Source organism: Prionailurus bengalensis, chromosome B2 (assembly GCF_016509475.1).
Source record: "Prionailurus bengalensis isolate Pbe53 chromosome B2, Fcat_Pben_1.1_paternal_pri, whole genome shotgun sequence".
Taxonomy (NCBI): domain Eukaryota; kingdom Metazoa; phylum Chordata; class Mammalia; order Carnivora; family Felidae; genus Prionailurus; species Prionailurus bengalensis.
The window spans coordinates 149635577-149778455 of NC_057349.1; the positions used below are offsets into that span (position 1 = coordinate 149635577).

Here is a 142879-nt window from a genome sequence, read left to right on the forward strand (position 1 = left end):
AACTGGGATCCCGGGGGGCACTTTCCTTCTCCCAAAGCGCGGCCTCTATGGCGACAAGCCGGAGAATCAACAGTGCCGGGCCCTCCCCACTGTGGTCACGGGCAGAGGGCCCGAGGGCAGGCAGGCGCGTGCCAGGGGGACAACAGAACCCAGTGAGGAGAAGCAAAGCCCAGAGCGGCTCAGACGCAGCTATGTGCCCTCGGGGTGAGGCCGCAACACCCGGGAGGCAGCTCTTTATTCATTCTGCGCGTCCCCACTGGCCGTGCTCTGTCCCCAAGTTTCAGAAGGATAAGGAAGCTGTCACCAGATTCAGCCGGTGACAGGAACCTGTACGGCAGCTCCAGCTGGAGACGTGGAGGCGGCTGCTCCTAAACCTCCGGCCGGGCATGCCGGGAAGGGCACTGGTTCGCTGTCTTCCTCCTGAGTGCCCCTCCCCGGGTGTCAGCCAGGGCTGCGTAACAAATGCTGCAGACGAGACAGCTACCGACAGATGTCATTCTCCCGCGGTTCTGGCGGCCACGTCTCAGGTCCAGCGTCCGCGGGGCCGCTCCCTTCCAAGGCCTCCGCTTTGGCTTCTCCTGTGCCCCCCCGTGGTGTCTCTTGGTGCCTGTCTGTGTCCTAGTATCCTCTTCTTATAGGGACACCAGTTATAGAGGGTTAAGGCCCACCCTAAGGACATCATTTTCATCTAATCCCCTATTTAAAGTTTTTTTTAATGTTTATTTATTTTTGAGAGAGAGAGAGACAGAACACAAGGAGGGGAAAGGCAGAGAGAGAGGGAGACACAGAACCCGAAGCAGGCTCCAGGCTCCGAGCTGTCAGCACAGAGCCTGATGCGGGGCTCGAACTCACGGACCGCGAGATCATGACCTGGGCTGACGCCAGACGCTTAACCCACTGAGCCACCCAGGCGCCCCCCATCTAATCCCCATTTTAAAGGCCCTGTCTCCAGGGGCATCTGAGTGGCTCAGTCGATTAAGTGTCCGACTCTTGATTTCAGCTTCAGTCGTGATCTCACGGTTCCCGGGACTGAACCCCACATCAGGCTCTGTCCTGACAGTGCAGAGCCTGCTTGAGATTCTCTCTCTCCTTCTCTCTCTGCCCCTCCCCTGCTTGTAGGCACTCCCTTGCTCTCTTCAAAATAAATAAATAAACTTAAAAGAGTAAAAAATTGAGGAACCTGGGTGGCTCAGTCGGTTCAGCCTCCGACTTCGGCTCAGGTCACGATCTCACAGTTCGTGAGTTCGAGCCCCGCGTCGGGCTCTGTGCTGACAGCTCAGAGCCTGGATCCTGCTTCGGATTCTGTGTGTCTCTCTCTCTGCCTCTCCTCCCCCCTCAAAAATAAACAAACATTAAAAAAAAATTTTTTTTAAAGAGTAAAAAGTAAAAACCTGTCTCCAAATACAGTCACTCTCTGAGGTCCTGGGGGTTGGACTTGGACATGTGAATTTTGGGGACACGAGGACCGGATCCAAACGCTGGGTCCACCCAGCGTTCGTTCAGAGAGGAGGGGGGACAAGGGCAGCACCCCAGCAGGAACATGGGACACACGTCTGCAGCTCTGGGGGCGACACTGTGTCCACCGCAGCCCCACAGCCTGTAGCCCAGGCCCAGGCGACTTCAGACCAGCCAGAAACACTGCCGCGTGTCACTGTTTCAGTCGTGGATTTATCCCTCGTCTTCCGACAGCCCGTGGCTCAGGAAAGAGAAACTAATTTGAAGACAGCCGCCAGGTCAAAGGGCACGTTGAAGGCACCGCCGGGACTGCCCGGGAGGTGCAGAGCTCAACCTGGCACGGCGCATTCCCGCCAGCCCTGAGCCCCTCGAGCCACAGCTGGCGGTCTGCCTCGGCCTCTAGATTGTCCGTGCCGTGGCCGTTGACGCTCCCTCTTCCTGCCCTGCTGACTCTGGCCGTACAGCTTTCTGTAGATGGTCGTTCTGGCAAGGAGCCCGGCGATCTCCGAGCACACAGAGCTCCGAACGCGAGCGGGACGGCAGGAGGGGCGGCCCCAGGACACGAGGGTCCTCGGTCTGGGCGGGGGCTCTCCTCAGAGTTCGGGGACCTGCCGTTTGTGCGACCACACGCAAACTGGCCCTCCGAGCCCGAGCCCCGTTTAGGTCTGGGGTACCCACAGCCGGACGCTGCCTGATCCAGGGCCGTTCCGGGCACTCCACCGCAGTCCCACGAGGTCGGGGGCCATCGGGTTCACGCCTGCGCCCGCTGAGGACGCCCTACAACAGCTCCTGCTGACGCCCGTCCCCGGGACCCTGGGCGCGCTTACACTCAGCAAACCATCTCTCGAAGTGACATACCTGTGCACGAAGACGTGCCGGCGGGCGCACCCTGGGGCGAGCTCGCGCTGCCTCTGAGGTTAGGGTCCCACCTCGCCGGGATTCTTTGCTTCAAGCACAAGGGATCGCGCCAAGGGCGGAACGGCCCTGCCTCCGCGGGGCGACCTTGAAGACAGCCCGCCCCCCAAGCAAGAGGGAGCCCCGGTGCCTGACGCAGGGACCTCCGGAGTGTGGCCGATGGGAAAAGGCAGAGGCGGATGAAGCGTTGGGGGCTGCCGTGACCTGTGGACGTTCATCAGTGCGGGAACTGTCCTTAGAGACAGGCAGGGAACCGGACACACGGCTTTCCGTCCACGGGAGAGCGAGGCCCGGGTGGGCAGGGCAGGAGCCCTGACCTAACGCAGACGCAGGTCTCTAGAGGACAAGCTACGTGGACGGTGATGCCCCGTGAAGGAAGCCTCAGCAGTAAGGCCTCCGGTCCCACGAGCGAGCCCGGCTGGCCTTCAAGCTTTCCCGCTGTGTCACCCCCACGACCCCGGTACTGGCCCCGTCCCGAGCACAGAAAAGGCTAACGATGGCTTACATTCCCACATCATTTCTGCCAGAAAGTGCCGGGCCCCTTGCATGCATGACACCAGGGGGCAGGGACCTCTGCCCGAGAAGGTGACCGACAAAGCACCCGGCCGTGCAGCTGGTGCCTGCGGACTCCCAGCTGCTGCCCGACCTGCCGCGAGCCTCCTCCCGCTCTGCGCTCCCGACAGCTCTCGCCTCCCACCTGCTACCTGTGCAGGTAAAGGCAGCTGGGGCAGGTGGAAGGTTCGTGGAAGAAACAGGCGGGGGGAAGAGGTGCAGGTGTAGTCGAAAGCAGCACGGGGGGGGGGGGGCTGGGGCACAGCAGGGGGACCCGCCCGGCGCCATCAGAGGTGCTGGGGCACAGGGCATCCCCTCCCCGGCTCTCTTCCCCTGCGGATGCTGGTTCCACCTACCCCGGCTTTCCCAGGCTCCTGTGACATTTGTGCGCTGGGCACACAGCGCTCCAGCCGACCGCCTGCCCGCCCCGACTCCTCTGCAGCCTGTTTCCTGGCAGGTTAACGCGGCCTGGGACTCACCGAGCCCTCATCGTGGACTCCGAGGCCCCATGTCCCCCTCCCCACGTGCGCGCGCACGCACACACACACACCGGCGACCCCCTGCCCGAGCCCCACACAGGCCCTTCCTCCTCTTCCCCAGACACCCGGCGCCTTCCTTCTGCTTCGCCAGGGCCCTACCCTCCCGGCATGTCTTCCTGCTGCCTCTCTTCTCTGTCCCGCCATTGTCCCCAGGAGCACACGGTCATCTACCCAGAGACCTAGCCAGTCAGTGCCCGAGGACAGCCACCGGGTGCATCCCTCGGGCATAAAGAACAGCGTCGCTCACCAGCGCCTTGCCGGGAAAGCCTGACCCCTGGCCCTCAGGAAGGAGGGCGATGCGGCCCGTGTCCAGCCACCCTGTGACTCGGGTTGTGACTTGGTGCGAAGCACCAGAAGCTGGAAATTCCATAAACCCAAGCTCTCCCCTTGGAAGCAGAGGGACCTTCCCGAGGGCTGAGGTCGCCCTCCCGCCGTGTGGCATACGATCACACAGAGAAAGGCCCAGCTCTGCAAGGGACAGATTCCATTTGCCTAAAAGGAGGTGAGGCCCCAGCCGGCCGCACTCCCAGTGTGATACGTCCTTCGGTGAGGGCGGTCCTGCCCTGTGCCCCACAGCCCAGCAAGTCACAGGGCACACCCCTCTCACCTGTGGCCCTGTAGCCACCGGGCCCGGCAGCCTTTCCAGGTCAGTGAGGCCACAGCAGAGAAATGACACATCACAGCATTATTTCTGCCACTCAGCGGGCTTTGCTAGCCCCGTGCTGTTTCCTGGAAACCCGACAGATATGACTTCAAGCTGCCTGTTTGTTCTCCAGGGGGTGTGGGGAGACCGGCACCTTCTGGTGATTCGGGAGCTCCAGGCAGGCCAAAGCCCGTGATGAATTCCAGGGACGGGAACCACACGGGGGCCCCCGCACCCCCCTCCCGCATCCACACGCTGGTCACAGGGAGGATTTCTGCAGGTTCGGGGGGCAGTCTGTCCTGCTCCAGAAACGGCTGAGCAGCTGCTGGAACCCTCAGCAGGGTTGGGGGGGGGGGGGTGCTGCGGACGGTACAGGCCTGCCTGACACGTGCCTGTCTACAGGGAGAATCCATCCACCCCAACCCGCCCCCGGGGACAGAGACAGATGACAGGGCAGGTGGGGGCAAGGACCCTCTCTCCTGCCGGACTGGGTGTGTGGTGACCTGAAACCGGATTGGGGCCACCACTCAGGGCCCGGGAAGGGGCCTGGACGGAAGCCTGTGTGTCTGAGCTCGAATCACGGTGTTCTCAAGTTTCCAGTTTGCGAGCCCCACAAATTTCCTTTTCTTGTTTTTTTTTTTTTTTTTTTTTTGGTTCAAGCCAGTTGGATTGGACTTTGCATCACCAGCGGATTCTAACGCTTAGGCAATCGGGGATCTGATGGAAAGCCAAAAAGATGCACAGACTCCTGGAAACCCACAGAACAAACAGAATATTCTTCCTGACTGTTCACAGTCAAAGGCTGTGGGGCAAAGAAAATCCTGAAAAGCAGAAGCCAGTCTTCCCGTGAGAAAAAGATCCTGAAGCACAGACAGGCCTAACCAGGCTGGATCCGTGAAGACTGATTTACCACTTCCTGTCTGATCAAAAGGGGGCTTACGCTGTATACCTCAGTTTGATATTTTAAAAAATCTTGCTCTAAAAATGCATCCACGGCTCGCGTGTACTTATGAGAAACTATGTAAAATCAGTGTCTGTTATTTTAAATACCTGTGTCTAATAAATGTAATTCATTACGGCCTCTTCCTCCAGAAGGGGCCGCGAGGCCAGGCTAACCTGGTGGGAACGCCACACGCAAAGGACGGGCTCGAGAGAAGCCTGAGCTCAGCCCACGGCGGTTGTGAGGAAATCCAGAGCGCGGACTCGTTACAAAGCTTCAGATTCTAGAACTGGGGACACGTGTTAGTTTCGAGGGATAATTTAGAACAAACTGAAAGACATCTTGAGAGAGAAAGAGGGTTTACACTATGCATCAGACAGTAAAACCGTAAGGAGCCGGTCCCTTCAAAGGACGACACTGGCGAACGGTATCGAGGGGCTGTTGCTTAAAGTCAACTCGAGGACGATCGCTCCGTACTCGGTCCGCGCTCGTGAGGAGGGTCCCACAGAATGATCCCTTCGGAGGAAGGCTCTAGGTCTTGGGGATCCCTGCCTTGGGCGCGCCTGGCCTTCTCAGGCAGAGACAGCCTACGGAGCGGTTACGTGTCACAGCGTGACACGGGTTCGAGTCCTGCTGTAGCAGCTCCTATATCCCTGCTCACCTGCTAGATCTCCCTGCTGCCACCACCCCACGGTCTTGTGTTCGTGGTGGCTCATCTCCTGGTGAAACCCGGACCCGGAGGTTGGACGCTCCCGGCGAGGTTTTACCTACGTGGTCACCACGGCCCTGTGCCCAGCCCTTACTGTGACACGTGGGGGGCGGGGGGCAGCCTGTTCATCGTGAGCGGCTCGTGCTGTGGGTGAGGTCACCGCAGAAGGCAGACACAGGTGCCATTTCCCTTGCAGGTGGCGTTATCACAAGCTCCTCTCCCCGGGGCCGTGCTGTCCCTGTTGCAGCCCGTGGGTCACCGAGGGCAGAGGGCTGGGTGTCCTGCCGGACCGTGAGCCGGAGAGGGCAGGCCCATCTACCTTGTTCACAGCTGCACCCCCAGGACCCAGCCTGGAGCAAACGCTCCACAAATATTTATAGAACAGATGAACCATCATCCTTGGGTAGAACAGAGATACAGCCATCCTTACCTGGCTTCCCTTCCAAATAAGCCTCTTGCAAAGAAAATTTCAGTCACAACCCCAGAAAACCAATCTCCGTAAAGACCCAATAACACGCTTAGAATCGCCGCTGTATTGTCCCACGTAAGCAGCCTTGAATATTAACCGGATGCCGTCTCAGTATTTTCTCTACATTCACAAGCTTCACGACAGAAACTGGATGCAACAGCTCTACAGCCCGTCCTTAAAATACAACGTCACCAATCACACGCACCATCACCAGAAACAAACGTGTGCCGCTGGGGGTGAATATTTTACGAGAAACAGAGAAATGAAGGACAGGTCTGTGCCTTCGCAGATCCGAGAAGGTCAGGGGGTTGTAAGAGCCACAGGATGTCCTTAGGAGTCACACAGGGACACCAGGCCGGGCCATCCGAAGAACTACGTGTGTGTTCTTTCCTCAGATTCCAGCTGCTTGCATTTTTAACCCGCTGCTCAATTTCTGTGAGGCTTCACTATCATCAATTTCCTTCGAACAGAATTTTCCATTGATAAAATGGGAAGAGAATCAATAAATGGGCAAACGATTAGTGAATTATACTTTCTGTAACACTCTCTCCTCCTCTTTCCTTGACGTGGGTCATTATTTTCCAGCAACCACTTTTTCATAACCACGTAGCAAATGTTTTGCATTCATGGCCTTTTTAATAACCCTCCATATAAACTGCTTTTAAAAACGCCTGTCTTTGGCCCCCAGGGTGGCTCAGTCGGCCCTGGGGTGACAGGGTGGGGGGCTAGCTGTCAGGACCTGCCCTGGGGTGACCGGGTGGGGGGCTAGCTGTCAGGACCTGCCCTGGGGTGACCGGGTGGGGGGCTAGCTGTCAGGACCTGCCCTGGGTGACCGGGTGGGGGGCTAGCACTCAGGACGTACCCTGGGGTGACAGGTGGGAGCTAGCTGTCAGGACCTGCCCTGGGGTGACAGGGTGGGAGGCTAGCTGTCAGGACCTGCCCTGGGGTGACCGGGTGGGGGGCTAGCACTCAGGACGTACCCTGGGGCGACAGGTGGGGGGCTAGCTGTCAGGACATACCTGGGGTGACAGGGTAGGGGGCTAGCTGTCAGGACTTGCCCTGGGGTGACCGGGTGGGGGGCTGGCTTTCAGGACCTGCCCTGGGGTGACAGGGTGGGGGGCTAGCTGTCAGGACCTGCCCTGGGTGACCGGGTGGGGGGCTAGCACTCAGGACGTACCCTGGGGTGACAGGTGGGGGGCTAGCTGTCAGGACCTGCCCTGGGGTGACCGGGTGGGGAGCTAGCACTCAGGACGTACCCTGGGGTGACAGGTGGGGGGCTAGCTGTCAGGACATACTCTGGGGTGACAGGGTGGGGGGCTAGCTATCAGGACATACCCTGGGTTGACAGGGTGGGGGGCTAGCTGTCAGGACCTGCCCTGGGGTGACAGGGTGGGGGCCTAGCTGTCAGGACCTGCCCTGGGGTGACCGGGTGGGGGGCTAGCACTCAGGACGTACCCTGGGGCGACAGGTGGGGGGCTAGCTGTCAGGACATACCTGGGGTGACAGGGTAGGGGGCTAGCTGTCAGGACCTGCCCTGGGGTGACCGGGTGGGGGGCTAGCTTTCAGGACCTGCCCTGGGGTGACAGGGTGGGGGGCTAGCTGTCAGGACCTGCCCTGGGGTGACCGGGTGGGGGGCTAGCACTCAGGACGTACCCTGGGGCGACAGGTGGGGGGCTAGCTGTCAGGACATACCTGGGGTGACAGGGTAGGGGGCTAGCTGTCAGGACCTGCCCTGGGGTGACAGGGTGGGGGGCTAGCTGTCAGGACCTGCCCTGGGGTGACAGGGTGGGGGGCTAGCTGTCAGGACCTGCCCTGGGGTGACAGGGTGGGGGGCTAGCTGTCAGGACCTGCCCTGGGTGACCGGGTGGGGGGCTAGCACTCAGGACGTACCCTGGGGTGACAGGTGGGGGGCTAGCTGTCAGGACATACCCTGGGGTGACAGGTGGGGGGCTAGCTGTCAGGACCTGCCCTGGGATGACCGGGTGGGGGGCTAGCTGTCAGGACCTGCCCTGGGGTGACAGGTGGGGGGCTAGCTGTCAGGACCTGCCCTGGGGTGACCGGATGGGGGGCTAGCTGTCAGGACCTGCCCTGGGGTGACCGGATGGGGGGCTAGCTGTCAGGACCTGCCCTGGGGTGACCGGGTGGGGGGCTGGCTGTCAGGACCTGCCCTGGGGTGACAGGGTGGGGGGCTGGCTGTCAGGACCTACCCTGGGGTGACCGGGTGGGGGGCTAGCTGTCAGGACCTGCCCTGGGGTGACAGGGTGGGGGGCCAGTGGCCCAGAGCACGAGAGCCCCACAGGGCAGGGTTGGGTGTGGCTCTGGATGGGTTGCTTCCCCAAGAAAGGTGCTCTTCGAGTGAGCTGTTCACTGTCTCCAGAAACTGGCTCACCCTGGGAGGAGCAGTGCCCCCAGGGTGAGCCCCCCCCCACAGGTCAAAGTGTCAAATGAAGACACTGTGAAGATGAAGAATGGTTAAGAGAGGCGGGTTCTCTGGTGGCGGTGCTGACCCCTGACATGTGTGCCCATCGCGGTATAAAGGGAAGAGCTCAGAAGGGCCCCAGCTCTGCCCCTCCCTCTCTGGGTGACCTGGCGCATTTCAACTTCTCGGACCCTCAGTCTCCTTGTCTAGAAAATGGAGTCGTGGGCGGTGTGGTTTCTAAGACCCTTTCCGGTGCCCAAATGGTATGAGCCCCTCCTCATCACCTGCAGCACCGAAAAATGCGCATTCCTGTACTTGCCAAGGACCCCAAACTCGGGGCCACTGGATTCTAACAAAATGTACAGATTCTGTCCCCAAAGTTACAGAGACGCATCTACGCGTACTTCCAGGTGGCTTCCCGTGTCCCTGCGTGAAGTCAGACCTTCAGAGAGCAGGTCGCCCAGACCGCACAGGGCTGACGTGCGCTTTGTACGGTGGTCTTACCCCCCAGCCTAAGACTCGGGGCGTCACCAAAAACATCACTGAGAAACACCCTGTACTTAACAGAAGGCCACTGTTGGGGATACCGTTCACTGCTTTTCACACGGTGGGCTCGCTAGGAAGGCCTGGGGGGGGGGGGTGTCTCTCTCTGGGCTCAGGGACAAAAAGACGTGTTCACCTGAACAACCGGTTTTAGGCTTTTCGTTTGTTTCTTGTGGCTCAGACCCCATGTGTTCTGCTGCTCAAGGAACCAGCAATCTCAGAATCAAGGCCACGGCGTGCCATCTGCAAGCACGCTGTGCCTCGTGACTTCAGTTGGGGGACCAACCTCACGCCTCACTTCAGATTCATTTTTCTACCTTATGTCCTTCACCTCATGCACTTACTTATTCTTTAATCTTATGTTTGAAAACAGTTTTTTAAGTTTATTTATTTATTTTGAGAAAGACAGAGACAGCACCAGTCCGGGAAGGACAGCAAGAGAGGGAGAGAGAGGATCCCAAGCAGGCTCCGCTCTGTCCGGGCAGAGTCCAACACGGGGCTCGATCTCACGAACCGCGAGATCGTGACCTGAGCCGAAATCAGGAGTCTGACGCTTAACCGCCTGAGCCACTCAGGCGCCCCCCAGGGGCACAGATTCTGCCTTCAGGTCTGTCCATATGTTCCTAGAGCGTGAGCACGCCCCTTGCTAGCTTAACACCTCAGTTTTCTTAACCGCCAAAGTAAAAGGAAACAGCTTTCATTCACCTTATAAAATGACCAAAAACAGTATTTTAGGAGGGGTTGTCAAGTGAAACATAAATTTATCTTTAAAAAATATTCCCATGTATAAAGATCTACATGTAAAATTATTAACCCCAAATCTACATATAGCAAGCACAGACACATTTTGTCCAACGTAAAAAAAGTTATACGAAGTTAAAGAAAACAGATTTTCTTCGAAAAGTATTGAGACCCACCAATCCCATACTTATGTTGGTATGCTGGTGATTTAAAAAAACGAACAAACAAACCTGTAGCTCATAATTCTCTTTTAAAAGAGAGGGGCTCCTGGGTGGCTCAGTCGGTTAGGCGTCCAATTTCGGCTCAGGTCATGATCTCGCGGTCCGTGAGTTCGAGCCCCGCGTCGGGCTCTGCGCTGACGGCTCGGAGCCTGGAGCCTGCTTCATATTCTGTGTCTCCCTCTCTCTCTGCCCCTCCCCTGCTTTTGCTCTGCCTCTCTCTCAAAAATAAACATTAAACAGAATTTAAAAAATAATAGTAATAAATAAAATAAGAGACATACAATTCAGGGCACCTGGGCGGCTCAGTCGGTTGAGCAACTGATTTCAGCTCCGCTTATGATCTCAAGGTTTGTGGGTTCGGGCCCCGCTTTGGGCTCTGCACGGACAGCGTGGAGCCGGCTTGGGATTCTCTGTTTCCCTCTCTCTTTGCCCCTCCCCCACTCACGTTCTCTCTTTCCCAAAAATCAATAAACATTTTTTAAAAAGAGATAACAATTCAAAGTTACTTCTCTAACAAATCCAACAGACAGCCTACAGTCGGTCTGCCTGAGCCAGCTTTTTGTAACCTGACACAGCGCACAGGACTGTACGTGTTAGAGTTATCTCACCTACAAGCGGGGACGCGGGGGGCGGGAGAAGTGGGGAGGGCATGTGTCACAGGCCGAGTCTCAGTTTGGGAAGGTGCGAGTGCTCTGGACACACAGTGATGACGGCTGCACCGCAAAGCGAACGCGCCTAATGCCACCCCACGGGATGCCGGAAAACAATTTAAATGGTCAAGTTTTATGTTACGTGCGTTTTACGACAGTAGAGCCATTTTTTAAAAACGAAAAAGAAGAGTTTAAGGGCAAACTGCTAAATCTGATTCTCTCCTACGACTTTGCCTTTTCAGCAAGGGTTTCAGTAAAGGTCACCTTTGTCACATTCCGTTCCCTATGCTTCTGACATCGCAGGACGACTGGGTGACGCGGCCTCCGTGATAGTGAAAACACATCCGAGGACACCAACAGTGCATCCGTTCGGGCTCTAACACCCCCTCGAAAGCCAGGCAAGTGAAAACGGCAACAGTCCGAATGGAGCTGCCGACCTGCTCTCGGTGTCCGCGTGACCTGCGACGCCGGCGCAGGCACGCGTCGCGAGGCACGGAGTCTCACTCTGCCCCACGGAACAGCTTGGAGCTTAGGGCTGGCTGCCCAACATCTAGGACAGCAGTGACTTCCCGGCAGCAAATTAAAACCGTGGCGACCTCCCCGGGGATTCCCAGCCGAGGGCGAGGTCGTCTCTCCCCCCCCCCCCCCCCGCCCCGTCCACTTACCTTCCTGGGAAAGAGCTTCTGCAGTTTCCTGTGCGGCAGCCTGATCATCGTCCTCTCTGCCCCAAGCCCGGGGGGCCGGTCCCGCAGGGCGACCCAGCCATCCCTCCAGCCCCCCCTGCAGGCTCCGGCCTCCGCCTCGCCCCTGCCCGCCAGCGGCACAGACCCCAGCGGGGGGCGGGAGCCCCACTTCCTCCGCCCGAGCGCTGCGGCGGGCGGGCGGTGGGGTGCGAGGCTCTGGCGGAGATAAACCTGAACCTGGCGGGCTCCCAGGCGACAGGAGAGAGCCGAGAAGCAGCGCCTGGAGGCCGTCCATGTCTCCGAGCCCAGGCGCGCGAGCTCGCTCCGCTGAGTCCTGCCAGCCGTCAACACCACGTGCTTCACCAGCAACGAGTGGGCTGTTCCAGGCTGTCAGACTCCCGGCAGGGGTCGGCCGGAGACCCCTCCCCCAGCCCACCTGCCAAGGCCGGAGCGCCGTCACACCAGGAGGGGACTCGGGAGGAGGGCGGGAAACACGCTCGCTTATGTCTCGGGTGGCACTCGGCCAACTAATGGACACCGACGAGGCAAGGACCGCACTGTCCGCGGTCTGAGCCCTTTGAGGAAGAGGAACGCCTCCACCGCGCGCACGCACACACATGCACGCCGACACTTGTGCGCGCACGCGGGCACCCGCATGCACAGACGCTTCTGCACACACACACCTCGATGCTTGTGCTTGCACACGTGCACACACATCAACACTTGTGCGTGTACACGCATACACACTCACACATCGGCACTTGTGCGTGCACATGTACGCACGCAGTTGACACTTGTGTATGTGCACGTGGCACACACGCACGTCGATGCACACATGCGCCCACACGGACACTTGTGCATGCACACACATACGTATGCACACACCCACATCGATGGTTGTCCTTGCACACACATGCACACGTCAACACTTGTGCGTGTGCACATGCACACATCCACATCAACACTTATGCGTGCACATGTACACACATCAACACTTGTGCATGTGCGTGTATATGCAAGCACATCAACACTTGTGTGTGTACACACATACACACTCACACATCGGCACTTGTGCATGCCCATGTACACACGCAATTGACACTTGTGTATGTGCACGTGGCACACACACGTCGACGCTTGCACACATGCGTGCACACGGACACTTGTGCATGCACACACATACGTATGCACACACCCACATCGATGGTTGTCCTTGCACACACATGCACACGTCAACACTTGTGCCTGTGCAGATACACACATCCACATCAACACTTATGCATGCACATGTGCACACACACATCAACACTTGTGTGTGCGCATGTGCACACACGTGCACACTGCCACTTGTCACACATGGACATTTGTGCTTGCACACGTGCACACACATCAACACTTGTGCGTGTGCATACATGTACTGACACTTGCGTGTGCACGCACTTGCACATGCTGGCACTTGTGCACACACGTGTGCACCGACTTTCTGTCTTCAAGTACACACTACTGCAGGCTACCTTGGAGTACGGCCTGCCTGGGCAACAACAAAGTCTGCTTTGCCCTCCTGGGGAAAACGGAGCACCCTCACCTCCCGAGAACAGGCAGCCCTTTCCGGCTGTCCCTCCCCGCGACCCTGGTCTTGGCCACGGCTGAGCATGCAACCTGTGTGCACGGAGTGAGGGCAGGGTCAGACCTGTGAGGACACTGGGTGAGACTTCTGGGAGTTTCTAAAGCTTCCTGTAGGTACCTAAATCGGCCCCTCCTCTGAAGGCCTAAAGCCGCAGTATGGAAAAGGTGCCAGCCGACAATCAGCTTCTAGGTGACAGATACAACAGAAGTCACCGTTAGGGACGTGGCTGTGGAAATACACTGCTTTAAAAATGTAGGGCCTGGGGGCGCCTGGGTGGCTCAGTCAGATAAGCGTCCGACTTCGGCTCAGGTCACGATCTCACGGTCCGTGAGTTTGAGCCCCGCGTCGGGCTCTGTGCTGACGGCTCAGAGCCTGGAGCCTGTTTTGGATTCTGTGTCGCCCTCTCTCTGACCCTCCGCCGTTCATGCTCTGTCTCTCTCTGTCTCAAAAATGAATAAAACATTAAAAAAAAATTTTAAAAAATGTAGGGCCTGGAAAGAAGGCATCAAAGACAAAGAGGAAACTGAAGACGACGAAATGGACAGAACCTGCCCTGGGTCAGGGCGGGACACATGACAGGTGGCGGCACAGGACAGCAGTGGCCGGCCCGTCCCTTCCTTACACCACAATCTTAAAGGGTACGTCTTTTCCAAATGAAAGTAGTTGTACGACTGTCCGTTTTGTTGTAACCAAACCCCTTTCCATTCATTCTGTGGTCTCCAGACCACAAATACCGTATGTTCTCTCCCCCAGGAGGCAGAACCGATTAGCACACGTTTATCCATGTAAGTGTCCTGTTTGCAAGGGTGCACGTGTGCACGCGCGCGCGCACACACACACACACACCTCAGAAGACACGTAGAATGCTTTGGAAAGACTAATTACCAGGTTAGCCATTCCAAGGGGCATTCTAAGGCAGAATTTGTATTAATCATACTTCCTTATTAAAAAGACTTTGTTAGGTGGGGGCACCTGGGTGGCTCAGTCGGTTGAGCGTCCAACTTCAGCTCAGGTCATGATCTCACGGTTCGTGGGTTCAAGCCCCGCGTCGGGCTCTGTGCTGACGGCTCGGAGCCTGGAGCCTGCTTCCGATTCTGTGTCTCCCTCTCTCAGCCCCTCCCACCACTTGCGCTGGGTCTCCATCTCTTTCTCTCTCAAAAATAAATAAACGTAAAAAAAATTTTTTAAACGCATGGTTTGTTCATAGGCTGAATTATGTCAGTAGAGAAAAATGCCCCTTTTAAAAAATCTACTGCTTTTTGCTACTGAAAGCTGGCAAAAAATACTAACATAGGGGAAGTGACAGAAACGTAGTGTAGTTCTCCCTGTTCACAACAAATTTCTTATCTCTTAGTTTGCCTGGGTCCAGACAGTCTCCGCACGTTTCAGTCTTGAATTCGCAAACCATCGGGAGCTTAAGAAACATGCTAGTGCCATTCCTTTCCCCTAAAATTAATCCACATCTCACCCTTTTGAAAGTTCTGGATCTGAAAGTCTATATGCAGCTTTTCACAGACAGAAGCCGTCATTCTGGGAACAGGCTCCACCGCCACGGAGGACGCAGCTCACACCGCAGACGGACCCGCAGCCCAGTCCCGTCCCGCAGGCGGCTCTGCAGAGGCTTTGAGGACGTGGCATCTGCAAGCCCTACTCCACGGCACTTCTGAGTCGAAGGAGGACAATACCAAGCATGTTCCTTGAAACCCGGGCTCCAGTGGTCCTGCCTGGACACTTCAATTATGTCGATAGTCCTTCACTCTGGCAAAAGAATATCTTATCCAGGCTTGACTGCAACTGAGAATTTTTTACTGAGTTTCTGTTTGGCGGAGGGAGGGTCGTTAAGGTTGCAGTGTTATCACAAACGCAGGAGAATTAACCGTTTGTGTTCTCTGTCTGTAACCCACGCAGCCCCTTGAGAAAGAAGCTTATGTCACGTGGGGGCTGTTCGCAGCGTAGTTGACATCAGCGTCGCCTGGGGTCGTGGCTCCTCGGAGGAGAGAGGGCTTGTCTGGAGCCACAAACATTTTCTTTGATTATTTTCCACGCGGAATAAAATTAAAGGCCTCCGCATCCACTTCTAAGGGAGGATCTATCTGGTCTTCCATAAAAGAAGGAATCCCAAGAGACAGACAATAAGCAAAATCAGAAAGAAGTTCAGCAGAGCTCCCGGCTTGTCCGCGTGGAGATGCCCGGCCTGGTCCGGCCGCGGACTGTGAGGGGGCACGAGGGCCACCGCCTTTCCCCAGGCCCAGGGGACCGCACGCCACAGAAAACATGGAAAGAGCTCAGCCGAAAATGCCATCTTTTCTGGGGGTGCCTGGGTGGCTCAGCTGCTCAAGCGTCCAACTCTTGATTTCAGCTCAGGGCGTGATCTACAATTCGTGAGTTCGAGCCCCGCGTCTGGCTCTGTGCTGACAGTGAGGAGGCTGCTTGGGATTCTCTCTCTCCCTCTACCCCTCCCCCGCTCGCGTGTGTGTGTGCGCTCTCTCTCTCTCTCTCTCTCTCTGAAAATGTTTTTTTTAATGTCATCTTTTCTGCACGACACATTTTGCCCGAATCACTCGAAACAGCGTGCTCGCCGACGATTCTCACTCTCTGTCTTCACCTGGTGGCAGTGTGGGTGAGCACAGAAGCCGCAGGGCGGGAAGAATGGGGAATCGAGCATCTGGATAATCCTGTCCTGAAATCACCAGGCTCGTGACAGGATTCTGAGTTGTCCTAACAACTCAAACTCCCAGCAGGGTGAAAAAGTAGTTATCGAAGGCTCAGTGCTTTTGAAAATGCATTAGCAAAACAGATCGGGTCTCTGGTCCCCAGCTAAACAGCGGTCATGGTAAATCTCGTGGCTTTGAGATGCAGCCCTTTCCTTCTTAATGGAATTTAATTGCAGGTATATGTAAGCCCGTGAATTCAATGTTGCCATGGAGACTGTGGCAAGAGATTGCCTTCTATTTTATGCCATGGGAAAGCTCCATGACAATCCCGGCTCATTCACGTCCCAAATACTTTTTCAAAGACGTTATTTTGAAGCACTGCTCCCGCCGCTCACTGGCCGCTGCTTTAAAGGGATAGTTGTTGCTGTCACACTGGGCATCCGACCCTGAGCCACAGAACTACGGTGTTTGCACAATTAGGCCCAAGACACGCACCAGCGGATCACAATGGGACAGAGAGGGAAGGAGAGGCGGCTAAACCCGGGAAGCTAAACCCGGGAGGGTTAGCGCTCAACCAGCAGGTGCACGGGTCAGGATGGGAAGCACTCCGCCGTGTGGGGGCCGGCTCCCCAAGCACGGGAGCTGAAGCACCAGTGATCCTCTGCAAAATGGAAAGGAATTCAACACGAATGGGCAGCTTCTACTAACGTGAGGGGAAGTGCTTGTAAAAGGAATCTGGTGGGGTGCACCTGGCCGGCTCGGTCGGTTGAGCATCTGACCCTTGATTTCAGCTCAGGTCGTGATCCCAGGGTCTTGGGATCAAGTCGCGAGTTAGGCTCCTCACTGAGGGTAGAGCCTGCTTGCGATTCTCTCTCTCTCTCTCTCTCTCTCTCTGCCTCTCCCCTACTCACACACTCTCTCTCTCTCAAATAAAAAAATAAAAAAATTTTTGCAAAAGGAATCTGGAGACCAACAGCATCGAACATAATCTTCACCGTATCAATGTATAAAATACTTAGGTAATGCACGTTTTATTTTTTATGTGTGCACGTCCATAGATGTCTAAACACGCATGAAAGAAAAACAAAGTACGTGAAGGCTCTGACCATTTATGTCGATTTCAATTGCATCCAGTCCGCAGACGCCCAGCAGGCAACGCGGTCTCACCAAGGTCACGTTTGCCAAGTAGCTAAGTGGGGAGAGGGTGGGACTACGTGCCAGGCACGGGCTTCCAGTCTGGTCCTTTCTGAACCCCACGGCACTGCCACGCTGCTGGCCGACACGGGGGGTGCAGGGAATGGTGTGAAGAACGGTCGCTGGGCACTGAGGAAGGAAAATGGCCAGAAGGAAAACCATCCGGAAGAATCACAGTGTTGCACGAACACTGTGCATCTCGAGAAGGGAATGCGGACTCCTCAGCTGGAAACACCTGTAGAAGCAACTGTGGGTGTTGACGGCGGAAAGACATAAAATCTTCAGACTACAGGGGCGCCTGGGTGGCTCAGTCGGTTGAGCGTCCAACTTCGGCTCAGGTCATGATCTCACGGTGTGTGAGTTCAAGTCCTGCCTCAGGCTCTGTGCTGATGTCTCGGAGCCTGGAGCCTGCTTCGGATTCTGTGTCTCCCTCTCTCTGCCCCTCCCCTGCTCATGCTCTGTCTCTCTCTCAAAAATAAACAAACATTAAAAATTTTTTTTAAAAAATCTGTAGACTACAACGTCGTATTTCTGAAGCAGAGAACCACGGGTGGGAGCAGCTCAGTGCCACCAGGGCTGCTGCCCCCCCAGGACCCCCCCCCCTGCCCCGCATGGCTGGGCTCCCTCAAGCAGTGGGTCCTACGTGAGTCTCCAGCCAGGAGCTCACCAACAGCGTCCCCCTAGCTGCTCCCACCTCTGACGCTTTTAATAACACTACTGTTTTTTGTTTTTTAAGTTTATTTATTTATTTTTGAGAGAGAGACAGAGCATGAGCAGAGGAGGGGCAGAGAGAGAGAAGGAGACACAGAATCCGAATAGGCTCCAGGCTCTGAGCTGTCAGCCCAGAGCCCGACATGGGGCTCGAATTCACACACTGTGAGATCATGACCTGAGCGGAAATCAAGAGTCAGATGCACTACGGAGGGAGCCACCCAGGTGCCCCAACACCCCTAATGTTGCTAGAGCGGGGTTCCAGGGTGCATCTACAGCTCCTGGGCAGGCACGGTGCACGTCAGCGAGTAGTTCTAAATAAGCTGCCCCCTAATAAAACATGAGAGCCTCATTTAACCTCCAGTGAATCATAAAAGACAGCCATAATTGCCTATAGCGCTTTATCTTTCTCCCCCAAGACCACAATTTAGAGAAGGCTGGCCTACACTGGAGCAGAGGGGGTGAGGTGTCGAGCTGGCGTGTAGAAAAGGACATAAAGAGCATCCGTTTGTCTGAAAGGCCGAGCCACACCCTGTAGCTGTAGGACTGAGCAAATCACGTCATTTCTGACTTCCTTTCCCCGTCTGTGAAGTGCGCTATCGGTGAAGGAACAGTCGCCTCGGGAAGGTGGCCGGGCGATGGCAGGTTGTCGGTGATGACCCGTAAGTGAGGAGCTCGTGTTGGGTGTGCCTGGCTTGGCCGTGACATTGCTCTCGGCACCTGCTGCCACAGAGGGCCTCCTACCTCTCTGGGTTCACGAAGGTCAGTGTCTTTTTTCTAATATGCTTAATGTTTATTTTTGTGAGAGAGAGAGAGAGGGAGAGAGAGAGACAGAGCATGAGCAGGGGAGGGGCAGAGAGAGAGGGGGACACAGAATCCGAAGCAGCTCCAGGCTCCGGGCTGTCAGCACAGAGCCCGACGCGGGGCTCGAACCCATAGACCACGAGATCATGACCTGAGCCAAAGTTGGACGCTCCACCAACTGAGCCACCCAGGCACCCCTACATTTATTTATTTTTGATAGACAGAGCCAGAGCAGGAGCGGGGCAGGGTCATAGAGAGGGAGACACAGAATCCGAAGCAGGCTCCAGGCTCTGAGCTGTCAGCACAGAACCGGATGCGGGGCTCGAACTCACAAACCGTGAGATCACAGCATGAGCTGAAGTCAGACGCTTAACCAACTGAGCCACCCAGGCGCCCCAACAGAGATCAGTGTACAGGAGGAAGCCATAAGCCAGGTTACAAATTCAAACAGAAAGATCCTTTCGAGTTGCTTGGATATATAGTTACGTCCACATCTCTTACGCTGCATGAGTGAACTGCAATCACTTGTCAGCTGCCCGAGCCACGCAGGCGCCCCTCTCCTTGTTATAAAATCAAACAAACAAAGAGGGAGAAGAAATTCAGTTAGCTGCTGAACCGACGGCCCCTGCAGGTTTAGCGGGAACACGCCGCTGTCTGCCGTATCCACAGCGTCTACGACGCACCTCGTAAAATAATCCCATTTCTCATCAGGGCGCTGCGAGCACCTGCTTACGCCCCAGCAGCCAAAACGCACCAGGATTTTAGACAGGAGACCCTGCAATCCCCTCTCGTGGTGAACAGTCTGCTGAACACAGACCTGCAGAGAAGCGGGGAGAAGGGGGGAAAGACACGAAGGGAAACGCTTCGCCGCTCTCATCACCTTTTCCAGATCCGGAATGCTCCCAGGTGACGCTGTGTGACGTTGGATTCGTGTGCGTTCATTCTGAACATAAGAGGGGCCTCCTGCCGGGGCGCCCGGGAGGCTCAGTCGGCTGGGCGTCCGACTCTTGATGTCGGCTCAGGTCGTGACCTCACGGTTTGTGGGATCGAGCCCCGCGCGTGGCTGCTTGCTAAGCGCGGAGCCTGCTTGAGATTCTCTCTCTCCCTCCGCCCCTCTCCCCCGCTCACTCTCTCTAAAATAATAAAACAAATAAAAAATTTAAAAAAAGAAAGAAGGGACCCCCTGCCCATCAACCCAAGGCGACTCTGAAAACATGGCCAAGTGCTAGAGGGGTCAGGGTCAGGCTGGCCACCGGCTTCTGCAACACTGCTTCCGGGGCCCTCCCAGAGCCTCGACCCAAATACGGTCAGAAAACAAGGTCCCCACAGAGATGGTTCTTCTTAGAAATGCTTCTACCTCTGACCATGGCTCTTACCGTAACAGGCGTGTGGGACTGGTCACTGGGGATGATTCACGAGTGACACCCACGCCCACCAGACACAGTCTTGTCCACTTGCCTACGTCCATCTCTGTGGCCAAGAGACGAGGACCACAGGCAGCGTGGAAACTCCTCGCTCCTGCTGCCCGGGGCCAGTCCGAGGGCGGAGAGGACAGGCAGAATGACAAAACTTTATCTTCCCAGGAGACATGGTTCCTCACCGACTCTAGAAAGCCGAGTAGAGCTCTGACAACCACCACCGGTTGGAGCTGAACCGTTTTTTTCTTGATCAGATCATAAGCAAGACTGAAAAATCGTTATGAGGAAAGCGGAGCAGGGCCGCCCCTCCCACTACAACACGCTCGTCCCCGAGCTTACTCACGTTAGGAGGCAACGCGAAATAGTATTCAGGCACCTGTCTAGCCCCTTAACTAAAACAACCAGAACACCTTGAGATGTTACAGGACCCTAAATCAGTTATCACCAACCTTCAATGCTACGGACACCATTTTTGTGTCTGATAAGGAAGATTTAATTCACACAAGAAAACGGTAGAGAGAAACGTTTCTTCAACCAAGTTCTTGGTGTTAAGCTATTTATAAAGCATTAGACGGACACGGGAGTACCACAAGTATGGAAAAGGTACAACGTGGGGTTCGGTGGAAAGCTTTGTTCACATGGATGTCAGCCATCAAATGCAAGACTGACCGTTCACACAAGTGGCTTCTTTGCATCCAGGAATACAGGCTCCTGGGATCGGCCGGGACTCCGTATTGCCCCACGGGACTTGCAGACCCACGGAGGAGATGCTGAGACGCCCATCGCTTCTCTGTGCTGCTCCCGAGATGCACAGTAAGCAGGACAGCCCCTACCCCAACAAGGCTGGTGACGTAGGGCCCCCAGAAAGCTGCCAGATGCTTAGGAGGGTTTTTAAGTGTGTATTTTGTGTTTTTCCATTTTTTTTTAATGTTTTTTTTTTTTTTAATTTTTTTTCAACGTTTTTATTTATTTTTGGGACAGAGAGAGACAGAGCATGAACGGGGGAGGGGCAGAGAGAGAGGGAGACACAGAATCGGAAACAGGCTCCGGGCTCCGAGCCATCAGCCCAGAGCCTGACGCGGGGCTCGAACTCACGGACCGCGAGATCGTGACCTGGCTGAAGTCGGACGCTTAACCGACTGCGCCACCCAGGCGCCCCTAGTGTTTATTTTTGAGAGAGAGCGAGCGAGCATGAGCAGGGGAGGGACAGAGAGAGAAAGAGACAGAAGATCTAAAGCAGGCTCTGTACTAACAGCAGAGCCTGATATGGGGCTCGAACTCACAAACCGCGAGATCATGACCTGAGCCGAAGTTGGACGCTCAAACAACTGAGTCACTGAGGCGCCCCCATGTGTATTTTGTTTAGCATGAACCAGATATAGCCTGATGTAATCACACACATTAACTAAACCTGAGCAAAACCCAGGGTTTGGGGTTTTTTTTTAATGTTTATTTACCTTTGAGAGAGAGAAAGACAGAGAATCCCAAGCAAGCTCCATGCCAACAGCACAGAGTCCAACGTGGGGCTCGAACCCATGAACTGTGAGCTCACGACCTGAGCCGAGATCAAGAGCTGGACACTTAACCGACAGAGCCACCCAGGCACCCCAAAACCCAGGTCTCAAATGACCCGTCTGACACCTGTGGGGACAGGCCCACCGTACCTGCCACGCCTGCCGTGAATATTTAGCCCGACAGAGACACCATCACGTCACCTGAACGAGTGGCCATTCCTACTTGGTGGCATTGTGGGAGTCAGGAGAAGAAAACACCCATCAGCCCACCTCATAAAACTTATTTATAACGTTACCATTCAACCCACACTGATGCTTGAAATATTGAGGGAAATCTACCTTTGGCCAAAGGGGCCCGTTTTAGGCCTAATCCCTCGAAAAGCTCCGGGGTGAGAGCCCGAGCCCCGCACGCGGCCCATAGGCTCCTGGAGCTGGCTGGCCACTGACCCCGCAGGCAGACGGCACGGGGCCAGCCCCCCACTCCAACTTGACCTGCCTCGAGGTCTCCCTTCGCCGTCGTGACTCTCGCTTATTTTGAAGGCACGCAGTAGAGTTTTCAAAGGTACAACGCATGGTGTCCCCGGAGACCCCCAAGTTCAGAACAACACGCGCCGGCTTCGCAGACAGCAGAACGCTCCCAGCTGAGCGCACGAGGCGGACCCCGGCTGCAAGGACGCGTTACTGCGCAGCGCAGGGCGCACCTGCCCCTCACCCACGACGGCAGGTGACGGCAGCTTCGGGGTGCGGGGTCCCCGCTTCCCAAGGCACGCAACCGGCCCTCCCCCACTCCGGGGGGCTCACCAGCAGCCACGAAGCCGAAAGGGAGCCTCCCGCCCAGCCCTCTTCTAAGAACGAGCCTCGCATCCTGGAGGAAGAAAACAAGCCAGCATTTCTTACCTCTAGTGACGCGGCCGACTTGGTCCCAGGCAAGGCGGAGTCACATTTGCCCTGTGGAGGCAGAAAGTGGAGAAAAGAGTCCTTTAAGTCACAGGATGTCACTCACGGGAGCAGGGCTGCCGCTGAGCACGGTTACGCGGACACTCACCGTGCCCGGGAGCTTTTTGCTTCGAAACATTAATCTCCACATGACTTTAAATAATGTGAGGACGCTCTCGAGCCCTCAGGAAGCCTTGCAGTCCACACTAAAAGAGGGGAACTTACACACTTTTGTGCAACTTTTACCCTTCAGCCAGAGGAAGTGATGATGCTTCTGTTACCAACCTCAAAACTCAACCAAAAGAACCAAAGAAACAAAACCAGTTACTTGTTTCGTCTCCAGATGCATCGTATTTAATTAGCCGCAGTTGCCCCTAACGGAACTGGACAAACGTTTGGTTTTGTTTGAAATGATTATTTATTTTTAAGAGGAGGGGGGGCAGGGAGGCGCCTGTGTGGCTCAGTCAAAGTGTCCGACTTTGGCTCAGGTCATGATCTCACGGTTCATGAGTTCGAGCCCCGCATCGGGTTCTGTGCCGACAGCTCAGAGCCTGGAGCCTGCTTGGGATTCTGTGTGTGTGTGTGTGTGTGTGTGTGTGTGTGTGTGTGTGTCCCTTCCCTGCTGAGCTCTGTCTCTCTGTCTCAAAAACAAATAAAATAAAATCTAAAAAAGAGAGAGAGAGAAAAGCAGGGGAAGGGCAGAGAGAGAGAGAGAGACAGAATCCAAAGCAGGATTCACTGTCAGCAGAGCCTGATGCAGGGCTCAAACCCACGAATGTGAGATCATGACCTGAGCCAAATCAAGAGTCAGAGGCTTAGCTGACTGAGCCTGCCAGGCGCCCTGGACAAACGTTTTGAGGTGACCTGTCCGCTCTCCATTCTATGAAGATGGTCATTCCGGGCTCGGGGGCAGGAAGGCCCTTCGTCTGTGAACACACTCCGAAAGAACCACTGAAAACCCAGACTTGCTCAGTCGTGGCGTTCAAGCCCAGGAACACACACATCCGGGCCTCCCCTCCTCTTCCCAAGCCTCTCTTTGGCTGGAGTAAAATCCCAAAATTGAGTTTACTTAGCGACACGTTTTAGGATCTTGAGACCAGAAACCAAGGCTGGTCTCCGTCCGCCCCATGCCGCAGGGGCTCAGTTTCCATTCTGTTTCATCCTTCCCCGTTTCCCTTCTGTTCTCTGCTCCTTGGCTCCTACCCGCTGAAAAGTAAGAGACGAAGAAGGAAACCAAACTTCACATGAGTCTCTTGCGCCCCTCGCTAGTAACTGGGGGTCAAGGGTCAGAAGAGCGAGCTGGGAGAAGGCTCCCACGGCGCCGACCGCAGAAAGGCCTCGGATTCCACCACCAGAGAGGTCTGCGCTCCTGGGTAGCGCACCCCAACCCCAACCTGCACCGCCCCGTCTCCCGACACAACCTGCAAACAGCAGTGTTAACAGTGACACCTTTCATTTCTGGCTCTCGACATTCAGTGCCTGTTAGAAACACCCGGAGCTTTACAAACTCCCAGACCCAAGCAATCGGAAGGGCAGGGACCGTCCGGGCATTTCAGTATTTACAGTGCTTCCCAGGCGACACTCGTGTGCCGTCCAGGTTGAGAATGCTTGCTGTCCTCCTTGTCCCTGTTCCGTGTCCCCTGGCTGGACGGTCAGTATTAAACAGCACGAACACGGGCTCTGCTCCCTGCACACCGGCTGGCACTGCACAGGGCGTGTAGAGCAAACACCTGCGGGTCTTGTCCCCAGCAGCCCGCCTCGGTCTTTCTACGGGAACGAATTCCGAGAAGCCCAGGAGACAGCGTCCCTGCCGTGATCAGCCATCACCGTGCGCAGGGACGTGACCCGGGTCGGGTCACTCTCCGGGCACAGTGCCCTCTCAGAGGTGGGCATGTGAGGCCTGCCCAGGGCTCCGGCCCTCTCTGTCCCGGGGGCCAGCTTTGCAGATGCTCTGAGTCTGGGGTTGCTGCTTGTTTTATTCAGGAAAGGCGCCTGCCTGGGGATGGAGAGAAAGTCGGCGACGTACCCGCCGGAGGCCATGCCTTTTTCCAAGGACAGAGGCCCACAGTTGCCCACCTGGTTCGTGCCACTTTGATTTGGCGCCTGTAACCCGAGAAAGGGTGTGAGGCCTGACGCAACATAAAAGGTGTGTTTACAAATAAACGCCCGAAAGCAAGAAATGAAAATCCCCAAAGTCCCACAGGACCACACATTCATCCGTGGTCTTAATCAACACCGTGACCAGCCCACCAGCTGGTCGCCTTCCACAGGGGCTGGCAGGGGACACGCCACGCGTGACGCCCCTGACCCCAGCTGCCTTGAAGCCCCCGGGACCGTGCATACAGGGTATTCAGTATTTGAGGGGCTCTCCCTGAAAACGCGAGATGAATTTGCAGTCTCTCGTTTACAGTCACAAATCCTCTTTGCCCTTCGTTTTCCAGACCCCGCCCCCTTTGCAAGTAAGAGTCAGTGAATTAAATTTTTTTTTTCAATGTTTATTTTTTGGGGGACAGAGAGAGACAGAGCATGAACGGGGAAGGGGCAGAGAGAGAGGGAGACACAGAATCGGAAACAGGCTCCGGGCTCCGAGCCATCAGCCCAGAGCCCGACGCGGGGCTCGAACTCACGGACCGCGAGATCGCGACCTGGCTGAAGTCGGACGCTCAACCGACTGCGCCACCCAGGCGCCCCAAGAGTCAGTGAATTAAACAGGGGCGTCGGGTGACTTGGTGACGAGGGGCATCAGGTGACAGGGCTCAGTCTACTTGGTAGGCAGCCGCCGGGCTCGGCTCCTGAGCCAAACATGGGGGGTGGGGGCCTTTCAACTCCACCAGTGCTGATCCCCGTCCTTACTACTTCTTTCCAATCCAAGATGAGTGGACAGGACATCCCCCCAGGTCCCACCCTCCTCCCTCGGAGCCCACGTGATTATGGCGGGTGGGGAAGGACACGGAGAAGGCGGAGGTGAGGAAAGGGAGGGCAGGAGAGAGGCTAAGCCAGGTTTCCATCACGAGAGGAGTCAGGCCGGTCCTTCCTCTTCCCGTCAGTCTTGTGACTGTATTCGAGTCCAAATGCACCTGGCATGATTCCGGGAGCATCACGGCCAGATCCCCAGGGAAAAACCACAGAGGCCACAGCATGAAACCCTCCACAGAAACGTTGTGCTCCAGGCGTATTCCACGAAGAGGAAACTTGTCAAACTTGTGTGTGGACAATAAATGAACGGGGGCAAATGTGTTTTCCGAACTTGAAAGAAAAGTTATCGGAAATACCTAGACAAGGTTATCAATCACCATTCTGGAAAAAAAATACGGCTCGAAGATTTTTGCAAAGCTCTCGAGAGCAATCATGTGCCACGGACGAGCGAAAGGCCCCCAACTGTAGCGCCTACAGCGTTTGGAATTTCTAGTCTGGATGACCAAGCTTCACTTGATTCTGTGGGTCCTTTGAGATTGGCCTTTCAGTATATAAAGCTGACAAGCCAACTTTGTAATAACCAAGGGGTCTGGCTCGCTCCCAGAGTCCCTGTTTACTAGAGGGTGGAGGACCTCACAGACTCTGTGCACCGTCCTCAAAAGCACACTTGGCCAGGTGAGCAGTTGATAGAATGAATACACACTATTATCTCCTCGGTGGAACTAGAATGTGGGATTCGGAAAAGGCTCGGCACTTTAAGCCCTGATTTGCCTGGAGTATTGCTGTTGCTTTAAATTAACGCAGGTGCACAGGACTGACCACCGAGCTCCCAGGCTGCTTCAGCAGGTGCGGTGGCCGCAAGGGTGGAGCTCAGGCGCCCGACCTGCTGGCAGGCTGTTTCCGGCCACCAGACACTGGGCAAGTTACTTAACCACTTGGCCTCAGTTTCCCCATTTGCACAGTTGGGGCAGTACCTGCCTTACGGGGGGGGGGGGGAGTGGGGACGTGGGGTGACACATTTTAGGCACCTGGCAGGCAGCAGATGATCAGTGTTGGTGACACTGATGCTGCTGATGCAGGAAAAGGAAGGTGTGCCCCAGCCGACCCCAGATCAGAGATGTCATCGAGAACACTGGCGTCGTGTTTCTGGTCTGTGATCCTTTAGGAGTTGACCCTGGAGGCGGTCGGACTAGATCTCAGAGTGACTGCGGTCACTCTGGCTGGCGGGGAGGCGTGGCCACGGGCGAACAGCAGGTGGCGCCAGAGACTCGGTCTGCGGCCACGCACCAGCTGACTGGGGAGGCTGCTCCGGGCCCCATCTGAATTCTATTTCTTCTAAACAATTAGGCCCTAAATCAATGTTGATCCTGTCATTCTGGAGCCGTTTAGAAATTCCCCAAACAGTTCATGTACGATGCAAGGTTATCCACCCCTTCCTCTGCAGTGTCGATGCTTAAATGTCTCTGGACGGTGGGTGACCTGGGCGCACACACATCCACCCCCCCACCCCCACCCCCACACACACGCGCTGTGTTGAGTCTGTGTGTCCATGTGTCCTGCAGTCCTGGCTTCTCCCTCCCCACCGACATCGCGTCTGCCGCGGGGACTCCAGCCTGGCCGCCTGTTGCAGGACAGGACCGGCCTTTGTTCTGTGGGGGCTCACAGATGTCTGTGCTCCCCCAGGAATGAAATGCTCAGCTCATCATCAGGAAGGCAGGGCTGTTTTCCAGAGCCAGGTTGCCCTTAGCAGGCCCTCCTCTCCCTCTCCTGGGGCCCCACAGCTCCACAGAACCCTCTTTATTCACCCTGAAGGGTGACACAGGTGATGTGACGGCATCCGCCAGGAAACCCGCCCCCTGTCAGCCGGTTCCTGGCCTGCGGCTTGTGTCTTCTCTAATGAAGCAGGGCCGTGAGGCCATGTGACTAGTCTCCGGGGGAGCCAAGCCAGCACTAGAAAAGGGGGTGTTCTGGATTGCAGCCCTCTGGATTGCAGCCCGGTGCTCCCTCCCCTCCCCAGGGCCCAGAGGTGGGGTCCACAGCAAAATAGACAGTGGGGGGCTCTCAGAGAACATGCTCATCCTGCAAGCAGTAGAGAAATCCAAGCAAGAAGGACCTCACAGTGCACGCTTACAGACAACAGAGAAACAGAGTGGCTCAGGGAGGGAGGGAGGGAGGGAGGGAAGGAAGGAAGGAAGGAAGGAAGGCAGGCAGGCAGGCAGGCATAAGAAGGAAGGGGGACCCACAGGGTGAAGGGTGGGGACCACGGGGCTGGACGGCCACCACAGCTGTCCCCGGGGACTTCCAGTCTCCGTAATCTTTGAATTTTTCCAAAAAATCGTTCAAAATATTTTTCAGAAACATTTAATTGAGGCCAATTTCACGTAACATAAAATTAACCATTTTGAAATGAACGGTGTCACGAAGCGCATTCACGCCACCGTGCAACCATCCCCACCGTCCACTTCCAGTTATTCTCATCACCCCACACGAAAAGCCTGAGGAGTCAGGACTCACGCCCACAGCCCCTCCCCCTGGCTCCCGTGACCAGTGAGACGTACGTGCTGCCCACCCTGGACTTGCCCATCACGGAACCACACAGTGGACGGCTTTGGTGTCTGGTGTCTGGCCCCTCCCCCTCAGCAGGACGCTTCTGAGGTTCCTCAGCTCGACGCACACGCCGCCACTCTGTCCCTTTCTGATGGCCGCGAGGGCTCCACAGTATGGATACACCACACTTGTTCATCCGCTCAGCCGCTGATGGAGGCTTGGCGGCTCCCACCTTTTGGTGTCTGTGAACCAGACGTGCCCTGGTTCGAGTCGCCCCTGCCAGCAACCTTGGGTACATATCTAGGAGAATTGTCGAGTTTGAGTTTTTTGAGGAACTGCCAGATTTTTCCACAGCAGGGGAACCACCTTGCACTCCCACCAGCAACGTGCCAGGGTTCTACTGCTCCACGGTCTCACTCAAAACTTGTTATTTGGCATTTTTCTTTTATTATTATAGTCATCCTGGTGGGGATCTCCTTGTGGTTTTGATTTGCATTTTGCTAACGATTAGCGATGCTGAGCATCATTTCACGTGCCTTTTGGCCACCCGTGTGTGTTCTTTGGAGAAAGGTCTATTCACATCCTTGGCCCTTTTTCAGTTGGGCTGTTTGTCTCTTTGCTGTTCATGGCAGGTTTTGACACTCACGGAGGTATAGGAAAGGAGAGCCTGGCCCTCATGAGCTGAGGGACTGGGAGTGAGCCGGCTATGTGAGGCTGGACCACTGAGTGGCCTCGGAGAGGGGTAACCGAACAATCCACTGAGCAACATAAGAATAAGGCCATTGGTCTAACTTGTCTTCAGCTCAGGTTTAAAATATTTTTTTAAGTCATCCCTGAGGGGTGCCTGGGCAGCTCAGTCGGTTGAGCATCCGACTTCGGCTCAGGTCATGATCTCGCAGTTCACAAGTTTGAGCCCCACGTCAGGCTCTGTGCTGACAGCTGGGAGCCTGGAGCCTGCTTCGGATTCTGTGTCGCCCTCTGTCTCTCTGCCCTCCCCCTGCCCGTGCTCTATCTCTCTCCCTCTCAAAAATAAACATTAATAAAAAATAAAAAATAGAGTCATCCCTAATAACTGAACATGCCAGACCTGTCCCTTCCATGAGTCTGGGGGAATTTACCCTGGCACTGGGTTCAAGTGAAGTTGAACACGAAAGCTGTTCCCACGCCAGGAAGACACCGAAGCCGCCTGGCAGACGCGCGGGGCTCGCGCGGGGCTCCCGGGGACGGACGCATCTGGAGCCAGGCCACAAGGAGTCCGCACGGAATGGGCGAGGCTCCCGAGGTGCTCTCAGTCCACAATTTCAAAACCCAAGGAGAGATGTGGCCTGAGGAAGAGAGAGCGGGCACGTGGGAGCCAGGGCCACACCCAGAGCCTCTGCCAGTATGGGGGGCAGCGTTAAAGAGAACATGAGATGACTATTTTTAAACTCAAACAAGACGTAGAAGTAAACGTAGACAAGCTGCGATGGTTCGCAGAGAGTATAATTCTCTGTAGAATCTGGGAGGACGTACTGACAATTTATTAACTCTAACCAGACGGTTGTGACAGGTTGCCGGAAAGAGGAGTTAATATTCAAAAGCTGATAGTGCTTCTGTACATCAGCAAGAAACCGTTTTTTAAAGCCTTTCTTTTTCAGTAATCTCTACACCCAAGGGGGGACTCAAACTTACAACCCTGAGATCAAGAGTTTCACGCTCTGCTGACTGAGCCAGCCGGGCACCCCAAGAGGAATCCATTTAAAGAGATGGTTAGAGAGAGAGAGAGAGAGACAAGGGGGAAAGGCAAGAGAAGAGAAGAGAAGAAAGGACCACCCGTGAAGTATAAAGAGTAAGTGTAACAAAATGTGTAGGACTTTACAGAAAATATGATAAAACCTTTTGAAGGAAATACACAGAAATAAAAGAAAACCGGGCAGGTACGGGCACCTTAGCCCTCGCTGGAGTGGTCCCATTTGTGCAAGCAGCCTGGCCCAGCACGCGGGGGCTCAGGGACGGGCAGCCGGACACAAGGGACGAGCATTGCCAGCCAACTCACGGATCACCTCATACCGCATACAAAAATAAATTCAAGACCAAAACAGGAAAAAGCTGAACTACGTAAGTTTCAAAAGGACATTCAGGAGATTGTGTTTTGACTTGTACTGCGAAGGCATTTTTCCAGGAAGTCAAAAATCCATACATGGTACTTGTAAAAATCAATAGGTTGGACTACATCTAAGGAAGAAAATTTTGGGTGAACAAAAGACACCACGACCTCAAAACGGGCCAGACCCGAAGGCAATGCGCCTCTGACCTACACACTCAGAAAGAATTAGCACCAGAGGTATATCGAGGTTAATGCATACGATGGAGAGACACGTTTCCTCTTCATCACATAAGTGAATTCTTCATTCCTACAAATAGCATAAGTGTGCCAAACCGCATCCAACGGGAGTTGGGGAGTATTTGGAAAAAGAGAAATTCTGCTAAATCGCTACAGAGAGAATACAGAAGTTCAACCACTTTGGAGAAGAATTAGTCAATACCGAGTTAATTTCAAAATGTACGTATCTTATGGCCCATCAATTGCACTTTTAAGTGTCTAAACAGAGAAATAAACTCTGGTATATGTTCATGGGAAAATACAGGTTTTCCACTGAGCACTGCTTAAAAGAACAAAAAATGGAAATTATCCGACTTGGCTCCTTGGTGGGGGAGTGGAAAAATAAACTGGTATTTTCATACCAACAAATGCCACTCGGCACCCAAAGTAAATAAAATAGAACTAAATGATCAACATGAATAAATCTCAAAAATATCAGAGTTTTGGAAAAAAGGAAACGTAGACTATGATCCTATCCACATAGAAATTAAAAACACAACCATCATTTATAAGTAGAGACTGTGATGGCCGGAACTGTGCCCCCTCAAAAATTCATACGTTGAGGCTGTAACGCCCAGGACCTCAGAGTGGAACCCTGTTGGAGAAAGGTCTCCACGCAGGTAATCGAGTCTAGTGAGGTCAGGCGTGTGGACCCTGATCCAAAGGGTCTAGTGTCCTTCTAAGAAGAGGAGATCAGGACACAGAAACGGAAGGACACAGAAGACGCAATGTGCAAGCCAAGGAGAGAGGTCTTAGAAGAAACCAACCTTGACCTTGGACGTCCCGCCTCCAGGACCGTGAGGAAGAAACACCTGTTGCTTAGGCTGCCCAGTCCACGGTACTTGTTACAGCAGCCACAGCCTGGAGAGGAGAATACAGGCAAGAAAAGCGTGCCTTCAGCGAAATCTCCCTACGGCTCGAAGCCCACTGACAGACACCTGCATGCAGACCGTGACCTTCCTTCAAGGAACTCACGGCTGCCCTTCGCGCCTTACTCTTTATGTTTTTTTTTATTGGAGATTAAAAGTAACCTCACCTTCACAGCAGCCAGCCCCTCAAGGTCCTGGAAGCCTGGCTTCCAAATTCCTTAGAGACCTACTTATCCCTCACCACCCCCCAATCAAAAAGGATATAATCAGTCACTCCTCATGACCCCAGGGCAGCTCTTTCTGCCCACGGGTCCCGTCCCCGTGCTTTCATAAAATTGCCTTTTAGCACCAAAAACGTCTCAAGAATTCTTTCTTAGCCGTCCGCTCTCAAACCCAAACCTTCCATATTTCATAATTCCATCATAGCCGACTAATACGGCCAGGGAGGCCAGATTCCTTTGTGGGCCAGCTGAGAACAACCAGAGAAGCAGGTCACATGTCCACTGAGTGTTTCAACAACGGTAGTTAACTGGACTTGAAATATGAGCCAAGTCCAGACACTGGAGAGTCCACTGGGGCTGTTACAGTCCTCGCTGCACCTCCAGAACACGCGTTCTTGTCTTAGAGACCCGGGCTACCCAGCACGTCCACAGCGTCGCCTCGCACATCCGCCCGGCTGGGTCACGTAGACCGAGCCAGGCATTTTTCTGTAACTGAGAAACGCCCCAGCCAGTCAACACCTCGGGGCCATCACAGTCCAAATAATCGAATCATAACCACCCAGGTGTGCTGTGTTAGGCTGCCACCATCAAGAGACTACTGACTACTTGTCATCAAATCCTCCCGGGGCACTGAGGTCCTCTCCGGGCCCCTGAGGACTAGAAAATCCCTCTGAAGAAACAGCGTGGCAAGATCGCGGGTCAGAGCTCTCCTTCCCAGAAGCACCTGCCGTCTCGTGCCTTCCTCGCTGGCTCCCTTTGTGAGGGCCATACCTTTGGAAAACAAATCAGGGTATCCGATGCGGAGGTCGAGGCGCCGACCCCCACGTTGTTGGAAATCTACACATAACCTCTGACTCCCCCAAAACGTAAGTACTAAGAACCTACTGTGAACCGACAGCCTTCCCTATAACAGCCGCAGTCGGCTAACACGTCACTGATCTGTGTTACACGTCATGTACTACATTCTTACAATCAAGTCGGCTGGAGAAAAGAAAACGCTGCTGAGAAAATCACAAGGAAGAGAAAATACACTCACAGAACGTATGTAGGACCACGTTGGGTCATTATTAACTACGGTCTCAGAGAAACAAGAAACTGGTTTCATTTCTTTCTTAATTATCGATCCCCCGACGATGTGTTCGGGGATGACCCGAGATAATATGAAGATGAAAGGCGTCTTCCCCGTCGGAGTGTGTTGTTCGACCTCCTGCTGAAGCAAACGTTCCCCAGGAATCACAGGCACTCACTGGGGTCGGGCGGGCGCTTGGCGGGCGGGCCCGGGAGCCATCAGCCGGCAGGGCAGAGCCGGTGTAGACCCGGCATCTAGAGATTGCGTGGGGAGCTGAGCCGCGAGCCAGGAGACGGGCTGCTTCAGAGTCTCCAAGACAAACTCTTCCTGGGAGGCAGCGTTCGGGGCCTCGGGTCCCCATGTCAGCACCGTGGACCTTTGGGGCGGCTGGCTCTGTGGCAGGCCCCCCCCGCCCCGTGCACTTTAACGGCATCCCCGGGCTTAAATGCCAAGAGCAATCCCTGTCTCAGTTGCGACGACCAAAACTGTCTCCATACGTTGCTGATGTCCCCCAGGGGTGCACGATCGCCCCCGACTGAGAGTGAACGGCACCTTTAGGAGCAAGACTCCAGCCCTGGTAGGTTCTGCAGGCAGACGAGCGGGATGTGGCAAAGACACGCGAGCACAAGGCCCGTAAATGCGGCCACCGCTGTGCCCAGAGAGCAGCTCGGAAGCCCCAACACGAAGACTTAGCTCAAAGGTAGAGCCCGGAAGGAAGCAGGGCTTGATTCTGAGAGCCGGAGAGCGGGGCCGGCCGCCCCAAAGCCTCCTGAGCGCGGGCAGGGCTCCTCGGATGCCCCGTGTGCAGCTGAGAGGCAGACGGTTACAGCTGTGCTCCAGGGAGAGGGGGCCGTCCCCTCCCACCTCAGCCCTGTGACCACATAAACCAGATGCACGCAAGGGCGGGAGCCCACGTTCATAAACGCTCTCATAAATCCGAACGGATTTGCGATTCATTCAGCAGAGCGCTTCATCGTCTGCCCCAGACGGGCCGATGATAAGCCTTTGGTTCCCAGGCCTGTTCGCTGTGGGCCCACCTGGCCCGGCCTCGGTGACCAGGTGCTGGTCACACACGGGTCCGGATGCTGCTGTGAAGGTGTTTGTAGATGCGCTTAACCTTCGCATCAACAGCCTTTGAGTAGAGCAAACGTCCCTCCACACCGAGGTGGCCGCATCCCTCAGCTGCAGGCCTTTAGAGAAAAAGACTGAGGTTCCCCCAAGAAGGAAGGGATCCTCCTCCAGGAGGCCCGCCCACGACAGACAGCCTGGCCTGCCGGCCTGCCCTACAGGCCTCAGGCTCGCCAGCCCCCACCCCCGACCACATGAGCCAGTCCCTGAAAATAAGTCCCGCCCCTCCACGTATGTACACACACACACACACACGCACGCACACACACTCTCTGTTGGTCTGTGTCCTCGGAACACCCTGACAGCACAATCCTTCTGTCCGTAAACGCAGTTCTCATCCCAGAATTAGAAGATAATACTCAACCCCTCCAACTTGATATCAAAGCTTCTCCCTGAGCAGAAAGCCCGCGAAGGGACCCGGTGCCTCTCCCCTGGGCCCCTGCGGGTCCCCACCCTTCACGCCGCCGGGGCAGCTCACCCTGATTCTGTGAGCCCCAATTTCCTCGTAGGTCAGAGGATCTAGGTATGAAAATACACATCACTTGCTCCTTTGGTTCACGGGAGCGATTCCTCTTTTCTTGTCTTTACTAGAGGAGGTGTTTTTGCTAAAGTAGTTACTCTCTGTGGACCCTGTGCCAGAAAGCCCCCAAGCGATAACAGAGTCAGACGTTCGTCTACACCGCGCACGAGCCACGCGTCCCCAGCCTCCCACGCTAGGTCCTCCCCGTAACCAGGTGCCGACCTGATGCTCCGATAAGGACCCTGAGGCTGGCAGAGCAGAAGTATTTTCCCGAAGCCGCATGGCTGGCGTTGCAGAGCCAGGATTTAGCGAACCTCGAGCCGGTATTTTCGGCCACCCTAATTTGCTTCCAGTCACTTAGCGATTCCAAAGCCCTCGCAGATTTACTGCACACACTTTGGTCTCACTGCTTCTCAGCAGGGGGCAGGAGAGAGGGGTCCCGGGAGCAGCGCCACGCGGGTGTTGGCGTAAGCAGTGGTCGCCCCAGGAATTCTGAGTCACTGCAAACGTTACCTACACACGCTTTCCCACATCCGTACGGAAAGTGAAACCAAGAAGGAGAAAGTTCCTAAAAATACTGTTTTGCATTAAGACTCATAAGACGTAAAATTAGCATTTCTATAAGGAAGTTTAAAGTCTTAGACCCAACGGCTAGGAGTTTATCCAAAGATAAAGACCTAAGTGTATAGGGGGCGCCTGGGTAGCCCAGCTGGTTGATTTGGGCTCAGGTCATGATCTCACGGTTCACGGGTTCAAGCACCGTGTCGGGCTCTGGGCTGATAGTGCGGAGCCTGCTTGGGATTCTCTCTCTCTCTCTCTCTCTCTCTCTCTCTCTCTGCCCCTCCCCCACTGGCTCACGTGCTCTTTCTCTCTCAAAATAAATAAAACTTATGAAAAATAGAATGAAATAACACATACACACACACACAACAGCTTTTACGCCAAAACCCTACACCTACAAGACACGGAAACTGGTCCCAAGGAGACCGAATATGACCGTGGGGCACTCCAGACCCACTGCCCACTATTCGTGCCCCAGCTCCTCCTCCTTCAGTGTTTTCAGGGTCCCTTGTCCTTGCACGTGACGGGTCATCGCTACAGATGGACGCTGTCCTGGTCCCCCACCCAGCTAAGCACTGAGGACTCCAAGGAAGGGTTCAGGGTTCACAGGTTGACCGCAGGCAGGAGAGGCCACGTGTGCAGCCCAGGGCACCGCGGTGGGGCTGAGTGAGGCAGGGGACGTCACGGAGTGCTTCCCACCAGAGCCCGTGCTCGGCCCAGACCGCCGGGCAGAAGGGAGCGGGCAGGACAAGACCGACGCAGGACACGGCTGGGCTCGGCCCGCGGTCTGGCAGTCAAGGAGGGCACGCACAGCCTGGAACAGACCCAGCAGCGCGGGGACCCACCGGGAACGCCAGGGCTCCGATGAAGACTGGTTGAGGCCGTACACCTTTGACCTTCAACAGATAAGAAGGAAGCCTTCCCTCATCCAACTGCAAGCAGAAACGTCGAGAAATGATGTCTGTGATGGATCTCCTCTGTGGGGCAGCTCCCTTCCCAGAGGAGACACAGTGAATATCCCCATCGTAAACGCCCTCTCGGGGAGTTTCTGGGCCCTAGAGAAGATGGAGACCACTCACGCCCCTATAGACAAATGTTATCACAAACTTCCTCCTTAAAGACGGATTTACCATTCCTAATGAAACGTATCCACTCTTCCCATGGGATCCCGCTCCCCCTGCACCCTTCCCTAAGTCAAACACGGGAGCCCCAGATCCCGACTGCCCCTTGGACTTTCTCACCGGAGCACTGACACGTGGGGCCTCTCGCATTCAGAAGTGAACCCTTTCTTTCCTGCTCCCAGTGTGTGTTTTGCCAACTTCATTCAAAGGCCCCCAGATATAGAACATACGAGGACAGAGGGACGTTTCTCTGGTCCCCGATTCTGCTGCTGTGTCTCTGTCTTCCTGCCCAGGCTGGCTCAGTGTCCCAGGGAAGGGAGTCACCCCCAATCCGTGTAGACAGACAGATGACAGGCGGAGTAGAGGTCACAGAAGATATGGATGCCATTTAAAGACATTACATGGTATGGTATACTTATTCTAATATATATTTGTTAAAGTTTATTTATTTTAAGAGAAAGAGAGAGTAGGGGAGGGCACAGAGAGAGAGAGAGAGAGAGAGAGAGAGAGAGAGAATCCCAAGCAGGCTCTGCGCTGTCAGCACAGAGCCCAACGTGGGACTCGAACCCATGAACCGTGAGATCATGACCTGGGCCAAAATCAAGTGTTGGATGCTTAACCGACTGAGCCACCGAGGCACCCGATACTTTTTTTTTTCTTTTTCTAAAAACACGTGGCTCAGTCGGTTAAGTGTCCAACTCTTGATTTTGGCCCAAGTCATATCTCATGTGCATGGGTTCGAGCCCCGAGTCAGGCTCTCCACTGACAGTGCAGAGCCTGCTTGGGATTCTCTCTCTCTCTCTCTCTTCCCTCCCCTACTCATGCTCTCTCTCTCAAAATAAATAAATAAGCTTAAATATATGTGTGTGCGTGTATATATGTATATATATAAAACATATTTACAAATGTATATATTTAATAATTATATAACATAAACATATATAAGATATAAGATATAAAATATATACATATATCCATACATATATGTGTGTGTACATGTTTAATAATTATATTACATAAATAATATATAAGATATGAGATATAAAATACATACAAAATATATATAATATATATAAAATAAATAAGCTTATATATATAACATATATATGTCTTATAGTACACACTCTATATGGTATATTATACGGTATATACTCTATAGAGTATATCATATATAGTGTATGCTCTATAGAGTATATAGTATATACCATATATATGTGGGGGGCACCTGGGTGGCTCAGTGGGTTAACCGTCCAACTTCGGGTCAGGTCATGATCTCGCGGTCCGTGAGTTCGAGCCCCGCGTCGGGCTCTGTGCCGACAGCTCGGAGCCTGGAGCCTGCTTTGGATTCTGTGTCTCCCTCACTCTCTGCCCCTCCCCCGCGTGTGCTCGCTCTCTCTCTCTCTCAAAACTAAACATTAAATATATATATATATATATATATATGTACCGTGGAGAAGCTCACAGAAATGGTTGACAACCTCCTGGTCAAGGCCGACAAGTGCCCGTCTGCCAGCCGTGCCGGGGGGCGAGTCGCCGATACGGGGGTAGAACACAGGCAGGAGTGACAGAAGAACCCCCCCCCCCCCGATGTGTCCGCTGCCTGGTGAAAAGCAGCAGGAGGAAGATAACATCTGAATCATCAACTTCCTCGTCAGGCAGCCTACGCGCGCCGAGCGAAGATCGAACTATTGACTCCACGGAACTCGGGTGGGCTGGGAGGTTCCATCCTGCCACATCGTTTCTGTCTGTGTCTCATGGTAGTTAAGACAGGCTGAAAGTGTTGAGCGGTGAAATTTGCTTGCTGGGTTCTTCAGAGCACTCTCGCTGGCCTAACAGATTCAAGTATTCTCTCACGTGATTGAGCTACGCCCTGGTCAGTGCCCCGCTCTGTGCCCCGCTCTGTGCCCTGTTTTGTGCCCCCGCCTGTGCCCCATTCTGCGCACCATCCCAGAGCAGATGCAGAAAAAGCCCACCTGAGAATGGGTTACACCTCACCTCCAGCTTGCAGACATCGGCCAGCGCACGGACGCTTGGCGCAAAACATCTGGGCGTGTGTGTGAGCTCCTCGCTACCGAAAGCAGACAACTCTGCTATGACAGCGTCCAGAAGGAGCTTATATGGGCTACACGGAAACCCGAGGGCAGACGTCCCCGGCCAGTTCTCCAGGAGGCCGTGCTCAGACCCTACTGTGCACCGGCCCTGCCCCTGGCTGAGCCCCCACGTCAGCGCTCCCCAGACCGCCAAGCATTATGCGCACAGCCCTTCCCAGGGGCACGAGGGCGTGACTATTCTCAAAGCAATCGTCTGTCATTTCCAGATCCCCGACGCCTTCCTAGGAGTCTCCCCCGTTCCCCTCCAAGGCCTCGATCCCCCTTCCCAAAGGAAAGGCTCACCACTCGCCCCTCACTCTCCCTCCACTGCATTTTCGGGGCCGTGGGGACGGGAGCCTCGGGGCGCCCGGGGCTCCTGGTCTCGCTCGGCAACCCTGGCAGGTCCTACAAGCTCCACTGCTGTGCTCTCGGCAAGTCTGAAGGGCAAGCCGTTCAAATTTTCAGCTGGCAGAGCTTTCAAAAGAATCTTCTGTAACAATCACGAGGTGCTCTCTGGCATACGGCTCGGAAAAACCAAGTAACGCTACAATAACCAATCTTTTCCCATTCCCACCTTTCCTTCCTATTTCTGTGCACGATTTCTCCAGGGCGGACGGCTCGGGGGCCCAGCTGCTGGGGGCCTCGGTGGCCCTCCGTGCATCGCCCCGCAGACCTGCTCTGAATTCCTGATCGCTGTACTTGTTGTATTTGGTAATTTCCCATTTCAAAACATATTCTGCCCACCCGTATGCCAATAATAATTGTAACAGTAATTCGAAAGAAACTTAACGCCTAGAGTCGGATGGTTACAGGCAATTTAAAAACCAACCAATGAGGGGGAGCCTGGGTAGCTCAGTCGGTTAAGCATCTGACTCTTGATTTTGGCTCAGGTCATGATTGCACCGTCCGTGGGACTGAGCCCCGATTCGGGCTCAGTGCTGACAGTGCAGAGCCTGCTTTGGATTCTCTCTCCCCACCTCTCTCTCAAAATAAATAAATAAGCAAACGTGTAAAACAATTTAAAAATCAACTAATGAATGGATGTTTCCTGCAAGAATACAGGTGATGACTTTTTCTCAAAGACCCATATACATCACATTAGGATAATATTCTAAGGGGTACGTAGCTGGAAATTCAAATTCAAGGAGAAAAAGAGGTAGAAAACATTCTCCCTGCTCAGGAAACAGCACTGTCGTGTATGTGTTTATTTTTATCTCTATCATTTCTAGCAGTTCTGGCACCGGCCGATGTCGTGAACTCATTCAGGTCCTGGAAGCCAGATCACGGTTTCAATTAAACCAACTCCTTAGGCTTTCTCGAAAAATATTCTAAGTCACTGACACATTGGAGTCCTAGATGGTTGTTCACGTGCGTGCAATCGGGCCGACGCAACAGGGGTCCAGGAAGGAGGTTTCGGGTGACAGTGACGGGTTACTGCGGTGTCTGCCCTCGGCCGGCGGGCACCGGGGGCATGAAGCCCACCTCCACCGCCTGGAGCCCGCTACAGCAGAAGCTGGGTCTGCTGAAAATGTTTAAAAAGAAACGGGTGGATGTTAACCACCTAGAATTTAGATAAAAACCTGAAATAAAAATGAAAAGGAAAAAGAAACGGTTGGGGAGGGACCTAGAAGCTGTAGGAACGAGGGGCCTCTCCTGTACTGGCGCACTTTGCATTTTCTACTTGAGACAACTTCAGATTCCACTCGAGGCTCCTTCCCTTGATCATCTGTCCCAGGAAAATATTTTGGTCCATGAGAGAGGCTGGAAACGTGCCTCTTGCTGGCTCTGAAATGGCGGACTGCTCATAACATGAACAGGAAGAATCTAGAAGGAACCAAACTACTCTACAGAAGCAGTTGGGTTCAGGCCAGAGTTTTTGGGACAACAGAAAGGACACTGAAACCGAGAGACCGTGGGCTTTTAGGGACCAGCGTCCCCGAGGGTGAGAAGCCGAGAAAATCGATTTAACCGCATTAAGCACTCTGGTGAATGGCTTTCTTAAGTGTCATCACCAGTTCCATAATAATTTAATTGTGCGCCTACTTTTAAAGAATGTAAAGCATTTAACAGGAAAAGCAAAGGGGGGACAGAGAAAGTAAGTCTTCATCTTATTTTCAACTTTTAAACACCAAACACATTGTATATTTACAATTTTCTGTATACATTTACCACACAATTTTAAACCAACGAGTCTATTTAATTGCAAACAATCTTAGTATTCTAAGAAATTAAATTAGTTACTAGCCATGTGAATAGTTTATAACTGGTAAGAGAAAAAAAAAAGTTTGGAGGAATAATTATCTAATAGCCTCAAAGGTGTGTAATTTCAAAAACTTGGGGGCAGGATAGAATTTCAAGAATAGTTTTTAAATTTTTTTTTAATGTTTATTTATTCTTGAGAGAGAGAGAGGCAGTGAGTGAACAGGGGAGGGGCAGAGAGTGAAGGAGACACAGAATCCAAAGCAGGCTCCAGGCTCCGAGCTGTCAGCACAGAGCCCGACGCGGGGCTCGAACCCACGAACCGTGAGATCGTGACCTGAGCGGAAGTCAGGCACTTAACCGACAAAGCCAGGCAGGCCCCCCCTCAGGAATCGTTTTTAAGATCTTTCCCAAGACATCAGCCAACAGTAAAAGAGAAGTGAATTACTGTTAATTAGTTGCAATGACCCTTTAACTTATCCATGGAAGAAAAAATAAATAAAACTAGAAAAAGGCTACATAAAGCAAGATTTGAAAATAAGACCCCACTGGGCGCCCGGACGGCACAGTCGATGAAGCGTCCAACTTGGACTTCGAGTCGTGATCTCGCAGTCTGTGCTGTCTCTGTCTCTTTCTCTCTCAAAAATAAAAAGATTTAAAAAAATAAAAATAAAAGCAGACCCAGTTTAGAATTTTGGAAGGTCTTCAGACAAAGCAGACAGGGACTGTCCCAGGGCACACAGCCGCTGCCCCCGCTGGGCGTGGCTCTGTGCCAGCGGGCTGACTCCTTTTGTCTTCAGGGCACCCCTCTGAAGGGAATACATCAGGCACCCCCTGTTTGCAAACAGGGGAAACTGAGACATGGAGAATTCGGTGCCTATCTGGGCACAGCCAGCCCACCCGTGACCCAGGCAATTCCCTGGACAAAAGGACATCAAAGTCTAGCCATTTGTTAAGAAAGAGAGAAAATTAGGGGCACCTGCATGGCTTAGTGTGTTAAGCGTCTGACTTTAGCTCAGGTCATGATCTCACAGTTCGTGGGTTCGAGCCCCACATCGGGCTCTGTGCTGACAGCTCGGAGCCTGGAACCAACCTGCTTTGGATTCTGTGTCTCCCTCTCTCTCTGCCCCTCCCCCACTTGCCCTCTGTCTCTCTCTCAAAAATAAAATAACTATCAAAAAAAAAAGAAAAAGAGAAAATTAGGCAAGCCACATTATTAATAAAGACAAAATGATTTACTCACATGTAACCGTAACATTAAACTGCTAGTTCAGTTAGAGTTACTATTTTTTCCAAATGATAATCTCTGTGACCGAGTGATAACAGGAGATAATGTACATGTGAAATGATGAAAATTATTCTAATTGATCTCATGTCAAGACCTATGTTGATTTTACATCATTTCTTGTAACCATTGTCCTATTTTAGTATATGTGCTGCCGAAGCGAGCACAATAACCATAGTCCTTAAACACCGAGCATGAAATCTGTCTCTTTGGTCCTGAGACTTTGCCCAAAGTAACTGGGGTCTAAAAAAATGTGTCCAAACACAGAGACCCCGAAATCACCGCGCACGGGACTCTAAACACCCTTCACACAGAAAACCGGCAGCATTTGAGAAACGATGCTTCTGCTGATGACGCGAGCAAGAGGCAAGACCGCCAGGGGTCACTCGGGCAGGTGACAGTGGTCAGAGCCACAGCGTGAGGCACCAGGACCTGGTCACCGTGAGGCTCACGCTCTCTGGTGGCTCCTGAGTATTTCCAGGAACAGGATGCAGAGAGACAACTGGCCTTTCTGCTGCAGACGTGGTTTCGTCTGGGTCCACGGAAGCTGGTCCCAGGTTCACAGCCCAGCTCACCTGGTCTGTCAGTGAGGGGCCCGCCCCAGCCAGCCAGCCAGGTGTCCTTGTCCTTCACCCTGGGCCTGGCCCAGGAGAGCAGCAAGACGAGGGAGGAAGCAGTGTGGGAGGAGGGCGCGCAGGCAGAAGTCACAGGAGGGTCCCGCGGCCCGAGCAGGGGGACCCGGCCTGGGCACAGGCGGGTGATTCCTTCCCTCCCGGGAAAGAAGGCACCGAGCCCACAGGCAAACCCGGCGGCTCCCCGGTTGTGATTAGCCTGACGAGCCCCAGAAACCAGACCACCAGAGGCCAAATGCTTAGCTGACAGACTCAGATTCCACCCCCCCAAACCACGTTCCCCACCGGGGCTCCCCCAGGATCCGGGACTAGGAACCCCCGGGAGAGGCTTGCAGCCTGTCCCCTGGGTTATTCGCTCCCAGGAGTGAGGAGATGAGAAGCTTGGGATCTTCCCATTTACATAAAATCTAGAAAACTGCCCCTAAATTTTCCACGGCTAGATTTCCAAAGCCATCTTTTTTGTAAGTCAAAAATGGAAACCCCCTTGGGGATGAGCAAAAAAGGCTGAAAATTGCTTTGAAGACGTTGCCGCTAGGAAATTGCATCCGAAATGTGCTGTCATTTTTTAGACTGTTCTTGTGGAACCCAGATAATCTTGCAAAACCGTGAGCCTCCCAGGAATTTTCCACTTGAAATTTCTGTCGAGTTTCTAAAGTCTCTGTGGATTCTAGATGTCAACTACACGTGATTTACATGGCGATTTTTCAAAGCCACGCACCGTGACGGGAAATAACAAAGATGACTAAAATGATGCACAGACATAGAAATAAATGACCTAATAAAGCAGGAATTTGCAGTAAAGGTTTTTATTATGTGGCCCCAGGCCCATAAAAATAAAAAGAGTTCAATGAAAGGTCAGGGTGCTACCTAGGGTGTTTTATATTTACAGCCACATCAATGTGTTTGTTTCATCCCTTAGATTGTTATTAGCCATTAAGTTTTAAAATTCTATCAAAGATTAGGGGCGCCTGGGTGGCTCAGTCGGTTGAGTGGCCGACTTCGGCTCAGGATGTGATCTCGCGGTCTGTGAGTTTGAGCCCCGAGTCAGGCTCTGTGCTGACAGCTCAGAGCCCGGAGCCTGTTTCAGATTCTGTGTCTCCCTCTCTCTCTGCCCCTCCCCTGCTCATGCTGTCTGTCAAAACTAAATAAACATTAAAAAAATTTTTTTTAATTCTATCAAAGATTCGAAGCATTCTCTGAACCCCGCTGGGGAGATTACAAGCTATTCCCTTTGAACACAAGTGGCCTGTGCACTTGCACTGATGGGAAGCCTGGCCTGGAGCCACAACGCATCCCTAGATACCTGGATTTTAATCTAAGAGAAAGCATTTATTAGTGGTATTGCAACAGAAAATACACTCCCAGATCCAGCAGCCAGGACCACAGGCTTACCTCGTCCCTTTCCCTTCCTGAGATATTATTAAAAAGAAATTCTCCTTCCCCCCCTGCTCCCTCTGCAATGCGGCCAATTTACATTTTTCTGAATTCCGAGCCCCCAGGTCAGCTGTGCAGAACCCCCAGTGGTCTCCTGGGACCCTTTGCTGTGGCGGCACAGTGGACGCTGATAAGAGCCGGGGGATCGGTGGCTTGTCCCAGATTGAATCCCCATTTCCCAGGACTATCATTTGATGCGCAAATCTGCACACTTTACAGCGTGGAAACCTGTGTGGAGACAATTATGCCCGAGAGCCAGCACCTTGGATGCTTTCCCGGCATTCAAGAATGAGTTTGCTTCTCTTGCTCATGGAAACGTATGTAAACCTCATGTAGTAATTTCATTTTTCCCTGGTTCTGTGCGAGGCTCTTCTTCCGGAAGAGTAGAATCAGCTGCGGTCTCAGAGAGTCTGGGGTGCTTGTCCCTCCCTGGCCCACGCCCGACCCCCCCTGCAGGGACAGGGGGCTGCCTCCCACCGGGCGGGATGCACACAGCCTGCGCCCATCACCCTCCAAGCACGGGAACAGCCCCAGGGAAGAAATTAAAATGTTAGAGGAGACAGTGGCTAAAATTCGTGGCCCCAGAATTTTAAACTGGCATGAAGTCATCGCTTAGGAACTTGACACGAACCCAGGCACAACTGATAGGCAGACGATTTGATCGGGAGGTCATATCACCTGCTCTGATAGGACCTTTGGTGCAGAAACGGACTCACGAATTTCGGGGCCTACAGACGGGTAGGCAAGTTCACCCGACACAAGTTCACTTCACAAAACTCCCCGCAAAAACCGATTAAAAATACAGGAAGAAGAAGGAGTCGTTCACAGTGACCCCACAGAGGCTGTGGGGCTGGAACCAAGGGCCCCGGGTCCCTGAGCGTGGGTCTGGCCACGTGACCCTGCAGGGGTCAATATCCCTGCCACTCGATCTCCCCCTTAGAGAATCGGCGGGGCCCGAACAGCCTCCTCGGCTCCTGGGCCCCATTTCTTTGCCCCTTTCGCCGACCCTTGTCTCCAGCTTCCCTCTTCCCATCCTCCAACCCCGCCTTGCTCAGCACCCAGGTCAATCCCACATTCTGGAAACCCCCTGTCACTCAGCTTTCGACCCCCGACTCCTGCGGCCACACCCAGTCTCGCCGGACATGCTGTTGGCTCTGGTTCCACCTGTGCCCATCCTAAGACCTCTTCCTACCTCTCCCCCTGGTCCAGGCGGTCATGACCTCGTGTGTGTGACTACAGACATCTCCCCTCCCAGCACGGCGGCCAGTGACAGCGTGCGTAGGATGCCGAACAAAGCCAGTCCTTCCATTCCCCGAGCAGCTGCCCTGACCCTACGGCGGTCCCAAAGGCCCCGCACAACCTGGTCCCCGTTACCTTCGTGACCTCACCCCAACGCTCTCCCCAGACCCACTGCGCGCCAGTCACGCTGGCCTCCTCGCTGTTCCTCCGGCCTCGAAAGTGCCAGCCCTCTCCTGCCCGCCACCGCGAAATGCTTTTTTGTCCTCACCTCGTCCAGTCTTTATTCAGCAGCGTCTTTGGGAGGCCTGCCCTGAACGCCCTGTTTCCAATCACACCTGCTCTACTCCCCAGCTTTTCTTGCCCCTGGGGCCATGTTCGTGCGGGGGAGCCTCCTCCTTACCCTTTCCGGCCCCTTTCCTTCCAGAAGTCCCACCTCCGGACACATCCCCTGTGTGCCTGACCCCGGCTCCCTGTCCGCTTTAATCTGACCTCCAGTCGGTGCCTTTGGGGAAACTGGGTCGCTATGCGAAGAGAGGCAAAGACAGCATCCTGGTACCCCCGCGGGCACCGATGGAGCCCGGGAGATTAGGAGCCACGACTGGAAAATTAAGCTATAACGTTCGTAGAAGACATAGGAGTGTACTTCTGCGTAAGAGCAGTAGATTTGTGTGACTCAAGAATGAAGAAATTTGTTTATACGAAAAAATTCCCAGAGCTCAAACCATAAGGCGGGGGGAAAAAATGTAGATTTGATCATATCGGTTTTATACTCTTTTTTTTCACTGAAGGGCAAGATTAATTACCGCATAGTAGCTACATTAAGAAAGGCATTTACGGGGGCGTCCGGGTTGCTCAGTCGGTTGAGCATCCGACGTCGGCTCAGGTCATGATCTCGCGGTCTGTGGGTTCGAGCCCCACGTCAGGCTCTGTGCCGACAGCTCAGAGCCCGGAGCCCGCTTCGGATTCTGTGTCTCCCTCTCTCTCTGCCCCTCGTCCGCTCACACTCTGTCTCTCTCTGTCTCAAAAAAAATAAATGTTAAAAAAAAAATTTTTTTAAAAGAACGGCATTTATGATTTTTTACATCATCAAGGGACCAACAGAAGGAATAAATAAGGACAGCCTACGAATCCAAAGAAAAAGAGGAGAATTCAAATACAGAAATGGGCAGAGAATGAGGACCGGTGACGCTCAGAAGAGAAAGGCCAAGCAGACACCAAGCCTGTGAAGAAAGAGTTAAAATGGTTATTGATCAGACGGGTCCAAACCGAGGCGGCAACAAGACAGCAGCGGGCACACGCCAGATTGGCAAAGTCAGAATGCCGGGCAGCACCAAGGGCAGAGGAAATGTGGGGCCCAGGACTTCACACCCGGCAGTGGGGTGTAGACGGGCACAGCCCAGCTGGACGGCGTCCTGGCCATGTTTATGTTTTTTCAGACTAAAAACACTCAGAGCCACAACTCAAGAAACCTCACTCCTAAGTCCATATCCAGGCACACAGGTCGATGAAGCGGCACATGTGAGGACGCTCACCGTGACTTTGTTTGTGGCACCAGAGGTCACCAACGTACACAGTAATGACGCGGCGCACAAAGTGTCCACACGGCGTCACGCCAGCCGAGACCACTGAAAACAGCGCCCGTCTAAAAGGACCCCTCTTCCCGGGCTAGCTGGCCACAGCAGGCACCTGAGACCGGTGCAGCGGCCCAGCAAGTTTCAGACGGATCTGCTTCCTCGGGGCCAAGGCTCTGACAGCTCAGTCAGGAAGACGACGAGGTCCTGCAGATCCACACAGGAATCCAGGCACATGCGATGCCCCGGGGGAGGGACAAACTGGCGTCACCGGGACAAGTCTCCATGTTCGGGAATCTCCGGCATATGCTAAACCAGGCGTGGTTAAACACACCAACACACAAAACGTGGTCAGTTGATGAAAATGTCAGCACCAGAGGCGTGCAGAAACCTAGCCTTGCAGTTCCCTTGGGGACAGAGGGTCAGTATTTGCTAATCCAGCGTTCGCAGAAACTTTCTAGAATGTAACTCCCTCGGAGCACCTGGGTGGCTCAGTCGGGTGAGCGTCCGACTCCTGATTTCGGCTCAGGTCACCATCCCAGGGTCTTTGGATTGAGCACAGGTGTCAGGCTCTGGGCTGAGCATGAAGCCTGCTTAGTATTCTCTGCCTCTGTGTCTGCCTCTCTCCCTCTGCTTCTCTTCCCTGCTCATGCACTCTCTCTCTCTCTCTCTCCCTGTCTCGAAAAGAAAACCAAAAAGAACATAACTGTCTCAAATATCGAGAACTGACTGTGCCTCTCGAGAGGATGGCCTCTCGTTTGGAAACTCAGCCACAGCCCAGCACACGTGGTTCGGGGAAGTCCTCTGTCAGTTTCATACAGACTTCCAAATGCGCCTAAACTTGGCTGTGAAGGAAGCGAATCGCCCCGAAACGGCACAGCGTGAACATGAGCCCTGGGAGTATTAGCTCTGTGGAGGACACCTCACACCGTGGGCATCACGACGACACAGAGGACGTGGACCGGGGGAGGCAATGTCACCATGACCGGTGTTCGGTGGCTCCGTACGCGCCAGGGGCCACGGCGAGGGGGCAGCGCTCCTGTCCTCCACTCTATCTTCCCTACATCACTTCTGACCATGAGCCTCACCACTTGTGTGAAGAGGCAAGAGCGGCCTCCTGGCCCATCCTGCGCGCCCACCACACCATGGCCGGTGGGGCCAGCCTCACACGCCCTGCCCCCGGGGAGCCATCACCCCGTTCGGTCTCCATGCCTATAAATACGCCTGCCCAGTGGGCAGAGGAGGCTCACGCTGGCGAAGGAAGGGAGCTTCCCTGGTGCAGCGGCTCCCAGACACGGTATGATCACCCGCGTCCATAAAGTCATTGTTCTTATCGTTCGCGGAAAGACGCGGCTGTGGAAATGTCCTGATGCTTGTACCCTACTTGCGTTCCGGAGGTCCTGAAGGGGAGGGAGTGCGTACAGCCAACGTCCAGGGTCTGTGTTGAGAAGCAGGCCCTCTGTGAATGCCTCCAAATCCAAAACCGAAAACCACAGTACTTGACTCATCCTGGGGAACATTCCCATGAGCCTTTGACCCCTTAAAAGCACAACAGCCTTAGCATGCTAGAAGCAACATTCAGTCGTTTTTTTTAAGCTGCCTATGCACCAAAATTCTTTTTAATCCTTTGATAAAAGCAAGGCACCCCTGACCTTTTAAAGTCTAAAGCGGCATTTTTGCAAGCGTGAGCCCCGTCTGGTTTCGGCCTCAGCTCCGTGGTCAAGGAACGAAAAGTCCTAGTTAATCGCATGTTCCTCTTCATCAAATTACCATATATGTTCCTGAAATAATAGCCCTCGGAAAGTGAGATTTGCTTAACAAGAAAATGACATAGAACGTACTGGATCTTACTCTAGCGATTCCAAAGTCCGTGGTGCATATTTCAGCATCTCATTCTGGATGTTAATTACAAAGCTGAACAATGGTTGCCAGCTGGGTGCTGAGCTCTGGGGAGGAACCTCTTATACATACGCTGTGGTCATCTCGTCTTGGGAGATGGGGGAAGAAGGCAGTGTCAGGGCCCCCGGGATGCTTGCAACCCTCCCCCACCCGCTCTGCCCCCCCACTCTCCCCCCCCCCCCGCCAATTCCCAGCGGAAACATCACTTCCTCAGAGAGGCTTCCCCCGTCCGCAGGGTGGACAGGTGTCCAGAGCGGTGGCGGCCCCGCCTTCGCCCTCCTCACATTCCACACAGTGGCCCCTCCACCTGCGTGGCCCTCCTGCCCCACCCGGCTGTAAATAGATGGCCTGCTTCTAGCACCTGCTCAGACAGGTCTGGGGCCCTGTGCCTGCACCTTCACACCTAGTTTCATGAGCAAGGTTAAGCTAAAAACGTAAAAGATCTTAAAAGACCCCACTCATCTGCATGTTTTCAAGCCTTATAACAAGCAGATCGGTTTCACACCTTCTCGTGCTTTCCACCTTTGCGCTTCGCCACCAGCTCACAGACAGGTGTGCCAGGGAGCACTGGATGAGTCGTAGGCTCAACGATCCCATTCAAAACTGAAGAGCACCCAGACAAGGAGCAATTCCTACAAAACTCAGAGAACGCCCTCCCTAACCGAACATAACTTTAAGACCATCCCGAGCAGAAACAGTCTTGCGGATTGTACTTTCAGATCACTCACACTAAATCGTGGGGCCCTCGGCACCTCCATGTTCTCTCAGCTCTGTCTGTGGGGAAGGGGTGGGGGTGGAGGGGAAGGCCCCACAGCAGGAACGAGAGACCAGACCTCCTCCCCAGCTCACGCTCCTTCTGGCCAGACCGTGGGTCGCTCCCTCACGACGGGCTTCCTAGAATCAGCTTTGCCTGTACAGTACTCTGCTCAAACTCGAGATTTGACCGTGTTGGACTCTAACAAAACTGGAGGGAATTCATTCTATATTTGTCTGTGCTCCAAGTTCATTTAGAACATACCGGATTACATTCTTAGAGCTGCCGTAACCACGTCCCACAGACCCGGCAGCTTCACACAACAGAGATTCTCGTCTCGCAGCCTTCCAGGAGAGAAGTTCAAAATCAAGCTGTTGGCAGGGCTGTGCTCCCTCTGAAACCCGTAGGGGAGAATCCTTCCTGCCTCTCCCAGCCCCTGGTGTCACTGGCCATCTGATCGCCCCAGCCCCTGCCTCCCCCACCCATGCTGTCTCCCTCGCCCACACTTCTCCCCTCCCCATGAGGGCTCAGCCACATTTGGCTAAGGCCTGCGCTGATGACCTCCTCTCAACCCGTGTATATCTGTAAAGTCTCTGTTTCCAAATGGGGCCACAGTCCTAGGTCTGCAACATGCCCTGTGGGAGAGCACAACCTCCCGCAACATAGAACCCATAACGCCATATGGTGGCACTGCTTTCACGGTAAAGAAAACTCTTTGGGTGCTATTCGTTTTTATCTAAAGGAAATATATTGAAATGATAACGTAATTTTTTTTAACGTTTATTTTTGAGAGAGACAGAGACCGAGCATGAGCAGGGGAGGGGCAGAGAAAGGAGGAGACACAGCATCCGAAGCAGGCTCCAGGCTCCCAGCTGTGAGCACGGAGCCCAACACGGGGCTCAAACCCTCAACTGCAAGATCATGACGGGAGCTGAAGTCGGATGCTCAACCGACTGAGCCCCGCGGGCACCCCAAAACGCTAATGAAATTCAGAGCACATTACGGAGTAATACCATGGAAGAGAGACCAGACTTTCCCGTCGCCTTCCTCCGGTATGTTTACATCGGATGTCTAGGTCAGACCGTCTTGTACTCAAAGCTAAACAGTGCCTGCTGCCTTGTACTCCATCTGGCCCATGGCAGACAGTCAATAAGTGTTTTTAAATTGGATGATTGTTGATCAACCCCATGCTACCGGTGTACATATGTCTTGCAATAAACAACTTAAAATATATTTAATGCTCTTCAAAAATGTGTTGTTTTACGCCTAATTTTTTTTTTGCACAGGATCATCTTACTGAGACAGCATATTATGGTATGGTTTTTTTTATTTAATGTTTATTTATTTTTGAGAAAGAGCGCAAGCAGTGGAGGGACAGAGAGGGAGGGAGACACAGAATTGGAAGCAGGCTCGAGGCTCCGAGCTGTCAGCACAGAGCCCAATGTGGGGCTCAAACTCATGAACTGCAAGATCATGACCTGGGCCAAAATCGGACGCCTAACCGACTGAGCCACCCAGGTGCCCCAAATACATTGTGTTATTTTAAAAGACTGTCTGGGGATGCCTGGGTGGCTCAGTCGGTTAGGCGTCTGACTCTTGGTTTCGGCTGAGGTCATGATCTCACGGTTCGTGAGTTCGAGCCCCACATCGGCCTCTGCACTAAAGTGCGGAGCCTGCTTGGGATTCTCTCTCTCCCCCTCGGTCTCCGCCCCTCCCCAGCTTGCACAAGCACACACACTCTCTCAAAATAAGCAAATAATTTTTTTTTAAAAATGACAGTCTGTAAAACCAGCTATAATCAAAAATACTTTTTAAATGTTGGCTATATTAATCAGTAAAGAACCAAGAGACAATCATTTAAAAATGTAATCTAAAAATCACATGAGCTCTTTCATTTTAAGGTAAGGTAGAGCAAAGACAAATATCTTTCTTTTAAACTGCTCATTATTATTCACCAAAGCTAAAGGAAAATATCTTGGCAATGTGTGCTAATGTTCTCTCACGAATCCTCTCAAGCTAGAAATATGTTACCCTAGCATTTAAGAGATGGTGTTCTGTGGTACAACAAAGGAGAGAGGAGACACTCCAAGGCATGAACTAGGTCATGTGCGTGATTAAAGAAATGGGTTAAAAATCACATGAAACATGGGGCACCTGGGTGGCTCAGTTGGTTAAGTGTCCAGGTCATGATCTCCTAGTTCACAGGTTTGAGCCCCACATCAGGCTCTGTGCTACCAGCTCAGAGCCTGGAGCCTGCTTAGTGGATTCTGTGTCTCCTTTTCTCTCTACCCCTCCCTGCTCTATTCTCTCTCTCTCTCTCTCTCTCTGTCTCTCTCTCTCAAAAATAAATAAAACATTTTAAAAAATCACATGAAACATGAATTTAAAGAGTATTCCGCAGTCACCATTCCTTATAGTCTAGAAGAATGTTCACGCCTTTCATTTCCCCTCTGACTGATGTGGGGGCCTAAGCATGACCTGTGGGGTGTGCAGGGGTGTGGCAGAGCTGGCCCTTGAAGGAGCCGGGCCCCACTCACTGCATGGGAAGGCTGCCCACAAATATTCCACTAGATGTGATATAGGAAGCGATAAACATTTATTTCTTCAAACTGCTGAGCTACCGGGATAGTTTTTCATAGATTTTAGCCCATGCTGACTTATCTTTGCTAATATACAGTAAAACCCTTATGATTCAGATAGTCTTGAAACCTAAATCCAAACTAATGCGCTCTACCAAAACTGTATCCTATGGCCTGTAACTTTAGGTTTAGAGATACCAATTAATTTAGGAAACAGTCCAGGGCACAAAAGAGATTCTCACTGAGAGCGGCCACGGGCTTGGATGTTCCACCCACCTCTTTCCCCTCATTCAGCCAAGTCAGCCAATGGGCATTTCAGGAGGGCACCGCGGGCCTGGGATATATCCACGGCAACGGAATTGGAGAGGAAGAGACAATAAGAGAAATTCAAGAGCACTGATTGAGTATGTCCGGAATGACCACATAACTTTCTGCCTGCGTGAGGAGCATTTCAGTACCATGGACAGAGGTTTCGCATGCGTCAGTTTTTCCTCACTTTTTCAGCTGTACAAACTCCTTCCGCAAATAAAAGGAGTGAGTTCACACAAAAGTGTCGCTCGTATAGGGTGGTAGCTGAACCACATTTCTATGCAGCAGCACCAACCCCTTAAGAGCACTTTCAGGAACTTAAAAAAAAAATGGTGTTGCTATTTATGCCTCTTCTGAATATGGATGGTAGATGATGAAAAGGCTTTCGCTGAGATTTTAAATTTTTTTTTTCAACGTTTATTTATTTTTGGGACAGAGAGAGACAGAGCATGAACGGGGGAGGGGCAGAGAGAGAGGGAGACACAGAATCGGAAACAGGCTCCAGGCTCCGATCCATCAGCCCAGAGCCCGACGCGGGGCTCGAACTCACAGACCGTGAGATCGTGACCTGGCTGAAGTCGGACGCTTAACCGACTGCGCCACCCAGGCGCCCCTCGCTGAGATTTTAAAATAAGGCAAGAATACTTCTAGAACATAGCAGAATCTTGCCTCGTTCTCCAAAACATTGCCCTCATAACCACACACACCACATCATAAGATTCTTGGAGGGTCTGTGTTTTTCTTAGCACCCACATGGTGTGTACTTAAAAAAGTATTGAATTGAACTGAATAGGAAGATGATGGTAACGCCTTCCTCAATATTAAATGATAGGTGGATATAAATGGACCCAGTCTTCTTACAAAATTAAAAGCAGAACCTCTTGTGTTACTCCGTGGGAAGTATTCAAAATTAAAGTCAAAATATCTCAGGAGGTTACCAAATGGTCAGGAGGGGAAAGACACAAACTTTTAAATGTGCTCTCCTAAGACATGAATGGTGTAAGGAAAGAGAAAAAAAAAAACCCACAAGGCACTGCTCTGCAGAGCGGCAATCTGCTGACAAATACCTAGATTGAACACAGAACAGAATCGCCAGGAATCTACACCCAAGACACAAATACACAGGCTCCCCCAGACTGAGCGGTCATGACCCAAAACCATGATTCCAGTGGAGAAGGCAGATTCTTACCTTGTACAAAAACTGACTGAGAAAATAGCATGGCACTCTCTCCTAAAACTGAACATTCATAATACACATGTCACCAGTTCCATCTCGGCTGGGGGGGGGGGGGGACACATATACTGCACCACGTGTACAAGCATGTGCACGTGTGTATGTATATACATAACCGTAGACACATCAACATATCCAGGAGAAACCCCTGCGCACATACTCCAGGCGAAGTGTAGGAGAATGTTCTAGAAAACAAATTCATGAATAAATCAGCCAAGGAGAGCACCGTGTGCAGTAACGATGAGCCATCGGTGATCTCAACCAAAATCAACACGGCACTACTGTGGCTCCCTGCCTCACGGCCACTGAGTACGAACAGCCCACTTTGCAGGGTGACCCATACCAGCCCGGGCTCTGCCCAGTCTGGGGGTCGTGTCCTAGGTCAGCAGGAAGAGCTTGGGATTTTCACTTTATAAGACGCTCCAGGGACACATTTTCCAATGGAGTTGAGACGAAATTGAATATTTAATCGGGTTGCGTGTCAAATCTTTCCGTGCGGGTACATGCAGGTGCCTGTGTGTGTACTTGAACCTGTCACATTAAGACAGTTAAAAGCCAAAGCACCACGCACTAGGGTCATCCGCTGCCCGGCCCCTGCAAGCCTGCTGACCACTGCCTCACACCCCAGGGGGCTGTAGCACTTCTCAGGCTGTGAGCTTCCCTCCCTGGGTGGCCTTCGCCGGGAAGTGAACATCATTCAGTCTCCCCACCCCCACACGGCTATGTTTCAGGTGCTGTTTTCTCACAAATGAATAAAAAGAGACTTTCAAATCCTTTCAAGAACTTCAGGTTGACTCGGTGGTCAGGAACCCATTTCCAAGTGAGAACAGCGACAGGCTCTCCAAATGAGTGGAGAAGGCATGCTGTGGGTTCCGGGTAGGACGACAGGAAAGAGAGTGTGCACCTGCCGGCCAGTGGGGAAGCAAGGAGAGAACAGACGGGGCCACTCTTCTGTGCAGCCAGGGAGACCTGTGTCCAGGGAGCTGGGCCTTCACAGGAGCCACCGTCTCTAACAGGAAGTAACTCGGAACTCTGGTTTTTAGATAATGCCACGAACAGACTAGGCTGGGCTTTGCCGTGGGGTGTCGGGGGAGAGGAATCTGGACACCGCAAATGAGATCTCCCAGTGGGCATGAACAGTCCCTGTCGTGACCATCACCTGATTGTCCTGCCTTTCTCGTCAATAATCTTGAGTGGAAAATAAAGAAAATGCAATGAAATTAACCCAAAAGAATGAATCAAGACAAATACAACAATGAGTCATTAAATAACACTTAGGACATAAATAGATGGGTTTTTTTGACAAATTTTCGAGGTTGCTGGGTATTTTAAGTTTCACTGAGGAAAACAGATGTAAATTTTATTAACTGGCTAGAATAACTAGAGCATAGAAAACATTTTTCCCGTTTTCTCTTCCTCCTCCAAGTCAACTCTGAGTTAATATACAGTTTATATTTATAATTGAAAAGCTGATATAGGGGCACCTGGGTGGCTCAGTCAGTTGAGCGTCCGACTTCAGCCCAGGTCATGATCTCGCGGTCCGTGAGTTCAAGCCCCACGTCGGGCTCTGTGCTGACAGCTCGGAGCCTGGAGCCTGTTTCAGACTCTGTGTCTCCCTCTCTCTCTGACCCTCCCCTGTTCATGCTCTGTCTTTCTCTGTCTCAAAAATAAATAAACATTAAAAAAAAAAAGAAAGAAAAGAAAAGCTGATATAAAGTCTCCCGTGTGTTCTGAGAAATGCAGGGACGCGTGAGGACTTCTTCCACGTCTTCATTATGTTTGAAATGTTACATCCCATGGTATGTGATGACCCCAGAGAGCGGCTGTGTCCAGACCCTACTGTGTCCCGAGCACCGTGCTAACACCACAGGGACTCTGAGCCCTCGTCCTTGGAAGAAAGATCAAGGATTTAAGCCACACGCAAAAGGAAGAAGTTGGAGCCTTACTTTGCACCATGTGCAAAAACTGGCTTGAAACAGATCAAAGGCTTAAACAGAAAACCTAAAAGTACAGAACCCTTGGAAGAAAACGAGGAAAAGCCTCATGACGTTAGATTTGGCAATGATTTCTTAGATACGATGCCAAAAGAACAGAAACAAAGAAAAATACGTGTAACAGACTAAATCAAAATTGGAAACTTATGAGGACCAAAGGCCACAATCAACAGAGTGAAAAGGCAACCACCAGAAGGGAGAAAAATCTTGGCAAATCCCACATCAGATAAGAGGTTAACATCCAGAATGTTTAAGGAACTCCTGCAACTCCAAACAGCAAAAATAATCCAACTAAAAATGGGCAAAAGGCCTGCACGGACATTTTTCCCAAAAAGATACCCGAATGGTCAACGAACACATGAAAAGATGCTCAACATCACCAACCATTACAGAAATGCAAATCAAACCCCTTGAAATACCACTTCACACCCAGTAGGAAAGCTACAAACAAACAAACAGAAAATAACAAGGATGTGGAGAAACTGAAACACTTGTGCGTGTAAAACAGGGCGGCTGCTGTAGAGATTCCTCAAAAACTTCAACAGAATTCCCACATGGCCCAGCAATTCTACTTTTGGGTACATACGCATAAAAAGTGAAAGCAGAAATTCAAACGAGTATTTGCACACTCGTGTTCAAAGAAGCATGATTCACAACAGCCAAAAGATGCAAGCAACCCAAGTGCGCACCAGCAGATTAACAGCTAAACAAAATGTGGTTTATACACACAACGGAGTATTATTCAGCCTTAGAAAGGAAGGAAAGTCTCACGCACACCATGACGTGAACGGACCTTGAGAACATTACGCTCAGTGAAACAAGCCGGTCACGCCAAGTCAAATCTTGTACGCTCCCGTTAACAGAAGGCACCTAGACTAGTCAAGATCAAAGACTGGTAAGCGTTCTTTAGGGCACACCCCCTCTTTCCGCTTTGCCTGGCTATGATCGTCCTCACCTTCCCTGTACCTGGTCACAAAAGCAAAAGGCGACAGAGAGAAATTCCAAACTAAGTACGAAACTACAGCAGGAAGTATTTCAAGCAAACTATATTCTACCACCTATCCATACATTTATGTGCACAATCTCATAATTACATATGAAGAATAGGTAGATAAATGAAGATGAATGGATAGATAGAAAGCATGATTGATAAATAAATAGATAACAGGTAGATGATGATGATGATGATGATGGATAGACAGAATGATAGATAACAGGCACATGATGATAGATATATAGATACATAGAATGATTGATAAAGAGATAAGTAGATGATAACATGATGATAGGTAGATGGAGTGGCTGATTGATAAACAATAGGTAACAGGTAGATGATAGAGAGATAGATAATAGATAACAGATGATGATGAATAGATATTTAAAATTTTTTTTCAACGTTTATTTATTTTTGGGACAGCGAGAGACAGAGCATGAACAGGGGAGGGGCAGAGAGAGAGGGAGACACAGAATCGGAAACAGGCTCCAGGCTCCGAGCCATCAGCCCAGAGCCCGACGCGGGGCTCGAACTCACGGACCGCGAGATCGTGACCTGGCTGAAGTCGGACGCTCAACCGACTGCGCCACCCAGGCGCCCCGATATTTAAATAAGTCTAAATGAATACCATGAATCATATATCATAATTTCTAAATACACACTTATTACTTTCAAGCACACATAATTAAAGGAAGTGAAATCTGGAAAAGCATTGTTGAGCCAAAGCTTTGTCCGTGATGCCTTCAAGAGCAGTATTCATAATGCCCACATTAAAAAATGTCTCGCTGTAAACAGATCTTGCCAATGTATTTGAAAACAGCGTGCTCTTTTATGTAAGACAGTTTAATTCGCCTCATTAAGATACTTAGTTTTCTTCCAGGACAATGCAAGCCACCCTGGCAGTGAACATTTACTGAGTGCTCGCCATGTGCAGGCAGCTCGCCAAGCTCTTGCACGGGATTTCCTCACTGAATCCTCACAGCCATGAGGACAACACAAATCTTAGTTGCACTCACAGATGATGAGCCTGAGCACAGAGGCCACAGAGCTATGAAGGTGTAAACATTCCCACGGGAACACAGGATTTTCAGGGCAGTGAGATGACTTTGTAATACAGCATAACAATGGACAGATGTCATTGTATGTTGTCCAGACAACACGACAAGTGAGCCCTCGTGTGAACCATGGGCTTTGGGTGACTGTGACGTGTCAGTGTAGGTCCATCAATTGTAACAAACGTACCGCTCTGGTGGGGGACAGTGGTAGTGAGGGAGGCGGGGGAGGGGGGGGGGCGGGGGCAGGGAGTATTTGGTAAATCTCTGTGCTTTCTGCTGAATTTTCTGCAATCCTAAAACTGCCCTAAAAAATAAAAGGGAAAAAAAAATCTGCTGGGATTTCAGTTGTCATTGCCTTGAATTGCCAAATCAGTTTGGAAAATGAGCACCTTAATAATATTGATTCTTCTTATCCATGAATATAGTATACCTCTTTATTAATTTGAGTCTTCTTTAGTCTTTCATCAGTTTTTTTCTTCCAGCAGTGTTTTATGTAGTTTTCTGTATACAAACCTCGCACAGATTTTGTTAGAGGTATCCCTATGTATTACAGTCTTTGGATGCTTTTGAATATAACTTTAATTTCAATTTTCAATCTTATTGGTAGTATATAGAAATACAGGGGGGCAGACTGTCTCACAGCAGCTAGCTTTTAGCTGCTACCTCTGCCCCACAGACAGGGTCCCCCAGAGTCCCGAGCATTGGACGGAAGCATGGGGCTCCTCCCAGTGGTTTAGGCCTTTGCATCATTTGAAAGAAATGCTAGAAGCTGGGTGGGGTCCCCCTCAAGTCACGCCCCATCCCCAATCTTTCACACACACTTCCAGCGAAGGCGTGCGGGGAGGAGACGCACGGGAGTGTGGGCTCCCCTGTGCCTCGGGTCCCAGGATTCTAAAGCTGGTGCAGAAGCCCACATTCAGCTGTTTTGTTTTTCCCCATTTCCATGGTGGCTGTGTCTGCCACCTATTCTTCAACACAGCTGAGATAGATCATGTCCCAGCCCTCCTTGAAGGAGCTTGTCATCCTATAGGATAAAGCTCTCTGGGTGCCTTGCCCTCTGATGGATTCAGGAAAGTCATGACTTTGTAGATCACCTGGCTTTTTCTCATTCTTGAGAACATTTTCTCTAGGACTTTCTGCATCCTCAGCAGAACCAGAGCATCAAAGTCTGTTGCTGATGTTGTCTGTTTACTTGCTTTCTTTTAACCAATAATTTATCTGCGCATTTTTCCCTTCAGGAGTAGATAAAGTTTTCACATGAGAAATGACAATCAAGAAGCAGATTTGTCCTAAGTCACAATTAGCAGAAGGCCTCTTTTGAACTCCTGCTTTCAAGGCACACACAAGTTACTGACTCTGTTCACGATCAAGTTACTCATCGGCCAAGGCTCTAGGTCACAAACCCCCAATCCCTGAATGGCAAACTAGGAGTGTCTGAGTCATGGACTGAGTGCCTCGGTCTTTAAAAGCTTTGGACGAGGAGGTCAGCAGCTAATGCTCTTTGTTAAAATTAACAGCTAGAAATCAATGCCCTGTCCACCAGAGGTACAATTGAACTGTAATTGATTTTTTTTCAAGGAAGTAAAATAACATGGACAGAAGGGTAGGTAGCTCTTAACTTATAAAGTGAGGTGTTTTCGGGACGCCTGGGTGGCTCAGTCGGTTAAGCGTCCAGCTTTGGCTCAGGTCACGATCTCACAGTTTGTGGGTTCAAGCCCTGTGTCGGGCTCTGTGCTGACAGCTCAGAGCCTGGAGCCTGCTTCAGATTCTGTGTCTCCCCCTCTCTCTCTGCCCCGGTTCGTACTGTCTCTCTCTCTCTCTCAAAAATAAATAAAAAATATTAAAACAAATTAAAAAAATAAAGTGAGGTGTTTTTGACCTTCCTAATCTGATGGTTTGGGGAAGGCAGAACGAAAGCACCAACCTGTCGGTCATAACGGGCACTGTGCTTACGTAGGAAAATGTTACATTTGAGGAAAAGAAATGAAACGTTAAGCAGTAAAATGTATGGTTCCTATACTTTGCCGAAAATACTTTAGCAAAAAACATTAACAAAAAATAATCTACAAAAATATTACCTATGCCACACTCAAAATCTTCCAATTATCCCAAGAAATATGTTTTACAGTTGGTTTCTTCAAATCAGGACCCAGCCTAGAGGCATATATTACACGTTATTATATTTTATTGGGTCTCCTTTGTCTCTGGAATATGCAATTGCCCTTCCCTGTCTTTTGCTCCAGGCTCGGCAAGAGAGGGGACAGCCGTCCCACAGACACGATCGCTGTGAATAACGGCATGCGGAGGCCTCCACACGGTGAGCCCCGGAGCAGGTGAATGGGTTACCTTCCATGTTGAAGGGTCTTGGGCTGGGGAAAGGATCCTGGATAAAAGGATGGGTTTGCTGTCATCAAAGGGTCCTTATGAGACGGAGGCAGGAGGGTCAGAGTCCAAGAGCAGACGTAAGGGTGGAAGCAGAGGGTGGGTTGAAGCTACTGCTGTGGCGAGTGGTGAGCCAAGAAATTCGGACATCACTAGAGGCTGGAAAAAGCAAGGAAGCGGATTCCAGAATGGAATGGAAGGACACCCTGACCTCCAAACTCGAAGACAAGTCTTTGCTGCTTCGAGCTACAACCTGTGTGGTCATCCTTGACCACAGCGATCACAGACTAGAACAACCACCGCTCGGGCCCCCTGAGAGCTAAACCCTGGTGCTCCTTACCTGGTTTCTTCCTTTGTGTTTTCCCTTCTCACTTGGTAGCTGTATTTACAGTAACTTTCTGCATTGTTCTTACATTGTTCTTACGAACGTATCGTCATACGCCTCCCACTGTGGACATTCAATTCTCCCAACAAAATCCCTGAAGCCAAGGGACGTGTCATTCATCACCACGTCTTCTAAATTGCCCTTTTCAGGTCAGAAGCGGAAAATATTTCTTAGGTAAGTGAATAGATGTTTACTATTCATATAGCAACTTTTAAGGAAGGTAAAGGAGAGTGGAGTGAGGAAACTATGCCATATCTCGTGGTTAGTTTTCTTTTTTCTTTCTTTTGTTTAATGTTTATTTTTGAGAGAGACAGAGTGCAAGCAGGGGAGGGGCAGAGAGAGAGGAAAATATGAATCTGAAGCGGGCTCCAGGCTCGGAGCTGTCAGCACAGAGCCCGATGCGGGGCTCAAACCCATGAGCCGTGAGATCGTGACCTGAGCCGGAGTCGGATGCTTAACCGACTGAGCCCCTAGTTACATTATGATTTTCTAAATGTCCAACTAAATTCACTTGCTTCTTGCCTCATAATGGAGACTTCTGGATAGTTCAGTTTACCAACTTAAAACCAGATGCCATCCCAGGTAATCACAAGGGTCCACCTAAGAGAGAGGCAGAAGGACCAGGGTCAGAGGGGGTTGGAAGGGCCAAAGGGGAAGTCAGAGCAGAGACAAGGCACCATGCTGTCAGCTGTGAAGACAGAGGCTGGTCAGCAGCCCGGGACACAGACAGGGTCCGCAGCAGGAAGAGACTAGAAAGCAGGCTCTCCCCTGGAGTTTCCACAAGGGACACAGGCCTGCCGACACCTGATCTGACCCCAGTGAAAATGACTATGGGGCCAGCTCTCCAGAACCAGAAGATCATAAGCTCGTGTTGTTTAGAAATAGTAACAATGAGGGCCACCTGGGCAGTTCAGTCAGGTAAGCGTCCGTCTTTGGCTCACGTCATGATCTCGCGGTTTATAGGTTCAATCCCCGCGTCGGGCTCTGTGCTGACAGCTTAGAGCCTGGAGCCTGCTTCGGATTCTGTGTCTCCCTCTTTCTCTGCCCCCTCCCCCGTTCTCTCTCTCTCTCTCTCTCTCTCTCAAAAATGAATAAACCTTAAAAAACTAGTAATCATGAAAATAGAAAAAGACAAATATCTACCTTCCGAATAGATCATGAGTTGAACTATTGCATAAAATTTGTATTATCCACATATATAGCAAAATATTTTTGACAGCAATAACTATAGATACTAGCAACAACAAAAATCAATGACATAATGCCAGTTGCTTGGAGAAAAAACGGATTTGGACGTCAACGGCAGTGTTCTCAAAGACGGCCCAGCTACTCCATTCCTAACTCTGAGCATCATGCCCCTGTTCTAAAGGTTCCCTGCTGCTGAGACTCAAGGTGTGACCCCCAGACCAGAAGCAGCACACCCCTGGGAGAAAGGCTGATTAGAAATGCAGAGTCTCAGGCCCACTGATATAGACTGGACCAGGTCTGAGGCTTTATCAAAGTCCCTGGTGGCTGTCGAGCACGGCCAAGAGCGAGTGTGCACGTTGGGGGGAGGGGGGGGTTGCCTTCTTCCCTCTCTGCCTTCCTCTAGGACTGAGCACAGCCGGGCCTCCCCGGGGGCCTCTGTGGTGCAGCCCCGACCGAAAAGACACAGAAAGCGTGGGCAGCACGGCCTATGCCCGGGCTGCGCAAATGGTGGGGTTTGCACTTGATTTCTAAATGCGCCATGACACCTGCTAACACAAAGGTACACGAGTCCCAGGTCCTCACTTCCCACCAGCAGCACTCGTGACGCATACTACCAAACGTGTTCTGGTTTCCGTAGTGACCACACTGACTTTTCATAAACACACCAGGGGGCTGCTTTCTGAGCACGGGCGTCACTAATCACGAATGATCAAGTGCAAGGTCTCACCTTGTTTAAAAAGAAAGCTGGGGCGCCCGGGTGGCTCAGTCGGTTAAGTGTCCGACTTCGGCTCAGCTCATGATCTCGTGGTCAGGCTCTGTGCTGACAGCTCAGAGCCTGGGGCCTGCTTCGGATTCTGTTTCCCTCTCTCTCTCTGCCCCTTCCCCCCACCCCCCTGCTCACACTCTGTCTCTCTCTGTCTCAAAAATAAATACACATTAAAAAAGTAATAAAAAAAAGCTGAAATAAACGAAAACAGAAAGGGGTGCCTGGATGGCTCAGTCGGTTAAGCATCAGACTCTTGACCCTGTGGCTCAGGGCATGATCTCCGGGTTTGTGAGTTCGAGCCCTACGGTCGGGCTCTGCCCTGACAGCATGGAGCCTGCTTAGGATTCTCTCGCTCTCCCTCTCTCTCGGTCCCTCTACTACTTCCCTCTCAAAATAAATGAATAAACTTTAAAAAAGAAAGAAAGAAAAGGAAAAAGAAAGCTGAACGTTCCCACTCCACGCTGTGCTGTTAATGAAGTCTGGAAGCCCAAGCAGGTGACATGGGCTTCTGGTCATCGAGGCCGCCCTGCTCCTGGAAGGCGGCGGCCGTGGGGTTGACGGTTAACAGCCACCAGAGGCGGAAGATGGGCCAGTCGGGTGTCAGAAAGTGGCAGAAGGTGGGGTTTCCTCGGGTTATACGGGGGGGGGGGGGGGGGACCCAAGAACGGAGCCTAATTGCAGAGCAAGACAACATAACAATCAGAAAGCTCTGGGCCTGTGGTGTTTAGATGTGCGCAGTGTAGACAGCACTGGCAACAGGGCTGGGTGGCACCAGGCCCCCCACCAGGCACACCGCGGTCAAGTCAGGGGAGGGCCCAGCACGGGGGCCTTGGGCTGAGGAAAGGCGAGTTCCCGCAGCAAACCACGACTCGTATTCTGTCAGGTGACACCGTGTGAGCGTCATACCCCACGGCCACTCTCTAAGAGGGGCCAGGACCAACAAGGGTAGGGGTTGTGCGGACGGAAGATAGGTGCCTGAGGCAAAATCACCCCAAAAGTGTTCCCTCATCCCACGCTAGGCACCCCCACCCCCACCACAGGGAGTTTGTGGCCACCCAAAGCCAGGGGGAGCCCCACACACTGCCCAGCTGGCGTGGGAGAAGAGACTGCCACGAAACTAGTCAGCGAACACCCGTGGGTTTTAGTTCACGACCTAAAAAGCAGGTCTGCACGAAGACTCTGAGACCGGACCCGTCAAGCCAAGAAAACGAGTTTCCCAAGCATCATATTTAACTACGGGTTGCACTACGCCCTCGAAAGAGATGCTGAAATCACAAACCACAGGATGCCAGAACGGAGCCTTACCTGGAAAGAGGGTCATTGCAGATGTGATTAGTGAGGACGAAAGTCATCGAGTTGGGAAAGTCTCATGCAGTATGACTGACGTCCCTGTAAGAGGACAGCCACGGGACAACGGAGGCAGGGACCAGGCGCGTGCGTGCGAGCCCAGGGACACCGAGACGGCAGGCAACCCTGGGCCTGGGGGGAGCCGGGAGCTGGCTGTCCTCGCAGCCACAGAAGGAAGGAACCCCTGGTATTCCACATCCGCCACCATCCGGCCTCCAGAACCGCAGGCGTGAATATCTGTAGTTCGAGCCCCGGTGTGTGGACAGGAGCACTGAATGCCACACAGAGGGCTGCTGGAAGGCCCGGCAGTCTTGTGCTGCCCACCCGCTGCTGGTCTGGGCCACCCGCAGCCCCTAAGCAGCCTCGGGGAGTCTACTCTTCCCCCACGAGCTCCTGGGGGGTTTAGAAGTCCCTGTGGCTTCTCTGAAAAACTGGAGTAAAACCCAGAGAGAGACCTGCCCCTGGTCTCCAGGTCCTTGCACCGCGTCCCCTCCACCCTCAACCCCATGGTCCCTGGGCTCCCCGTGGTCCCCTCGCTCTCCAGGCTCCCCAAGCTCCCAAGCCGCTGGGCCAGCCCCGTGCCTGGAGGTGTCCCCAGATCTGGTAGCTGTCCTATCCCCTCACTCCAGTCCCAACCCGAACCCCACCTGCTCGGAGAGGACTTCTTCACTGCCCACCACTCTGCTGACGCGGCCCCACACCCATTTCTTTCCGCATCCACTGCCCCCTGCTCGGAAGGGTCATATTTAGCTGCTTATTTCCAAGAACACTCAACTGTCAGGTCTATGCAGCAAGGACTCTTGTCCGGCTCCTGTATCTGAGTCACTGAATCCTGGAGTCTGGCCGGGTGCCAGGCACACAGCGCTCACTCAGGCATCTGCTGAGAGCGGAGGAGGGGGTGGGGGGACGGAGGGAGGGGAGAGCTGGCTGCAGACAGACAGACGGACAGACGGACAGACGTGCGCCTGAGGGCTGTGACGCCCGAGGCCAGCAGCCCGGCCGCCCCCCGACCGCCAGAGACCCTCATCGTGTCGAGAAGAACGCAAGAAATCCCCCTCTGGTATTTATCCTAGGACTTTGGAAATACGCATCTATGTGTCTGAATCCTCCTCACAGGCTGTGATTTCCTGAAGAACAGATCCTATTCGAGTTTCCGTCAAGCCGAAAAACAGACAATAAAATGCTTCCAAAACTACGTCTCCCGAGAGACTGTGAGTTCTTTGGGTTTTCTTTGCACACAAGGGTCTGCTCCGTTCATCCTGGGGCGCTTGGGACCCCCGCCCCTCCCCGGGGCCCCCAGAAACCCGGACAGGAGAGAAACGGGGGGGCAGACGCTACCACGATTACTCAACCTGCACTTGGCACGACGGGCGTTGGGGACTACATCTTGGGAGAAAATATGTCTTAGTGATTCCCCGGAGATCTTCCGGACTCACGTGAATTGCAGAGTCCGGGTCTCCATACCCAGCGCCCAGGGGCACCTATGTCACGAGAGCACGGTTTCGTCGTTTTATGTTTTAGTGCCACAAAATACCCAAAGGATGCCGAGCGACACGACTTTCCACCTCACACTTTCATTTTACCCACACACGTGCAGCATTACTATGGAGCATGACTAATTTACCATGATCATTCAAATTATTCACTTGAGATTAAGAGAATATAAGGCGCTTTGGGGATTCTTGGACTTTTTTCTTCTGTACACATAGAAAACAACTGTGTCTTCCTACTTTGAAGAGAGCAGGGGAGCAGATTTTGATGAGAAAAAAGGAGAGAGAGCCACAGTGTGTCAGCAGGGTCCGTGAATTCCACGCAGCCCTAGAAGGTGCAGGTGTGGGCCGCGGTGACACTGCCCCCGAGGCCTCCAGAGTGGGCACAGAAAGGAGCCAGCAGGGCCAGGGAGGCCCAGGTAGCCTGGGCAGGGAGGCACCTGGCACAGGGTTTTAATCCCAGGGGGAAAGACCAAGCCATGGCATTTGACCCCGGGCCCCGATCACATTAGCCAAACAGCCACCATCCCACCACAGTTGGGGGGAGCCCGTGATTCTAGAAGAAACAACAGATCACCAGCACGAAGAGCCTTGGTTTGCAATTCCCTTATTCACTGGTCCTTGGTTATACTTAGCAAATCACACTTTTTTTTTTTTAAATGAGGCTTGAACTCACGACCCTGAGATCAGAGTCACATGCTCCAGCGAGCCAGCCAGGTGCCCCAAACCGCATCATTTTGGATGCCTCAGTTTCACCTCCTGCAAAACAGAGGGCAGGTGACGAACGGCCCTCCCTCCCACTTCTCCAGGCTGTGGGAAGGACAGAAGGTGACAGAGGTCAGAGTCACGCTAAAAGGCAGCGTTCTTATCGAGTCGTTGGGTTTCCTCGCAGGTGGGACAGGTGCACCATCATTGCCAAGGGGCTCGGACACAGGAGGCCCTAAAGGACACCCCAGCCTTGACCTCAGGGCCTCTTCCCACCCACTGCTCTGGGTCGAACGGCAGCTTTAAGTCAGGTGTTTCCTTCGTGATCCAGCAACCATCTCAACACAGGTCATTCTTGGCTGTGGCGGGACTGGTCAGCACCATCCGCCGGGAGAACCGGTGTTTTCTTTAGGAGACCATCCGTGACATCACCGTGCTGGCGGGTAGCCTGGGTCACATCGGGCCGTGGCCCTGTCCCCCGAGGCCGTGCGAGGCCCCCCGCAGGACGCAGAGAGGTGCCGCGTGCGAGTAATTTGCTCTGCTTGCCCGAATGCGGGACGTCGCCACCTCCTGATGGGTGGGCTCAGACAGCAGGACGCAGTCCCCGACGGGTGCCCCGGGGCCTAGAGGGTGCTGCTCCCCCGAGCGCTGACTGAGCAGACCTCGCGTCTTTGGAGACAGCACCGTCAGAACGTACCGGCTGCTGACTGCGTTACAGAGGCAGCAGGAAGAGGCTCTGAGAAACCGAAACCAGCTGAAGCCATCCCCCCTCCGCCCCGCGGAGTGACCACACCCACGTGATGACCAGGACGCCAGAGGTCGGCAGGGTGGTAAGAGGCCTGCTTCCTGTCTGGTGGGGGGGGATCCTTGCGAACTGTTAGCACAGACACATCAGGAAGAGGCAGCGCGGTCCGCGTTACGAAATGGTCCGTCTTCCTTCCTCTCCGCCTGAGGAGGTGCTAAGGTGCCGCGAAGTCACCGTCCCCGTTGCCTACTCCGTGGCGCGTCGAAACACAGATGGAATTTTCACCCGCTGAGCCGCGTCACCCTCCCTCCGAAACAGGTTTCCAGTCCCCCTTTCCGGAGTCTCTGCAAGGACAGAAGGGACGCCTGTCTTTGGCTGGACGGAAAGACGGGAAGACCCGCAAAAGTAAACGGGTTGACACGGTGGGTGTGATGTAGGCGACACCAGCCTCGGGAGATGTGACAGGCGCTTGAAAGGCAGGAAGATGACAAGCAGGCTCGAAAGACCTTCTCGTCAATCTCTTTTCCAAACTATTAGCTATCGCTCTAAACTGTAATTGCACAGCTCTTAATTGCTTTATTAGTTCGGAGGCTTCGTTATCCTTGTCTCATCTCTATTCACACCAGTCTGGATGGCGTTTTCTTCCTTTCTTTTTTTTTTTTTTAAAGGAACAACGGAACGCTGTCTACACCCCAGGGTGGGACAGGTAGGAGATGACGCATTGGCCTCGACACGTGGTCTGGGTCCAGGTGGCTCAGCCCCGACCCCGATGACGTCCCGATGTTACCACGATGTTAGCCCCGAGGGTTCTGATAACCCTTTGGGTTGCTCTCTCCTTCGAGCAGGAAGGGTTCTTCCCGCTTCCCCAAATCTCTCCCCTGGCTTTGCTCCGGGCCCCTCTCCCCCCGAGCGGAGAAATCGAGGGGTCCAAGCTGTAGCTGCTTGGAAGTCAGGGCACTGAAGGAGGTCACTCTGACAGATGCTCAGAAAGCACAGAACATCCTGCCCCGAATAACCGCCCACAGGTGCACCTGACCCGGAGAAGAGGCCAGGGGCCGGGCGGCCGGAACTACATCCTCAAGCATCCTCAGATGGGCCATGGGGGTTGTCTTCCCTCCACCGGTACCCCCCTGGTGGATCCCCCCACAAAGCTCTCCACCAAGTGGCAGCTGACCTCAGCAGCTGCGACCCTCCCCACACTCTGTTCTGCCCTACAGACACCAGAATCTCTATCAAAACCGAGGGTAGAAGCTTGGAGGGGGAGGGAGGAGAGGGCAACACCCCAGCAGTCATGAGGAAGCTAAGAAAAGCCATGCTGATGTTGAGAATAACTTATCTGGGGCGCCTGGGTGGCTCAGTCGGTTAAGCATCTGACTCAGTTTTGGTTCAGGTTGTGATCTCACAGTTGGTGAGTGCGAGCCCTGCATCAGGCTCCATGCTGACAGTGCAGAGCCCCTCTCTCTCTCTCCCCCTCCGTCACTCGTCTCTGCCTCTCTCAAAATAAACTTAAAAAAAAAAAAAAAGAATAACTTATCTGGACCTGGTTTCTAAAGTTGACCAAACAAGAAAATGGTCTTTATTAATAAACATAATCCTGACTTCTAGGCACTTTTTAAAAATACAGTAAAATCTTGAATTGCGAGTAACTTGCTCTGGGAGGGTTCCGCAAGACGAGCAAAGATTTCTAATAAACTCTAACTTGATAAATGAGCGACATCTTGCAATACGAGCCGTACGTGACGCCGAATGTCACATGATCACAACTGAGCCAATGGTTCTTGAAATTCACTTTGATATACGAGTGCTTTGGATGACAAGCGTGTTCCTGGAATGAATTCTGCTCACGAGCCAAGGTTTTACTCTACATACACCAATTTCCAATATTTTTCACAGGTTGTTCTCTAAAATTAGGAACTTGCCTAAAAAAAACACCTGTGTCTAAAATACAGGGACGGGAAGGGCCACATGCACCCCAATGTTTATAGCAGCACTATCAACAATAGCCAAAGTATGGAAAGAGCCCAGATGTCCATTGGCTGATGAATGGAAAGAAGATGTGGTTATCTGTATACAATGGAGTATTACTCGGCAAGGAGAAAGAACAAAATCTTGCCATTTGCAACTACGGGGATGGAACTGGAGGGTATCATGCTAAGCAAAATTAGAGAAAGCAAAGATCTTAGGACGTCGCTCATATGAGGACTTTAAGACACAGAACAGACGAACACAAGGGAAGGGAAGCAAAAATAACATAAAAACAGGGAGGGGAACAAAACCTAAGAGACTCTTAGATACAGACAACGAACTGAGGGTTGCTGGAGGGGAGGTGGGTGGGGGAGGGATTCGATGGGGGAGGGGCATTAAGGAGGGCACCTGTTGGGATGAGCACTGGGTTCTACTCCTGAAACCATCACTGCACTATAGGCTAACTAACTTGGATGTAAATAAAAAAATAAATAAAATAAAATAAAATAAAATAGAACATAAAATACAGGGACGGGAGGGTGAATGATGAGGCAGGGTTGTGGGCGTCGCGGGCTGGGCGGTACCCAGGGGCCTGGCTTCTGCATCCTGGAAGGCGCCCTCTCCTTCCCGCCTCCCCACACCACACAGTTTCCACCAGAGATTAACGAACGGGCTCCCGGGTGGTGAGGCCGGCCCCACAGGCTTCCCAGACACCTAGACTTAGTCACCTTGGATCAACCCCACAGCGTGCACCGAAGTGAAGCATGTCGCCTATAAACTCGGTAGGTCCTGAATGCCCACCTTTTGCCCGGCTTTGCTACATGTAATGTTCACAAAGGAGACGGGGGACAGGAGCACGCACCTCACACAACAGGTGCCTCGGACACATCCGTGGGTCATCTCTGCTCTCAGCGAGCCCTCCCAAGACTGTGAGCTGTTGCCTCTGTCCCCAGCCCCTTCCAATAATCCCTTAAAGATACAGCTGAAGAAGTGTTTCCTAACGGGCTCTGCCAAGGGCTTTTTTTTTTTTTTTCCTTTGGAGTTTGTTGTTTTTCCCCGATTCTCAAGGGTGCCCACTTCGGAGGTGCCGAGGGAAATGAGACCAACAGCCACCCTTCTGCACTTCTGACACAAAGTTCCTGCACCAACACCGACTTCGTGGGGAAGGAGCCTCTCTCCCTGCGGTGAGGCTTCAACACCCAGCTTCCCGCACCAACTTCCAGCCCACCTGCAATCTTTATTCTAGACCTTCCTTCAGGTTGGACAGAGCAGGAGATGAAATACAACTGAGCGAGAATCACACACGGAGATATTTGTACATGAGATATCCCAAGCGTGTTCTCTGCTTTCAATGTATCTATACGGAGAATACTCCCACGTAAAGAAGCCGTTATCAGCCAGCATGATCACAAGGTTGGAGGGTCCGGCACACCTCCAGGGCACACGCACTAGCCTGGTCATCATTCCATATTCGTTTTGGTTTCAAGTTTATTTATCTTAAGAGAGCGAGAGAGAGGGAGAGGCAGAGAGAGGGAGCAAGAGAACCCAAGCAAGCTCTGAGCAGTCAGCAGAGAGCCCACGGTGGGGCTTGATCTCATGAACCGTGCAATCATGGCCTGAGCCAAAATCAGCAGTCAGAGACTCAACCAACAGCCACCCAGGCGCCCCTGAGCACCACGTTTTAACCACAGGTCAATAGGTATTCTTGATTGATTGATCGATTGATTGAATGAACTGTTGTTGACTCGATTTTTTTTTTTTCCCTCAATAAGATCTTCCATCATCATACGCGTCAGACTGGCCAAAGGCGTGAGACTTTTATACTCTAATTCCCATCGCGTGTCTGCACCATCAACCCTTAACAGAGGCTGTGCAGTTCACTCGGAAGGCCAACGCGGACAAGAAAGGAAGTCCTTGCTTGTAACTGAGCATTGGACATCGGCACCCGCCCGCTGTGTGGCCGACCCTGCGTGTGGCTCCCAGCACTGGCAGAAGCCTGGGTAAACAGCTCATTGTCCCGAAATTTCTGTCTCCCACAAACAGCACCGACGTACTACGTATCAACATTACGTCCTTCAGAATACTCCTAAAATGTGTTTGGAACGGTCTTCCTTCATTTATATTAAGAGTCAAAGTTAAATTGATTTTCTACCATCAGGAAATGGTAATAACTTGCTGTATCGTACTTTCCATCAGCAAAAATAACTTGAAAGAGGTTGATTGATTTTACTGCTTTTCTGCATCACGTTACCATGTGCATTTCTATCCCAAATGTTAAGGGTAAGGCAACTGGAGACTAGGAGGTCTTAGGAAACAAGTATCGCTAATGATTTAAAAGACTGTTGGGGCGCCTGGGTGGCGCAGTCGGTTAAGCGTCCGACTTCAGCCAGGTCACGATCTCGCGGTCCGTGAGGTCGAGCCCCGCGTCGGGCTCTGGGCTGATGGCTCAGAGCCTGGAGCCTGTTTCCGATTCTGTGTCTCCCTCTCTCTCTGCCCCTCCCCTGTTCATGCTCTGTCTCTCTCTGTCCCAAAAATAAATTTAAAAAAACATTGAAAAAAAAATTAAAAAAAAAAAAAAAGATTGTTAACTGCATTGCACATCACACAATCACAGGGTCAGTTCAGCCTACCGAAAGGAACGGTCCGCACACCTGTAGCTCAGTGCCGTAGAGAGCTCCAGAACGTAACTGCTCAGTGCTCGCACACTACACGAATCTGCCTGCAAGAAACACTTCGAAGGTTCCTGGCAATCAAACTTCCCACAGATGCCCAGCAAGGCGTAAATAAAAGTGGCAGTCCAGGTGCGGCTTGGTTTCTCTGCGACCCTGGGCCTTCGGCCTCGTTAACATGCAAGGAGGGCACTCCTTCCTTATTTGCACCCGTCGAGGGGCGGCTATCCGCTCCCCCGGCCACCCTCTCCGGGAAGTCACTGGCTAGAAGTCCAGTGAGCCTTTGACCCCTGCAGAATTAGCAGAAACAGAGCTACACCTCCCGTCCCAGGGAGTGCAGGGGAATGCACACACCAGGCCAAATGTTCTGCTCCAGAACGCTGGAAGCTTCCTGCAAAGCCAGGAAGGGGCAGAGCCGGGCTGCCCACTGCCGGAGCGGGAACAAAAAGCACAGAACTGAAAGGCCGCCAGCTAATGACGAGGCAACTTTGTGCCCTTTGTCTTCATTTAACCAACATATTGTGTCACGTGATCACTCACCAAGCGGCACTTGGGCTTGAAACGCGGGTTGGCGCGCCCACGTTTAGACAGACGCGACGCGCGGCGTTCGGCATCGGAGCAAACGATTTTGTGCAGCCGGCAGCGTTCGCGCCACCCCTCCCAGCTATCGCACCTTGCCAGCTATTTTGAAGTCGGCAGAATTGCAAATTCGACAGCTTCCATGGTTCCAAGCGGAGCATCGCTGAGCCACTCAGGAAGCTGAGGCTTCTTAATGGCCTCGTCAACTCTCCGCGGCTGCAGCTGCCTGGGAGGGCACGAGGGCATTTCTTTCGCAGCGACAGACACGCGGCTGCTTACATAGAATTCCTTGCCCTCGGCTTCCGTTCACCTTTGCAGTTCAGCGCTCTGGCACCACAAGGTCCCTTACGACGCCCTTGTGGTCTGGGCTCCGTTAGGGTCGCACCCGGTTTCCCACCGCCCGGGTCAGGCACGTGGCCCCACGCGGCGTGGAAACGAGACTGACACAGTCGGTGACACCTAATGCTCTTTGCCACTCCACGCCCCCCCCCTGCAGGGCATCACCCTCTGCCCAACCCCCACCTCTCCTCCCAGCCTCCCCTCCGAACCCCCCTCGGCTGCTGACCTACACCAGGAGCCACCACCGGCCTGGCTCCGGGGACAGCGGCCACGTCCTCGCTCTGCTGTCCCAAACGCAGCCCCAAACGTTGTCAGAGGCTGCGTTACCCACATGCCCGTCTTTAAATCCATCATCTCCCCCTTGGAAAAGTCCATGCCCAACGGCTGGGACTTTTTCCTTGGCTTGTGATTTTTCTTCTCATTCCCTATGTTCTGTGTGTCCCTATTGAGGGAAATCAACTAGAATACACACACAGCCTACACCCGTGCACATAACGTGTTTGTGCAGGTGGATGCGTGCAGACACATATTTCACCACGACAACTGCTCACGGGCTATTAATTTCAAACTTCCATTGCCCCCCCACCCCACCCCACCATTCCCCCCCCCCCAAATAACCAGACTGGAATAAAACATGTATAGTTACTTCTTCCACGGTATCTTGTACGATGGGCTCCGAGTCCAGGTTAAGATCCTCCTCGGGGGTCTGATAACAAAGACATACACGGAAGAGAGTTAGCGTGACAACATTCTCGAAAACAGCATCCCACAGGTCCTCGAGACAACGGGCAAACTAGACTTTCCGTATTAGTGCAAGAGGACATCTCCACCTGACTCCATTGGAACCATCTGAGTAACCAGGCTACTGGGTCAGCCGCACTCACGCCACAGGCGAGAGGAGAAGCGGGTGGTTTACGGAACTCCCTGACCAGCGAGGTGGGGGCAGTGGATTCAGATGGGGCTCAGACACTGACAGAGAGAAGTTGGAAACAGAGGAGTGACAAAGGGAGGGGGTTTGGACCACTCTTGTTCGAATAGAATAAAATCAGTCTCGGCCGAAGCTCAGAAAATGACTTAAACCAGACAGAGTGAAGTTCCTGGCCCGTAGACACATAAAGCAGAGTGTTTCTGCAGGATGAGGCCTCATCAGGAGGCTCTGGGCCTGAGCCTTGCTTAACGTGGGCCTCAGTTTCCCTACACAGGTTGGGAACATGTCAGCAGGGATGTGGAGCGTGTCCACACGTGTGGAGCATGTCCAGAGCATCAGACGCTGCCCACCCCCAAGCTGGCTGACCCGCCGCACACCCGGCTCGGCGGCTTACCTAGCGGCCATCAGATAACGTCACTGTACGAGCCAGACCGGACCGTGACCTGTCAGGGAGTCCTATTTGATCTGCATTGTTCAAAAACAGGGGCTTTTCCTTTAATGCATGATGACGTCCGGGAAAGAAAGGTCACGCTTACTGCTTCCAAAGAACTCCAATAAAGGAACGCACGGGTCAGCCAGACCCTGGGGGTAGGCTTCTGCCCCCTTCACTCAATCCTATCTCCCGTTTTCTGCCCTGCACGCCCCCCCCCCAGGGCATGCCCTTGACCACCCTGAACCTGCTGAAAGCAGCTACTGGGAGGCCTGCGAAAGCGATTCCCACCACGCTGCTGCTTTTTAAGGCCAGATTCTCCAGGGACTTATGGAGGGCCCAATTTTTAATTAGCACGCGTCTCCTTGTCAATACACCTCATTAACTGGTAAAACACACGGCCCGAAACACGTGAAAACAACTCACAAAACTGCAAATACTTTCCCCCGACCGCCAGATGAACTTCCCCTGGCCTGTGTGTGGGGGCAAGACGCTTGTGTGAAACCCACAGCGTCCCGGCACAGCCAGCCTCCAGCCCCACCCGGGCCAGGCCCTCGGGCTACAGATGAGAACACCAAGCCGAGGGGAGAGCGGCACCCAAGTCAGAATAAAGCTGGAATCCGGGAGTCACTTCCACCGGAAGACTGGTCGTCAGTCACGTTAAATTTGTGTAAAAGCGAATCATAGAGTCACAAGCACCATCCCCACAGCCGATCTTCTACGAAGGGCACGGAGCTTTACATGCAAGAATCCGGTAATATTTAGTTTGGCGTTCAGAGGCCACACGTTGTCCATTTGTTCTGCCCATTTTCTTGGTATGTGACTTATTTCAATGTCATACAACATAAAACATGGACAAACTGGGAAATAAAACCAGCTTCTGATTTCCACGGTGGATAGATTTCAAGTGTGTGTGTGGGGGGGGTCCCACGGTGGATAGATTTCATGGGGGGGAGGGGGGGGTCCCATGGTGGATAGATTTCACGTGCGTGGGGGGGTCCCACAGTGGATAGAATTTCATGTGGGGGGGGGTCCCACAGTGGATAGATTTCATGTGTGGGGGGAGGGGAGGTCCCATGGTGGATAGATTTCACGTGCGTGGGGGGGTCCCACGGTGGATAGATTTCATGTGTGGGGGGAGGGGAGGTCCCATGGTGGATAGATTTCACGTGCGTGGGGGGGTCCCATGGTGGATAGATTTCATGTGTGGGGGGAGGGGGGGTCCCATGGTGGATAGATTTCACGTGTGTGTGGGTGGGGGGGGTCCCATGATGGATAGATTTCACGTGGGGAATTCCACGGTGGATAGATTTCATGTGTGGGGAGGGGGGGGGGTCCCATGGTGGATAGATTTCACGTGGCGGGGGGGGGGGTCCCATGGTGGATAGATTTCACGTGCGTGGGGGGGGTCCCACAGTGGATACATTTCACGTGGGGGGTCCCATGGTGGATAGATTTCACGTGGCCGGGGGGGGGGTCCCATGGTGGATAGATTTCACGTGCGTGGGGGGGGTCCCACAGTGGATACATTTCACGTGGGGGGTCCCATGGTGGATAGATTTAATGTGTGTGTAGGGGGGGGTCCCATAGTGGATAGCTTTCACACGTTGGGTGGGTCATAGGTTTCCCCAGGACCCAGAGGACCTCAGGACAAATTCTTCTGGTTCAATCTTTCCAGAAAAAGCTCTGATTTTCTGGGTTCCAGAGAAATAGGACTGGATGCTCCATTTTAACAAACATACTGTGTACGGTATAAACCATCCTAAAACATTTAACTAGGAAGCAGGAAGAAAATTTTATCAAATTTTTGTGATTTGCTGCTGCATATGCATCAACTCAAAGACTTTTAAATTACCCTCTAAAAGGGGTGGCAAGGCAGCGGTGTCTATGGCCTTTTTTTTTTTATTTTTTTTTGTTTTTTGGAGAGAAAGCTCAAGCAGGGGAGGGGCAGAGAGAGAGGGGGACAGAGGATCCGAAACGGGCCCTGTGCTGACTGCAGCAAGCCCAGTGTGGGGCTGGAACTCGTGAAGGGTGAGATCACCACCTGAGCCAAAGTCGGCACTCAAACAACTGAGCCACCCAGGCGTCCCTATGATGTATTTTTTAAATAATATGAGTATAGGGGCGCCTGGGTGGCTCAGTCGGTTAAGCACCCGACTCTCAATTTCATCTCAGGTGGTGATCTCACGGTTCATGAGTTCAAACCCCACATCAGGCTCTGGGCTCACAGTGCGGAGCCTGCTTGGGATTCTGTCTCTACCCGTCCCCCACCCACGCTGTCTCTGTCTCCCTCCAAATAAATAAATAAGCTGAAAAGAAAATAACACAGGTATATTCATTGCTGGTCCATTTCAATCGATTTCAGAAATAACACCAGCTGCTCCCTGGAGCCCTGGTCACTGGCCGGATGCCCAGTCCGGAGCCCGGGGAGGAAGTCTGCCGAGCCCCTCCACTTCCTCACTCCTGCCCTTCCTCGGCCCCCCAAATGTAAGTGAGAGAGAGGCTCTTTCTAAGGCGCGGTCTTCAACGCCAAGAACACCATCACGTGCAAACAGAACAGTCAATGACCCCAAAGAGCTGTGGGATGTCCTCTCTCTAGGCTCAGCTACTTGTCACCAGCAGCAACGGCAATGTTGTTCCATGAAAAAAAAGGCTGAATATCTACGCCGTGCCCAACCGTGTCTGTGGAACATCCACAGACCGCAAGCATTACGTTAGCTTGGCTCCCCCAAAAAGCATTAAATATAAAATGTTAAATAAATTCTCTTCCAAAACGGAATGTCTCATTCGGTTTAAAATTGCGTGAATGTCTCCACAGAGAGTGTGTAGTATAAAAACAAATAACATTTCAGAGAAGAATTTATAGATCTGACGCTGAGATGGGGGATAAGGCAAAAATTAAAGCTTGCATTTTGTAAACATTTAGTAAGTTAGTAATCTGCCATGGGTGAAAGCAATTTGAGTAGCTAGGAGCAGTACAGGTGCGTCTCATTATTCAGTAGGTACGTCTAATAATTCAAAACTTTGAGAAACTTGAGCCTCACAGAAAAATGCACCTTGATCATCCATAATTCAAATTAAGCAAATCGAATTCCATGGAACAGGCTTCCAGAGAGTTCCATGTCCCTAGGGAAGCCCGTAGCCAAACAGTATCAGAGGTGCTGCCTCCCAGCCAGCCCTGGGGAGGGGGCCACGGACCCTTTCATTATCTCTTCTCTTTATTTGTTTTGGGTTTTTTGTTTTTAACTTTATTTTTTATTTTTTAAAATTTATATCCAAATTAGCTAGCATATAGTGAACCAAAGATGTCAGGAGTAGATTTCCCCAACGCCCCTCCCCGTTTAGCCCATCCCCCCCTCCCACAACCCCTCCAGCAACCCTCAGTTCGTTCTCCAGATTTATGAGTCTCTCTTTCCTCTTTATTCGAACGCACGGGCTATTAACACTGCAAGATCTTCCTGCCTTCTGTTTCTTAAGTCACCAGTTTGGCTTTCTGGCTCAGCCTAGACTGCAGCAAATGGAATTCTCACAACGTAAAGCCACTTGTTGAAGGAAAACCAAACTGATGCAGATGAGTCGGGAAGCCTGTGAAGACTTCAAGAAGCATCCCGAAGTTTGGTTTAAGGGCGACGATTTTTTTTCTTCACCACGTTAGCTCTCACGCGTACATTTGCACCACACTCAGTGCCCCGTGTGGGGTGGGGGGGGGGGGCACGCATACACACACACGCATTTGCAGGACTCTACATCCACAGCTCTACACGCACTCAACACCCAAGGTTCTGTCACCCAGTAGTCCCCAGCGAATAAGCATCCCTTCTGTTAAATACGCACTCAGTCCTAAGTGAGGCTTTTTCAGGACTCACCCCTCTCTGGGACTCACCTCGATTTCCATGGGCTCCACCTCGATCTTCTTCCATAGCTCCAGCAACTGTGCGATCGGCATTTCTTACAACTTTCCTTTCCCTCCGATCAAGTACTGACGGTAAGGAAAAAGAGCAGCAGAGGCACAGAACAGCGCGGAGAGGCAGGCAGACAGACAGTCGGCGCCCGGGCAGAGGCAGGCACCGTGGGGAGAGGGTCCCGGGGGTGGGCAGGGGGTGGGCAGTACGGCTGAGCGGTGAGTCTGATGCCCTCCCAGGCCGGGATGCCCTCCCAGGCCGGGCTCCGCTGCTGGGCTGGGCTGGGCTGCTCTGGGCTGTGGGGCTCTGGGCTGGGCTGGGCTGTGCTGGGCTGCTCTGTGCTGTGCTGCTCTGGGCTGGGCTGGGCTTCTCTGGGCTGCTCCAGGTGGTGCTGGGCTGCTCTGGACTGGGCTGGGCTGGGCTGTGCTGAGCTGGGCTGGACTGGGTCCGCGCTGTGTGCTGGGCTGGGCCGGGCCGGGCCGACGACCGGAGCAGACAACCTCGGATCTGCACCAGCAGCCTCAGATCGGTTCCCGGCCTCGCCCCTCCCCCTTGCACCGCCACTCCCTCCTTCCCTGCCCCCACTATTTTACCTTAATTGGCTCTAAATGATGGGTGCAAGTTGGGGCTGAGGATGCCGCTGCCATAGAAACTGCATAGCAACCGGGCGCAGGGAAGAGGGGAGGCGCGGAGGGGGCCCTGCGGCAGGCTCTGCCCTTCTCCCTCCCGGCGCGCCACACACCGGCGCGCGCGCACACGCACACGCACACCCTTACACACACGCACCCCTTCCTTTGCCCGCCACCCCCTAAGCCCCAGGAGGCCCCGTGAGCCGGGCACCAGGCCGCCAGGCAGGAAGCCGGATGCAACGGGCAGCTTCTGCGCGAATATTGAAGAAAATCCTCGCCTCCGGGAACCGCTGCGGACCCGGCGGCCCGAGCCGCGTCCCCTCCCCCCACCCCGCGATTCCTCCGGGCCGCCCGCCCTGCCCCCTCCCGAGCGCTGGGACACCCCCCCACACACACACACACACCCGGGGCGCGGCCGTGACCGCACAGGGCGCCCCAGCGGGTTCCAGCCACGCGGCGGCCCGGCGGTCCCCGAGCGGACAGGACAAGTGCGGGAGTAAACAGCATCCGTGGGCGTCGGAACGGGGATTGGGGGCAGGAAGACGAAGTCAGACAGTGTGGTGTCAGTCGTTCGCCAAGTTCCAGGAAGAATGTGGCGCGTCGCGCACATGTTCCCGTTTAACTTCCACCTAATGTGGACTTAAGCCACCCAGTTTCACAGATGAGAGCGTCCTGGGGCTCCCAGGGAAGGACTCCCCCAAGGCCCCCGCCCACTGCGCAGGCCCGGAACTGCGGACGGGGACCCCAGCGTCTAGACAGGGGTCACCGGGGGAACACCTTTCCAGGGGACATTTGCGTCCCCAGCTCCTTCTCCTTCCCTCTCCTTGCTTCTGTCTTACTCCATTTCTGCCCTCGAGTGAAGGGCATTCAGCTCCCAGACCCTGAATGCTCATCTGACGTTTGCTTCCCTCTTTGGGCAAAACAGTGTTAAAGTCTAATGCAACAGAGTGTTGCTTCCGGAGTCGTTGATGTTTGAGAAAAACATCCAAGAAAAAGGCGTACTGCTTCCAAAACTTAGCAATCCCTTTGTCTTTTTCGTCTTTATAAAATCACTAAGAAATCCACTTGATGACAAAACACACACTCACACACACACACACACACACACACACACACCCCGAACTAGCCCAAATCCCAGATACTTTGCAATTCAGAGCTAAAAGAATAGAGCCAGAGTTAACGGAAGAGGCTGCATCCTATTGTGTGTTGATTTGTGAGTCACTTTCTCTTTGTACGAAATCAGCCCAGCGAGGGTCTTGAGAATTAAGTCCAGCCCAGCGAGGGTCTTGAGCATTAAGTCCGTTCAAAATAAAAATAATAATGTTGTTTGTCTTCAAAGTCAACATTCGCTAGTAGAGTGAAGGGTTCCAGTGGGTTCATCATAATATAAGGTCATTTATAATATAACATAATATATAATAGGCTCACAGACTGATAACATGAAATGGTATTTATGTAACAACAATAGCGAAATGGTTGACCTAAAAAATAGCGCTGACGAGATGTCAAGATCTTTTCATCTCAGGAACTGAAAACATGAAGCCCCTTAAAGCAGTGGGGAGGGAAGTGGAATTGAATTCCTCATTGGGTGTTCCTAAAACTTGTACTTTCCGGAATTTTCCACAGGCACTCTGAGGTAGGCAGACTGAAGGGAAACACGGCCCTTTCATCTGGGGGAAGGACTATGGAGGGAAAGAAGTGAGTTGGGACCAGCCTCTGGCCCCTGTGCTAGAACCTTACCACAATCAGCTGTCACCAAACACAAAAGAGCTATTATTCAAGGCATAGCTTAGGAATTGCTGAAACTATGGTTCATAACGTAGCATGAGGTCGTCTTAACCTATGCAAATGTGGCACCGATAAAGGGGCTGAACAGCATTTAGCTGCTTCACAGGAGCCAGGGGCCCTGGAGGAATGCGAGAGTTTACATAATCTGGGAGCTCTGGAATCACTTCTCAGGGCTTAATCGCTCTGCACCGTGGCCTCCTGAAGCACCCAAGATTATTACCGAAAAACGAACAACCACCTCAGTGAATCACCTCCGCACTGGTTTCTCAGCGCGTGTCACTTCCCTGGGACTACCTGCCCAGACACGGTGCCAGGCGCACTGGACAGAGAACGGAGAGGACCGTGAAACAGACTGCGAGGCCGAAACGCAGAGTCAGATAGAAAAGACAACTTTAAAAACGCACCGATCCAGGAAAAGGGTTGGCCGCATCTGGAAGAGCTCACACTGCAATTAGGAAGCGTGGACAATTAGAGAAGAGAAAGGCAAATTTTCTGAAAGGAAAGGATGGTTTTATCCAAATACCTAAAAAGATAAAGCTTCAAATAAAGGACTCAAGAAATCACGAGTGACGGGGGAAGCGTGTCCAACTAAATCCCAAGAAAGCTCGAACAGCTTTTTCAACAGGAACACCACCTCAAAAGGCTGATTTCCAGGAACGCCACCCACAAGCCTCAGTTTCCAAGAAGAGAAGGCAGTTGAAGAGTACTTGCTGAAATGAGTCTTTCGTGAAGCCAACCCTATGGACTAAAAGCAGTATTTCAAGAGACCCTGGCCACGGAATCATCGTGAAATTGTAGCCGGGGCACAGGGACACACGAGCACCTGGTCCCGGGGCCCCAAACACACCAGGTTCCCAAAGGCAGAGAAAGGAGTGATGGAGAAACAGGAAAGGGACTGATTTCAAGGAGGCCAGCTCCGGGAAGACGGCGGACTGGCGTCTCAAAGACGGTCTCCAAAGTGCCGAAGATACTTGCAGGTGTATTCGAGGAGAACGTGGGGCAGAGGTGGGTCTGTGCAGGTGGGCAGTGAAGGTCAAAGGCAGCTTGACTCCCAGTGATCCCGGGTGGTCCTGCTGGCTCAGCTCAGTCCTGATGCTCAAGGGGGTAGTTTGGGTTCCATCAGGAGATGCTTTGCCCTCAAGGGCCCTCGCCCCAAGCCAAGAGACCAGCTGGAAGGAAGAACCAACAGGGAAGCGTGAGGTCAAAGGGGAGGCAGCCTCAGTCCTCTCTCAACATGAGAGGTGTGGACTGGCACCAAGCACACTGAAACGTGGCCCCCATGAAAAGTCACTCTCCTGAGTAAATGAAACCAGGAGAACTCCGTGTGTCCACCGCCCTGGAAGGAAGGAGAGGTGGGCGGGAGAGAGCCCATTCAGCCCGTGGGTCTCCGCTACCAAATCCTCCCGAGACCAGAAGTGGGAATCGGGAAATCTGATTCGGGCCCCATTCTGCAACTAAGACCCAACTTGTCTGAAGTTCATCTTCTCATCAGAAACAGTGCGTGTGAATATGGGGCGGGATCCGAGAGAAAGGACCCCGGCTGACTCCGAGGCATCTGGTGCTTGAGGAGATGATAAGGCTTCCGTGCTGTGATGGGCACGTTTAAATGACCCACACGGTTTATCCCAGGCCGTTGCATTTTGCAAGTTGATACATTGGAAGGGTTTGATGGAAGGAAGAGAGGTACTAATTTTTCTAGGGGAGTGATCACTGGCCTGGGCGTTTCCAATCTCCAGAATGTCACAAAACCTTTCCAGACCCTCGAAACCAAATTAATTTTAACAAGACTCATGCTATCCGTTGTTATGGGGCTGTGTTTTCCCCCATTCCCAAGCCCACATGGCATGATCCTAAGCCTAGCGCCTCAGGATGTGACTTTATTTGGCAATCGGGTCCTTGTAGCGATAACCTGCAAAATAAATCTACGAGTTACTCCGTCGGCCAAAGACGGGTTTGGTCGGGAATAAAGGAGAATTGCCACCTGGGACAATGAGCTCTGGCCCAACCCTAGGGGATTCTGGAGGACAAAGGAGAGGCACACTTCTTAGCGGAGGAAAGGAGTAAGTGGGCGGGCTGTCGTAAACTGAAGGTCCACCGGAAGTTGGCAGAAGTGTGGCGGCTTCTCATTGGCTGAGCAGTCGAGGGACGAGGAAGCGCGCAAGGTCAAGTCCGTGTAGGGTCTGGTCTGGCTCTTCCTGTTGGGTCTACAACTACTAGTTCAAACCGTAGGGCGTGAGAACCCCCCCCCCCCCCCAACCTCCCCACTCCATTTTAGTGAGGTTCCGGTCAGGTCGTTGTATTTAGCTAAGGTGAGATCACACTGGAGTAGGTGGGTCCTCACCCACGGCAGCTGGTGTCCCTCTGAATGGGGAGTGTGGACACAGAGGCACCCACGGGGAACACCGTGGAAGGTGGAGTTCTGCCGCCTGCCCGGGAGCCTCCAGCAGCAGGGAGGGCAGCCCGGATCTCCCAGCTCCTTCAGAGGGAGCACGGCCCTGCCGACGCCCGGATCCCAGGCTCGCAGCTTCCAGAACCAGAAGGCAGCGAGTTTCTCTCGGGGAGGCCACGCCGTCTGTGGTCCTCTGTCATGGAGGCCCAAGCAAACACACAGCGGAGAATGAGGAGAGACTGTACTTATTCAGAAAGCACGGTGCATGCCACAGGAACCAGAGGCCCAAAGAAAGCTGCTGCTTAGAGACCCCAGTCTGCATCTTCCTTCCATGGGGACTGGCCAGGGCACAGGGGACGTCGCTTTAGTTGGCGGCTAACAGGCTTCCAGAAGCCACTTTACGTGCTAACATGCTGCAGCCCGTCCAGAAAGACACAAAAGGTCGTTGGAATCCAAATCAGCCCCTTTGGCGGGAAATACCCCAGGCCCCATCTCCAACACAACAGAGTCGTGGCTCACTGAGCCATGACAGCAGCTTTTTTCCCAAAGAAATCATTCACAAGGAAGGAAAAAAAAAAAAGGCCGAGCACAGAGTAAACCGCGTCTCTTCACCACGAAAAGTAAATTATAAGCTAGGAGAACATTTTTAAAGAAGGAGCTATTGTCTGCAGTCCTGCAGCTAATTTTTCATCTCACAGGTGAGGAAGGTCGATGTGACCGAGCCCCGTGATGGCTCGGCCGCCACCAGCTGGGCCCCAGGTCTCCCTGCGCGTCCCGAAGGTGTCTCCTGCAGGGACGCACACGGCCCTGACAAATACCTACCGATCACGTGAACCTCACACCTGAGATAAGAAAGAACACACACACACACACACACACACAATATGGAAGGAAGTAAAAATCTACATTTACCTTTGCAGCTCCCTCATTGTATTTGCCCACATATAACACTTCCCAGAAGTTAGCACAATCTTGTTTAAAAAAAAAAAAAAAGCCTGCGTGGTGTTTAGCAGCTTTCCCGGCGGGGAGGCTTCTAACTCGCGGGTCCTGCGGGGAGATCGTGAGACAAATGCCGAACCCCTCTGATTCGGCGAATCAGAATGTATTTATTTAAGTTAAATACATTCGGCTTCAAGCCAAACCTATTTGCTCCAAAATTTATCTCAGATCTCACGAGGCCAATCATACAGCCCCTCAACTAACACACACGAACAACACACGGTCTGAAAGATGCTGCCTTTGCCATTTTCTCAAAGCCATACGTCATCTGAGAGACCCTGGCTGGGGCACCCCGGGGCCCCTCTGTTACCACTCAGGCGAGCAGGGGCGCCCGCGTGGTTCGGTGGGAGAAGCATCCCACTCTTGATTTCAGCTCAGGTCATGGTGTCACTGTTCCTGAGATCAGAAACTTGGGGCACCCGGGTGGCTCAGTTGTTTGAGCATCCGACTTCGGCTCAGGTCACGATGTCTAGGTACGTAAGTTCGGGCCCCGCGTTGGGCTCTGTGCTGACAGCTCGGAGCCTGGAGCCCGCTTCGGGTTCTGTGTCTCCCTCTCTATCTGCCCCTCCCCCGCTCTGTGTGTGTGTGTGTGTGTGTGTCTCAAAAATAAATAAACATTAAAAAAAATTTTTAAAGATAAACCTTATCTTGTTAGGAAAATGTAAGAACAGAATGGTTGAGCTCATCTTGACACGTGGTCTTGAGAAAACAAATAGTATTTTCATGAAGCGCTTGACTTAAGGAATGATTAAGACAGTAAAAATGACAGGCTTACCCATTTCTATATGGATGTTTGAGATATGAGCAGAATTATACAGAGCAAAGGCATGGAAAGATACCCCTTAGGGTACTAGACCAATGAAACTAACAGCCTGCTGCTAACCAAACAAACCTGTGTCCTCTCACTTGCCCTGGTTGATCTGGAAGAGTGCAGTAACATTCCTTTTATGCGAAGGTGAACTGGGATCCACGCACAGCGTCCGCTCGCCCCAGAAACCCGCACGGCTAGGTAGCGGACAGAACCAGGGTGACCCCTTTCGAGGCTGGGATTGTCAGGGAGCTCGGAAGACCCCGAGAAAGCACCAGCTGGAAGACGGGCTTGGCCAGAAGCCACACGAGTCAGGAGCCAAATGACAGTCCCCGCCTGGTGGAGAATGGAGCTGTCCTGTGTGCAGGTGCCCGTACAGCTTCACTGTGCGGTCACTGTCACCCCTGTGCGAGCAGCGGGAGTGTTTCCTAGCAGAAAGCTAAGCGCTGACACGATCCTGGAAGAGAAGTCACGTCGCGTTCACCAGAACACCCGACGCAGACCTGAAGGAGCTTAGTGCTTAATAAATGATAATCAGTTAGTTGCTAAGGTAATTTTACAAGGCATCCACAAAACACGTTGATTTGGGCAGAGGGAAGGTTACAGAATTGTCGAGTGGTCTTTCTCCCCTCTGACTTGATTCTTGTTTTTTTTTTTTAATTTTATTTTTTATTTTTTACAACGTACATCCAAATTAGTTAGCATCCAGTGCAACGATGATTTCAGGAGTAGATTCCTTAGTGCCCCTCCCCCATTTAGCCCATCCCCCCTCCCACCCGTAACCCCTTCAGTTTGTTCTCCATATTCATGAGTCTCTTCTGTTTTGTCCCCCTCCCTGTTTTTATATTATCTTTGTTTCCCTTCCCTTATGTTCATCTGTTTTGTCTCTTAAGGTTCTCCTATGAGTGAAGTCATATGATTCTTGTCTTTCTCTGACTAATTTCACTTAGCATAATACCCTGGGGTTCCATCCACATTGTTGCAAATGACAAGATTTCATTCTTTTTGATTGCCGAATAATACGCCGTTGTGTATATAAACCACATCTTCTCTATCCATTCATCCATCGATGGACATTGGGGCTCTTTCCAGACTTTGGCTATTGTCGATAGTGCTGCTATAATCATGGGGGTGCATGTGTCCCTTCAAAGCGCACACCTGTATCCCGTGGATAAATGCCTAGTAGTGCAATTGCTGAGTCGTAGGGTGGTTCTATTTTTAGTTTTTTTGACGAACCTCCAGACTGTTCTCCAGAGTGGCTGCACCAGCTTGCATTCCCGTTGACTTGATTCTTTAACCATCCAAGTAAAACAGCTTGCCAGCAGGTGACTCCTCTGTCCTTCGCTCCACAGGGGCAGGACGTCTTGTCCTGGACGTCTCTGCAGTCAAGCAAAGTGCTTGGTTCACAGTCTTCGGTCCAGTCTTTGCTAAACGGAGGGATATTTGAGGCTTCAGAGGGTTAGGAGTGGCAGAGGGAGACAAAAAATCGTGTGCAGGACCAACGAGACCTGTGCATTGATCTGAGCGCTTTGATTATGGGCTTTGCCAAAGTGATATGAGCAGAAGAGTGAGGGGGTTTTGCCCTACTTTTGAGTGTAAAATCTATACGATCAATATTGACCGTATTAATACAAATCCTGTAAAAGAATCATGATGGCAGGGCATTAAAAAAAAAAAAAAAAGCAAATGCCCCTTTTGTATTACTGGGCTAGTTTTTCAAGAATGATTTATCCTGGGGTGCCTGGGTGGCTCAGTTGGTTAAGCGTCCGACTTCAGCTCAGGTCACGATCTCGCGGTCCGGGAGTTCGAGCCCCGCGTCGGGCTCTGTGCTGACAACTCAGAGCCTGGAGCCTGCTTCAGATTCTGTGTTTCCCTCTCTCTCTGCCCCTCCCCTGTTCATGCTCTGTCTCTCTCTGTCTCAAAAATAAATAAAAACAATTTAAAAAAAAAGAATAATTTATCCTACCTTTGAATCCTCAGGCTAATTTTGGATGAAGCTGTCTGCACTTCTCGTAAGGGTAAAAAGTCTTGGGAAAAGTCCATTCTGTTGCTCCCCCAAGTCTCCAGGGGACCCCTCCTTTTTTAGAGCTCCTGGGCCCAATCCCCTCCCCACCCCCGCCTCCCCCCCAACACCCAGCAGCTCTCAGACAGCAGCAGGCTGTCGGAGATTTCAAGCCACTTCTGGCACGGTCTGCCCAGAGACAGCATCAGACCCCATAGGTGAGGGCTCAGTCCCACAAGACCGCCCCTGTCCCCACCGCAGACTTAGGTCACCAGGCGCCAGGCCCAGGCCGTCCTGGGCGTCTGACCCACAGGACACAGATCGGAGGTTCTCGGGACCTCCTTCAGAGAGGCCATGGACTCGTAGAGCGGCTCGCAGAACTCAGGGGAACTCGGGTTTGCCAGCTTATTACAGGATGTGACACAGGATACAAATCAGCCGCCAGATGAAGAGATGTGTGGGCTGAGGTCCCGCACTAAGGAGCTTCTACCCTCCTGGAGCTGGAGGTCTGGCTCAGGGGCATGTGGAAGGATGCTGCTAAGTGTGGGAGCTCTCCGGAAAAAATGCCCAAACACCTGACCTCGTGAGCTTTTACGGCAGACTCGTCACACAGTCACCATGACCAAGCCGTTGGCCATTGGCTGACTCACCCTCCAGCTCCTCTCCCCTCTCAGGAGTGGGGTCGGGGGGGGGGGGGCGGGGGTAGGGCTTGAGGTGGGAAGGACTGGTGCCACCCTCCAATCACATGACTACTATGACATGTGGAACAGTGAGAGGCTGAATAAAAGAAAATGACTTTGTGCTGTTCTTTCCAGCTATTCTAGTTGGTCCCCAGAAGGCAGCATCCACAATGTGGTTAAAATTGATGGTTATTCGAATCCACATCCCCTCTCCTTGTAGGCCTGCCCCTACCCTAACCCTAACCCTAACCCTAACCCTAACCCCGCAAACTGACCCACCGGAGCCCTGAACGCTGGGACAACAACAATCCCAACAATCCCAACAATGCCAACGATTTCGTTTCATTACGCGTCTTCCCAGACCCAGATTCCTTCCCTACAGAAACACTGAAGTCTTAGCTATGCCAAAGAAGCCCTTCTGATATGTTTATCTCATCCAGCTTTTCTGTTAGAGGGCTTGATTTTCTTTAAAAACAGCCTTTTGTCTCCTGTTTCTCAAATCTGTTTTCTTCCCCGCAGCTGATTACCGCAGTTTTAGATGGCACTTCCGTCAGCAGAGAGAGCTCGCCTGGACTTTTTCTTCTCCGGTAAAAATAGATGTTTTCTGATTGGAGCTCGTGGCATTTCCTCTGCATTGCCACGTGCCGGGCCCTCATGCATATAAATCTTGGCTCTCTCTTAGGAACATTCTCTAAATGAACTCCTGAAAAGCCAGGAGAGAGGGCAGACCATCCATTTCTCGTGACCTCTAGATCCTGTGTCGCTGATGATCTGGCGGGCCGTCTGGGGACGGAGGAGTAAGACACGATACAGGTCAGCAAGCCTTCCTCCGGGAAGCAGGGCGGGCAAGGGACTCGCGATGTCGGCTGGAGTCTGGCCAGGACGTCTCCACCGAGGCCGCCGTGACCCGTGTGAACACGGGGCTCGGGTGCCTGGCCTCTGTCTGTGTCTGCCTCCTCGACCACCGCAAAGTCACCAGGCCCCAGAGGGACCGCTCTGGTGATACCGAGAGGAGCCACGCTCACCGGAAACCGCAGAGCCTTCCCTCCCGTGGGCGGGGGGGCGGGGGGGGGCGTGGATCGGGGGGACAAGGGGAGGGGGACACTTTCCCTGCACAAGGGCTGAGCCTGTGTGTGGCCACCAGAATGCCGGTGCCCCCAAGGAACAGGCTGGGACTGCAGCCGCTTTCCGTCAGCCCGTCCATCCACCTGAATGTTTCGCACCTGTTAGATGCCCTCAGTAACCAAGGAGGGTGGGTGGGCAGAGCGGCTTCGAGCAGGAGTCAGGACAGGCCTCGCTCATCATCACGACAGAAGGATTAACGCAAGGAAGTCTCTGGGCCCCTCTAGTACTTAACGCGTGAACACTGCTTATGTGCACAGGTGCCTGTCCACGTGGCCTGGGTATAAACATCTGCACAGATAGACAAATTCCCTGTCCAGGTCCTATCGGGGCGGGAGGGGACCGACAGGAAACACGTAAATCGGTACCGTGTCGTACGTCGCGTGACGATCGGGAAGGGGGCCAGGGCCCGCGGGAAGAAAAGCCATGTGAAGTCTCCTCGGAGGGGGTGAGAGAGCTGCGTGTCGTGGGCTTCTGGGTGGGGCGATGCGGGCAGATAGCAGGTGCAGACGCCTGAAGGTGTAACGGGGCACACGCTTGGGCGCGTCTAGGGCAGGTACTGGGAGTGCACTCGGGTGCATACTCAGGCGTGTACTGGGCATATGTACAGGCAGGCGTGTGTGGACTAGTAGAAGAAACATAAAAGAGTAGGTGTGGCTGGTGTAGAGCAAACAGGAGTGAAAGTGGGAAGCGTTAAGGAAGAAATTCTTGCAGAGAACAGACCGTCGGACCCACCTTTTAAAACACAGCCTGGTAAAAATGTTTTCCAGCATTGTTACATCCTCAAAATCATTTTAAATTCCTATGGAACATTCCACTCCGTTGACCTACCTTGATCTTTCCCGACAAATGAGTGTTTTTGCTTCAGTGAACATCTCTGTGCATAGAGCTTTTGCGCCGTGGACAGGAACATTGTTACTGTGTGTGCCGTTACGATACTACAATAAAGGGGCGCCTGGGTGGCTCCGTCGGTTAAGTGTCCGTCTTCAGCTCAGGTCACGATCTCACGGTCTGTGAGTTCGAGCCCCACGTCAGGCTCTGTGCTGACAGCTCGGAGCCTGGAGCCTGCTTTGGATTCTGTGTCTCCCTCTCTCTCTGCCCCTCCCCCGTTCATGCTCTGTCTCTCTCTGTCTCAAAAATAAATAAACGTTAAAAAAACACAAAAGTTTAAAATTAAAAAAAATACTACAATAAAATAATTTTTAAATGTTTTTTTTTTTCAACTTTTATTTATTTTTGGGACAGAGAGAGACAGAGCATGAACGGGGGAAGGGCAGAGAGAGAGGGAGACACAGAATCGGAAACAGGCTCCAGGCTCTGAGCCATCAATCAGCCCAGAGCCCGACGCGGGGCTCGAACTCATGGACCGCGAGATCGTGACCTGGCTGAAGTCGGACGCTTAACCGACTGCGCCACCCAGGCGCCCCTAAAATAATTTTTAATACGAAGTTCATCTTACAAAGTGGAAAGGTGAGCTTTGCTTACTGGGCAATCTTAGAAGCGGCCCGAAAGATCGTTGTGACTCAAACATACTTTCCGTGTTGAGCTATTTTCATGAAAGCAGATACAAGAGCCGTGAAAGGACTGACTTATTGACATGAGTAGACTAAACAATATGCCACGTTCCTGGCTAGGAAACCTGAAAGGCGCGAGCATATATATTCCACAAAATTGACTTTGATGTTCCCGTTGACGACCACCAAAATCCAATTGTGATTTAGAACTTAAGAAAATAAGCAAGAGTTTCAAACTAACCGAAGAAAGAACCAAAAGGATAACAGGAACAATCCTTGCTCTATCGGACGTAACACACACGTGAAAGGCACGTTGTGCAAAGAGCGACACAAAATACACACATACGTGAGTGGGGAGGGAGTCGTCCAATGAGTGACTGCAGGAAATGCACACGGGCTTAAGGTACAATAGAAAAGTACTGCTCTCGGGAGGATTTGGTAGTGGAGACCCATGGGGTGAGTGGGCTCTCCCCCGCCCCCGCTTCCTTCCTTCCAGGGCAACACACACCGAATGTTCCTGTTTTCTTGCCGGTTCTTCCTTGCAGCTGGTCTCTTAGCTCAGGGCGAGGGCCCTGAGGGCAAAGCATCTCCTGATGGAACCTAAGCTTTGAAATGGGAGCTACGATTATTGATACTAGACTTTCTATTCAGGGCGGGGGGGGGGGGGGGGGGGCTGGATTTCTTAAAATTAATTAATTTATTTTTTAATTTATGTCCAAGTTAGTTAGCATCTAGTGCAACAATGATTTCAGGAGTAGATTCCATAAGCCCCTTACTCAGTTAGCCCATCCCCCCTCCCATAACCCCCTCAGTTTGTTCTCCATATTTAAGAGTCTCTTATGTTTTGTCCCCCTCCCTGTTTTCATATTATTTTTGCTTCCCTTCCCTTACGTTCATCTGTTTTGTCTCTTACAGTCCTCATAGGAATGAGGTCATACAATATTTGTCTTTCTCTGACTTACTAATTTCACTTACAATACCCTCTAGTTCCATCCACGAAGCTGCAAATGGCAAGATTTCATTCTTTTTGATTGCTGAGTAATACTCCATTGTATATACATACCACATCTTCTTTATCCATTCATCTGTAGATGGACATTTGGGCTCTTTCCATCCTTTGGCTGTTGTTGATAGTGCTGCTATAAACACTGGGGTGCATATGCCTCTTCGAAACAGCACACCTGTATCCCGTGGATAAATGCCTAGTAGTGCAATTGCTGGGTCGTAGGGTAGTTCTATTTTTAGTTTTTTGAGGAACCTCTATACTGTTCTACAGAGTGGCTGCACCAGCTTGCATTCCCACCAACAGTGCAAAAGAGATCCTCTCTCTCTCCACATCCTTATCAACATCTGTTATTTCCTGAGCTGTTAATATTAGCCATTCTGACAGGTGTCAGGTGGTATCTCATGGTGGTTTTGATTTGTATTTCCCTGATGATGAGTGAGGTTGAGCATCTTTTCATGTATCGGTTGGCCATCTGGCTGCCTTCTTTGGAGAAGTGTCTATTCATGTCTTTTGCCCATTTCTTCACTGGATTATTTGTTTTTTGGGTGTAGAGTTTGGTAAGTTCTCTATAGATTTTGGATACTAACCCTTTATCTGATATGTCGTTTGCAAATATCTTCTCCCATTCCGTCGGTTGCCTTTGAGTTTTGCTGATTGTTTCCTTCGCTGTGCAGAAGCTTTTTATTTTGATGAGGTCCCAGTAGTTCATTTTGGCTTTTGTTTCCCTTGCCTCCGGAGACGTGTTGAGTAAGAAGTTGCTGCGGCCAAGATCAAAGAGGTTTTTGCCCACTTTCTCCTCGAGAATTTTGATGGCTTCCTGTCTTACATTGAGGTCTTTCATCTATTTTGAGGTTACTTTTGTGTCTGGTGTGAGAAAGTGGTTCAGGTTCGTTCTTCTGCATGTCGCTGTCCAGTTTTCCCAGCACCGCTTGCTGAATGAAGAGACTGTTTTTATTCCATTGGATATTCTTTCCTGCTTTGTCAAAGATTAGTTGGCCATATGTTTGTGGGACCGTTTCTGTGTCCTCTATTCTGTTCCACTGATCTGAGTATCTGTTTTTGTGCCAGTACCATATTGTTTTGATGATGACAACTTTGTAATACATCTTCAAGTCCGGAATTGTGATGTCTCCAGCTTTGGTTCTTTTTCAAGATTGCTTTGTTGAGGGTCTTTTCCGGTTCCATACAAATCTTAGGATTGCTTGTTCTAGCTCTGTGAAGAGTGCTGGTGTTATTTTGACAGGGATAGCTGTTTGGGGAATAACTTTTTAAGCATAAAAAATGGGATAAAGCAGGGGCGCCTGGCTGGCTCAGTCAGAAGGGTACCGAACTCTTGATCTTGAGGTTAATTGTAAGTTGGAGCCCAACGTTGGGTGTAGAGATTACTTAAAAATAAAATCTTAAAAAAATGGAATAAATCACAAAAGAATAGATTAATAGACTTGTCTACATAAAAGTTAAAGACTATACTGAGTGGACCGCAAAGGTTTTCAATAATCCCTCTTATATAACTCATGTTATTGTAAGATTTGAACTGCACGGACAAATCCAAATCTTCATTAACGTGAACATAGTTATGAAATCTTCCCTTTCCCTTTTGCCTAGGAATAAAAACTTCTGCCTTTTCCCCTAATTGGAGGGGAAAGGACTCTTTTTTTAACATGAAATCGAAGCATTGTCTATATATTTCATTATGTGTCTGTAACACTCTTGATGCTTTTGACTCCATTTTAATGAGCCATCTGTCGAAAAATTAGTTTCAAAACTTGAGAAATTAGTAATTGGGTAAATTAGAGACTTGTTTCTGCTTGCATTATTGGTGGTGACTTAATGGTTACCAGCTGAGCGAAATGTTCCCAGAAAATGAGGGGGCAATTGTAGGTGTGGAAACACGACCCCAGACAGGCAGCTCAAGATGATCAGGTTAGGGGCACCTGGGTGGCGCAGTCGGTTAAGCGTCCGACTTCGGCCAGGTCACAATCTCGCGGTCCGGGAGTTCGAGCCCCGCGTCAGGCTCTGGGCTGATGGCTCAGAGCCTGGAGCCTGGTTCCGATTCTGTGTCTCCCTCTCTCTCTGCCCCTCCCCCGTTCATGCTCTGTCTCTCTCTGTCTCAAAAATAAATAAACGTTGAAAAAAAAAATTAAAAAAAAAAAAAAAGATGATCAGGTTAAATACACACGTGTGTCCTGAATTCCCCAGGGCCCTTTGGGAGCACAGAAATGGAAACGTCTATGTGGCCCGGAGGCAAAATTTCAAGCGGATCAAAAACCAAACAAAACACAGACCTAGATGCCTGGGGGCCAGATCTAGGGAACGGCAGGCTGGTGGTGCTGGGCACTCACAAAATACAGAATCAGGAAGACGGGGACATCCCGTGAGCACCATTGAGCAGGCGACTCAGCAGGTGATACGTGACCTGCGTGTGAATAAAAAGAAGGCGTTCGATCCACTTACGGAAAGAGCCCGGGCGTGGAGTAGAAAGACCACCGAGTCCAAGCCCAAGACCCAAAGTCCACTCCCCAACTCCGTTATTTAGTTGCCCTGTGGTCGAAGGCTTCCCTTCTCTGAGCTCTGTCTCCGCCCAGTATTGGAATCAACCGCGGTAACGACCTCGCGTGGCTGAAAGGCACAACCCCACGGTGCCGCCTGAGCTTCCTCGGCTCCCGGATGGGAGGGAGGAGCATCGCCCCTCACGCTACAAGCAGCCCAAATCGCGGATGGTGTGAACCCAAAACCCATCGTTGGCACATGAATGTTCATACTTCAAGTCTTTCTTCAAAATTAGCCTCTCCCGAGGCTTTGCTGAATTCTTCCAAGGCTATGGCGTACTGTTGTACAGGGGTTGCACTGCACAACTCGGGGGAAGCCGAGATATCAGTGGTACCACCAGCATTGTCTTGTGCCTACACAGCTGTGTGCAGGGCCCCTGTTCTGCTGGCCCACTTGTACAATAGTTCCCTTAAATCCACGCTGGACGTCATTAGGGCCATTATAACAATGACCCAAGTGTGTTATACTTACCTTCACATGCCTTCCCTGATGCTTGATGTCACCTGTTCACTTTTCCGACCTAGAATCCAAGGATTTGAAACAGAGACCTTGATTGTCAACTGTATCTCTAGCAGAGTGCCTGGGAACTTCCTTAATGAATTAATAATTTGAATACTAGTGTCGTATTATAACTTAAAAACTGCTTCCATCACAGAATGATCGAAGCTCCTCTCAAGCGGGACTATGTCCCACGTGGTCCAAAGGCTAAGTGAAGATCAGGAAACAGATGTGCAACCGAAGGGCTGGTGGGGAGGGAGGTGTCAAGGTTGACTGAGAGAGTTTGCAGGCTAGAAATACACTGGGTCCAGCCTAGGCAGAACGAGAGTATGAATCAGAAGGATGGGAGGATATTTTCACATTGGTTGGCAGTATTAATAGGGATAGGGTTAAAGATGGAGTGAATTGCGTTTTTTGAACATTCGCTTATTTGTTTTGAGAGAGAGAGAGAACATTCATGCACACAAGTAGGGGAAGTTCAGCGAGAGAGAGAGGCTCTGAGAGTGAACGAAAACAAACATATTTTGGAAGGGAGGCACAATTTGGGAGAAAGAAATGCCACATGGCGAGTTTCTTGTTTTATGACTTTTAGGCACAGTAACAGTACGGTATGGCTGAAAACTGTGATCAAAACTCGCAGAGACTTCTGTTCAGCCAGGATGGAGTGAGAGAGGCTGGATTTATCCTCCTATCTAAAACAAAAAGAAACATAAAGAAATATGTTTTTCAGAATATGTGAAACAATGGATATGAGTCATATTTTCATGTTTCTTTGCATGGCTGACAATTTTGATCCGATGCTGGACATTTTCAACTCAGCTCAGGACAGAGATCCCACGGACCATTTATTTGAGAAAAGAGAAACAGTTAAGATGAGCCTAAGACTTGCCCACATTATCATCTGGAGAGAGTTTGCAGGTGACAGAGAAAGGAGCAGAGTCCGAACAGAGCCCAGTGCCCGCCCCCCCCCCCCCGAATTGAAGAGACAGAATTTGGGATTGGGGAAGGATTTAGGATTTGGGAAGATTAGAATTTCTGGGTTTTTTTTTTCAACATTTATTTATTTTTTGGGACAGAGAGAGACAGAGCATGAATGGGGGAGGGGCAGAGAGAGAGGGAGACACAGAATCGGAACCAGGCTCCAGGCTCTGAGCCATCAGCCCAGAGCCTGACGCGGGGCTCGAACTCACGGACCGCGAGATCATGACCTGGCTGAAGTCGGACGCTTAACCGACTGCGCCACCCAGGCGCCCCATATAATTTCTGGTTTTAAAACCGATGAAGAAGGAGCTCCAGAAATGTGACAAGATGCACCCTGGAGAACGTGGCTGATCCTCACGTGTGCACCTGCGTGGGGAAGGAGCCAGAGGCAGAGAAAGAGCCATAGTAAAGGAAAAGGGAGAGCCATCCCTGGAGCTCACATGGGCTGAGAACAGTTCATGTCTTCCCAGCCTGAGTAGAAAGACCTTCTAATACCTGGGCATCAGTAACATCCTCAAAAGAGTACTGCTTTAGTGATAGGAACAAATTAGGTCTAGACTAGAGGCTGTCCTGAACCCATGTAACAGGGTTTTAAAGCAAGCTTTGAAGAGTTTAGACTCTTTACAAGTAACTAAACCACATCCCCAGACAACACTCGATAATACTGAAACAACAAAATTCAGCACGCAACGATGTCCAATTTAAAATGTCCAACATCTGGGGGTACCTGGGTGGCTCATTGGGCTAAGCGTCTGACTTCGGCTCAGGCATGCTCTTGTGGTTCGTGAGTTCGAGCCCCGCGTCAGGCTCTGTGCCGACAGCTCGGAGCCTGCAGCCTGCTTCGGAATCTGTGTCTCCCCCTCGCTCTGTCCTTCCTCCACTCGCACTGTCTCTCCCTTTCTCAAAAACAAATAAACATTTAAAAAAATAATAAAAAATAAAGAAAATGTCCAACATCCGATCAAAAATGTTTGGCTATACAAAGAAACAAGAAAATATGAAAACAACAACAGAAACAGACTCATAAATATAGAACACTCATAGAGGGAATACGCCGAGGAGAGAGATGGGGGGATGGGCAAAATAGGAGAAAAGGGATAAAGAGGTGCCAACTTCCGGTTATAAAATAAATTAGTTATAGGAATGAAAAGCGCGGCACAGAGAATATAGTCAATAATATTGTAATAAATACGGCGACAGGTGATAACTACACTTCCTGTGGTGCGCATTTCATAGCGTATAGAATTGTCAAATCACTATGTGTACACCCGAAACTAATATAATATTACATGTCCACTACACTTCAATTTTAAAATTTTTTGAATAAAAAAGACCATGAAAATATGACCCATAATCAGCAGAAAAATCATCGAAGAAGCAGACTCAGAAATGACAGAGACGATAGAAATAACCGAAAAAGATATCAACACCGCAATTATAAATATGTGCTATATGTTTAAGCAGGTAGAAGAAAGCAGGAGGGTAAAGAGGAGAAAAACCAAAGTTATGAAGAAAAGATCCAATGGGACTTCTCTAGATCGAAAACTACAGCACTTTCAAAATTGGCACAGGTAACAGAAAATCTAAATAATCCTCTATCTACTAACATTATGGAATCAATATCAAAAAGACTTTTGATATTTGGCCCAGATGGTTTTAGCATTGAATTCAAATACCATAGGAAAAAAATAGTAGACATGTCACCGAAATTCCTCCAGCAAACAAAGGAGGAATGAACACCCCAATTACTTCATGAGTCCAATCTAACATTTATACCAAAATCCGACAAAAGCATTGACAAAAATAAAACATAGGAAGAAAAGCATAGATCAGTAACCTTCATGAATACAAATTTTCTTAACATAATACTAGCAAATATAAATTACACATCTATGAGAAGGAGAACATATACTTAAGTAGAGTTTATCTAAGAAATTCGAGAAGGGTTTAACCCTACTCAAAATCAATCACCTGGGGGCGCCTAGGTGGCTCAGTCAGTGAAGCATCCAACTTCCGGCTCAGATCATGATCTCATGGTCCGTGAGTTCGAGCCTCTCATCGGGCTTCCGCTTCAGATCCTCTGTCTCCCTCTCTGCCCCTCCCTCGCTTGCACTCACGCTGTCTCAAAAATCAATAAAGAGACTTAAAAAAATGTTTTTTAAAGCTCAATCACCATGTTAGTGGGCAAAAAGTAAAAAAGATGAATTCTAAGTTAATAGAAAACAGGAAAGCCCACAGGATTGGTTTTTTTTTTTTTAATTTTTTTTTTTAACGTTTATTTTTGAGACAGACAGAGAGAGAGAGAGAGAGCATGAACGGGGGAGGGGCAGAGAGAGAGGGAGACACAGAATCGGAAACAGGCCCCAGGCTCTGAGCAGTCAGCACAGAGCCCGACGCGGGGCTCGAACTCACGGACCACGAGATTGTGACCTGAGCCGAAGTCGGACGCTTAACCGACTGAGCCACCCAGGCGCCCCTCCCACAGGATTGTTTTAATAATTCTGAAGAAGCATTTGACAAAGTGCAGTGCCCATTCATGATTAAAGGAAAAACTCTCAGAAATGGATGAAAGCATCTTCAACCTGAGGAAAGATCTCCAGCTAATGTCGCCCTTGGTGCAAAATCACGAGCGTTCTCTTTAGGAGCAAAAAATACGACAAGGATACCTTGTCTCACCACTTTCATTCAACATTGTCCTGAAGAGTCTAACTGGGCAGGGGGCAAAAGGTATAAAAGAAAAAAGCTGACTCTGTTTGCAGATGACGTAACTGTGAATCTAGAAAATCCTGAAGAATCCATGAAATCACTGTGATGAGTGAATTTAAAACCAGTGCTTGGTTATCACACTAATAAATAAAATTCATCTTTAGAGCAGTCACTGGAAAATTAAACTTAAAACAAGCCCATTTATAATAACGTCAAAAGCAAAATAGTTCGGAACAAATGTAACGAAAGATATGTAAGACCTCTACCTTGAAAACCATAAAGACAAGAAAGGACAAAAAAAAAAACCAAAGGGTGAAACCGAAAAAAGTCTCCACCAGTTTCCCAGAAAAAGGCAATTCCATCATAGCCTAAAGTCCAGGAACTCCTATGCTCACTGTTAATGCTTGGCTAGAGGGAAAAACAACCTTAGCTTGACCATAGCCAAGCCTCCAGGAAGTCGTTAGCATGTGAAAGTCTCTTGGGCAAGTCCCTCTTGGCTTCATCTCCCCGACTCCTTAAAACAATCACCTCCCACACTTGAAGTGCAACTCTTGCACTTGAAGTGCACTTGAAGTGCACTTGAAGTGCAACGGGGTCCTTGTCCCCGTGCTCTAATAAAATCACCTTTTTGCACCGAAGACGTTTTCAAAAAATTCTTTCTTGGCCGTGGTCTCTGGACCCTACGAACCCCCACCATCACCCCAAAACTTCATCCGTAAGTAGATTCTAAAATGTGTATAGAAATTTGAAGGATCTAGAATATCCAAAGAAATCCTTTAAGAGAAAAGTCATGTAGGAGGACTTAAACTTCCGGACTTTAGAACTTCCATAACGCTCCAGTAATCAAGACCGCGTGACAACTGGCACAAAGATTGACAAATGGATACAATAGAACGGGGGGTCCCAGTGATAGACGTTTTATTAGAAAGTCTGCCGATTTTCAACTCCAGTGCCACAGCAACCCCCTGAGGAAGAGACAATCCTTTTAACAAATGGTGTTGAAATGGCCGGATTTCCATTTTGTAGGAAAAGGAAACTTGACTCCTTGTCATGTCGTATACAAAGAGTGATTTGCCACAAATCACAGGTAAAACCATAAAACTTTTAGAAGAAAATATAAGAGAAAAATCTTTGTGACTTAAAGTAGTCAACTGTTTCTCTCTCTCTTTTTTTTAAATGTTTATTTATTTATTTTTGAGAGAGAGAGAGAGAGACAGAGTGTGAGCAGGGAGGGCAGAGAGAGAGAGCGAGACACAGAATCGGAAGCAGGCTCCAGGCTCCCAGCTGTCAGCACAGAGCCCGATGCAGGGCTCGAACTCACAGACCGTGAGATCATGACCTGCGCCGAAGTCGGATGCTTAACCCACTGAGCCACCCAGGTGCCCCAAGAGTAGTCAAATGTTTCTTAAACAGGTCACAGAAAGAAATAACCATAGAAGAAAAAAATTAGATTATAGTGAAATAAAAAACTTAAAAAAAAAAAAATCTCTTTTTCTTTTCAAGTAGGCTCCATGCCCCAGGTGGGGCTTGAACTCACGACCCTGAGATCAAGAGTCACGTGCTCTGACTGAGCCAGCCGGGGCACCTCCAAATAAAACCTTCTCATCCAAACACACCGTTAAGGACACAGCTGAGCAAACTACAACTTCAAAAAAAAAAAATTGCAAAACCCGTATCTAAGAACTGGTTTGCAGAGCATGAAAAGTACTCCTACAGCTCAGTAATAAAAACACAATCCCCTAAAAAGGTTTGGTTAGCCCTTTCGTAACATAAGGTATAGAAACAGCTAATCAGCACAAGAAAAAGTGCTTAACGGTATCAGTCATCAGGGAGATGCAGAGTAAACCCGCAGGAGACACTCCCACCAACCTACTGTAATTCCTACAATTAAAACGATCGATACCGCCCAATGTTGGCAAGGGTGTGGCACAAAAAGAACTCTTACCGCATCGTCGCCGTGTGACAAAGGACGTCCCGCTTTGGGAAAAGGCTGCAATTCCTTTCGAACGGAAACACCACCCGCCCTGTGACCCGGCGGTTCCACTCCTAGGTGTCGACTCGAGAGAATAACACGTACCTCCTCAAAAGACTTGAACAACAATGATCAACACGATCAAAACAGCTTTACGCATCGTGGCCCCAGACGGGGAGGGTCCCAGCTGTCCGTCAGCAGGATGGACACACGCTGGTAATTTCACACAGTGGAAATCTCCCCAGCAGCGGCAGGAATGAACCGCTGGGACATGAGCCACCCTGGTGATGCTCAAGACGGCCACGCGGATGCGGGCAGACCGAATGACGCCCCCGAAAGACTCCCAAGCGCTGATCCCCAGAACCCTGACCGTGTTGCTTACACACGAGGCCTTCGGGGTGCTAATCAGCTCACCTCCGATAGGGACGTTATCCCGACTCCCAAGGGGGCGGTGGTGGTCACTTTCCCTAAAAGTTGAAGAGGAGGCGTGAGGCGAGAGAGGCCACGGCTGGCTTTGGAGCTGGAGGACGAGGGTGTGACCGTGACATGATAAATGTAAACCTGGTCTTCGGTCCCACCTCTCAGCTCCCCAAACCCTCGTGGCTTCCTAAGTGATTAGAGCCACAGGGGCTTATATTTGGGTTTTGTCCTCGCTTCCTGAAATAGTTTCGGAACGATAAAGGCGATGCGGGTGTCTCTCATCGTTCATGACAAACGCTGAGCACAAGTAATGAGGTGACTTGGGAGAGCTCCGGGGGGACTTGGGGATGGGGCCGGTCACCCCAGGAGCCAGCCGCGTGATGAGGGAGCTGGACCTTTCAGCCCCACCCCCAAACGCAGGGAGGGGGCTGGAGGTTGAATTAACCACCCGTGGCCGATGATTTCATCAGTCGTGTCTGTGTAATGAAACCTCCATAAAAACTAGGAAGGACGGGGTTCGGAGAGCTTCTCGGTTGGTTAACAAGAACATATCCATGTGCCAGGAAGGTGGTGAGGCCCGAAGGGGACAGAAGCTCCTGTGCGTGGGACCCTTCTGGACCTCACCCTGTGTATGGCTTCATCTGACCGTTCATCTGTGTTATTTAATGTCACTTGTAATCAGTCAGTGATCGAGCAACTAAGTCGTTTTGCTGAGTAACAGGAAAACAGGAATTGGGTTTTTTAATACAGGGGTTTTGAGGGGCGCCTGGGTGGCTCAGTCGGTTGAGCATCCGACTTCAGCTCAGGCTATGACTTTGCGGTTTGTGAGTTCGAGCCCCGCATCGGGCTCTGTGCTGACAGCTTGGAGCCTGGAGCCTGTCTCCATCTCTCTCTGCCCCTCCCATGCTCACGCTCTGTCTCTCTCTCAAGAATAAATAAACATTGGGGTGCCTGGGTGGCTCGGTCGGTTGAGCATCCGACTTCAGCTCAGGTCATGATCTCACAGTCTGTGAGTTCGAGCCCCACATCGGGCTCTGTGCTGACAGCTCGGAGCCTGGAGCCTGCTTCGGATTCTGTGTCTCCCTCTCTCTCTGCCCCTCCCCCTGCCCGTACTCTGTCTCTCAAAAATGAATAAATGTTAAAAAAAAAAAAAACACAGGGATTTGGAGGCGATGAGCCAAGAAATGCAGGAAGCTTCTAGAAGCTGGTTAAAAGCAAGAAAACACTCTCCCCCGCAGCCTCCAGACAAGAGCCGGTCCTGCCACACTTTGATTTTAGCCTGGGGAGACCTGGGTCAGGCTTCCGTCCCAAGGAATGGTGAGAAGACGAAATTGTGCTGTTTCAGCTGCTAAATCTGTGATAACTTATTGCGACGGCCACAGAAACCCAGTGCCACTAACTAGAAGAATGCTAACGTGAAATTGCAAATTCTGGATGGTTCCCATTTTGTAAAGTTCTAGAACAGGCTAGTCTCACGTGTGTTATGGGAAAACAACCAGAACAGGGATGGCAGGGGGGAGTAACAGAGACACACGTGAGGACCCCTTGGGTCGATGGTCATGTTCTCTGGATTGATAGGGTCAGGGGCACAAAAGTGTGTACTCTGTCCAAGCCCAGGTAATGGACACTTAAGATCTGCCTTTCAGGGCACCTGGGTGGCTCAGTGGGCTAAGCATCTGAGTCTCGATTTTGGCTCAGGCCGTGATCTCACAGTTTGTGAGTTCAAGCCCCGCGTCGGGCTCTGCCCTGACATCGTGGAGCCTGCTTGGGACTCTCTCTCTCCCTTTCTCTCTGCTCCTCTCCCATGCATGAGCACTCTCCCTCTCCGTCTCTCTCTCTCAAACACACACACACACACACACACACACAAATTACACCTGAAGTGAAAACCTATAAACAAGTGCCAACTGCGTTACTGACGCATATGGTGACATATTTGCAAAAGGGACAGATGCCAGCAGCTTATTGAAATGGGTCAAATGGCTCAGTGGACGGACAGAGGGTCGGATAAGCGGTCGATGGCAGAACGGACGTGGTAAGATGTTAACGGGAGATTCCAGCTGATGAGCACACGTTTGCTGAGATAGTCCTGCAGCTTTGTCGTTTGTTTGCAATTGTGTATCTTCTAGAAGGAACTGGATGTCTAGGAAGAGTGTGAACAAAAATTGGAACCCAAAAACCCAAAGCTTTACATCAGTGGGGAGATGGTTGGGGAACTTTCTTAAAAAGCTCATGTCTGAGGCTGCCACGGATTTGCTATAACTGATCCAGCCTTGAGTGATTGTTTTTCAAAACCACTCAGATGGCATTTTGTAACCAGCGCTGAAAAGGACCCTGTTACGGAGCAGAGGAGAAAGACAAGGAGAGAACTTTTTCAAATGACTCCCTTTGCATTGTGGCATCATAGCTGAACTTAATTCTCATATTCATTTGTGTTTCCTAAGTTCTCTTCAATAATCACGGGTTCTATAATAATTGCAAGGTTGGTCTTCGAAGCCCAAGGTCAAGGCCAATGGCAGCCTCACCCCCATGGATCCCCGTGTAGGCAGCACAAGGACCAAGTGCGAAGCAAGACCAGAGGAGCTAGGGTTTAAGAAAACAAAGCAATTTGTTGGTATGTTGTCCCAACAAGTTTTCAACCAATGCTACCTTGTTTTCACCAGTTTTTATAAAAATTCAGGCAATGTGGTCCTGGAACGAAGAGGCTTTTCATCTGAAGAATTGCAGGGGGCCTCTGGGGAGGAAAACACAGCGACAGAAGTGACTGTTGACAAGGAGAACTCCCCCAGAAGAAGGAGCAGGAGAAGGGAAGGGTTCGCTCGTGTGCATGCCTGTCCCCGCCAGTGGCTATAGTCCCTTCAAGGAGGGGAGATGTGCTCAGTGCCCAGGGAAGGACAGCTTAGCGGGTCCTCATATTCCCCTTCCCAGCAAACACCCGCCTGAAAAAAAATGAGTCCTTCAAGAGTGCCGGCCCAAGGCCGATCTGTTCTGAAATAACGACCAAACGCGACTGCTCAGACGGCGCCCGTGCGTTTTCATCGTTATTGCTCGTTTTCCCCTGAAATGATGACGTCTGCTTTGGGGTGGGGGGCACGTGGACCACTGAGGCAGGGCCAGAGATCGAGGAGGCAGCATAGGAAGCTGGAAGAGGCAGGACGAAGCGTCCCCCAGAGCCTTCGGCAAGAGCACAGCCTTGCTGACCCCTTAACTTTGGATTCCTGGCCTCCAGGCCGGGGTGGGGGGTGGAGGGAGTGGGGGTGGGGGTGGGGAGAGAAGAGCGCCTGTGCTTTAAACCGCCCAGCGTGGTAATTGGCCGCGACAGCCCCGGAAAAGTAGGGCAAGCCAGACCTGTCGTTCAAGCTACGTGTCCCGCTCTCCGGGGGGGACTGACACGTTGGCTGTCCCCGCGTGGCTGGCACCCGCCCCCGGGCGTGCTCCACTGGCCCCCGCTCCACCCTCGCTTTGACAGACGCCCCTCTGGAAGGCTTAGCTCCACGTGTCGGCCACACAGGTACCCCGGGGAGGATGCCCCGGCCGGCCCGGGTACTGAGGTGTCGGCGTGTGTTTACCGTGGCGGCCGGCACGGCCCCGGCTCACCCGGCGACACGAGGCCGGCACGGGCACCCAGCCTGTTCTGTGGCTCACCGGCCCTGTGCCACGGGGCCTGCCCGGGCGCGGGGTGTCCTGCAGGTCAGGCGGACCCTGCTGTTCCGCCCACACGTCTGCCAAGCTCCGCCCGGCCCCTTCTTCAGCCCCACTGGTGACACTCACACCCAGGGTGTCGTGTCATTATCGCTCTGCTTTGGAAATGAGCCCCCGGGTCACGTCGTCCACTGGCCTTGCAGCGACGACGGGGAGCAGACACGGTCACTGAGCGAAGAGGTCCCAGGGCTGCGTGACCGGCCCCTCTCTTCCCAGCACCGCCGGCGACGGCGCAGAAGTGCAGAAGTGAGGAAGGGGGAGGGGGTGAGCCTCGGGCCTCGGCCAGCACGACCAGCGCCTCTCACCTGCCCCGGGGACGTCTCGGGCCGTGACAGCCGCTACGTCTTTGAGATCTTCATGCGTGCCAGACTCACGTCTCAGCCCGTCTGTGCGCTGACTCCCCCGCCACTCCCCGATGCTGTCTGCACTTGGCAGGTGACGCACGGGAGGCAGAGTCGGGAAGCCAGGACAGCACAGAGCTGGGATTCCAACCCAGGACCCTGCGTTCTGCCCCGGACCCTCGTCGTCGGATGCCATTCTCGCTCACCCCTCCCTGTCCGGCCCCGCTGGTTCGGCTCAGCCTTCCAGTCGCTGCGTCGGGGGCTGTAGATTCGTTTGGTTCTGCGTCCCGGACCCAGACCCTCGTCCTAGGCCACCTGACTGGGGGACAGCGTCCCCCAGAAGCAGGGGAAAGGCTGGGCTTGCCGTCGGAAGGACGGGGTGGGCATGTGTGGAGGAACCGTGGGAACTCCTGGCTCTGTGCCCCTGAGGCCACGCTTCCCGGACGCTGTCGAGCACGTGGGAGCAGTGACCGGGTGCTAGCAGACAGCCGAGACACGGGAGACCGCGTCTCTGGCCAGCCCCGGCTGATTCCGGAGCCGGAGGCCCAGGGCCCACGCCGGAGGACCATGGACCTAGAGGAGGCCTTCTCGTAACCTTTCAGTGGGTGTGAGTGCACCTGCTCCGTCCACGTCCCCGGGCCCGCGGGGAGGACCGAGTGGGAAACAGCAGGAGGAAACGCATAAAGCACGGCTCACACCTAAGTGGCTTGTTGCTGTGTAGACCTTTTGGGTTCCTGCTGCCAGTCCCTGTGGATTAGAGGGGAGACGTTGGCCCGGAAGTGCAGACGACAGGCCCCACGGAGGACGGGGAGGAAGACGGCGGGGGCAGCTCCCAGCGGGTGAGGTCTGTGGGAGGCGCACGCGGGCAAAAAGGACTCTGGGTGAGCCGCAGGCAGGGATCTCAGCCCCGATGCAACCTCAGGCCGGAAGAGGGGTGGCATCTCGCTCCTGGAAGGTTACAAAGGAGCACGGGAGCCACCGAACACCCGCCTGCGACTTCCCAGCTGCAGGAGCCAACCCCAGCGTCACCCGGGTCCCGGGCCACCGGCCGGGGGCTCGGCGCCCACCACACAGCCGGCCAATAAACACCGAGTGTGGCACCACAGAGCCACATGGAAGGAACACGGGGCATTCCAGTTACCATCTGGGGAGCTGAGCGCCGAGTTCTAGTCTGATCCTGACTGCGCGTGGGCGTTAAATCCCAAGGTCACAATTCCCGGCGCCGAGATGAAAAGTACAGCATGTGGCTTTCTGTGTTTCATGTCACAATACATAATTCTCGCCTTTACCGGCTGCCTCCCGCCTCCCTCTGCTCGCAGCCTTGACGGGCGGGTGGGAGGCGCCCCTCGCGGAGCACGGAGCCCCGTTGCCATGGAGACGTTGCGCGCGGGGTGGGGGTGGGGGCGCACACTAACTAACGCAGCCTCTGCTCTGGACGCACCTGCACCACGTCCGCGGCCGAAGCGCGAGGGCAGCCGGGGTCTTGACCTTCTCAGAGTCTCTGGGAGGGTTTGCTTGCAGAGACTTATGGGTTTTTTCTGTTTCTGGAAACCATGGAGACCGGGAGGGGTGGTTTCTCTACTCGAGACAGGAGATAGAACGTCACGGGGGGAGCAGAGAGACACGTGGGGGAACCCGACGGTGAGGGTGACCCACGACGTGCCCGATGGCCCCATGCGCGGCAACCCCCCCGCGCAGGACCCGGCCTCGCCCTCGGCACCCCTCTGCCCTCCGAGACGAGGTGTTGACTAAGTGAACTGATCAGCAAAGGTGGAACTGTCCCCGGGGGAGGGACAGCCGTGCAACCAGACCCTCTCAACTGGGAAATCTCCCACCACAGCACGATCTGCACATTCGTGTTTCCTCATATCGTAGAAACACAGAACGTAACTCCACATGTGTCCCCCTAGAGTTCGTGTATTTTTCTTTAGGACGCACGGGACGCTCTGGTAAAATAATCCTCCCCCGGAGGGTCTCGACGACTCTTCAGCTCGGAGGCCCCTGGGCAGGCCCCTCCTAGTGCCTTTCCATCATTCCGGACGGAGCGTCCCATGCCCCTGAACCCCGGCACGACCACGGCCACGGCCACTCTCTCTCCTCCCACTCAGCCAGCCCCTAGAATGAGTTCCGATTTCCCATCGTGGGCTGTAGTCTCCAGCACGGGGCCCTTTGCTTCCTCCTCCACCCTCTCTCTTCCTCTGAGGTCGCCTGGACCCCTTCTGAGCGCCAGTGCCCAACCTCCAGGGGTTGTGCCCCCACCGAGCTCCCAGCCCCGTGTCCGTAAGTACGACCACCTTCTCATCTGGGAAACGCGGTGTTGGTAAAGCCCCTTCCTGCTAAGCTTCCTGTAACTGCCACGGTCATCAGGGCCCCTAACCCCCTCTCCAGGCTCTCCACGCTGGTTCACAAACTCCCCACCGGGCTCAACCGCCCCCAACCCTTCCCTCGCACGTGCCCGGCTCGTTACTTACTCCGTGTTGTTGCCAAACGATTCGGCCTTCTGGGAGGCCCTGCCGCGCTCCCCCACCTGTCAGGACCCTCCAGAGGCCCCTCGGGTACCAGTCTTCCGTACCAGCCGCATGGCGTATCGCATCGTAGTTCTTCGGAACGTCCCATTCACGCAGCTGTAGAGCAAGCTTCTAGAAGGCTGGGACCATCTCTCATTTTCCCTTGTGCTCTCAGAGGCCAGCTTCATGGATCGCGAAGATACTCCTCAGCACTCCCAGACGTGTCAGGACGAAAAGGTCATCGGCTCAGAAAAATAAAGGGATGAAACAAGGCAGGTAACGTACGGGTCCCCTCTGAGGTAGCGAACACTCTGGATTACACGATCTTTCACCAACTACAGTCCGTCGTCGTTGGCATGAGGGAATTCATTAGAGCCACGTTTCTTGAGCCCGTAGTTTACAGAAATGACTGCTTTTAAGCTGGCTTTCCCCTTTGCGGTGAGCTGTTCCTCCAGAAACAATTACGCCTTGCTCCCGACTCAACTAAGCCCAGTTTAGGGACATTATGATTGGCAATCGTTGATCACAACTGGCTCACCATTCGGTGCCCTTTCCCTCTTGTATAGAGACGTCTGCACGGTCCCTCTGCAGGAAGGGGACGTGAAAAACAGCTCTGCCCTTTCGATGAAGAGGGGAGAATTGAGGCCGTCTGCTTTTCCCAGGAGCAGGGAAGGGGAGATGTGACGGGCAACATCTTCTGCCCAGACACCCTTTCGGCCACCTGCGCGCTCCAAACGGCTCCCAGGGGGCGCTGAGATTTCAAGATGGCACCTTGACCTCAGACTTGCTGAGGTGCCTCCGCTGGCACCTTGACCTCAGACTTGCAGCCTCCGGAACGGGGAGGAACCAGGGTCTGTTGTGTCTATGCTGCTCAGGACGGGCTTTGTTTGCGGCCGCAGCCCGAGGGACTGAGACCTGACTACAGGGTTCGGGTTGTGTGTCCCGGGCACGGTGGGTGCTTTTCGGCAGAGTCGCTTTGGACACAGTCCGTGCCCACGATTTCCAGACGTGTCCGGTGGCCGGCTCATCTGCAAGGAGTTGGTAGTAAGCGATCGAGGGCGGCTGTGTATGTGGAGAGATGAAACCCGTCATCGACAAGGGACAGATGGCGGCTGGCCTCAGACTCGGACGTTCCTGAGCTTGAGTTGCTGGCCTGACACTTCACGTCCACGTGGCCTGGGTCCCTCGCCCCCCACCCCCGCTGCTGCTGCGTCATCTGTCCCAACATCCGCAGTCGGCACCCGTGACGTTGTGAGACCAGGGATGCCACGGAGGGTCTCCATGTCGCGGCGAGCACTCCGTGAGCGCTGCTAACATGCTAGTAATAAAAACTGCAGAACGGATTAGAAGGCCCAGGAGGCCGTGGGAGGAGGCGGTGAGGTGCCTGTCACCAGAGGGACAGGGGAGGGGCCGGGAAGCACGACCCCTACAAGGACAGTCAGCTGCCCCGGGTGCAAGGGAGCCTCGGTAATGGCCCCTTCGAGTCTCCCACCAGCAGGAAGCAAAGCCACTGGTCTCCGATGTGCCTGCTTCCGGAAGCAGAGGCTGAGAGGCTGAGAGCAGGCCTGGCCCCGGTGACACCAAGGTGACCTCGCGGCGCTGACGGAGCAGAGGACGGGCCGGGGCGGTGTCGGAGCCGTGCACCTGCCGATGGGCGAGCTCTCCCTCCGCCTCGCGTCGCCTCGCGTGGACTGCACTCTCTTCTTTAGTCCCAGCTGGGGAGCCCTTCCAGAGGGCGTCCTGGGAGCACGTGTGAAAGCCACGCCTCCTGCGTCTGCTCCAGGTGACAACTTCCTCCACCGGCAACCTCAGGAGCCAGCTGGACATCTTTCTTAAGCTGGAAACCAGTCATCATGGCGCAAAAGATCCAGAAAGGGGGCTTTCGTTCGCCAATTCCTGTATGCGTTCCTGTCTGCTGGGATCTTGGTCCTCCGCTCCCGGCCCCGGGGACGCTGTGTGAGCTCTGCCCTCATGTCCTCATACGGCATCATCTTAGGGGTCTTACTCTTTAAGTAGCCCTTGGGCGCTTTTCCTGTTTCCCACTAAGCGACTCCACTATGGATTAGTGGGGACACCAAAGTTGTGACACAGCCGTGTCTGTTTGGGATTCGCTCTGCTTCATTTCACCCTGTGATGAACAGGCATTGAGACAGAGCCCACGGCAGGCTCATCTAGGGAGGACAAAGCGCGTCACGGGGCCCCGAGGCGGTGAGGTGGCAGTTACACCCGCCCACCTTCTGTGTCTGCCCTGGCCCCACCGACTGTCGGGCCAGGGCCTGGGTCTGCGTGTGCGCCTCGCATGGCCTCACGGGGCAGCTGGCGGCGCTGTGCCTCCTGACTCACAGGGGACGATGGTCTCACGTGGCTGTCATCTCAGTGGGGACACACAGGCCGCAGGGCTGACGGGCACCGACCGACCACTGTGCCAAGTATGGAGTTGTTCCCACCCAGAGATGCTGCCTCCTCGGTGTCCTGCTCACGGGGGTTTCTGAGACAAACCGGGGAGGGGAAAGGCGCCGTTTCTGAGGCAAAGACCGCCCGCTGCATCGCACCTGCCGTGAGAACGCCGAGGCCAGACAGGAAACCAGGACGCTGAGAGGGCTTGGCGCTCGCCCGAGCACAGAGCTGTATCCGGGCGGCAGGTGCAGCGAGGCGATGGCTGTCCTCGTAGCTCAGGGACATTTCTGCCAGGCTGGCTCTTCAGGGAGGAATGCTGGCTGCTTCTTCAGCCTTCCTCGGGGCGACAAGCTTCTGTCCACTCTGCTCAGCGGCCTCCCACGCCTCCCGCGGACACATCCCGGGAAAGGCCCCGGTTCTCCGCGCTGCAGTCAGCTCGGGAAACAGATGCGGCAAAGCAAACGGTCACGGCGTCCCAAAGATCCAGCATGAAGGCACCTAGAGACACCCTACGACTCCACCTTACAGGCCAGCCAGACCCCTGCATGGTAGGGAGAATCCAGGCCGTCCCCCGGGTTAATTTAACCCTCAGAGGAGGCTCTTGGCAGCCCTCTGGATGGGTTTGCACAGCAGATAATCGGGATAGAATTATTTGAGTGTTAGCTGTTAGAACCCTCTCACTACTAAATATGCATCGTTCTCTTTGGTCTCCCGGCTTCTGTTTGACATCTTCCGTAAGCGCAGGTGCGTGAACTTACAGATGGTGAAAATGCGGACTCTAGACACAGCCTTGCAAGGCGCCAACTTACTCTCCCTCCTTTCCCCCCTCAGGCCCCCCGGGATGGCTTGGCCCCGGTGGGATGAGGCCCCGTAGGGGTGGGGGACAAAGAGGTCCAGCGCGGGTGTCAGAGCGCACGCGTGGGGCACGGCAGGACACGGACCGGTCCCAGCCAGCTCTGCTGACACCCGAGGAAGTCACAGGTGTGGAGAGGGAGAGACTGTAGTAACCGCCGTGGCGCGCGACTGGCATTGGCGCTCAGCGTGAGCTCCTTGACAACACGGGTGGGCCAGTGTAGACATCGATGTAGAGGTCAAGTGTCGAAGGGCGTTTTTCTGTGCCAGAAACCGAGGAGATGCTCAGGCAACGGCAGGGCCACGCGGACAGACACGGAGGCCAGCCCGAAGGGCTCCCACCGGCCAAGTCGGGGGCTATTTGAGCACCAAATGACGAAAGTACTGGGTTATAACTCACGGGAAAAGGCAGGAAGCCCGAGCCCACGCCGACCTAAATGACTTAATTAGTAGATTGGAAGTACAATGATACTTACGTAACCGCAGAGTCCGTCCACACACAAAATAGTTACTAACAAAGAGGAAGAAACGAGAAACCTGACGGTGCGGAAGCTGCCAGATACACGCCCGCCGGGAGCCGTGGAGATCAGGCGCCCCGACGGGACGCAGGAGACCAGGCCCCCCTCTCCCGCGGGCCTGACAGAGCAGCACGCCCTGAGGAAGCACCAGACGAAGCCTACATTACCATCTGCCACGTGCCAAGGACACAAGGGTCACAGAAGTCCCGAGGAACCTTCCAGATCGAAGCACGCCAAGGGGCAGGGCCACGACAAGCAAGGAGGGGTCCTGGGGAGATGCTTTTTCTCTAAGGTGTTGGTGGAAACGGAGCGAGGTCTGCGGGTTGGGGGGCATGGGGCCATCATCCGGACGGCGGTGGAGTGAGAACCTAAGAGAACATCCTTTGTGGGAAACACACCCGAAGGTTCAGGGGTCGATGGGCATCACGGTGGCACCTTACCCTCCAAGGCCTCAGAGGAGAGACATTTTGCACCATTCTTGCCAACCTTCCCGTAAACTTGAAACTCTTCAGGAGGAAGATATAAGGTACAGGCGGCCAAGTGTCTCCGAGCGACTCAGGGACGGGACGGGGCGGGGGTAGTTCACTGGTCACTACATTTTTGGCTCCGCATTTGACGATTCCTCCACTTCTGTCCATATCAGCAGTAACCCCTGTGTCAGGGGGTCTGCAGAGAAAGCAGGAGGCTTATGACAGGCCGAGGCCTGAGAACCTTCCTCCCGTGTCCAAGGGCAGGAAAAGGACTTTGCCCTTCTTTTGGCTTTGTATTCCATCAGGCCCCCCAGGGATGGGGCAGTGCCCCCCACGGACGGGACGATGCCCCCCACGGACGGGACGATGCCCCCCACGGATGGGACGGTGACCCCCACGGACAGGACTGTGCCCCCACAGATGGGACGGTGGCCCCCACGGATCGGACCGTGCGGTGGTCCCCACGGGTGGGACAGTGCCCTGCACGGTGGCGACGGTGCACGAGTCAAATGCTCACCTCCTGCACAACCACCCTCACGGACACCCCCGGTGACAATGCTTGCCAGCTCTCCGGGGGCCGGTTGCCCATTACAACCCGTGTCTATGCGTGCTCGTTCTTTCTTGGCGGTGGAAACTTCCGGGGAGCCCTGCAGGGAGTCATATCATTAACTCCTCATTCGTTCCTGAGAAAGAGAACAGCAGAAAGTCCGTCAGACAGAGACCCCAAGAATTCGGGTGGGTGGGTGGCTCGCATGAGCCAAAGCTACCTTCACTCAAAGCATGCAGGGGCGCCTGAGTGGCTCAGTCGGTTAAGCATCCGACTTCGGCTCAGGTCATGATCTCGCGGTCCGTGGGTTCGAGCCCCGCGTCGGGCTCTGTGCTGACAGCTCGGAGCCTGGAGCCTGTTTCAGATTCTGTGTCTCCCTCTTTCTCTGCCCCTCCCCTGTTCATGCTCTCTCTCTGTCTCAAAAATAAATAAACGTTTAAAAAAATTAAAAAAATAAAGCATGCATATTAGTCTGAGTTCTCCAGAGAAACAGAACCAGTAGGGTGTGTGTGTGCGTGTGCGTGTGTGAGAGAGAGAGAGAGAGAGAGGAGACCCCTTCTCGCTCCAGGGAGGTCAGCCTTTTATTCTATTCAGGCCTCAACTGGCTGAGTGAGCTCCACCCCCTTTAGGGAGGACAATCTGTGCAACTCAACGTCTACCCATTTAGAAGTTAATCTCATCCAGGAGTACCCTCATAGCAGCATCCAGAATAATGTTTGACCCCATCTCTGGGCACCGTGGCCCAGCCAAGTTGACACAAACAATTAACCCTGACAACGGATCAAGACGTTTGAACGCAAGACCCAAAAGGAAAGCAGAACAATTTTTCAATTCTTTGGGGCCATGGTTTCACGCAAGAGTCTCATTATTTGAATACGGAAGTGGTAAGTTGCCTGAACGTCACAGCTGCGGTCCGCTGTAAATGCCGGGTCCCCGTTCTCCGCATCACCGTCTATGACAAAGGTGCAGTGGCCCACGGCAGCCGTACAGACGACACAAGGGCAGGCCCGTCCCGAGCTCAGCTTAAAAATCAGCGAGCAGCCTGCGGAAATTAAGCGGAAGATGGACCGCATCCTTGAGAGGTTGACATTCTCCCGGAAAGTCACCGGTGGGGGAAACCTGGATCCCATCGGACAGGGAAGGCACAGATATTATCAGGAAGGCAGAGGCGAGCTTTATAAAGGAGACAACCTCGGGACGTCGACGACCCCTGCTTTTGCATGCAGACTAACACAGCAGCCCCGGAGAGGGATCAAGAGCTCCTGATTTTAATATTTGAGAAGCCTTGCTGGCCTGAGTGAAAGCTAGCTGCCATCTGCCCACCTGTCATCACCTTGGAAACTGTCATCCCGATTTACAAACACGGTAGTCGTCACTGGGAAGATTCCTTCTGGCCACCTGCCTGAGCGGTGCTCCCTCCCAGCCCCGTGATGAAGAGGAGAGGAGAGGACGGGGCTCCGCACACACTTTCCCAAGTTCAAGTCGGCTCGCCAGGCTTGGGCGCCTCCACACCCAACAGACGCACTGGGCAGAAGTCAGATTCGGGAAAACCGAAGTGCGACACGAGGCAAACGGGGCACAGTTTTGCTTCCAGGAGGGCTCACGTTGCCTCGGGGCCTCACCCCCAGAACGCGGACGTCGGTGAGCCCTTCCCGAGCTTTCTGTGTCTAAGCAGGTGTCCGTGCAGTCCATTCCCGCCGCCCGGGACTTGGTGACCGCAAGGCCACGCGGAGCTTGGGGGGCGCAAAGCCGGTGTGACGAGGCCTGAGTCACCGCCTGCCCACCTTTTCTCGGCAGGAACAGCAGAGAAAAAGGCGTTGCACAAACGCCTTCACTCTAAGTGAGAGAAAGTGCTCAGTAATTGAGTGCGTTCCCGGCCAGCGGGTCCCCAGAGGGAGCCTGGGTCTCAGCAGGAATAGACTCCCGGCCTCGCCGTGTCCTCTGGCCCTCGGCGGGGACCGCACTGCCTACCCCCCACCCGGGGGTTGAATGGCACGGCTCCCGCACCGAACACCTTCCTGGAACTCGTGCGCCCGGGTTTTGCTCGCCAGGCAAAGAGTCATCCCTCGTGCTCTGCTTGGGGACGTGCCCAGGGTCCGAGGCCCTCTGTATGTTGGGGACGCGGCCCCTGGGCCCACTGTGTCCACTAAGTGGGGGCAAGGCCGCATTCTGCTGACTACCGTCCTCTGCTGGCCCAGGATGGCCCTGCCTCTGCCCTGCCCCATGGCGGCCTCCCCACCCCTGTCATCTCTGCAGGAGTGAGGGACCAAGGGAGCCAGTGACAAGGCCACACCACAAGCCCGCCTCACCGTTGAAGGAAGCTGGAAGATGCCAGCCACCGGCGGCTCTCCACGTTGGCCTGGAACCTGACGATGCCCTCAGTTCAACCGAGCAGGCGCCGGCGGATTGCACGGAGCGCGGGTGGGTGTGGGGGGCCACGCAGCGAGACGCAGGTGCCATTATTTACCCATTTACGCCTTTCACAGCGGACCTGCTGTGCCATAGGGGCATGCTCAGCTGGTGTTTTCAGAGGTTCAAGTGCCTTTCTTAATGCCAGTCGCCATCTGTGCGGTAATCGAACTGTGCCCCTGGATCAAACTATACCTGAAGACAGAGTTTTCAATTACTGGAGCCAACTAATTCACTTCAATTTTTTAAAAAATATCTTTTTTACTTTATGTTTATCTATTTACTGTGAGAGTGAGCGGGGGAGGAGCAGAGAGACAGGCAGAGAATCCCAAGCAGGCTCCACGCCGTCAGCACGGAGCCCAACGAGGGGCTCGATTTCATGAACCTTGAGATCATGACCTGAGCCGAAATCAGGAGTCAGATGCTTAACTAACTGAGCCCCCCAGGCGCCCCTGACAGCTGCTTTCTTCCAGAACCTTCCCAGACCATGTTATTTAAAACACAGCCCCTCCCTACCCCCGGATACTCATCACCATTAAATAGACCAACCACAGTCCTTATTCACTGTCTGCTCCTGTCTGTCCTAGGATGTAGGCCCCAAGAGGAAGGGCTTCTGTCTATCTGTTCACAGCTGGGTCCAGGTGCCAGAAGCCTGCCTGGCTCACGGAAGCGCTAAAACGTCTGTTGAGTGAACGAAGAAGCCCCTGGTCTAATGGCAGGTGAGGTGCAGCCCTTGTCTTCACTCAGCAAGAGCCCTCGCAGAGGTGAGACCCCGGATCCCCAGACACGGGGGCAGAGTGCTGTCCAGGAAGTCTGCAGAAGATTCTGAGGGTCACAGTGGAGCTGGTGTGAAAGTGGACTTGTGTGTTTGGGGGGGGGGGGCAGTGGTTGGGGGCTGCAGGAGAGCGTTCCAGGCACACAAAGCAGGGAGACTTCAGGCCATGGGGACGTGGTGGCCAGACCCCTCCAGAGCCCGCCGAGTGCTGGTGCTGCTGTGGTGTTACGGCGGAGGGGACTGGGGGGTCCCTGGTGCCCACACTAAGGACCGCAGGCCTGACCCCATGGCAGAGAGCCCCCTGCTGTGATTAAGTCAGGTGACACTGTCCTGAGGTGCACTTGGAGGAAAGATCGGCTTGGAGCCAGTTGGGGGGGGGGGTGTCTACGTGAGGAATCAGGGGGCTCTGAACCAAGTCCCGCTGGAAAGGAGAAAATGGGTATAATTCAGACACTTTCTGCCTGAGGGCAGCAGAACGGGGGACAAGAAAGTTCCAAGTTAATGCTGGGGTTTCCTGGAGGCAGAGGGGAGGGGACGTTCACGGAGAGGGACAGCAGGCCTCCACGGGAAGCAGAGGCCGGACACCATAATCACTCACAGATGATGCAGGGTCGGGGGGAGGGGGACCCGAGCACCAGGGGCCAGGGCCCTTCCCCGCGCTGGGGTGCTGGCGGCCCCGAGGTCACTCCCGGCCCTCACTGTTCGTGTCTTCCCCTGAGTCCATTCGCGGACCCTCTTCCCGTGATGCTTCAGGCAAGGGGGTCTCCCCGACGCCGGCCCTCAGCTCTGGGGTGGGGGGAGCACCCTCGGCCGTGAGGGAGACCCCTGTCCCTGCCCTCCCGGCTTGCCCTCTCCCAACCGCTCCTTCCCACCCACTGGGCGCTGACTCTCCGGGGTGGGGGTGGGGGTGGGGGGGCCCTTGGCCCCACCGCCCAGGGTCTGCAGCGAGAAGGGCGTGGGCAGAGCTGGATCCTGTTGACGAAGCTTTGGGCTGATGGCTGGGGTTCGTGGGGTCCAGAGCCGAGGGCCAAGAAAGAATTCTTGACGACGTCTTTGGTGTATAAGGTGATTTTATTAAAGTCTGGGGACAGGATCTGTGGGCAGAAAGAGCTGCCCTGTAAGTGTGTGTTTGGGGGGGGGGGGGTGACCATTTTATGGAGTCGGGGAGATAAAGCCAAGAGGGAGTTTCCAAAGAGGCTTTCACAAGCTCAAGGCTTCCTGGAGGCCTGGCTCTGGTCAGGCCAAGGTTGTTTTTCCCTCTAGCAAAGCATCAGCATCAGGACAGCAGGGAGTCCCTGGACTTGAGGCTGTGATGGGATTGCCTTTTCCTGGAAAACTGGTGGAGACCTTATCCGTTTAACCTTCTGTTTTTTGTCCTTTCCTGGTTTGGGGGGACGGGGGTGCCGTCAGCCTGCCCCACGCTCCCTCATCACAGTGAGCGATGCGCACACACGCTTCTGTGTCTCTGGACGGGACCGAGCCCTCGGAGGGCGGACGTCTGCTCCTTCCCATGTCCTCGGCCGCCGCCGGGCCGGTACTCGCTGGCATCGACCCAGTCACCGAACAGGTGACCGCCACCCGCCACCCAGCTCCAGGCCAAGACGAGGGCGCGGGAACAGTCACTCGGCGCGAGCTGTCCGCTGCGCGCTAAGCCTTCTGTGCCCCTGACCGTGCTCGGCCAAGCGGCAGCCCGAACCTGGGCCCGGCCTCACCAGCGCCCCGCCGGGTCCGTCCACCCGCAGGCAATGCCCAGAGTAGCATCGTCACAAATACGCCCTAAGTAAAAAGATAATGGCTCATCAGAACAAAGAGAAGGCAGACTTTAGATCCGAGGGTGTCTGAGCCGCCACCGTTTTCCTTGATTCCCCGGGGCTAGAAAATAAATACAATTCAAACGTGAAGTTTGCTCGAATTCTCTGGCTAGGCCGGAAATAATGAAGTTGAAACCCTAGCCTCGAGCGGCGTCTTTGCAAAATGACTCAAAGGAACAACAGCCAGCTTTTCAATGACCCTCTGGGGTACGAAGTTTCTTTGTCTACTAAGGACATTGCTGGAGGCGACCAAGGTGATGAGGGACTCCAGCCAGTGTAGACACAGACAAAATCCCGGTTTCTGCTTCGCCCTCTGCCTTTGCACAGACAGGAGACACAGCCGGTCCAAGCAGAATAGGAGCAGAGACACGGGGGGGGGGGGGGCGGGGGGGGGTGCAGCAGGCCGATGGGAAGGCCTGGGGCGAGGGGCGAGGACCACCCACCCCTGCCTCCTCCCTGGGAGGCTGAGCCTGGGCCCCGCCCACAGCTCCTGGAAGGCAGCGCGCTGTCCCTCTCCCCATCACAGAGACAGAAAAAGGGGACTGCTTTTGATCAAACTCCGGATACGGCCGCTTGACCACCCAAGCAGAGCAATCACTTAGCCTTTAGCATCTTTGTCTTGGGAAACCAGGTCTTGCTTATTTTTATGCATTCCCAAGTACCCTGCCTTCCGCAGGGCCTTGAATGCTTCGGGGAGTCCAATTTCTGAGGCTGCGGCACCTGCTATGACATTGATGAGGGAGCCTCAGGCAGGCTGAGGACAAAGTACCCCAAGGTGGGATGTGTGTGACATTCCTTGGGCTCTCCTGGCTGCCCAAGAACAAAGGAGAGGAAAGGAAACAGAAGGTTCACTGAATAGAGATCACAGTCATGCAGGACAGGAGTCTCCGTCAGCTTACAAGTTAAATTACAAGAAAAAGGCAAGTTTATCGATAGCCTCATCTCCAGAAACTCCTACAGACTCAGTTTCCTGGAGCCCAACGTCACCCTCCCCTCCACAGTGATGTGGGGAAGAAAGGCAGAAGGAAACGGCAGGAAAAATTAAAGTCCTTATAACCTGCAGCCCATTGACAGATACTCGAGGCAAATGGAGTGAAATGTTTCTCCAGACCTCCCTACTACTGTCATAATGCTAATGCTCCCCAAGAGGGGAAAACAACCTTCACTGGACAAGAGCTAGGTCTCCGGGATCCAGGTGAGCCTTCCTTAGCATGCGAAAGCCTTTTGGAAACTTCCCCTTAAGTTTACCTCCCCCAGCTCCCAAATATATAACCAGTCTCCCCTCCTGGTCCTCCAGCAGGGGGGGACCCCTCTTTTCTGCCCAAGGGTGCTGTCCCTGGAATAAAACCACCTTTTTGCACCAAAGATGTCTCAAGAATTCTTTCTTGGCCATCAACTCCAGACCACCCACCCACACCCCCCGCCCCGCCATCACTCCAAAACTTCACCAATACCGTCTCCCTTTGCCCGGTCCCTCTCTGTCCCTCTCTACCTGTTGCCTTTCGAATCGCTGCGTTTCAAGCGTGTCTCCTTGATATTGTGGAATTTGGGTTTGCTTTTGAGCCATTCAAAAAAGCTTCTTTTTCAATGGGTAAGTGATGTGCACCCACGTGTATTCATATGACTGGTATGTGTGGTCTCAACTCGGTCACTTATATCGTGTGGCAAATACTGCGGGGGTTATGTTACCGTTAATGTGTCCTTACCTTATTTGGTGTGTCCTTTTTGTGAGAAATCCATTTTGGTTCTTGGGAAGGTTTGTGTTTTCGCTCTAGCGGTCACCTTTGGATTAAGACTTCACAGCGTTCACGTGGTGTCCCTGAAAAATAAAGCTTTCACAAGGTAACAGAACTCACCTCTACAATTACATCCCTCGAAGACATTCCAGAGATAAACGATGTGAATGTACACACTGGAAAGGACCCGCGGGGTGCCAGGAGAGACTGGCCCAGAATGATCCGCTGAGACGTAGCCTAGCAAACCTCCACGGGACTAAGTGAATACCATGTCCTCTCAATCCGTTGCCAGGGTCTGGCTGTCTGCGCCCTTCCCGGCCTTCCAGAAGTTTACTGATACATCCGTCAGCTGTCCGGGAGCAAGCACTCCTGTCCCCTTCGAAGGTCCTTCTAACTGAACTAAGCATCAAATTGACATGAGGCAGGTTAACAGGAGAAAATCAAATTTAATAGCGTACGTACGGGGAATCCACACAGACAGAAATCCCAGAGACAGGCCAAACGAGGTATAAATGTCACTCTGAACTAAGGAGAAGTGGGCAGGCGTCTGGGACTTCCATGCACAGGAGATAGACGAGAGAAAATGTTTGGTAAAAAAAAAATGTTTTCGTGGCCACACACAGTTGGGACACAGAGGACTTGGATCAAACCGGCTGCGCTAGGTTCCTGCTCCCCATCTACACCCCTAGTTCATGGTAGCACTGTGGTTATTTACTGTGAGCTCTCCTGGAGCAGGGCCTCGGTCTAAATTCTTTCTTCCACCGTTGAGGGGGACTTAAAGAGCTTTCCCTGAATCTTGGGTGCTTTGATTCTTTTTTTAGCTTAAAAAAAAATGTTTACCTTTGGGGGAGGGGGGGGAGGGGCAGAGAGAGAGGGAGACACAGAATCTAAAGCAGGTTCCGGCCTCCGGGCTGTCAGCACAGAGCCTGACGTGGGGCTCGAACTCACAAACCACGCGATCGTGATCTGAGCTACAGTCGGAGGCTCAACCGACTGAGCCACCCAGGCGCCCCTTGATTGCCTTTTTAAGTCAAAATAATCTTCATGCCAGCGTTGATGTGGAAATGTTGGGGTTTGTTGTGAATGGCTAAGAAAGAATTGTTGGGACGTCTTCAGTACAAAAAGGTGGTTTTCTCATAGCTCCGGGACAGGACCGGAGGCAGAAAGAGTTGCGCTGGGGTTGCGGGGAGTGACCAATGACACCCGTTCAAGTTGGGAGGGGTTAGGGACAGCACAAGCTTTCAAGGAATTTTGGAAACAAGACTTCCAGGACCCTGAGGGGGCTCGCTATTGTTAGGAAAATGTCATTTATTACTGTTTACTAAGAACTCAGTCATGAGACCCTTCAGATGTCTATGAGGGGGCCACGGGCTTAGAGTAGGATTGTCAACATAGATCTAGAGGGACTAGAGATAAAGGAAGTTTCCAAAGAAATTTCTAAATGTTTCTAAATCCTCAGAGGATTTTCAGGGGTGGGGTGGGGTGGGGTGGGGATAATGTTAAGCTAAGGTCACCTCTTGCCCTCAGCAAAGTGCCATCATCATCTAGGAGCTGGGCTCCTAGAGAGAGGCCACTCTGCCTGTTTCACGGACCCGGACCGGGCTGGAAACTATAAGGAAATTTAATTTTTGCTTTTGCTTATGTTTCCCACATCAAAGTGACCCATCCGGTTGGGTACTATTCACGTCTTGAACTGCACCTGTTGAGAATCTATTAAGTGCTTTCTCATTTGTAGTCTTTGTGCGTTGCCAGAAAGGCAAATGTTACAAAGGATAACCTCAATCTTGTTTAAAAAAAAAAAAAAAAAAATCCTTGTAGCCCTGATCAAGTCAGCCAACTTTACTGCATGGTTTTAACTGTGCTGAGATCCTTCAGAGACCTCCCGTCCAACAATTCCCACGGTCCTCGTTTTTGTAGGAGGACCATTTGCCAGTGGGCTCCTCTTTGGAGTAACGGCATCACAGTGTGTAAGCCCTACTCTACAGAATCCAAAAACCAGCAGCCAGACCAGCGTTGTCCACTGGGGTCTTGGGGCCCCATCCTTGTCCGGTTGGTAGGGGTCTTGGGGCCCCATCCTTGTCCGGTTGGTAGGGGTCTTGGGGCCCCATCCTTGTCCGGTTGGTAGGGGTCTTGGGGCCCCATCCTTGTCCGGTTGGTAGGGGTCTTGGGGCCCCATCCCCAGGACCTGTGAATATGACTTCATTTGGAATAGGGTCTTTGCAGATGTAATCAAGTTAAAATGAGGTCGTCGGGGTGGCCCTTATCCAAGATGTCCGGTGTCCTCCTCAGAGAGAGGAGAGGGGGATCTGACATGGAGACAGGCACACACAGCGGGGAGCCACGGGGAGACAGAGGCAGGGGCTGGAATGATGTGTCCATTTGCCAAGGACCGGCAGGAGCCACAAGGGACACGGGAGGACTCTCCCTCCAGCGTTCAGAGCAAGCGTGGCCCTGCCCACACCGTGGGCTCAGGTATCTGGCCTCCAGAACCACGAGAAGGCATTTCTGTGGTTTTAAGCCCCCCAGTTTGTGGTCCTTTGTATGGTGGCCCTGGGGACACACACAGAGCCTTAAAGATTCACCCTGCAGGGAAACAGAATCAAGACTAGACTCTGATGAGAAACTCGGCATCTTATTAAAAACCTTTTTGCTGTTGGAATCGATCACACCCACCTGGCAACCAACAATAATCAGAAGACGTGAGAGGAAGCATCAGTTACCCGAACAGCAGCACCTTTGACGGCCACTCAGTTCGGGGGGCTTCTGTTATAGACAAGGTTCGGAACGTGTGGGTGGTCTTAGGGTCAAGTAAGCCAACGTTCTGAAGGGTCGACCACAATGCCCGGCACCGAGTAAATTCTATGTTAAGTGTTTGGTAAGGAAAAGAACCAGGACAGATAGATGGGTCGGATTTCAACCCATGCGGCCAAACACGTGTGAAAAGGGCCGAGAGCGAGGAGGAACGGCGTCGAGGGTTCCCAAAGCTCGGGAAGCCCATTTCACGAGCCCTCCGTGTCCTCCGTTCATAGATGCGCCAGGTGGTGAGTCTGGGCAGCGCCTGCGGCCCCGACCGCCCAGCAGCAGAGCCGTTTCGTCCTGCACCCAACGGAGGGGCGCGGTGTCCACGGGGGGAGCCCTGACTTCTGAGGACTGATTTGCCGGTGGCCCCCGCACTTCCGTGTCTGGGCTACGTCCTCACAGAAAGGAACCGAGGCAGGATTTGAACCGGTCTTCAGTCTGCAGGTCAGAGCACCGACGGGGCGGGCACGCCGGCCGGCAGCTTGTCGCGCACCCAGTGTCCCCCGCGGCCCCTCAGAGCATCTCGCCTGCCAGCACCAGGCCCTCAGGGGACACACCCATGCGAGGCCATCGAGGGGGAGGGGGGGACGCGGGTGAACGTGTCCTGCCCCCTCTGGCCGCGAGGAACAAGACGCGTCCCCCTGAGGCAGCTGGCGGAGACACCCGGCCTGACGTCGGATCGTCGGCCTGATCCCGGCGTGAGGGCGGGAGGCCTCCCGAGCCCCCGGCAGGTGCCCGCACTCCGAGGGCGCGCACCTCGTCTCGGATGCCGAAGCGCTCAGTAAGGGAGAAACAAGGAAAATCTGTATCCTTTATTCCAACCGCAGAGCGGGCGAAGGCCTAAGCCATTTCCTCCCCTCCGTGTCCCCACGCTGCACCCGGCCCTGCGGGGCCTGCGGATCGGCTCCCGGCAGCGAGGACGGCGAAACAGACAGGCTCCCGGGAGGGACGGCCGTGAACGGACACTTCCGCTCTGGAGCTGCTTGTAGACACGCGGCCGTCTGTGACTCTCCCGCTTTTCAGTGTTTCCGAGTCTCGTCGGGTGGGGGGTAGAAGGCGGGGCCGTCCTCACAGACCTCCAGCCCCGGGCCCCCCGCTCCGGGCCGGCGGGACGCGGGCTCCTCGGGCTCCCCGGGCTCCGTGCAGTTGCGTAGCTGCAGCCCCTTGGTGAAGCACACCTCTATCTGGCCGATGGTCTGCACCTCCTCACCCTAGGGAGGGAAAGGGAAAGGCGGAAAAGGACTCTGATCTCAGACGGTCATCGATGGCGTTGGAGTCCCAGGCCCTGAAGAGACAAGGGGTGACTGCAGACCCGGGGCTCCAGGCGCCAGGAACGAGCCCCTCTCTCCAATGGCGCCACCCAAGGTGACGGGGCAGTGGGCCGCAGGGCCCGCCATCCGGCGCACCACCCAGACGCTCCCCGTGCCGGCCCGGCAGCCCCGTGTGCAGGGACACCGCTTAGACCTAGACACGCACACCTCTGTGCACACAGCGGGTGCGTCACGGCATCGGGACGGGTAGTTTTGTACAAGAACTGGGTCCCTGGCACCCTGGTAAAAGGATTTAAGTCTTTACCAAAGCCGACGGAAAAACTACAATTCACCCATGAGACAAATACCCACGACTGACGTGACCGAAACTGACAACATAAAGCCTGAGAAATTTTCTGACTCCGAACGTTCCAGACGCCCACCTCCCTGCTCCTGTCCCCCAGCAGCCCGTGCAGAACGCGCGTGCTCTTCTGCCGGGACGAAGTCTCGAGAAAACAAACCCCATCCTAGTGTGGCGTCAAAGAACAACCCGCTTTACGTATGAACAGAGTCCCGGGTGGTTAACACACGGTGTCACATCGATTTCTGCTGTGTGACAGAGTGACTCGCAGTAATGTACGTCACCCGGTGCTCATCACAGCAAGTGCCCCCCTTAACCCCCACCCGTGACCCCCCCCACTGTCCCCTCTGGTAACCATCAGTGTGCCCTCTAAAGAGAACACTCTTTCTTGGTTCGCCTCTCTTCCTTTGCTCGTTTGTTTCCTCAATTGTGCATTTCACTGGAAATCATGTGATATTTGTCTTTCCCTGACTGACTTGTTTCACGTGGCATCATACACTTGCACACGGCAAGATTCCGTTCTGTCTTGTGGCTGCGTGACACTCCATCGTATAGACACTACGTCGTCTTTATCCGCTCGTCAGTCGATGACGCTTGGGCTGCTTCCGTGATTTGGCTAATGGAGCTAACGCTGCCAGAAACATCCAAGAACATGTGTGCCATCCGTGATGTGAAAACAGACACGGAACGTGCCTGTGTGCACGCACACCACCCCCCCACACACACACCCACAAACACACACACGCACAGCTCTGGCCCTGGGAACTCCGTGGTGACCACAAAGATGTCAAAGGAACTGAACTTGTCTCCTTGATAAAGACAGAAAGGACAACAACATGTAGCATATCTGACCGATTCTGGTGGAAGGCACTGGACTTTAGGGATTACTCCATATATGCTGGCAAGGGCGTCTTTAATGTCTGAAATCTGAAATGACACACGGTGCATTAGAAATGACACTTGGAAAAAAAAAATTAAAAAGATTCTGTGTCTCCCCGTCTCTCTGCCCCTCCCCTGCTCATGCTCTGTCTCTCTCTGTCTCAAAAATACATAAAAACATTACAAACAAAGAAATGACCCTTGAGGCGCCAAGAGGCGGTATGATGGCTCTGCCCCACGCAGACGTCGCTGATGCACACAGCTGACACCAGGGCTGGCAGACAAGGCTCGGAGGTGCCGGGGGAGGGGCTGTCGCCTGCTTGGGCTCCACCTAGTGGCACCCACAAGTGCCCCCCACAGTTTCCGTCCTGCCCCCGCCCAGCTCTTCTGTCCACACCCAGCGCCTGGGTGCTGCGCCCAAAAGCAGAGTCTCCCGAGTGCGGTCAGATCAGCTTTTGCCGCCTGGGGACTTCTGTCTGGGTCACAACCTGCTGCCTCTGCCACCTAACAAAGCGCCTGCAGCACAGACCTCCGACGTCTGTTGTCCTCGGTGCCAGTATGTGCTTGAAATCAGTTCCCCGATGGGCACATTCTGGGCAGAAAGGAGCCCAGGGGACCGACGGGGCCCCGCAAACACCCTCTCGCAGGCGCAGCTGACGCTCTCGCCGCAGGGTCACCTGCCACCCCCGCTCTCACTGGAGGGAGCAGAACAGGGGAGCAGGAAGCCGACTGCGCAGGGCAGCCGGTTAATTTCACAATCGAGAGACCCGCGAAGCGGCCCAGGACACAGCCATGACGCTGGAGACAAGGAGCCGCTGAAACCAGTCACTTCACATCTTTGTGTTAACCCCCGGGGACCGAAGTAGTTTAAACAGCGAAGATAGGCCCTCTAAAGCGGGAGTCAGCAAGCTTATGCTGCCAAGGCCCAGAGTGAGCGCTTCAGGCTCCGGGGGACACCCAGACGCTCCCCATCCGGCCCCTGAGCCGTGTGGGCGACCGCAGGTGACCGCGGAGGAACGGCTGTGGCCGCGAGCCGGGAGGAGCCTGTTTATGAAAACGGGTTGTCCTGAGCGGACGACACTTAGCTTCCGTATCTGCCTCCCAGACAGCACGATCTGGTCGCGGTTACACGGCTGTTGTTTTACTAGGACAACAAAATCAACTCCTGGGCCGCCTTCTTCACACAGAACACCGCAAAAACCGAATGTGCTTCTCAAACGCATCCGGCACCTGCCCTGCGCGAGCCCAGAACACGCTTCTCACCAGGGGACCGCGAGTCCGTGCTTCAAAGTCATGGGCGTAAGCCGTTTTCAGTTTACATTCAACGGGCACAGGGAAGCAGAATTCACATAAAATCTATCGGAAACCTAATAGCGGCATAGGAGGGGGCTTGTGGGGGTCACTGCAGAACCCCAGTGTCACTCACAGGAGGCAGTGACGCGGGGCCGCTGCCGGGTGTCCCCGTGCTGGGTCAGGGGGCTCCACGTGAGACTTACCTGGTAGTAATTGATAGACGGCTTTATTCCCAACTTTTGGAGCATGCTAAAATTTAAAGGCAGAAAGATTACTTGTATCGTGCGGTACGTTTTCCTTTCTTGTTCTTCTCAAACATCCTATTTCATAACAAAAATTAAGACAGTCGGCACAGAAAGCACTTGCCGTCTACACCCTGGGCGATAAACCTGTGGGCAAAGACAGCAACTAAAGAGCGCTCCTGCTCCCCGACCACCCCTCACCCTCAGCGCACACTGCTGATCCGGCTCTCTCTCGAGCACGGGGTCCTTCCCAACGGCGTTCCGGAGGTTGGCACACACGGGACCACCTACGGGCCACGGCTTTTCAAAAGATAGTTAGCAACTGATTTGGGATCCCAGGCTCCTCCCGGAAAAACCACACCTGAGCAAATCCTTACGTACATTCAAACACCCACAGACCCGACTCATTTCCCAAAGCACACGGTTTTGACCAGCCATCCCGTCAAAATAGCACATGGCTAGCTCCCTCATTCAATTATGGAGCAGGAGATCAACAATTCTCAGATTGAGAATCCCCAGCCAGCACTCGAGCCCCCATCATGCCCCCGCTGCCCCCCCCCCCCCCGATCATCTGGGCCACGATCACACAGAGCGGACACGGAGACCTGGGCTGCCTCTCTGGACGCCGACACGGCCAGGGAAGCCTGCTCGAGGAAAACCAGACTGACCAGGGCACGCCTGCTCCGGCCGTGAATTCTGGCAACGCTATCTGCCGCGTTAACAGGGCAGTTTTTGTAAAGAGGACCCCAACAAGCGTCTGCATCTCTGCTGGAACAGGCAGGACGGGGTAGTGGGCAAGGTCCTTAGGGCCCTAGAAATAAACGTGCCCTCGCCTTATCCACGCACAGTAAACACATTTCAAAGCCTCTGTGCTCTAGAAGTACAAAACTTTGCAGATTTTTAAATATTTCTTTCAAGTTGCAGCATTAATGTTCTGAACATATTGGGTTAAGTGATACAAAACTTGGGGCGCCCGGGCGGCTCAGTTGGAGGAGCGTCTGGACATTGGCTCAGGTCGTGATCTCACGGTTCGTGGGTTCGAGCCCCACGTCGGGCTCTGCGCTGACAGCTGGGAGCCTGCTTGGGATTTTCTCTCTCCCTCTCTCCGCCCCTCCCCCGTCTCTCTCTCTCAAAATAAACAAACATGAAAACTAAATTAAAACAAACAAAAAAAAAAAACACAAGCTCTGAGGCCGTGTTTGCAGGCTGTGCCCCTGCGATCCTGTTCCCCGCAAAGGCACCGCCTGCCCATTCCAGCACTGGGCCGGTCCCGTCCGAACCCCGGGGGCTGCACGGCCCTGATGACAGTGAAACAGAGGACCAGCTGTGCGGGACGGGACACTCCCCTTGCGGGCGCCCCTGCACACCGAGGGAGCAGAGCGGGCGTCTAGGGAACGGATGGAGGCTTGCATGTCTTCTCAGCAACCGTGATCTACAGAGCTGACACACAGGTGATCGGCACGGGTGCCACCTACGGGCCTGTCATGGCCTTGAAAATGAGGTCACAAGTGTATTATGACTCAGGTGAGGAAGAGTACGAATTCCTCGCACGCTTGGTCCCAGAAGCGTCTGGATGGCGGCCGGCCAGCCTCCCCGCCCGATCTCTCGGTGACGGGCCGGGCCCTGGTGGGCGGGAGGGGGGCCCCGGTCCCCGGCAGGGACATCGGTGGCCGTGAGCCAGCCTCCCCTCGTCTCCGGAGCGCAGGCACGGGGCAGGCGGTGCGGGATTCCGGGTCGGGGTCACTTCGACCGCGCCAGGAGCCCCGCCCGCATCCCCGCCCTGCCTGTTCCAGGGCCACCACAGCAGGGCCCCAAACGCTTGGTGACGCGCAGTCGACACAAACTGTCGTGTTAACGCAAGATCCTTCCGTGGGAAATCCCGGCCGAGAGACGCACGCCCCGGTCGGTCTGGTTCCCTCAGGCCGACTCCGTGTCCGACGACGTTAGGGCCCAGAGGGGCCCTCGGTCTGCGGACGGCGTGGTTCCAGGCTCACCCCCAGGCTGGAGAGCCGGCTGCGGAGGGTGGCGCCCACGAGGCCCGGCCCCAGAGGGTCCCCTACCTGTTAAGCGCCAGCTTCTGGTACAGGTCCAGGCCGCTCCCGAAGTATCTCTTCTGAGAGTTGAGGGTGTCCACCTGGGCCGCACACGTGCCGTGCTTCTCCCATTCGTGCTGCCTGTGAGAGAAATTTCGCAAAGACCTCGGGTTAAAAGTCACGAAACATTCGCAAGGAAAACGTTCACGCCCGGGACGGGACGTTCGACACGCACGTCGTTTCTTGCACAAAACAAGAGGGAAAAGTTCCTTCTAGGCGACACATGCGCTTCTGGATTGCCCTGCAGGGGACACGAGGCCCCAGGGGCCATGAGACCCCGTCACGCCTGCACCGTCACCCCCTGCCCGGAGACCCTCACACGGCAGCCCACTAAGCAGGTGCTGCTGGCGAACACGAATACGTATCCCAGAGAAACCTTCGTATCGATAACCACTCCTCGGGCTTCGCTGCAGATTTAACCGCGAGATGCTTTCACACTCCTCATTCGCGCCCACAACTCTGCAAGGCGAAACTACCACTGGCTTAGAAATGGGGAAACTGAGGCTCAGAGGGACTAGCCAGGCGCCCCGCTGAGGCCAGTCAGCCAGGAAGCCCAGAGTCCACGTGCAGGGCCCTATCCGGACGCCCGGCAAACGTGACGTGTGCCGCCCGCAGGGGACGACAGCGGCCGCTCGGGTGTCGGCCACCCCACAGCACGGAAGGACAAGACGGCGTCGGGCTTCCTCTAGATCATCGGTGATTAGTTCGTAAGGTTTCAGCGAACCGCGTTCACGCCGGCACTCGTAGGGGGGCCTCACAAAACACAGTCTCACAAAAGCGTATGTATCTCAACACAGTGTATGCCGTCTCACAAAACACAGTCCAAAGTGCACTCGTCCGCTGGTGAAACCCCCACGGCGGCGGCTCCGAGTGACCACAGGGCTACAAGCAGCGACTCTCTCCAGACCACGGAGACGGCGGGAAAAGACACACACGTGTGAACAACTTTCTTCATCTAGAGCAGCTTCCAGAATGAATCGTCTGACAGCTGCCCACGTCCTATGGGCTAGAAAAGGAGGGTCTTGGCCGGCTGCACGCTTCTTTCTGGAGCCCGTGCAGGAGGGCGCTGGCGGACGACGCGGGACGAGGGCAGAGGACTAGCACACTGGCCAAACGGCTCCTGGCTCGTAAGAAATACCCAGCGAATGTCAATCATTGTTGTTTTGGGATCAAGCTTAACTCAATACCGCTGAAGGATCAGAATCTATTATTGTTAACGTGGTTCCAACATTTAATCCCACGTCACTTGGAATCGGGCACCCTTCATCTCACACAGAGTTGCCAGTTACCACTGGGGAGTGGCCACCGTGAGCGGACCTGGGGGCCGCCCTCCCGGGCTGCCTGGCCCTCCTGCGGGACGGGAGGCGCGCGCCCCTCCGGGCGGCCGAGGCCCAGGGACACCTCCCGCGGTGAGGCCGCTCGCCTAACTGGGCGACCCCAGCCCTCGTTCTCTTCCGTACAAGCATCAAAAACCATCCGAAAGGGGCGCCTGGGTGGCGCAGTCGGTTGGGCGTCCGACTTCAGCCAGGTCACGATCTCGTGGTCCGGGAGTTCGGGCCCCGCGTCGGGCTCTGGGCTGATGGCTCAGAGCCTGGAGCCTGTTTCCGATTCTGTGTCTCCCTCTCTCTCTGCCCCTCCCCCATTCATGCTCTGTCTCTCTCTGTCCCAAAAATAAAAAATTACCGTTGAAAAAAAAAATTAAAAAAAAAAAAAAAAAAAAACATCCGAAACCGAAGAAAAATCCTACTTTGCAGAGGGCTACGTACGTGGTATTTCTCATAGGGCTAATCTTACTGATAGACTTGATCTCAGAGGATTATCTCAAGGGGGCAGTGACACCAAGGCCCCGGACTCTGCACCCCCGACTCCCATCTGGGACTAAACAGGACACTTTTCCTCCAGGAGCCCTCCTCGGCCTCCGGCTCCCAATAACAAAGCCGAGGCAGACACTCTCGAAGCTCACACAGGAGAGGCGACTTGGGCAGCAGGGGAGCGGTGACCCGAACGCCACGCTCGGGAGGCAGTGACGCAGAGTGGTGCAGTCAGTCCCCGCGTGTCCCCGTCCCCGGGAGCTCTGGGGAGCATAAATACCATTAGCGCATGATGTTTACCTTTGGGCTTGGAACCGAAGTTTTCAAATGTGCCGTTTAACTATCCAACCTGAAAAAGTATCATTTTGCCTTTATTAGAGCCCAAAACTACATGTGTGCTCTGCCCACGTTATTCGGATTAAATGTTCGAGGGCCCCAATCAGACAGCCCTCTTTACGCGTACCTGTTGATTTATTTTTAAGTCACCCGGCAGTCTGCTTGACTCTGTCACAGAACATTGGAACTGTATTTTGCACACTTAGCCCGGATCCGTCATTTGCTCAGTACAATGTGAAGGCCTGGGCACTTTTTCCACTGTGTTTCCATCTCAACTTTGTCTATCGTGAAACCGTTTTCTAGAACACAGCTGTGTAGCACACGCCTGGAGACCTGCACCATTCACGTCCCAAACTCTGAGTGGTTTTCTCCGCCAAAGAGACCATTTCGACCTACAGACCTGGGTACGTTAGAGCCGCGTCCCTGCCACACACTCGGAGTGAGATCTCAGCCGGAGCACCGGGGGGTGGGGGATGGGGATAGGGGACTGGGGGTCCAGGGGGTGCGGGGTTTCAGGCATCATTGCCACTCTACGTGGTTGCAGAAAGCTTCTGTCTAAATTGAATTCCTTTCCTGAACAGTCTTCACAATATCTCCAAACGGAATTAATCATTTTGGACAACATCTGAATAACTGTAACGTGAATCATGAGTTGCCACATAGGGGCGAGACAGAAAATCATTGTTTTCCGTTAACCTAATGTAAATAAAAGGAATGTTAACTTTACCTTCTTCAAAAGCAATGATTTAAGAAGCGATACTGAATTAGACACAGCGTTTTTCTCCTTGGCTCACCTCCCGCCACACTCAAAGACGGTCCTGGGCCAGACCATGGACTGAGCCACAGGTGGGACCTCCCTCTCCTCCCTAAGTCGCAGCCTGAGACAGCCACCTTCGTCGGCACATCTTCTCTTTGCTCGACGTGTCTCGGGACAACAGCACAATGTCTTCAGGAAACACTCTCTGCGGGAGCTGCAGTGACTGCCTCTTAGATACGCACATACCTATCTGGGTTTAGTGAAACCTCAGGAGAGGAAGAGTCTAAACAAAGTGATGAATGAAATACGGAGGAAGCACAAGCCTAAAAGGTAAATTCCCTTTGCTCTCATGATTTCGTCACCGGAGAAGGACCCTGAAGATAACATGCCAAAGAAAAGCCCTGCTGAGTGCTCCCAAGGCTCACTTGGTGCTTCCCAGCCCCGCTTAGTGCTCCCAAGGCTCCAATCGGTGCTCCCCAGCCCTACTCGGTGCTCCCTAGCCCTGCTCACTGCTCCCCCGGCCCCACTCGGTGCTCCCCGGGCCTGCTCAGTGCTCCCCCGGCCCCTCGCAGTGCTCCCAAGGCTCCAATCGGTGCTCCCCAGCCCCACTCGATGCTCCCTAGCCCTGCTCACTGCTCCCCTGGCCCTACTCAGTGCTCCCCGGCCCCACTCGGTGCTCCCTGGGCCTGCTCGGTGCTCCCCCGGCCCCTCGCAGTGCTTCCAAGGCCTCACTCGGTGCTCCCCAGCCCCACTCGGTGCTCCCAAGGCTCCAATTGGTGCTCCCCAGCCCTGCTCAGTGCTCCCCCAGCCCCACTCGGTGCTCCCCGGCCCCACTCGGTGCTCCCTGGGCCTGCTCGGTGCTCCCCCGGCCCCTCGCAGTGCTTCCAAGGCCTCACTCAGTGCTCCCCAGCCCCACTGGTGCTCCCAAGGCTCCAATTGGTGCCCCTCAGACCCACTCGATGCTCCCCAGCCCTGCTCAGTGCTCCCCCGGCCCCACTCGATGCTTCCGAGGCCCCACTCAGTGCTCCCCGGCCCCGCATCCTGCTATGGACTCAGTGGCTGCTGCCCTTACCAGAAATGGCTGTGATTTAGCGGATGGAGCACATCAGGCCAGTACATCTTCATTTCCGGCAGGAGGTCCTGTGCGGGGGGAAGAAAAAAAATCTGTGTAGGACCTAACAGCTCAAAACCTACCAGGCAAATTTGATAAACTAATACGTTAGAAGAGATGAAAAGATCCTGCCTCACTCTGCAGGAGACGTTTCTTAAGACACGTATAAACACGAAACCTGACTAATCACAGAAGTGTGTTTGAAAAAGCAAGCGCTCGTAGGTGAGTGGGTGAAGTGGCCGTGCAGACAGGGAACACTACTGCCCAGCTCTAAAGAGACACGGCCATCAGCCAGGAGGGGACGCGGGGGAGCCTTCAAAGCAATAACTAAGCAGAGGCAGCCAGTCTGAAAAGGCTGAATGATTCCAAACGTGCGACGCTCCGGAGAAGACAGAAGATCGGAGACAGTGGAAGGGTCAGTGGGGTCAGGGGCTGGCGGACGGAGGGGGAGTACGTGGAGAACAGGGGATTTCCGGGCGAGGCTACCCCGTAGGATACAGGGGTGGACGCACGTCATATGGGTCAGGACCCCAAAACTACGTGACACGGAGCGCACCCAATGGGAACCCTAAGTTCTGCGAGTGATGAGGCACCGATACCGTAACGAGGGTCCCGCACGACGCAAGGCGTTAACAACACGCGACGGTCTGCGTGTTGGGGGCACATACGTGGGCAGTCTGGTCTCCACTTAATTGTCCTGCTTTAGGTTTCTGAAACTGCCCTAAAGAGTAGCATCTACTCGTTAAAAGAGACAACACAAAATACAGGCTCCGTGCGGGCTGGGCAGTCTGTGCCCCCCGTACCGCAGTTTCCCTAAATTGAACGGTGCTCAGGCTTCCGTTCCAATTTCCACAAACCCCCGGGACCAGAAATAAAGTGAAACCGCGTGGAAACAAACTCAGGACGACTTGGCTCTGCCCACCAGTCGCGGAACCACCGGGCCCCCCCCCTCCCCCGCCCCAGCCAGCCCTGTCTTCCAGGAAGCTGCCCGTCTCACGGTGTCCCCGTCCCGTCTTGCACCCCCCACACTCTGGCTTCAGCCCCCGCCAGCACCGAGGGGGCGGGGGGAGCGGCCCGCTTTCCTCAGGGAGCACCGCTGCCCTGGGCCGTGTGCGACAGAGCAGGTGGCCCGGCACCGACCTGAACGCCTCCCCGCTTTGACCCCCAGGCCGCTCCCTCCAAAGGGGACTTCCAGCCTTCCTTTGATGAACCCCACCAGCGCTCCTCCATGAACCCCCATCCCCGGCTCCCCCCCGCCCCCTCTTCTGGCTGCTGCTTCACAAGCCCCGTCTCTCCTGCTTCTCTGTCCTGCTTCTCTGTTAACCCTTCGGCTGCCCCAGGCTCGCTCCTGCTGTCCTCCCCGTCCCCGTGCTGAATTCCCCAGCCGCGCGCTGGTCACACCGAAGGTCCTCCCCCCCGGCCCACACCTCTCTGCTGGCAGACACACGTGGCCCACCTGGACGTTTCTGGGGCACTGCACCCGCAACAGGCTGCCTGCGGAAGCCCAGTCCCCTGCCGGGCCCGTGTCAGGAAGGAGACGACACCCAGCCTAAGCTCCTGTCCTGAGTCCCGCCTGATGCTCCCCTCCAGCCAGTCCCCCAGCCCTGTGCATTCCCACAGCCTCTCCCCGCTCAGCTCTTCACCCCTGCCTCGTCCCCCCCCATGCCAGCCAGGGCGGCTGCTGGGACACGCGGGTCACGTTCACTCTGCAGCCTGAATGCTCTGGGCACTCAGCGCCGTCACAACACCAGTGACCTTGTATTTCCACGTGCAGGTCACAGGACTCTAGTCACGAACGAGCCCGTGGGATCGGGCGAGCTGACCCGATGTCTGAAGAGTGGGACGTGACCAGGCTTTGGGGCACACTAATAATTCTTACAGATGGTCCTCAGACCCCGGCCTCCAGGCTCAGGCGACTGAAGGTCCCTCACAGGAAGGGAGGAGGAGCAGAGGAGACCCTTTGGACTAGAGCGGTTAGAACGATCTGTTAGAACTAACTGCCTTGCCCTTTTGGGGGCCGTATCTTCACGGGAAGGAACCTAGTGTTAGCACATCCTGATGCTACCCCATGTTTTCGGGGAGGCCCCAGCGACCTGTGAACCCCGGTACTAGTTAGATCACACACGGGGGGTCGCCCGCATCCCGCGAGGAAAGGTAAGCGCCCCTGCGGGTGTGCGTATGCAACGGAGACCTTCTACGAGCGGGGCTCGCCAAAGCCACTCCCTGGGCTATTCTGTGACAGGGGCGGTTGTGCTGGAAAGGCCCAACCCTTCCTCCCTGGCCCTACTCAGAAACGCACCCGCCACAGCCAGAAAGGACAGGCGTGGTGCCGTGTGTCTGTCCTCCGAGCCAGAGCTGTCTAGAAATCCTAACCACAGCAAGCCGACCAGGAGTCACGGGGGACCGGGGACTAACGTGGGCTGGCAGGGGACGGCCAGGGCCGTCTCCGCTCACGTCTGCTTCCACGTTGTACAGTTCACTTGGAGTGGTTTGCGCCCAGGGCAGAGGAGACCACGTAGTTCGAATTTAACTTGTGGGACTGTCTTAGCTATCAGTAAATACGAAAAACGTGCCAAGGGTTCAATCTTGGTGAATAACGCTCGGGAGTCCTCATTTTCAAACATGACCTTGAGGGCACGCTTGCGGAGAAGAGAGTTCACTGAGTCCAATGCTCTACAGCAGCGACAGGACTAAAAGTTTGTACCTTAATCTCTTGGAAGTTGAAGTGCCACGATCTGTTACACTCTTCCGCTTTGTCAGGCCTCGAAATTAAAATTAAAAACAACAGAAATTAGTCTCGGTCGAGATGGGGTCCAAAAGGCAGGAGGAAACACTTCCATTAAGGTCTGCAGAGAGCAAAGGAAGAGAAACCGTCACATGGTGCGAGTCGCTTAACAAAGACGCTCAGGTATCAGCGGTCCCGGTTGCGCGTCTTTCAAAGACATCGTCCAGGAGAAAGGCCAACAGGAAGCAAACTGAACAACCCGGTAGGGGGCGCTCTGGAGTCAGGGTGGGGTCTAAGTCAACTGCCCTCTGACGACCTCCCCTGCTGCTGCGCAGACCAGCAAGTTCCCCTCTCTTCCAATGGCGATGAGGGCGAATGAGGACATACGTAACGGGCTGAGGCAGTGGCTGGCAACGACCCAGGATCGGCTAGCACGATTTCTTAAACCACCAAGCAAGGGTACCCTCCGACTTCCCTTTGTCTGCCTACTTCGGGACACGCCAACTTCCTGTCTTCAGATGAGTTCCCAAGGCCACCAAATCTACTTTCCGACCCCTGAGGTGTCTCCAGGGTCAACGGGCTGGCCCAGCAACCCGAAATCAGTGCAGCCCCACGGGGACGAGAGCAGTGCTGTGCACCATCCTTCCAGCCACAAGCAGAGTGGCAGGTACAGCAGCAGGACCCAAGAAGGCCAAGGTCCCGGAGACGAGTGTCGGGGTCACTGGTGAGTCTGGGGCGAAGGAGGGGCCAGAGCCCGGGCCCCAGTCCCCAGTTTAATTTGCTTCCCACAAAACCCTGCTCCTGAGGAGCAGGCCTGGGCCAGCAAAGGCCAGCATGGCCCTCCTGTCGTGGGAGCGGCAGGATGAGGCACCCCTTTGACGGGGCAGAGTGATGTGTGCGGTTAAACATCACGAGGATATGCACAAATAGGGAAACGATAAACAAAACGCAGGCAAAACCAGAAAAGTGAATTCGGGTACTGTGACAGGTGCCAACGTAGATACGTGTAATAAGCGAGTGGGACACTTGGGTATTTACTTTTATATATCTACTCATTGCCCCCAAAAGAAGGACGAAATGAGGAAATTACAGTTAGTCGTCTTAAAATGGGCCCAGAGTCCCTAAATGCATGTTGAAGCCAGATCGTTACTGTTCTATCAAGACAGAACCGAACAGCAACAAAATCAGGGTTATTTCGGAAAGACTGAAGACGCCATAAGTAAGGATTTGGTCTAGCGAATAAACTCCTAACAAAAATCACGAGTGTGCCCGTTTGGACCGGCCTCAAGCTAGTTTCAGGTTGGCTAGCTTCTTTTTCCCGTTTCAATTTTTTTTTTTTTTAATTTTTTAAATGGTTATTCATTTTTGACAGAGTCAGGGCCTGAGTGGAGGAGGGGCAGAGAGAGAGGGAGACACAGACTCGGAAGCAGGCTCCAGGCTCCGAGCCGTCAGCACGGAGCCCGACGCGGGGCTCGAACTCACGGACCGCGAGATCGTGACCTGAGCCGAAGTCGGGCGCTTCACCGACTGAGCCACCCAGGTGCCCCTTCCTGTTTACATCGGAATCACACTAAGGGCTTGCCATAATCCGTGTATCGTCCAGTAGTCCGGAGGGTCTCTGCAGTCCTTTCCAACTTCCTGCAGAGAAAGGACACGAGAACACAGAGCAAATAATCGGTTTCACTGTTTATTTAGATACACGTAGCACCTTTCCCTTCTTTTCACATATACCAGCAGCCACAGGCAGGACCCACACAAACCAGCCCCCAGGGGATCTGGGGAGGATTCCGGGGCGGCCCTACATGGCGGGGGGGGGGGGGGGGGGGGGGGGGGGGGGGGGGGGGGGGGGGGGGGGGGGGGCGTGTCAGACCTGGAAGGAGGGGTCCAATCTCACACAATTACTCGACAGAACTAAAACCTCAGTTTTGCTTCGCCTTTCTTCTTTTTAAACGTGTCCTCAGATTAAGTCAGCCTGATGGAAGCACTCACTCGCCCATAATTTTCGTAACGTGTAACCCAAAATACCCGTGCGGGGATGACGACACCCAGCTAAACTCAAGGGTGTTCAGGCTCCAGGTCCGAACGCGGTAGTGCCACAAGTATGGAAACTGCGAACATTCCGGAGCAAAGACACCAAGGTGAGGAAGGGACAATGAAGGTAAGTTCACAGAGGTAAAGCCCAGTGGCACTCTCTCCCGGGACCTCCAAAGCGTTTAGCTAAAGTGGAGTTTTTCCGAAACAGCCGACCGTCAAGAACTACACCGGCCGTCAGACCAGACGAGACCCAAGTCCTGCCCGTCGCCCCGCAGGGAATAAGCCAATGAAAAGCGGGTGTGGGGGTCTAGTGAGGACAGGCGAGGCACCACGCAGACTCTCAAGCCTTTCCTCTCGGGGTCGCCTGGGCAGGGAGCAAGCTTCTGTCCCAGGTTGGTCTGGAAAGGAGGGAGGCTCTGCCAACCCCCAGTTTCACCCCCCAGGAAACCACCACTGGCCACGGGAGCCAGGGCTTCTGCCGGCTCCACGTCCAGCGTCTCAGACGAGCCTGTAAGGGGGCGCTGGGGCGGCTTTTGTCCACCATCGGCAAGTACCGGTCAGTGCCCGGCATGTGCCCGAGGGCCTGGGCAGAGCACCGAGGAGGGTCGGGGAGAGAAAGACACATCCGTCGCCACACCTGCAATGCCCATGTCCCTCATGCGGGGAAGGAGGCCAGAGACAGCCCCACTGCCCAGGAAGATGCTTCGGCCAGAGTAATGACAGGTCCCCGCGTCAAGGCCACCCTGGATTGAAATTGCCTAACAATGACATTTCACGAGGAGTTGATTTTTTTTTTTTTTTAATCTCAGTTCTAAAGCCTCAAGGGAGGAAAGCACTTCTGGTATATTTACAGTCAGGGCCCAGGAACACACCCACATTGGGTCACAGTAACGCCTCACCCACCAAACGACCTTGTTCCCTGCCCCAGGGGCAAACCTTCTGTGTTCCCTAAGTCTGGGGCTGTCCACACGCGGCCCCTCCCACCGGAACCTGGGGCTTACAAAGCTCACAAGGACGACCTGCTGGGAGTGTGGGGGGCAGAGCCAGGTCTCCAGCAGAGCTCAAAGCTGGTCAACAGCAACCCATCCAACACTCTACCCGGAGCTCGGAAACAGCACCAGAGCCAGAAAGACAAGGTACGGTGCGAGGTTCGGAAAACCAAAACCAGAGAGAGCAGCCTCAGTAAGAGTAAGCGACAGATGGCCAGAAATGACATGCCAACTCACGAGGAAACATGCGTGTAAACGACTCTGCATGGGGCTTCGACGGAGGACCGGGGGTGGGGGGTAGGGAGGGTGGGGGGGGTGGCGGTGTGGTTGAGATCAGAAAACTCACCTTGCACACTGTTACGGGCCAGTGGTGAACCATAATTAGCTTTTTCCACTCATGGTTGTCACTGTTAAAAGACAAAGGACTTACTTTTCAAGAACTGTTTTAAAGTTAAAGAAAAGTTAATTCATCTATCCATTCACGCCATTGTTCGTTCAACAAACACCGAGTGATTGTGACAGGCCAGGCACCACCGGGAGCAAGGGACAAGTCCCCAGGCCCTCCTGTGGACAGAGGTGTTGCTGTGAGCAGGGGACCAAGTCCCGGGCATCCTTGGAGCATACATGCCAGTGAGGGAGACAGTGACGGTGGTAGCCAAGAAAAGACACATGGTGCCCCATGGTGATGAGTAACAAAGAATATAGGGGTGCCTGGATGGCTCAGTCAGTTGAGGGTCCAAGTCTGGGTTTCTGCTCAGGTCGTGATCTCACAGTTGGTGAGTTCGAGGCCCAAGTCGGGCTCTGTGCTGACAGTGCTGACCCTGCTTGGGATTCTCCCTCTCTCTCTCTCTCTCTCTCTCTCTCTGTCCCTCCCCTGCTCATCTGAGCACCGTTTCTCTTTCGAAATAAACATTAAAAAAAAAAAAAGGAATATAAGTAAGGAAGAGAACAGGCATGTCAGCAGGGAGGAGGGGAGCTGAAATTTTAGACCAGAAAGCCAGGACGGCCCGGAGGGAGGGGGGGGGGGGGGAACCATAAAGTGCCTTCCTCCTAAGGCTGGCCACGAGCGTAGAAACAGAACCATCACTGTCCGTCAACCTGAAAAGAGGAAGAACCAGCACTTCCCAGATACTACTGGAACCTAACCTAAATGCGCGTCGACAATCCCCGACGCGCCGCTCCCGCCCGCACCTGCACCCGCAAGGGCCGCGACGCCGACCCCACGCTCCGGGGCACCGCGCGGGCCAGGCTGAGGCCGCACCAGGCGCTCGCAGCCGTGCAGGGGGCTCACCTGCTCGCGCCGCCCACGCGGCACATCGCCAGGCACAAGGCGCACAGGAGCAGGCTGCGAGCGGCTGCAGGCTTCATCCTGCCCGAATCCGGGGGGAGACACACAACGTCCGGCGCCGGGCCCTGCGTCTCCCTGCAAACGGGCAGAATTCCTGAAGCCCACCCACCTCTGACCGGCTGCAGGCCGCGTCCGCCGTCCCGAGGGGGGCCCCCGGCCCGGCGTCCGGCGTAGGCCTCGGCCCCCGAGTCCGCCGTCCCGAGCGGGCCCCGAGCCCGCCGACCCCAGCCCGGGGAGCCGCCCCACCTGAGTCCCCCAGCCGCGCACGCGTCTCTGCCAGGGCTGCACCGCGACCCCCCGCCGCCACTTCGCGGTCGCCGCAGCCCAGTCGCCGCAGGGAGGTGCGCCTTTCCGCTTCTGGGCCCCCGGCCCCGGACACGCCCTCGTAGGCGGGCACGCCCCCGGCCAGGCAGACACGCCCCCGAGGCCCCGCCTCCAGGACACGCCCCCGGCCGGGCAGACACGCCCCCAGCTCGGCAGAGGCGTCCCCTGACGCCCGGAAGCTCCTTCGGCCTCGCAGACACGCCCCCCCCCCCCCCCCCCCCGCCCGGCGCCTCGCCTCCGGGACACGCCTCCGGCCCGGCCGCTCCCTCTCCACCCGCTGGTGCTCCTTGCGGAGGAGGTTTCCGCTTCGGCCTGGGTGCCGTCCGGCATCGTGTCCCTTCCTGTCCCGCACCGTGAAGTCGACTTTAAAGGCCACCGTGTGCGGGCTGTTTGAATAAAATATGTATGTGGCTGTTCCGTGATGTCTGCTTCTCCCCCCGCACCGACCCCTTCCCCGGGGTGGGGGGGTGGGGGGGTCTGGCGCCCCATGGAGGGGGGGATGGGGTCAGGACGAGTCAGGGGTGGGAACCGGCTATCAGGGGCCCCGCCGTACCCGTGGTGACCAGAGGGGGAGGCTCTGTGGCCCTAGTGAGACTGTGGGGAGGCGACGCTCGCCCGGGAGGTGCGGGGCGGGGAGGGGGGGGGGGGAGGGGAGGGGAGAAGCGGTTTGTCCCTGCAGACGGACATGGATGCTCGGGCTTTCTGGAAGCTGGCCCGCGGCCACGTGACAGCCACGGGGGCCTCCGCACGAGGGCGTGGGGAGGCGCCTGAGGGTGAGCCACGGCTCCCACAGGACATCAAAAGGGCAGGTGAGGAGGCGTCCGAGGAGGGGCAGCTTGTGCAGGAGCAGGTCCAGGGAGGCAGCGACCAGCAGCTGCCATTTATGTGAACACATCATCCTTAGGTCAATGCTTACGCCTCGCAGACTGAGACTAGGGACAGCTTCTGGGGGCTTTCACTCCTCCTGGTTTCCCCTTCCCAAGTCAACCTTGACAGGTCACACTGTAATGACAAAGTGCTCAAGCCCCAGTGGCTCCCACCCCCCCCCCCCCCCCCCCACTAACCTGAGCTCTGGCTTCTAATGGTGGCTCTATGCCCTGGGGGTCTGATGTCCCATCAATTTTGGCCCAAACAGGTCACATGGCCAAGCCTGGCCTCAGGAGAGTAGAAAGTATCCTTCTAAGGGTGGGGGTGGGGGCTTGCAGCCACAGGGCAAACGTCTGGGACATACGGGGAATGGTGGCAAATAGCTGGGGACAGCAACATGGTCTATAAACAACAAGGCAGAAATAGGACCTCAAGCAAACCAGGTGGGCAAGTGAGGGGTGAGGCGTGTGGTTGTGTGGGTTTGGGGTCAGAGGGCCCTATGCCGCTGCACAGAGGGGCAGCCTGCGGGGTGGCAGTGGGGGAGCGGGAAGCACAGGGGACGCTCACACTTGACTGAGCAGCTGTGCGTGGGCAGGCAGCATCTGCTGCTGGGGAATTTGTCAGATGCGACTAATAAACACCAACACTCAGTTGTGGAACAATGCAGCGTGCGGAATGTCAGGATGCAGAGTTTTCAAACATGTTCCTCACTGTCTGTGTGTGTGCTCCAGGAACGACACCCCGGGAGCCTGCAGGGTCCCCGCCAGCCCTGGAGAAGGGCCTCATTGGGCTCAAAGCTCATGTTTACTGGGCGTCTCCCAAACAGACAGCCTTGACCTAGGCCAGGAGGCTCAGGGTGGATGAGGGCTTCGGGTCAAATTTGCCTCGTTTTGGAGCAGGAGGCGCACAGAGGTCAGGAGCATGTCCTCCGACGGCCGATCGTCTGGTATAAGTTACCATTCTCCCACCTGTTACCTGTGTAAACCTGGCTCCTCTAAGCCTCGGTTTCCTCATTCATAAAGTAGGAAAGCGATCCTCTCTAACAATGTGTCGTGATGATCAAAAGGGATGTCACTAGTGGCTTGGCATGAGCCCACTGAGCCCGGTGCAGGCTGGGAGTTCAGGGCTGCGTCCTCTCTCACCGCAAGCTCTCTGGACCCTGGGCTGGAGGGACAGACAGCAAGGTGCTCCAGGTGGGAGCTCTGCAGCTTGTTTCTTGGCCCTGAACCTGGCTTTGGGGGGCTGGTTGTAGACCTTGTGTGTTAAGGGTGTGAGGGGCGACTGTGGCCCCCGTCTCTGCTGTGCTCATTCAGGGTTCTCAATCCCTAAATAACTTTGTCACCCTCCGGGGAATCTTATTTTTAAAAAAATCCTCTGCATTCTAAGTTATTTGTATGCTGAGATAGTTAGGACACTTTCCAGATGTTTTCCCTCTGACCTTTCTCGTCTTTTACTCCCAGGATGTGTGGCCTCCCCATGCAGTGTGGCTACGACCCTGGCAACTATTTTGTGGACGTGTTTGTTGTGGGCAGTGTCTACAACGCAAGAGGGATGGGAGACGAGCAGGGAGGCCAGACCAAGGTGTCTCGGGGTAAAGTTTCTTGAAGATGTGACTAATAGTTGGAACCGCAGGGAACAGACTTTCTGGAACAGAAAATGACTAAGTCAAACAGCATGAGACTCTGAACTGCGAAATAAAAGAGTATACAAACGGGGCTGCCTGGGTGGCTCAGTCAGTTAAACATCCTCGATCTCTGCTCAGGTCATGATCTCACGGTCCGTGAGTTCAGGCCCCACGTCGGGCTCTGTGCTGACCGCTCAGAGCCTGGAGCCTGTTTCAGATTCTGTGTCTCCCCCTCTCTCTGACCTTCCCCCATTCATGCTCTCTGTCTCAAAAATAAATAAACATTAAAAATAAATAAATAAATAAATAAATAAATAAACAAACAAACATAAAAAAAGAATATACAGTTGACTCTTGAACAACTCAGGGCTTAAGGGCATCAATGGTGTGCAGTCAGTGACTGCAATCTGCGTGTAACTTTGGACTCCCCCTAAAACTCAACTACTAATAGCCTGTTGACCAGATGCCCTACTGATAATGCAAATAGTTGATTGATACATGTTTTGTATGTTGTATATACTGTAGTCCTAAAATAACGCAGAGAAAAGAAAATGTCATTTCTATGCTTGGATGGATACCACTTTGAAAGAACTGACTGGTTTAGTAAAAGAAGTCTACCCACCCAGAAGCTAGAAAGAAGGGCACACGCTTCGATTTTGCAATTGTTTTTACAGATCCTAAAAGACCTGGCTGTCGAGCAAAGCAGGTTGGCCGCACCATGTCCGGGAGGAAGGGGACTCATGACTCCATGACCCTACAGTCACAGGATTCCAAATAGGAGACTATCTGGGCGTAGCCATCACCCCTCCACATGGGGCACCGCCTCCTTCAGGGTGCATGAGGCCATATTAAATTTTATTTACTATTTCTTGAATCGTTTTGCGTTCAGTTATGTAAAATAAACTTTTCCCTCCCCTCATCATTGCCATTAAGCCTTTAGACTCTAAACAAATCGCAACGTGGGGCGCCTGGGTGGCGCAGTCGGTTGAGTGTCCGACTTCAGCCAGGCCACGATCTCGCGGTCCGTGAGTTCGAGCCCCGCGTCGGGCTCTGGGCTGATGGCTCAGAGCCTGGAGCCTGTTTCCGATTCTGTGTCTCCCTCTCTCTCTGCCCCTCCCCCGTTCATGCTGTGTCTCTCTCTGTCCCCAAAATAAATAAACGTTGAAAAAAAAATTTTTTTAAACAAATCGCAACGTGTCTGTTTAGGAATTCGATTTGGCTGTGTTGGATATTAATAGAAAGTCCACATATTTTTGGTCCTTCCATAAAATATGAAGAAAAGTGCTCTTAGCATCCTATATAAAACTGTGTTGTTACATATATGTGTGCAATCAAAAAAAAAATCATAAGGAAGAGAAAATACATTTATAGCGTGTACTGTGTCTATTGAAAAAAACCCACATGTAAGTGGACCCAAGCAGTTCAAGCCACGTTGTTTAAACGTCAACTGTATTAACTTTATTCTTTGATGACGAAGTTTAGACTTCAAGGCCAAGGAATCATTACCAAATGTTTACTCAAAGGTGTATTATTTATGGTATTTCTGACTGCTCTCATAAAAGGCTCTGAAGACGGGAAAGCAAAAAGGTGAGTTCACTCACCTACATGTGCACATGCGTGCACACAGCCAGACACACATTCACATGCCCTCCTGCATAGATATTAGAACAAACAGTTTACTTGGCTGTTGTTAACAATGACTTACCGTAAAAGAAATAAGCTGTTGTAGACTTCTCAGGGATTCCTACAGAACTGAGTCGCCCTTCAGAGAAATCGTCTGCATTATGAATAATAGTTGAATATTGCATTAACTGTTAATGTAGTAGATATTCTAAACATTTTGGTCTTGACCGATCGTTTTTAGTAGCTTAGAGAAATACAGATAACTAATGCCTGGGCTTATTGGAAAGAGCACCAGCTCTAAAGCCAGCCGTTGAGTGGCACCCTGTGGCATTAGACAAGTTCACGCGAGGCTGGAGATGTGTCCCTCAGGCCCTGGGGTAAGGGTGAGGGGGTCTGCTATGCTGCACTGTGCTCGGTGGTTCCACCCACCCTCACCTCCTCTGGAGAAAGATTTCCTCTGTGAGCTGGGCAGGGGCCCATATGCATTACGCATGAGGCTGCCTGCACAGAGAAGCTTGTGCTGTCTTTGAATACAAGTCCCATAATAACAGCTATCCCTTATATAGGAGCGTTTACAAGTCAATTAAAAAAAACATCTCAGCTCATTCAAAGAGAAACAAACGTCTTCCCCCGGAGTAGATGGAGAAAAGAGGGCTCCTACTGGTCTGGCCTCACAGCCCCCCCACGCCCACCCCCCCATCCTGTACTCTCTGCCCTGCCCCTCTTCCTCCTTCTTAGGGGTCCTGTCCCTCCTCTGTCCCTCCTCGACAGCACCCTCCTCCGGCTTCCCAGATCCACTGTGACATGGAATGCTGCTAGATAGCTCTTCCCTTTCTCCTCCTCTCTCTCTTTTTGTTAATTAAAAAAAAAATTTTTATCTTATTTTATTTTTTAAGTTTACATCCAAGGTAGTTCGCATATAGTGCGACAATGATTTCAGGAGTAGATTCCTTGGTGCCCCTTACCCATTTAGCCCGTCCCCCCTCCCACCACCCCTCCCGTAACCCTCTGTTTGTTCTCCATATTTAAGAGTCTCTTATGTGTTGTCCCCCTCCCTGGTTTTACATTATTTTTGCTTCCCTTCCCTTGTGTCCGTCTGTTTTGTATCTTAAAGTCCTCATATGAGTGAAGTCACAGGGTATCGGTCTTTGACTTACTAATTTCGCTTAGCATAATACCTTCTAGTTCCGCCCACTCCTCCTCTCTTAAAGCGTTTAAATTATAAGGACAAAAAATACCTAATTAAAATGTGGTGGCACTTTGTATCGCAGAGTGGCCTTGGCATTCTTTCCAGCCCAGAGACTCCTCCAGAATCTTGCCTTGCTCTAACGAGATATGGAGACCCCTCCTCCCCGTGAACCTGGAGGGGATTGCTGACCCCTGCCAGAGAGAAGGTGGCAGAGGGGATCCTGGGTGGCTCCCGAGGCCACACGGCTGCCACAGCCCGGGATGCTGGCTGTGAGGACGCCACCAGCAGGCTGTGGGGAAGCACCCGCTCGCACGGACAGAGAGACAGAGAGACGCCTGGAGAGGCCCATCTGGACG

At 53.3% G+C, this 142879-nt stretch overlaps 1 protein-coding gene and 1 long non-coding RNA gene across 2 annotated transcripts; both read right to left on the reverse strand.

The window, feature by feature from the left end:
- Positions 1 to 22287: 22287 nt before the first annotated feature.
- Positions 22288 to 77590, reverse strand: LOC122490179. The gene is made up of 4 exons (XR_006299110.1): positions 77333 to 77590; positions 76721 to 77246; positions 72126 to 72185; positions 22288 to 22349 (listed from the first exon to the last, which is right to left on the reverse strand). It is a non-coding gene; the product is annotated as an uncharacterized LOC122490179 (long non-coding RNA).
- Positions 77591 to 120464: 42874 nt separating this feature from the next.
- On the reverse strand, positions 120465 to 137278 carry RNASET2 (ribonuclease T2). Its single transcript, XM_043592741.1, has 10 exons — positions 137143 to 137278; positions 136840 to 136971; positions 135895 to 135955; positions 134108 to 134163; positions 132505 to 132562; positions 129762 to 129829; positions 125753 to 125866; positions 123654 to 123699; positions 122131 to 122205; positions 120465 to 120878 (listed from the first exon to the last, which is right to left on the reverse strand). The coding sequence occupies exons 2-10, from the start codon at positions 136914 to 136916 to the stop codon at positions 120687 to 120689; spliced, it is 747 nt and encodes a 248-aa protein (XP_043448676.1). The 5' UTR covers positions 136917 to 136971; positions 137143 to 137278; the 3' UTR covers positions 120465 to 120686.
- Between the last annotated feature and the right edge of the window lie 5601 nt (positions 137279 to 142879).

Coding starts and splice junctions, on each gene's coding strand:
- RNASET2 (XM_043592741.1), bottom strand. CDS start 136,916: ATGAAGCCTGCAGCCGCTCGCAGCCTGCTCCTGTGCGCCTTGTGCCTG. Junction 134,164..135,894: donor GGCCCGTAACAGTGTGCAAG/GTGAGTTTTCTG, acceptor CTTTCTCTGCAG/GAAGTTGGAAAGGACTGCAG. Junction 120,879..122,130: donor AGTGCCTTCCACCAGAATCG/GTCAGATATGCT, acceptor TTCCCTCCCTAG/GGTGAGGAGGTGCAGACCAT.